This window comes from Mytilus californianus, unplaced genomic scaffold, assembly GCF_021869535.1.
Source record: "Mytilus californianus isolate M0D057914Y unplaced genomic scaffold, xbMytCali1.0.p SCAF_11, whole genome shotgun sequence".
Lineage (NCBI taxonomy): Eukaryota > Metazoa > Mollusca > Bivalvia > Mytilida > Mytilidae > Mytilus > Mytilus californianus.
Window position 1 is genome coordinate 27,562,114 of NW_026262593.1, and position 119,319 is coordinate 27,681,432.

Below are 119,319 nucleotides of genomic sequence, written 5' to 3' on the forward strand. Positions count from 1 at the left end.
AGTTTTTAAACCGTTTTCAAATAAAACGAACTTGTATTCATCGGCACAGGGTTCATACGATGGACTAGTGGCCGCATTATCTAGGACGGTAAATTGGCCTTGGATTGTTCTGTTCAGTACAATCACAAAATAAAAATAACACGTGGTCATGACTTGTTTACATTTTACATATGTTGAGAAAACAACGGTTACGATGGACCATTTATCATTGATATGACATTTTTCTAAGTTCTGTATATACCGGACGACAATTAAAAGTAAGGCACATATGTGAACTTGAAGGAAATCAGAATTTACATCTTTGGTGAAAGGTAGAGAGACTTGTTGCAGCGTACCAGTGTACCAATGTAAAAAAACGAGTAAGATTAAATTAGTAAGAGAAACAAATATATAGAAAAATACATTTTATTTAAAATCAGCACTTATGTATGCGTAAACAATTAGCATGATAGTAATTCTTTATTAAACAACGATGTACAAAAAAATATGCATAAACTTCTTGTATGCGTATAACTCTCCTTTATAAGGAGCACCACTAAATGTAATGGCGTAAAGGAATTCATTTTGCAGTCTTTTAAGGCACTGATTAATTTGAGCATTTGCCCCAGGGCATTTGCCCCAGGGCATTTGCCTACCCAATTCCCAAGCCAGGCCGTGACAAGTCAAACTACCAAAAATATAACCTTCCGAAAACATAATTCAATGCAATAAAATAGATTATACAAACTCACACACTCACCTGAGATTCAGCAATCAATTGTCTGTTTATATGATATTTTTTAAAGTTCTTTTGTAATCCGGAATACGATAAGTGTGGCATATTTACGAATTTGGAGAAATTTCAGAATTAACGTTATAAATATTGAGAAAAGAAAATGTAAGGCCACGACGCACTACTTGGAAATAGCATCGAAAGTTCCCAAATTAATTATTATTTAAAGCGTTTCTCTGTCATAAGATTCGAATATGTTTAATCAAGAGCATCTTTGATGTTTGGACTATATATTGAAGTATGATAAGTGCCTCTTCTGTGCTAATTGGTGTCACACCTAATATGAAACATTTTCAAAACTGTGCTAATAAATATTAAAAAAAAAAAACATGTACGTAGTTCGGTTGCCAATTAGCTAGAAAACTATAAAATCCAATATACATCAAACGCAAGTTCAAATATTTGGTACCAACTGAAATAGAGTACTAAACTACAAAATCAGTAATTAATAAAACCAACACAAGCATGATCAAAAGAGTGGCATCACCATCAAACAATAAACGGCAATCAGTGGTGAAAGCTAGAACAGACTTCATAAGATTGTGTTACAATTTATGGTATGGAATATTTATGATGGTCATTAATTAATAATTGTATTAGCAGGAAATAATTTAATGGCCATCAAATATTAAAGTTTAAAATTTTATTGAATTGGACACGTTTAATAGCCATTACATACAATTAATGGCCATTACATGTTAACGCTTGAGACAAACGGGATGGAAATTCCTTTTTTCGGTCATCATATTATATGTGTTAGTAATTAATTGGCATTAAATTACCATTAATTATTTTTCATTACAAAAAATAATGGCCATGATATAAGAACAGGTTTTGGTAAAGTTATGATAATGGCTATTTAATGGCATCATAACTAGATTGACCTGATTTAATGTCAATTAATTAGGATTATAATGGGGTTTTTCAGAACCCATTAAAAATGTCATTACAAACTTTGACAGGACTTTTAATGGGTTTCTGGGATTTTAACAGGATTTTAATGGGAATTTAATGGTTTGACGTTGCAGTAGTGATAATCATTTTCGTAACAATAGAGACATCTGATTCCGGAAAACTTTTAGTTAAGTAATTGAAATGTTTTTTTCCTTCGTCAGCTAGATTCTGTGTTAAAGTTGCCAGTGAACTGTTTAAAGATTGTTAAGAATCGATAAAACGGAGATTTCCTATAGAAAATGACATATATTTTTTCTTAGTTGTGTGGAATTACATTGATGTCTTATTCCTTAAACTTTCCTATTTTACTCATGATGAGATTTGCATCGAATCCTTTCAAATTATTAATAACAACAGGTATAAATTTCGGTATTTTGATTTGTAAATTACAATTATTACACGAAGTACCACGGATCTCTCTCCCCGGAAACGTGGTCATGGTCTTTGACTTTATATTTTTTGCTGCTGAAGGCTTTTTTACAAACATAAAATTTTGTGGCATATTTATAGTCCAATTTGTCATAGTCGGTCACTTTCATCGATTCGATACGGCTTAGTATGTCTTAAATTTCTTTCTCTTCTTCAAGAAGATAACGGATAAAGTTTTTCACACCATCAGGTCCACGGTATATAACAGGGGGTTTGTCATATCGTTTATCAACGGACACTCTTTGATATCCGAAACTATAAGCCTCCATTTGTTGGTATAAAGTTGTACTAGAAATGTTCGAATTCGGATGACAAGTATCGACTTTCCTTGTTAAACACTCAAAGTCAGCATAAATAACAAACGGTATTCGGGCAGTTTTTGCATATACTTTAAACTCCAGAACTTCGCCCTCCTTGGGAAGTGTAATTTTCTGAAAATTGAATTTTAGACAGTCTGCTTTATGCCTCTCTAGTTTGCATTTATCAGGAAATCTTTGCAAACAAAGATAACAAAAAACAAAATATTCTGCACGATGTTTCTTTGTTCTCGATAAAAACCTGTTAAATTTGTTTATCAGCACATAATGATGTTGTTCTCTTTTAAATATAACATATTCACATGTTGACAGTAGGTTTTCTTTGTGGTGTATAACGGAAAAATTTCTCCTTCTTCAAATCCAAAAAAATGTTTATTGATATATTGTTATTCTGTTTTTCGAATTGTGATATTTGAGATAACGGAGTTGGATAGTCGGTACCAGTCATCCTAACCGAGTTAACAAATGATTCTCTACCTTTTCTGGATTTTGTTGAAAGTTATGCATACTGGAAGGAACAGTCCATAAAAAACATTTGTTGTCTAGATTCTGAATGTTGAGTATACATTTCGATCTTTTGAGTGATTCCGGAAGCTCCAAATAAATACCTCCTTTTAACGGTTTATACTTTGTGACGCACACATCGAGCTGTAAAACCTCTTCAAGTGGCCATCCACTTCCATTCTTGATGAATTCTTCGAAAGAAAAGAACACTTTTTGAAATCCTTTATTTAACTCGCGAGGTATTTCGCTAGCACCAGATGTAAAATGGTACTCACTTTACTATTAAAATACGGATCAGCTTCGTCGTATTTTCCATCTGATGCATATTTGATCATTTTCACATGAACACTTAAACAAAACTTCATATTGTTTTCTAGTAGTTTGTCTTCTAATATTTGAACAATATCTACTTGTTTCTCTATGAAAAATAACATCGAAAAAGGAAAGTATGCTAGATACACTTACTGGAAATGTGAAGATAAGATTGAAGCTTTAAATTTTCTCCTGGACAACATATATGTACGTTTCGGCGATAGAATGTATCGACAGGTAGTAGGTATTCCTATGGGCACTAACTGCGCCCCTTTAATAGCAGATTTATTCCTGTATTGCTATGAATCTCAGTTTATGACCAAACTGAGTAAAGACACGTCATTGTTACATTTGGTTGATACATTCATCAATACCTTCCGTTATCTAGATGATATTTTTTCGTTAAATAATCCAGAGTTCTCTAAATATACTACCGAAATTTACCCAATAGAACTTACTTTAACTAAATCCAACATAAACAGAAGTAGCTGTCCTTTTCTGGATTTGGACATTTCAATCTCTAAAGGAAAACTCCATACGAAAATTTACGACAAAAGAGACGATTTTTCATTCCCTATTGTTAATTTTCCTTTTTTAGACGGCGATGTTCCTTTGGCTCCATCATACGGAGTATATATATCCCAACTCGTTCGTTATGCCCGTGTGTGTAGTGATGTCATAGATTTTAACGAACGTAATCAATGCATCACTGGTAAATTATTAAATCAAGGATTTCGTTACCATAAATTACGTAAAACTTTTGCTAAGTTCTTTCATAGATACAAAGATTTGATTAGTAAATTTGGCTGTACTTGTAGAAAACTGATTAAAAACGGTATTTCACATCCTAAATTTTACGGTATTATTGTACTTAAAGCGCGGAAATCACTATGTGATCTGTGTAAACTCATCGAACCTTTAAACAGGCTTATTAGTAAAGGTTATCTTACCAATGTTGTAATTAGATCTTTGAATATAGTTTACATTGGCACTAATATCGATTTTGTCATCAGCAAATTAAAACATAACTAAATTTGATTTTTTTTCAAGTGGGATGTATAAAGACACACCCACGTTCGTTTTGATCTATAAAGAGGTTAAGCTCCTAACTATCCTACTGTCTGTCGATACATTTATTTTTGGCATTGCACTATTAATGTCTTCTTTGACTGTCCATGACGTTAAAATACTAAATCCCTGGGATGTGTTTTAGTTGATTTTAGTCTCTGATGCATGATTTTTTATTATTAATTGTTTTGCTTTTAACTAGCTGTCAGTAACTGCGAGTACTCTCAAATCGTACTTTCTTGTTTATTTGACCTGTTGATAACAATTGTATTGCTTTTTTGTTATTTAAGGTTATTCAGGGTTATATCTGGTCTATATACCAGCTTTTATAAGTGTTTGGTATAACTATAAATTTTCACTTCGTACTATGAACATCAAAATTATTTATTTTGTAATATTATTTCCTTTCTCTATTGGTACTGTACACGTATACCTGACAACAAAATTATTTTCATTTACCTGTGTTTAAAGTTATTGCAAATGGATGGTATTTTTGTTCGAGCATATTGTTTTTCTTTAATTGTTTAACATTTCTTACCGATATAACATGTTACTTTTATTATTCTTCCCTTAGTTTATTTATTTTGTATTCAAAATTATTTATTTTGTAAAAATATTTCCTTTCTCTATTGGTACTGTACAGGTATACCTAACAACAAAATTATTTTCATTTACCTGTGTTTAAAGTTATTGCAAATGGATGGTATTTTTGTTCGAGCATATTGTTTTTCTTTAATTGTTTAACATTTCTTACCGATATAACATGTTACTTTTATTATTCTTCCCTTAGTTTATTTATTTTGTATTTACATTGTGTCTTAGGTCAAATTTATTTGTTCAGTGTATGTTTAATGGTGTCAATATGTCCTTTGATTGAGTTAAGCTATTTCAGCTGATATTTTATAGTGTGTCTTTCTATGTTGTGATGTTACACTATTGTTTCAGAAAAAGGGTGAAGGTTTGGTACCATTAAAACGTTTAAACCCGCTGCATTTGTTTGCACCTGTCCTAAGTCAGGAATCTGATGTTCAGTAGTTGTCGTTTGTTGATGTGGTTCATAAGTGTTTCTCGTTTCTCGTTTTTTATATAGATTAGACCGTTGGTTTTCCCGTTTGAATGGTTTTACACTAGTAATTTTTTGGGGCCCTTTATAGCTTACTGTTCGGTGTGAGCCAAGGCTCCGTGTTGAAGACCGTACTGTGACCTATAATGGTTTACTTTTATAAATTTTTACTTGGATGGAGAGTTGTCTCATTGGCACTCATACCACATCTTCTTATATCTATATCTTTCTTCGTTGTTGCTAGGTTGTAACTGTATTTTTTCCACGCCATCGTTCAGAGCTGTTGTTGATTCTAATGATTCCGGAATGAAAAAGCGGATATTAACGAACGATTCCGGAAATGATCGGAAATGACTTTACATTCGGAAATAAACGAAAGTTTCCGACTACTATCGGAAATAATTATACATACGGAAAAAGTAAAATCACAAAAATACTGAACTCCGAGGGAAATTCAAAAAAGGAAAGTCCCCAATCAAATGGCAAAATCAAAAATTCAAACACATCAAACGAATGGATAACAACTGTCTCATTCCTGACTTGTTACAGGCATTTTCTTAAATAGAAAATGGTGGATTGAACCTGGTTTTATAGCTAGCTAAACCTCTCACTTGTATGACAGTCGCATCACATTCCATTATATTAACAACGATGCATGAACAAAACAAACAGACACAATAGGTAAAAATGTCAAAAATAGGGGTACAGCAGTCAACATTGTGTTTATTGTGGAAATAAACGAATGATTACGAAAGCTATCGAAATGATATAAACGTCTAATCTTTACTGGAAATATACTTTTTCATTAAAAAAAAAAAACACAACGAAAAAATTTCATATCAGTATGCAAATTTATTCAATGAAATATACATGTATTTATATATAATACAATCTTATTGTGTGAAACGTCCTTCAAGTTTTACTTTCCTTTCCATTAAACTATAAACGGTCTCTTTCATTTTTTCTGATCGAAGTGTATCCAGGAACAGCACAAGAAGAATGAAAAAGTTTAAAACAACACTATTTTCCAAGTTCAATGTTCTCACATTTCTCTGTATTTTCCAAGTATGTGATTGTATTTAAATTCACAATACGCCTGTTCAAAATATTTACAAGTTTATCCAGTTCACTATCCATCAAACAATCGTGTCGATGTTGTGATCCATGTTCTACTTTGCATCCCTGGCAAAACTTCTTTGGTAATTATTGCACCATTTCTTCTAATAATTCAGCAAAAGAAAACAGTAATATAGGTGAAAGTAGCCTTTTTTCCATACCGTCTTTAATTTCCACCATTATACTATCAGTGTTCGTCTATAAATGAATGAAGAAATAAGATGCTTTCCTTTAGATTACACAGTTTCGTCCAATTTTCTTTACTGATCAGAATCTTTTTCCCTTTAACAACAAGCTGTTATCGGGTATGTTTTCCTTTTTTCTTCACCACCACTTTTGTCGTTTCATCAATCAAACATTCAATCTGTTTCTTGAATAAATCAGTATGCCAATGTTCAAAGTCACAACCGTACTCCTCCTTAGATAAATCAACCTGTGTCATTGATATAATTGTGTGCTTTTATAATTGTGATCGCGGATTAAATTGTTAATGATGATTCATAAAAAGAATAACGAAATGTATGGTAAACTTTTCAGCCACGTGAAGGGGAGGAGGGTCACTAAAACACTTTTTTTTCCTCCTTTCTTTTAATATGAATATCATTTATATTTATTTTTATAGAAGTGTTTGGTAAAATGTAACCAGTACAACCACTTAACAAACTAACCCATAGTTCTATAATTTCATTTTGTGTTGACAAATTAACAACTGCTGCAATAGCAATTATAAAAACTAATATCATCTGACAAAAATATACGATCTCTGCTTTTGGTACATTCTACCCGAAAAAACACCACTTTTGTTTGGGGATTTTCTGTGCTCATTCTTTCTAACATTTCCAACTAAAATGATTTTTTTTCATATACACAAAAATATATATCTATATTTTATAGGAGAATGTCAGTAAGAAGGTGTAATTTCCAACTTTCAATATGAAAACTTTTGTTATCATAATGCTGTTTTAGTTAAAATAATGTGTGTTTATCAATTGAAAGTAATAACAATGTCATGTATATTCTAGGTTTATTTTCTTCAAAAATACACGAGTTGTGAACCTTGTGTTGATATTTCATAATCGCTGGAGAAGAAAATCGAACTGATCATGTACAACAATAAAAGACTCTTTTTGAATAATTTGTTGGTCCTAAAAAGGACCGTTGTACACATGTAAATGATATACAAGTAACAACCACAAAAATAAAGATCTTTAATAAACTGTGGGTGGTGTTCAAAGTTGTATAGAATACAAACAATGTAACCGTTTTTAGAGGCCATGTTTCTACTGGACACCGAGATAGTTCTTCATGATGAAATTTATCAACCCTGTTTCTTATCAAATTTGAAGTCTTTTTCGAACCTCTTCGTGATCGTCTATTTTTTCCTGTTAATTCTCCTTCTCTTAAAAGTGTATACATATTAAAATTTTGAAGATTCATACTGTTTGTTCTTATGGAAATACTGTTGATGTATGATATATAGTAAACGTTTTTTTTAGTTTATAAAGTGTTTTCATTCAGATTATACTTCAGGATGTAAACGTAGATACGTCAATGTGTATGCCACGTTTAAAAGATCATACGTAGGAGGGAGGGGGGTTAGGGGGAGTAAAACCACTTCCGTTAATTTTCCACCAAACTCCACCGGATTATAACCAGGATTAATCCTCTTCATTTAAGAGGATTACAACCCGGATGTAAATACCAGTTAAGAGGATTAAGAGATTAATCCACTTCAGTTAGGAGGATTATAATCCGAATGTTAAGTAGCAGTTAAGAGGATTAAGAGATTAATCCACATCAGTTAAGAGGATTACAACCCAGATGTTAAGTAGCAGTTAAGATGATTAAGAGATTAATCCACTTCAGTTAAGAGGATTATAACCCGGATGTTAAGTAGCAGTTAAGAGGATTAAGGGATTAAATACCGGACATTACGTCAAAGTTAAGAGGATTAAGCTATCACGTAACTTCCGGTGGAGGTTTGGTGGCGGACTGGTCCCAATTAATACTACTGCATATGATCGGTCCTACTTTTAATTAAACAAATTTCGATTTTGAAATCACTACATGTGGGTCTTTTTTTTTAAAGAAGAAATATGGTTTTATGCTCTAGCAATAACGTTTTTGAAAAATATATTTTTTGGGTGATTGATTAAAACAATTTGCTTAGAAAAAGTAGATTCCTTTCATGAAAAACAAATTGCTACGTGTAGTTGCTTACGTAATGACTTAATGTCATATGGTTGATATTTTGAAACGTAAAAAGTTATCAGCACTTGTTTTTTTTTTCCATCACTTTCTGCCTTCGTTTTTAATTAGATGTTTCAGAAAATTCATAACCTTGATTCAATGGAATTTTTATACCTTCGAGAACCTAATCTTTTCATTCAAAATGGAACATAATTTCCTATACTTGCTAATCCTATTTATGTAATAAAATTATTGATAGCCATTTACTCCAAATATCTAGATCGTACGGGAAATTTCCTTTTTGAATAATTTGAATTAGATGTAATTTATTTAATTACGTTTTGTAACATACTAGAAAAACCAGATTAAGTGTTCAAACGATATCTTTTAAATGAAATATCATCAACATTACAAAAATTCACCAATCATCAGTCATATTTTTATATTGATAAGGCATTACATACAGCATTGGAGATTCTCGCATACTTTCTCATAAAGAAAACAAATGTAAAAAGTATTAGAACAAATATTCAAAATCGCTGTAATTTCATAATACACTAAAATTACCCATTCACAATAATTGGCAGTTTTAACGAATCACACCAACTACCAATACCCGAAATCTCCAACAAAAAGACGTACAAACACAGACAAACAACAACAAATTACACATGGTCCTGTCATCTTGACTTGGTTTAGGCACAACATATGATGTGTTAAGCCAGTTTTACGTACGCACGAACATCCCGTTTTGTTGGCTTTCGTGTCTATACCGTAAGACACAAACAATAAAAAAACTGCCCAGTGCAGCTTCCAACATAAATAACACTTAGTTTGACATGGACACAAAGGACTGAACACAACTTCCAAAGCAGCTAGGATCAAAGTGTGCTTGCTACTACTGGGTGCAAAATAAAGTAGCCACAGATATTGGTTGACCGCTATCTCTAAGAAAGTAAATTTTGATTTTGTATGATGGTAGACAGTTGGCCAATAAATATCAATTTATCGAAAGAATTGTACTTTTTTTCTTTTTGATCAGTTATATTTCGAATTTAACAGCATCAGAGAAATGCAGGTGACCGTTCTTAATGAGATAGGCAAGGCTTTCAAACATTGCAGTTTTAAGAACATAAAATTGATTTTCATTCGGACACAAAGACCGGGAGGATTTTTGTGGCAACATATCCATATATGTGGTCAAGACAGTGTCAATGAAACACTGTGATGTGCTACTGACTTAGTAACACAATGTTGCATAAGCTTAACTCAGAACTTTTGTCGGGTAAATTTGGTTCGCAACAGTAAATGATTACTATGTCGATAGATTGAAACAAATGTAATATTTTATTATCAGGAATAGTCAGAACCATTTTTTTTATGTTGCATTCCATAGCAAACAAGTCCTCGAGAAATTTGGCGTCACTCATCTTATCCTCTGGATGTACACTGTTAGATGAAATCCATGCTCAATTAATAGATCGACTACATCTTCTTATAAAACAATGCTTTTGCTAGATATATGGAAATCACAGATACAAAGTCCTTGTTTTAGGTCATGATAAATCTTCATTTACAAAGAACCACACTGATGATATCATTGAAATACTGGACCTTTTGGTCGACAGCATATGTTTTTTAGTTGGAAGGATGGATATTTCAACGAAGAGTCGGTATTCCAACGGGTACTCATTGTGACCTCTTTTGACCGACTAGTTTTGCTTACATATATGACAAAGATTTTACCCAAAACCTTATGAATGACAAAAAAGATATAACATCTTGCCATGTTCTTTTCTTTAATTTCACTTTGAAATTCATAAATGATGTCATTTCTCTCAAAAAAAAATCAAAAATTCAGTGAGTGCCTGTATCTATCTATCCAAGTTAATTTAGGGCAAGGATACTATCGATCTAGATGGTCTATTTTATATATTATATTTCCATGACATCGACATAGAGTGACGCCTTCAAACTAGAATATATAAAAAAAGTGAGGATTTCAGCTCTCCTATAATAAATTTTGTTTCTCAGCAGTCACATGATCAATGGGCCACCATATGGCGTTTACTATCACAATTAAACCATTACAGTCGTGCATGTTCACAGTATATGGAATTCTTTAACAATGGTGCGCTCATAACACAAAAATTGATCCAAAAGATACGGGAGAGCGACTGCAATCGAAATAACCTTTTTGACAGTCACCATCACGAATAAACTGACTTGTAAGTATGTTTTTGGCTATCAAGCATATTTTATTTGATGAAGTAAAGAAAACGAGATGGTACTCAAAAAAATTCATGTTTATAAATTCTTCTGCATAACAATATGAATATATACAATGATATTATAGGCATGCATGTTAATAAAACAGTGCATTTAATACTATACAAGCTATAAATACATTTTCAGGTACTTGGTTAGTTTGATCTCTAAAATGACTAATTGTTTCGTATTTCCCGATTGTGACATTTTTACTGCGCGTTGATTCGAATGGAGGGTTAATGTATGCAAATACAAATACCTTTAACCTGTCGACGCAACCAGTTTTGCTACCGTTATTTGTATATTCTGAATTGATTTGAAAATTTGAATTTCGGTACACCGATATTGTCTCTTTAACGATAGTTCTGTACTTTTTGGTAGAGACCTTTAGGATAGGAGCCTTGATATTATGACCATGTCACGTCTATAAACGTACTTCGGTTGGTTGTACTTTATATTTTAACAGAATATGTTTATTTAAACCTATTGCACTTGTCTCGTATATTTTCATGCTGGGGTTCAATGTTCAGATTGTTATTTTCTTAATATAAATGGTAATACATGTAGACAGGTGTGTACCATTCTTTTCATACTTGCATGTACCGAAAAATTCTTTTAATTAACAAAACACACTATCATTATGAATGTTTTGCAAATTAACATCACTTGAAGACAAGTAGATACAACACATTACATCATCATCACACATAGATTATTCTTTAGTTTCATAAATTATGTAATGTTGACATTATGTGTATATGTTCTTGTACTAGAAAAAATCCATACAGTTTACTAACCTTTGTAAATTTTCACTTGGAGTTAAGGATGCTCGCTCCTCTTGTTTTTGATCTTTTGCCAGATATTCGGAATCCTCTGGTTTTATTCATGTAGTGCCATTAAAATTTTTGCCCGCTAACCCCTACTTTTCTTTTCATAATTTTATTACGTATAGTTTAAAAAGCCACATTTGAAAATCTTACAAAATCCTTGTTATTTTTTCATTGTTTTTGAAAGAAAAAAGGTGCCAATGTTAAATGTATGAAAAATCTAGAGAGAATCATTTCCTGCCAAAGTTTCAATGGCTTATATCTTGAAAAAAAGCACACGGACCCTTAATTTTTTCCTGCTTTTTTAGTTCCTTCATTTATATACTATCAATTTATAACAGTCTTTTAAAAAGCTTGTTATTTTGAAACAGAGTAGCGAAATCCTTAACATACAAACATCAAATATGGCAGGTAGAGGGGAACTAGGTTCACTCCCTACACTTTTTGTATGTAATTATGAAAATGATAAAATATTGGATTCATCTTATGAAAGAAACTGAACCTTCAAATATTATCCTATGGGAGGCCATAAATCTATCCCATTCTATGAACAAATCTAACCAGTAATCTTGAAAAGGAAACATTAAACATATATTTAAATTCCTAGATTAAGACTATCTATTTGTAAACCAGCCAAACTTTAAACAAAACCATATATTTAAAAAAGTAAAAAATTCTCAAACATTAAATTAAAAGAAATTTGGGTAGCTAGTTTAGAAAGCAATCTGGGAAGAGTAACAATATACAGTCTGACAATAAATTAAGAACTTACAGAAAATTTAAAAATATTTTTATGTTTGAACCATATTTAACAATAAATTAAAAAAAAAGACAGGCAAATAATTACAAGATTAAGAACTAGTTGTTATGACCTTGAAATTAAAAGAGGGAGGTATATTGGTATAAAAGCTGAAGACAGAGGCGATATTCATCAGGAACACTCACAACCAAACATTTGAAAGCCATAAAATATGAAGATCTTTAGGACCAAAAAAGGACAGAAAAATAGTCAAATTTATGATCATGTAAGGTTAATTTTACCCGAGTGAGTTGGAGCCTAAATTTCTTGATAATTCTAAAATTATCAAAGGAGAATATACAAACCGTTTGTTATAAAACATGAGAGTACCGAAGCACTGACTAGTACCGAGCTGATGATACCCTCGGAGACTAACAGTTCACAAGCAGTAGTATCGACCTAGTGCTCATAAATTAGAAAAATAAAACACTTTATTGAAGCGCTTTTCTGAATTTAACTCAATCACGAACACTCACACTCAAGTACTTGAGAATGTACAAAATGGGAGCGTTGTGCAGAGAGTCGAAAAGTCATGACTCTCGAAAGAATTGAAAGGACCATCGAAAGCACAAATTAAGTTATCTTAGTAGCTATGTATGCTTATCAAAATTGAGAGGTATCAATTTTAAATATTATATAGACCAAATGAAAATTATATTATTATTGACTGCTTATAAAGTCGTCCAATTTGCTTTGTGCCCTTCAGTGATTTCAAAAATTGGAGATTTCTTTTCTGATTACATGTACGACGTGTTTGTCTTTGTATCTGATTGATCATTACATTCCTTTTCATTTAAAACATCATAATGAATGTAGACGTCCTTGTTTAATGTATATGTAATAACATTAACGGTAACACTGTGCATTAGACATGTTGCTGGATGAGAGAACAAAGTCTATAATTTTCTTCCCGAAGGATATGTATTTGTTCCTTTTATTTTGTAATTGGTTAACTGTTCGGCAAACTAAGTTGGGTTATAGTATCCATGGATGGTATTATTATAGGTATCTTGCGACAATTAAAGTCAAACATTTCTAAAATCCTAAAAGCTACTACACGTTTAATGGAACAACCACTGGTGAGAATTACAATGAAACTGGTTTCAATATTTCAATTTGCCGTATCATATACCTGTTGCATTGCTGTTTCTGATGCTGTGTTTTTATGCGTGCATCATCTTTCCTGTGTTATGTTTAAATTTCTTCCGTATTAGTAGCAGTGCACACATCAGAGATTGACTGAAAGATAATGTAGTCAGTGATTTCAACTTACATACAGGAACAATCCGACTCTCTGTGTAGATTTGTAAAACAAAATAAGATATTCTAAAAGTTGTTGACCGTGTTGGTCATATAGCTCCGAAGGTTTCTATGTATTTACACGTCCCAAACTTTCAAATGTTTAGGTTTTAACGTTCTTGAACGCCCGCAATCAATAGTGTACTTTTCATTTAGCTACTTGCGATAAAACTTAGCGAGACAGTTGTTAATTATTTTGATTTAGAATGATTTCATGAAACGATATACATTATTCCTGCGATGAATAAGCTAAGAATAAGTCATTTAAAAACATACGATGATGTAAGGATAAATTTGATACAAATGTATAAAATCTGCTGTTTTCGATATTTGTATTTTCTGGTCTTTTTTATTACTTATGTCTGTATTTAAAATGTAAAATTTTGGCAGAATTATATTCTTATTACTTCAATTTAAATAGCTTCTAGAAAGAGTGTTAAATTTGTAAACAAAATTGCTATACTAGTCTTGTGGCGAACGATCTGAGACATCTTCATATTGAGACACATTCAACTAGAATCGGTCAACCAATTTGTTTATTGAACGTCAAACTTGTGAAGTGTGGTTTCAGCCATGCCTCCACATAACTCTGTTGACGCAGTTATTGCGTTAGGAGCACCACTTGTTAATGACGTGAAATTCGCGGATTGTATCAATTAAGATATGTAACTGCCATACGATGCGATAGAGACTGAGACATGGTAAGTTGGTAATGGTGAACCAAAGTTGTCATTTTTGTCATCGATCTTAGGGGGGGGGGGGGGGGGGGTGTTAGGATGGAATTTGAAAAAAGGCAGGACAGGAGTATTGAGTAAAAAAAAAAAGAAAAAGCAGGATGAGCAACTTGGCAAAAAAAAAGCAGAATGACAATTTATGTAAAAAAGGTCAGGATAAACTAATGAATAAAAAGGCAGGACAGAGATTACAACTAAAATAAAATGCAGGACAACATTTTTCATCCTAGCCCCCCCTCCCCCATAAAAATCAAATGGTAGCCCCCTAATGTCTATGTCCGTAAACGCGACATCTATTCTTGTTTCACTATTGCCCTTAATAACTTAATGAAATTTATATCCATGGCGGAAGCTGAATCAACTGATGTGTATACAACTATTTACTTGTGTCATTTATGAGTGAAAAATCCGTTATTGAGTTGATTAATATTAATATCATGTTGATTGTTATACGCTATGGACAATGTTATGATTGATGAATGTTAAATGCAATCACCATCAGTTCCTATACTAGACATAATAGTACACTATCTACACAGTTTAAAATGATTGCACTTTGTTATAAATAAATACATTATAAAAATAAAGAGCCAATGAGACAACTATACACCATAGTTCAAATTAAGTGGATGTAAGCAATTATAGGCAACCGTACGGCCTTCAACAACGAGAAAAACCCATACCGTAAAATCGGCTATAAAAGGACACCGACATGAAAACTCTAAAACCATTCAATATAGAAAACTAACGGCCTATTTTATAACAAAACAATTTAAGAAAAACAAATATAACAGACATGAACCAACGACAACCACTGGACAACAGGCATCCAATGAGTTTAGTGTAAAGACATAATTAAAATTCAGGAAAAACATGACCTTGTGCAATGCCAAAATATAGTTATCGACAGATTGTAGAACCGTGAATGTGCATATATGTATAACAATAATATTTAGTTTGGTCTTGTTTATTTTTATCTGCATGTTGTGTGGTTATTTGTAGCCTAGCCATAAGCCAGGATGATCCTTATGCTATTACGGAATACTCCCGATAATTTTTTTCAAATTCTTAAGGAACAGGAACACTTCCTTAGAAATTCATTGTAGTTTACCGAATTTCTGTTGTCTGTTGAGCTTACTTTCAGTAATTTCATCTTAAAACAATATCTCAAGGAAAATTGTTAATTGAATGAATCGGTATACTAGTAACAATAATTAGTTCAGTTTAATAAGATATTGACTGTTGGAATGAGTATGACACAGATAGTGCTATCTCATGATTATGCAGAAGACTCTGTCCAAGTTTTATAAAAGTCAATGAAAATTGGATTCAATTATTGTACACGAGGCATTTAATTGACACAATGATGTAAATGGATTTCTATAAATACTCATGTTTTGCTTTTTGTGAGGAATGATTAAAAGCATTAAAATCAACGAAACACATTGTCATTACAGCCATAGCTTGATCAACAACTTTTAATGTCCAGCAGAAAATATTACATGTATATCTAGGACTTATCACGTAAATGTCACATGCATAAACCCTGCATTGTACTAGTCCGATATCCGTGGTGTGATTTTACAGTTTAACACTGCCTTAGTAACAGTTTAGGTCATAGTATGTTACCCTTCTAGCCAATATTAGTCCGACTTATTGTCGCTTAGTATGATGTTTTGTTCCTATATCAGATATCTGTTTCTTATTATATTGTTGGTTGACGATCGTGTGGTTTTATAGATTGTAAAAGAGAGGCGAAAGATACCAAAGGGACATTCAAACTCATATGTCGAAAATGAACTGACAACGCCATGGCTAAAAAAGAAAAAGACCAACAGACAAACAACTATCAAGCCCTCTACATTCTCTGCTATGTATAAATGTTGATGGTAGTTTTGTCAATGTCTCTATTTAAGCTATTGGTGTTTTTTTTATAAATAACTACATAGTCTTAGATGCATGATTTTTTTATTAGTTGTTATTGGCTTTGATCTAGCTGTCAGTAACTGTGAGTACTCTCAGATCTGTACTCAGTGTCTTTTTGTTGTTAGGATATGTACAAGTACCCGTCCACGTCCACTCTGTGTTTTTGTTATATGTATTTCTATTTGTATCCATCTGATAAGTTAAGCCTTTTTCATCTGATTTTTATAGTTTGTTCTTATGTTGTACTGTTACACCACTGTCCCAGGTTAGGAGAGGGTTGGCACCTTCGAACTAGTTTAACCCCTCCACATTCTGTATACATGTGCCTGTCCCAAGTCAGGAGCCTGTAATTCAGTGGTTGTCGTTTGTTGCTGTGTAACATATTTGTTTTCCGTTAATTATTTTTACATAAATTAGGCCGTTAGTTTTCTCGTTTGAATTGTTTTACATTTGTCATTTCGGGGCCTTTTATAGCTGACTATGCGGTATGGGCCGTGCTCATTGTTGACGGCCGTACGGTGACCTATAGTTGTTAATTTCTGTGTCATTTGGTCTCTTGTGGAGAGTTGTCTCATTGGCAATCATACCACATCTTCTTTTTTTATATACATAAGTTCATTTTTCGTTGTTGGATTGCGGTCTCGTTGATTTATACCTTTATACCTTTATCTCCTCTTATTCATATTCATTTCCAATTAATGTTGATGTCATACATTTTGTCAGAGGTTTTGATAGGAATTTGTATACAAGTCAAGGCAAATAATATATTTGAAATCCTTCCACGACACAATAATACCTTGAATATATATAGTTCTAACCATGCAGTCAGCATTTAAAAGGATATTTATTTTATGTAACAATTGAATAAGATTTACGGTATTAAAACGAAAGAATCAATGTGTACATAAATATTGCAAAAGAATATTTTCTTATTACATCACACACGCACACCTTAATTTAAAAACTTACTTATCAATATATTTTACTGGATAATAAGTGTTTTAAGGAAGTTGCATGTTGAGTGCAACTTTAGATACGAAACCATATTGATATTTTGTAGAAAAGGAAAAAAATGTTCCCATCGTAAAATATATGTTCCAACGGGAAGAAAAAAATGTTCTCATAGGAAGAATAAATGTTTCCATGGGAAGAAAAATTGTTCCCATGGAAGATAAATTGTTCCCATAGGAAAAGTTTACTTACCATGGGAACTTTTTGTATTCTTGTTTTCCCATGGAAACTTTAAAGTTCCGATTGGAACTTTTAAATTCCCATGGGAAAAGTACTTTTCTGATGGGAACTTTAAATTTTCCCACTGGAACTTCTAATATTCCCATGGGAATTTTTTAATTTCCCATTGGAAATGTACTTTTAATCAGCTGTAGTGACAACAGTGACAACAGTGACGACAGTGACATGTTGGGACAGATAGGGAAATTATTTTTTTTTAAATGTATATCACTTGGCCAAAAAATATTTTTTGTTATCTTGTTTAACAACAAAGTCAGATTTGCCAATTTTGGAATGGCAAATTTGTCCCGCACAGTGTTAATAGTACACACAAAAACAACACAGAAAACTAAAGACTGAGCAACAAGAACCCCACCAAAAACTGGGGGTGAACTCAGGTGCTCCGGAAGGGTAAGCAGATCCTGCTTCACATGTGGCACCCGTCTGATTGCTCGTGTTAGTACAAACCCGGTAATAAGTTTAATTCGGTAGGTCACATTCGGGAAAATGGGACATAATTGTAGTTACGACATTGGGAACATATCTGTTATCATCTGTGAAACGGATATTCCGTAACGGTCAACCAACTCGTGATGGCGTCCGTAAAATTTACGAAGGGATGATTTCAACTTCACCACTTGGAACTCTTGGTTTAACAGCTTCCATGTGAGCAACAACCCTCTATCAAGGAAATCATGATTGGAAATACAACCCCTGGAGTATCGTATCGACTGGGAGATATATACTCCGTATGCAGGCGCTGCTGGAATGTTGCTACATAAGAATGGAAAGTTCACAATTGGGAAGCTGAAATCATCTCCTTTGTCATAAAGTTTTGTTTTCAACTGACCCTCATTGTCAATTTCTAGATGTAAGTCAAGATATGAGGCAGACTTAACTGTATCTGTTGTATCCTTTATCTCAAGTTCGATGGGATAGATGCGTTCAACATGTAACATTCCTGTCTTACATAACTTACTGGTTGAGACAGCATATATGCACCTTTAAATGACGTTTTAATCAATTTGAACGAAAAACGGGTGAAAAAATTTCAAAACCGACTAGGATGTAAGACTATGAAATTTCGCAAACCCCCAAGTAAGATTTTCTATTATCTCGGATTCGGAAAAACATCATTAGAGATTTTAAATCTTACCCTCTGCTTTCTAGGATTTCTCGGTCTTGCTCTTTTTCGGATGTAAGATTCTTGATATCAATATTACTTTGGCCATTCCATATACCTTTAATGATGATGAATACATGAGTAAAAAATGAAGAAGTTAATTGTGATGATATGTTTTACATATAAGGATTTCACACAATCACCGACAGTTGGTTCTCAGTCCCGGCATGGGTTGCTGATGGAATCGATGTTGTTAATTTGAATAGAAGTTTTCTGAAGTGTTTTGACTTATTTTACAATACGTTTCTATAATCCTTTTGACCCCTCCCTATAAAGATATACATTAAAAATTTCAATATGCAATTGGTAACCTTTTGGAACACCTAATGAGATAGGGCTATCAGGTCATCCAACTTAAAGTTTAAAGAAATGCATTGGACAAGTTCATGTAGGGGAGAAGTAAATCAGATTTAAAGGAGAAGAAAAAATGCAGCAAAACAATAAATCTCTTAAGGTTCGTTTGGGGACTTAATAAACAAAAATACCTCACACAGAAGAACAAGTTATATAACAATTAAAAACCAATTGTTCAGAGAACAATTGAAGGTCTTTCCACATCAATTTTCTAAATTATTGATGAGAAGCAACTTTCGGTTTCCTCAAAGTTACTATTGGCGACCAAGCATAGGTTTCTTCATACTGATTCAATAGATAAATGTTGCTTTATATTTTTGCCTGAAATAAGGGAGATAGTTGTCAACTTTCGGTTTTAAAAAATTACACTTCCGGTCTTCCATGATAGCTTTATTTACACTGATTCCAAAAATATATGGTTTCTATATACTTTTGCCTGTAATAAGGGAGATATTAGGTACTTCCGGTTTAGTGATAGGTTAACGTATGCATATTTAAAAAAATATATAGTTTCTAGGTACTTTTCTATGAAATAAGTGCAAAATAGCTACTTCCGGTTTACTCAAGATCACTTCCAGTTGATATTTTTTTTCAAGGTCATATGTCAACCAACAGTTTACAAAAGACCCTATGGCTTTATCATGTACCCAGTTGGAGTAATAATCAATTAACCTTAAATTGAATCATTTCAGGGACAATAACTCCTATAAGAAGTCATTGGATTGTTTCAGACCAAAGGTATCATATCTTCATCACAATGAGGCAAACATTTTGCACTAGTTCTTTTAAATATATCTCTAAGATTGTCAGCCGAGATCTCGGAACAATGAAAAGTCAAATTTTAGAACATGACCTTGACCTTTGACTTTGGCCTCATATTTATTTTTATGACTCCAGGACCTCAAATACACATATCTTAGGTCTGTATTACTTACCATTCATGTGATACATTGACATATCACTTATGTCAAATTCAAAAGGGGAAATAACTGTCATATGGAGTCTACGAATTGATTCGGTTAAAATTTGACAAATCATCCTGAGTATAACGAGTAACTTTGTAAAATAAATTTGTCGCTTTCTTTTACGGTTACGGAGGAGATCTCACCACAAAGAAAACAGTGTTTGGGGAGATAACTCTTACAATAAAAAGTCTTCGACTAAACAGGGTCAGTCTCAAAAGCGCAATAACTGTTCGATATCATATGCAAAAAATCTAAGAGACATCTTGCGAAACCACAAAACAAGTTTTGAAATTTGGCGGAAGAAGAAAAAACAATAATCAGAACAAATACAATAGGTCTTTCCACAAAATAGTGGAAAGACCTAATTAATTAAATAAAGCTATTTTCTTGCTAGTTGTTGTCGTTAAGTTGCTGTCATGTAGATGTATACCCTACATTGTCTTGTATTCATCACCATACGGATCAAATAGGGTCTTCCTGTTACGCCTTCATTTTATAAGATAGTTATTCCTCGATTGCCAACAAATTAATTTGAATAGAATTAATGCACTTTTGGTAAATTGAATTATCAGGAATATAATTAAATAATTATATAAAGGTAGCAATATTTATACTTGAGTGTTCACTTGTTGTTTTCTTAAGATATATATGAAGTCAACCATGATATTACGATTTGTACTTTTAAGCATTAAATGAAACAATGATACGGAAATGTGGTATGGTTGCATGTTGTGAAAACACATAAATAAAAACAAAACTGCGTGGGTTGTTTTAAAGACATAATAAAAGTGTAGTTGATGGTATCAATATGTGCACTTTAAAGCTTTATACTAGCAATTTATTCTTAAATAAAATTAAATTGTAATGGATGCCTTAAATAAATTCACAAAATATCTACGAACTCTTATTCATTAAAAATATCTAATAAAATAAAAATCTCCTTCACACTTAAAAAAAAGATATAATATAGATTACTTCAAAGCTATAAAAGAACTTTTATCATGGTTGCTTTAATAAGACAAAAAACATTTAAAAAAATTATCTACCCAATAAATATCTGATAAATAAAGTCCACATTATTGCAACAAAACAAAATACACATAGGATTCTTCCTAAAAGTTCATAAATAGGTGGTAAGCTCTAAAGTAGTGCGCCAAATTCTATCACCGAAACCGTCTGGGCATGGCAAACTCCACCCTTATCACTGATACCGGCAAATTGACAGACTATGTAACCATGCCAGTATTTGTTGGAAGGTACCCAACATTTGACAATTCACTATAGGACAGACGAACCAAGGACAGTGGTATAGATATTAACTTTTTAGAAAACCGGCATTCCAAGTTGAATGATGCACATTCTTACACCATCCGTCTACTTGGGCTAATTCAGCGGCAAAATAAACTTTCCATCTGTCAACAAACTCAATATACTGCTAGCGGAAATAGAAAAAGACTGAAGATATCTATACTACTAAAGGAAGAGACCGATTTCATTGAGCCGCAACTCCCCTGAAACCATACAAAGTCGGAAATATTTGTGATATAACGTATAAATGTAGTTTTTTGTACTTCCTAAATTTGTCTTTGAAACAGTTTTTTCCACAGATTTCAACCGCCCTATTAATTCAAACTTTAAGTTTGATAGATACATGCATATACTTTTCCCTCGTGTGTTTGTTAGTGCATAAAAATAAAAATTATGTCATTGACTGTATTGGAATCGCAGTGCTGACAAATGCGATCCTCTGTGGGAATATTTTGCCACCTACCAATTTAGGTGGGGATTTTTAAATTTAAACATCTAAATCTACAGTAACGATCTACCTCATTCTTTAAGATGATGAAAATCTGTCCTTGACTTCAAATAAGAAGACTAAGGTTAACCGCAATGCATTTAAATTACTGTTCTGTTTTGACTACACTTAATTTGAATAAAACACCTACATATTTTTACCTGTAATTTGTCGGCAGATCAAACAAAGTATGCATTCAAGGAAGAAATCGGTTCAAAGTTATCATCTACGAATACGTTTCAGCATTCCTTTGTCGCTGACATAAGATTAACCAACATTACATATGTTATATTAAATTTTTTGTCTTTGTCAATTCATAATTTTACTATAAATAAAAGTTTTTATTATTACCATAGCAACAAGTTATTGAATAAAACATTTGAAATGAAAAGGTTCATTTAGTTGAAATGATTCGGTTTATTTTACATTTGTATTTCCAAATAAATTGTACGTCAAGTTTTGTATAGCTGTTTTACTTGATAACATCTAGAGATTTGGGTAATTATTATTTGGAAAGTTATATTTTGCATAGAGTTAAATCCCTTGATTTAGTTCATTTTTGAAATTATTAATTTAGTATCAAATGAGACTGCTATTTTATTGTGTAATATTTGTAAAGACTTCGATTACTGATTTCAACCAATAAACATCTTTATTTACTAGAACTTTCTCTCTGTTTTAAGCCATCAGACACAGCAGAAAAGTCAGGACGACATTTATTATAATGACACTTGCTGTGTTGATCATTTTAGAATATAGTGAGATCTCAAATTTTTAGGAAAAAATTGATAAGGCAAAACATCTGACGTAACAGTGATTTTATGTCTTTTGATGATAAACAGAAATTAGTGTTTTTATTCACACAGATGTTAATACAATTCCTGAGCACAGGCGCTTGGGTATGTGATACAGAATTTAAAATTTTTTAAAATTTTTGTTGATTAAAATATTCAATTTTCTATATTTATACTACATATCTATCACTACTGCGCATGTCTCACATAGTTTCGAGTGATTTTACCAACTTTGAGACAAACCCCCATTTTACTATCCACACTAAGAATTAAAATTCTGTATCATATACCCAAGCGCCTGTGTTCCTGAGGTGGCGTAAAGCAAACACTAATCAATCAGTCAATTAATATATAATTCAAAGCTGTGCCAAAGCCTGTTATCTAATTTTAAATAGACGTAATAGACGCATACAAATGTGATACTGTAAATAGTTTTCCTATAAATGTGTTTTATAATAGACGAATTTTCTATAATAATGTTTTTATGTTATGCTAGTTTCTTATAATTCTGTACAGAATGGCTAGATATATTCTATATCTATATTATACATTTAATGTACTGCTGTATTATATATATTTTTGAGAGATGAGACTTAAATGAAATATTAAATTGTATTGAACTGAATTGTATCTTGTGCAAGAAAAAACCCTTTCATTGTTTTCTTATTACTATCAATAGCATGCGCTACAGCCTTTCTCCGGTAAAGTATAAATACATTTTCCGCCTTGCTGCGTATTGAGTTCACGTGTGTGTAATTATTCTTCTATAAAATTATTAAAGAAATGAGCGGTTATTAATAACATTTCGACATTTCTTTTTGTTCATCGTAATCTTAACGGTTCAAATGAAATAGAAATGGAATTGTTAATAAGTTTTCTGTTTGATTACTTCAGATGTTATGATATTTCAGAATCATCTGCATAACTTATAAGTTTCAAGGTAGTTCATTATACCAACTCTCCTTAGAGTGACGATCAGCATCGAAATCGTGCACTTAAGTTTCACATCTGATAAAACATTTAAAAGATTCGTAAATTTCGATACTCAACACAAAAGATTACCTGAAAATTTGGAAATATTATTGTTTGTTTCGTGGAGTGATGGTCCACTGATGTTTGGTTCAATCACACAAAGGTAAGAGTATATAGAAACTACATAGACGATTTTAAAGGTATACAAGACTTTATATTGTGTTTTAGGTAAATTTTGAACTATTCATCATTTAAGTTGAACGACCGAGAGCGTAGTAGGCCCTGTAAGAGAGAGACTTACATACATATATAAGATTAGTCTCCGGTAAATAGTTTTCTCATTTGCTATCATACCACATCGTCCTAACTTTTTAGATAAAGTTAAGTCTTGTTGATTCTGGTATGTATCGATCGGATAAACGGGAAAACAATTATTTCCTCCATACTAGAGAGAGTATGCTAGGGTTTGAAAAATTTTCTTATAGCTAGTAAGCTGCTATGAACCCCTGATGAAAGTTGTTTTCCATTGTTTTGGACCGAAGATAACATTCCACTTTCCTAATAAGTAATTTATAATGTGTGTCCGCGCGGAAAATAATATTATTTTTATCTATTTTATTTAAACATGTCATAGTTAATTGTAGTTTTATACAGAGTAGGATTATAAATTTCCCACCCACTGGTAGTCAATTTTCTGTACTTACCTGTAGGTCCTCTTTCCGTATCAATCGTATGTGTTTTTCAGTCTTCATTTTTCTGAACACTAATGTTGTGATATCACAGCGCGAGATATTTCAATTATCAGCGCTCAATGTTCTATGTAAATTTCTTTATTAAAAAAACCCCAAATATTTGCCAATTTGTTTACTGTTCTTCCCTCATGATTATACCTAAAAAGTAAGACGAGAAATAAACAAGATGGCGGAAATGGATATTGCGGCTTTTCTACAGGCTGTGCATGTAAGAGCTACAGGAATAAGTATCAGAAATGTTTCTGAAATATTTGGTACTAAATTCTAAAACGTGTTATTGTACTAATTTTGAGGAATATTGTCCCTATTATCTCCATTTTACCATACTCCAATCACAGGGTGGTGCAATATGAGCTACTGCTAGTTATAATATTACTAAATGTTAAATGCAATGATTACCCTGTAATATCGATAACCAACAATGAAAGAAAATACCTAGTAGTAGAAGATAAAGGGGGAATATAATTAAATGTAATTGGATAACCGGATGCCTTCTTGTGATTGGATATTCAAGGTTTATCATATTTTACCATAACATTAGATCAAATTGCTGAAAAACCTGAATTAATATTAATTGTTTGAATAATATTTGGCCTTTTCATATAGGAAAATTTTTCCGAACCAGAAGGAAAAGAAATGTGTTGTTTCAATCAGATGCACATTCATTGCAGTTGTGGAAGTTGTATATGTATATTCACATGTTCTTGTATTAGTTTTTCACTCAATCATAATACATTTACCGTCACATTTCATAAACAATACAGATTAAAGGATTTGCATTGCTGTTTTATTACATCACTTCAAATGAAGACATGTGACTGTTATTGGTACTATGCCAACATGATTTTTTTTGTTTGTTTCTGATAGAGATGTAAATGTAATCGCTTTGTTTTATTGAGATCAGAAGTATTTTACCTTCAAATATATTACTGGATCCTGGGATGAATTATATTTATTAGCTATAACCCCATCTGGTTCCTGTTTTTACATAAAAAAAAGTCTGAGTTTGCAAGCTTACGGCTAAGAAATAAAAAAATTACTGTCTGATCCTCAGACAGTTATCCGTATCTCACACCCATCATTCGGTTTACCTAAAATCTCTAATCCGATGATCTTGTCTAGCGTATGGCTATACACATGGGCGATTGATCCGTTGACCGGGAAAAATGCTTTTGAAAAGAGACATTTTTTTATTAACACATACCTGATGACATGTATATCAATCAAAGTATTTATTAGCTACGAGTCTAACATGTCTAAGGCATCACTTAAATTTCAAAGAACCAGTTTTCGATAAAGCTAAAAACAGGAAATGCATTCTGAAATACCATTTATTGCCCTTGGATATTCTTAATACTGTTCTTACTTTTTTAATGCATTGAAATGGTACTCACTTGACCTGCTATTTTGCTAGACATCAAATTCATCATTAAAGAAAAGGCTGTAAAAAGCATCAATTATTTTCAAAATTGTCTAAACCAAGCTTATCGATTTCCGTTTTTAGTTATTACGTACTACTTGTAGTAACTTTGTCCGGGGTCTTTTTATATAAAACAAGTACTCGTTTTTGAAAAAAAATATATATATATATGGAAGTGTGAAGGAAAAATGATTTCAAAGATTTTCCATTCGAAAATTTAACGAAATGAGTTCTTTCAAAAATGTATGTTTTTGTTAAATGTATGACATATTAGATTGAAGGTGGGGTGGTTAGGCGCTCACAAACATATTTAAACCCACTACTGGTTAGGCGCTCACAAACATATTTAAACCCATTACATTTGTATACGCCTGTCCCACGTCTGGAGCCTGTTATTCGTTTTTGTTTAGTGCTGTAAACTATCATAAATGAGACCCAATTCTCGCTTTAGAATTTTTCACATGGTGTCATGTCAGATGAGCTAAATAAGAATTTGCTTCCGCAAATTTGCAGATTTAACATTGTTGTGCTGATATTTAGAGTAATTATATATATATATAGATATTATACCAGCGTAGATCATTCAGAGCTGTTTATTGGAAATGTATTTCCACGCTATCGTTGTTGTAACATCTGAACTGTCGTCACCTGTGAAATTTTAGAATTGTACCAATTCATATCACACATTACTTAATTTTTTTTTGAAGCATATCTTTGCAGTCTCTGTTGTAAATAGCTATATAACCGTAGTAATTTTTGAAATTTTACAATTGTACAAGCGTCTCTATGGTGTTCGGTTTTAACTGTTTTATTGTATAAATTTCAAGATTGTTATAGTTTAATCAGAATAGATTGATATTATTCATTTTACATCATAATCATACTCATGAAGGATATCTGTTATCCGAAATATTTATAGATACTTACATTTAATGTGTCCTTTTTTTTTTTTTGTTATTGGTGCTGTTTTGTACACTTTTTAGGCGTTTTTATATATATACTGCTAGTCAAATGCGTTTTGTTAAAATATACTTTTTTCACTTTTTTGGTCTCTTGGAAAATGTTGTTTGTGCTGTATTTAGACCCCTCTACCAAGAAATTTGTTTTGCATGCACACGTATAAAAATTGCGTTTTTTATCCAACGCAGGTTTGAACGTTGTTTTCTATTAAGACTTGTATGAACGTTGTTTTAAATTTAGACTTGTATATATATATTTATTATATACTTAGAGATCTAGTAGTAAATACAGATAAATTGTATGTGTAATACAGTCATTGACAAGCGTGCTGTATCAGCCTCCCGTGATGATATCGATATCAGCACGGTTGCAAAGGCTTTATCACACCTTTAATCTGTATGACGTCATGTCGTCGATTGCAGTCGCAAAGGCTTTATCAAACCCCTAATCTGTATGACGTCATGTCAAACCTATAATCTGTATGACGTCATTTCAAACCTCCTTATCTGTATGACGTCATGTCACTTAAAAAAACATCTACGTGAGGTATATGTATATAATAAAGTGTATATGATATGGCTTTTTCAATATCACACACCGTATCAACCCTCAACCAATATAATCCCTCGAGCAGAGCTCTTGGGATTATATTGGTGTCTCGGGTTTATACAGATGTGATATTGAAAAAGCCATATGATATTCTATATATATATATACAAGTCTAAATTGAAAACAACGTTCAAACCTATGATTGCGTTGGATTAAAAACGCAATATTTATACGTGTGCATGCAAAACAAATTTCTTGTTAGAGGGGTCTAAATACAGCACAAACAACATTTTCCAAAAGACCAAAAAAGTGAAAAAGTATATTTTAACAAAACACATTTGACTAACAGGTCGAACAACAAATGTTCTTAAACCCTGCTGACTGCCATTGGCGATTGCCAAATAAACGGATCACCTATGTAATAAATGGATCTTAATTATAAATTTAATACTAAACAGAAAACAATAAACTTACACCATATCCGGATTTCGACAATTAATGTCTCTTCAGTGATGTTAGGAATCGAAACGGTATTTGGAAAGCCATACAATTTACCTCAATTTAGGATAGACTCTTGAATTTTGAGGAGTCAAAATAGGATGAACGGATCATATAAACCCGAAGGCAAATATAACACAAGCCCAAACGAAAAAATATAAACAAGTCTAAATTGAAAACAACATTCAAACATATGATTGCGTTGGATAAAAACCGCAATTTTTATACGTGTTCATGCAAAACAAATTTCTTGGTAGAGCTAAATACAGCACAAACAACATTTTCCAAAAGACCAAACGAGTGAAAAAGTTTATTTTAACAAAACACATTTGACTAACAGGTCGAACAACAAATGTTCTTAAACTCTGCTGACTGCCATTGGCGATTGTCAAATAAACGGATCACCTATGTAATAAATGGATCTTAATTATAAATTTAATACTAAACAGAAAACAATAAACTTACACCATATCCGGATTTCGACAATTAATGTCTCTTCAGTGATGTTAGGAATCGAAACGGTATTTGGAAAGCCATACAATTTACCTCAATTTAGAATAGACTCTTGAATTTTGAGGAGTCAAAATAGGATGAACGGATCATATAAACCCGAAGGCAAATATAATACAAGCCCAAACGAAAAAATATAAACAAGTCTAAATTGAAAACAACATTCAAACATATGATTGCGTTGGATAAAAACCGCAATTTTTATACGTGTTCATGCAAAATAAATTTCTTGGTAGAGGGGTCTAAATACAGCACAAACAACATTTTCCAAAAGACCAAACGAGTGAAAAAGTATATTATATATATATACATGAAATAAAATATTCTCAATAATACAATGTTAAAATATTTACAGTATTAACTAAAATTAAAAATTCAGATATAACTCATTGTACCATACTCTTAACAATGTTGAAGAATACAATAAATCACTTCTGATCTGAGAATTGTATTAACTGATTTTCAGATAATTTCAAGCGATTTAACAAAACATTGACTTTTGCATAACTTCCTTGAAAGACATAACCATGATATTAACTTCATTTTCGACAAACATATTACTTGCACTACATCTATATTGATATCCCATTATTATTCTGAAAGCATTTATGATATTATACATTACACGCATTTTATTTAAAGAGGCAACCTTACATTTAGACCATAAAGATACATGATAGACATTCATACAATTAGACTGAAAAAGTTGAATCTTCACAACTGTGGAACATTTGTTAAATGTTTACCCTTGAATGTCATACGGTGACCTATAATACGTTGGATTCATCCTCGTCCTTTAGTCTCGTGGGGAGAATTGTCTCATTGGTAGCATCCCTCATCTCCATTTATATATTAAAAACAATACAAAAGTTTATAATGTATTTACAATAATAACAGTAGTCACACACTTGAAGCTGAGTAGTCTTGCAAAACTGTCGAAAATAATAAACATCTGATGTTAATTTGATTAGCGTTTTATATTTTCTCCTTAATTATGACTGGTTCAGTTATTCATACAATCTTGTAGTATTTAAGTACCATGTCATTTCTTCACATTTTATGAGAAAAATAGTAAACTTATGTGCTCAGAAGAATACTATCACATCTTAAAGTGTTTTGTGCTAAGTGTATGATCTCAATAATACACATAGTGTAGATAACACACATAGTGTAGATAATACACATAGTGTAGATAATACACATAGTTATGGCACGCCTGAACCACTTTTACAGATAATCCTAGATTATCTCAGATAAACTAGGATTATCTCAGATAAACTAGCATTATCTCACTATTTTACATTAAGCTCAGATAAACCGGGATTATCTCGATTTTTTTTCAGATAATCCCGGTTTATCTCAGAATTTTAAGATAAACCGGGATTTTCTCAGCTTAATGCATATTTGAGATAATTCATTATATTCCTCACAAAATTAGATAAATAATTAACTGGAGAAAATCCGGGATTATCTGAGAATTTTGAGAAAATCGATTAACTGAAAAAAGTAGCCAATAGAAAGCCACGACACATTGGAGGAAAATTTCATGGTCATAAGGGATAAGATATAGATACAATGGTGCATCTATACAGATAGAGAAGAATGAAAGATTACGCTCTTACGGGAAACGTTTTAGAAGTTTTAAATTTCCAAATTTGATAAAAATAACAATTGATTTATTCAGGATGTACATGTATGACAAGTGTATCGATAATAATGAAGATCAGAGGGATCTAGAATTTAGAAGTTTGTCTTGAGAGGTTTTTTTTAAGAGAATTTGAATGTTATATCCGTATTTGTCTTTATGAAGATAGTGAAATATGTTACATAAATCTGGTATCCGCATAATTAACTAGGACAAATAACTAAAATGTTGAAATAAGTTAAGCAAAGTTGAAATACACCATTTCGAAGTTCTAATGAGTTTTCTTTTAGAAAGTTATAATCTTTAAAAAAAAAAATATCACCCGCCGTTTTTCTTTCCTTAATTTTCCCTATTAAAAGAGTAAAATATGGTGCAGGAATTTATCATCCATTTATTGCAAAGTGTTACATTTTAGTACTTACTTGGTAAGTTGTATAAAGTGTTTGTTGTCAATTAGATAATCTAATCATGATAATGACAAATGCCCAATACCTGAAATATTTATTACCTTACAACTCTATTATATTGTTAATCAGTTTGTTTTTTAACGACACGTGGCCAATGCATAATTAACCTTTAAACAAACGCTGTTAAAACGGGGTTTTGATCCCTGAAGGACGCCACACTTTGCAATGAATTAGATCTATATTTGTTAACGTTTTCAAATTAAATAAACTGAATGGATTTCTTAAAATTCTCAAATGGCTTTAATATTATTACAAACAAAACGAAACGTTTATTTAACATTTTTTGCAACTTTTATCTTTATTTTTGTTCTAAAAAAACCTTTCTTGCTTGGTTAACTAGTATGTGTTGATTACCTTCACTAATTACTAAAGATCAGACGACCTAATTAAGTATTTGTATAGACCTAATCAACATGATAATTGGTATCGAATATGATCATCGGTCATGCATGACATATTCCAAATAACGACGCGTGTTAATAAACACTTCAATAACTTCTGAAATATTCAATTAATTTTATTCAAACAAAAATATTAAGATAAAAAAATAAATAATTTATCGGACGCATACCCTCAACGCCCACTAAAATATCTATTACATGTCCTGAGTGCACTCAGGAGGCCCTGAGCGGTTTTAAAACGTACCGCAAAATTATTACTTAAAATAATTTTTGTTGACTGTTAAATGAAATACATTTCAATTCATGGAGTGTCAGTGAGTTATAATATATTTTACAAATGAGGGCCCCACTTTGGTAGTCCCACTTGAACACATTGAGCGATCGTATATATGCAATCAGGAACAGATGTATCCACGAAATTATATTAACATTTTATGAACTTGCCTGCTTAAATAAATCATGTTTTAGTTATAACATACACTTTTAATGTACTATTATTTATAAATCAATGTTTAAAATTCACATATATGTGCTTAGATTAAAACTTCATGTAATATTTTAATACTTTATTCTTGTAAAATTTTTCATTAATAAATACTGTTTAAACTAAGATTAACATTTCATGTGTCATACGGTCATTCCAAGTGTCATTCGGTCATTCGTGTTACGTATCTCCAGTACTTCTCTATGGATAAGAGCTAAAACTACCAAAAACAAGTTCACCAGAATTAATCGAAAACTTCCAGAAAAAGCTACTAATAAGCTTATACTCTCATTACCATTTTATGTAGCAGATGTTACTATCAACATCCTAAACGGAATACTACCAGTAGAAGCCCAACTACATATCCGAGTACTTGGACTATTGAACAACATCTGTAATCAGCCCGAAAAAAGAATAGATAAATTGCTAGCTGACGACAACTTAAACTGAAAAATAGCCAAAGTTCTAGTTGCGTGTCGCTATAAAACATATGCCCAAGAAGTACGATCTACAAAATGGTACATGGACAACACCGTCAAAAAAATATTATGGACCTCCAACATCAAGAAAACAGTACAGAGCTACTAGTCTAAGAGTAACTTCAGTAAACAGCAACACTGTATTCTAGCTTCAAAGGCCGTACGGTGACGTATAGTTGTTAGTTTAAACATATTTTATTGTTCCAAAATGACAAATGGATTAGACACAAGTTTTTCAACTTAGTAACGTCTTCTCCTATTGTTGTCAATTTCTGTGTCATATGGTCTCTTGTGGAGAGTTGTCTCATTGGCAATCATACCACATCTTCTTTGTAATTTCCAAAACGACGAGTGTAAAAAAAAAAGCAAATATGCAAACATACAGCCTGATTTAAATTTACAACAAAAACAAAATGAAATACAGGAACAAAGACTCAATGACACAATATGTCATGACGGAGGAAGGCACATGCATATTTGGAAGGGGCTAAAAAAGGTCTAGTGCCAAACCATACCTTAAACTGAAACTGTACACATGGGATAAGACCGAAGTCAGAACTTAAAGTAAAAATTTGTTGAAAAAGGTCCAGGGTACCGTTTCACAAAGCCTTCGTAAGTCTACGTGTCAACGTACTTTCATCGTAAATAAATCGTAGGTTTTACAGCCGTTTCAGAAAGCCGTCGTAAGTTAAGATGAGCGTAAATAATACGTAAATCCTGGCGTAACTTACTACAGCTATACCCAGTCGTATCTCGATCATAGTTTGTCCGCGAATATGAATTAAACCATATCTAAGATGGCTTTATTCTCGATCAAGATGCCGCAAATGTTAGAAGACGAAGAAGAATCTTCAATATTAGAACCACACTTTCTTCGTTTGATCATTTTGAAAATGAAATGGATATTATATCCAGATACAGACTGGATAGACACAGTATCAATTAAATAACATTGGCAATAGAACCAGATATAAAACATGATACAAATAGGTCCCATGCACTTACTCCTGAAACGCAGGTTTTGTTAGCTTTGCGCTACTCACTGGTTCTCCGGTAAAGCGCCCATTTTATTTTGTCCCACCGTAACAAAGCAAAACTAACGACTTCGAGTTATATACCCGTAGCTTGTTATACTTATATCTGAGATTTTTATATTTCTTTATTATCTACATATTGCACAACGATAGTGATCGTACCGGCCGTCATAATGTTTTCTTCGTAAACCTGTAATTCCCGTTAACGGATAGAAGACCAAGCAAGAATAAATATTTAGCACAACATAGAGTGTCATATGAGTTATATTTGATTATAAGGTTACCATAAATAATTTTGTTTATGAGGTTACCATAAATAATTTTGTTAAATCGTCATTTATTCCAAATCATATCAATCTTGAAAACTAAACAAAGTTGAATACTGCAGAAATTTGTTTGGGGAGGGTTGAGATCTCATAAACATGTTTAACCCCGCCGCATTTTTGCGCCTGTCCCAAGTCAGGAGCCTCTAGCCTTTGTTAGTCTTGTATTATTTTTAATTTTAGTTTCTTGTGTACAATTTGGAGTTTAGTATGGCGTTCATTATCACTGAACTAGTATATATATTTGTTTAGGGGCCAGCTGAAGGACGCCTCCGGGTGCGGGAATTTCTCGCTGCATTGAAGACCTGTTGGTGGCCTTCTGCTGTTGTCTGTTCTGTGGTCGGGTTGTTGTCTCTTTGACACATTCCCCATTTCCATTCTCAATTTTAAGCATGTAATCTCCGTGGAATGGTATATCCTAAACAAACACCTTTTTTGAAAATAAATTCTACATCCAACAGATCGACATCGGTGTCAACATTCAATTTTAATACAGATATTCAGATTCGCGTATTATATTTTATAAATGGGGGTGTGGGCTATGAATGACGAAATCATCGAAATATAATCTCCGTTCACGTTTTTGTGAAGAGTGCTTTCTTTCACGTCCGCACTTCTATCGAGTATGGCATGCCAAATAAACATTTTAGATAATAATTACGGATGGCGAATATATAAATTACAGATCACGACATAAGAAGACACCATGTGACAATTTTAATTAGTCAATTGTTTTAGTGTAACAGAGTTGCTTTTTTCTTAGATCTACAAAAAACACAAAAAAAAAAAAACGCACTGGATGTTTTTATATCAATATTAATTCAAGTAAATAATTTTAACCCGTTTTCAATATTAAAGATCTGAAACTTTTATTATTAATATAAATTTGATACAGAATTTAATACGATTAAACAATTATGCAAGTAGTCATAAAAAATGCTCTGCCTAATGAGTTTAATAAATCATATTGCACAGGGAGAGAAGCTTTTAAATACTTTCTTTCATTAAAAATGAAATTACGACGTCGGCTGAGAGGGCATGGTATATATTGTCCGTTACATTTATTAACAACACCTTGTACAAATATTCTTTTCGAAAATAAAAACAGTTAAATAGAACAAACAAAACTATCCGTCACAATGATATATGAGGGTCTGGATTAGGGGGGGGGGAGGGGGGTGGGTGTGCTTTACATTTCTGTATTCTGTAATACTTTTGGCCATTTTTCTCTATTCAGTAAGAAATATGCTTATTCTGTAAATTCTTGTGTTCAGACCGTGCATATGAAAATTTCCTGTTGTATCATGATTTTGACATGATAAGATCTTTTTGTCTGTATCAACGACATATAAATATTTGAATCTACATTTTAAATTGATACAAAAAATCAAAATTCTCTGATCTATAGATTTTCATAAATGGAGTCTAAAATTTATCCATAATAAATGCACTGTATCAAATGCATATATGAGAACAACTACTTATAAACTGCTACGCGTCGCATACTATGTATAGAGACATGCATCATAAATCTAAGTTAAAAGACAAATTGAAAAAAAAGGAATTTTAAAAGCTTTCTTTGACAAATTTTATACTATTAACTTCATTTTAACAAGTTTAAATTACATTTTCTAAAATAGAGCCAAGAACTGTTTGTAATGTTGTAAATTTAATTCGTTTGAAATTTTTATTCAAATACGCTGTTGAAGATTACTAAGCGCCAATAGAATACAATAATTTTGTATTTTATAAATTAGTGTCTTCGATAATGAAAAATTCTTCATCGAACAGTCTCATTATCATGTCGGTATTCGAAATGACTCCTTTCATTGTTATTACAAAAAATAGTTCATAATAACATGACAGAGTTTTTTTTGCTTCAGAATGTTCTAGATAAATATACAAAAAGCAAAGTTTAGACAATGTACCCTCATAAGCCTGGAAGTGGCTAGTCACATATAGTTAACAGCGTTTTTCTCACAATGATGTTCTACCTCCATAAGCCTGGAAATGTCGTGGCGGGTCACATATAATCAATCCTTCTGACTTCATAAATTTTGTTAGAGAGTCGGCTGAATTAAGACGTTATATGATGAAAATTAATTAATTTCCTTCCGTGAAAATGCATCGCATGTACAATAGAAATGAATCGCCCCTACAGTGAAAATTAAAGTCTAGTATCATTATTCGACAGTAAACATGAATCGCATAATGAAAACAGCATAGTGGAATTTAATTCAATATCAACAAGCTGAATAACAAAACCTGTTTTAAGTTATACAACATTAATAATTATGTTAAAAGGTACATTTTTCTGCAAATGAAACTTAACTGCTGCTTTTAAATCTCTTGCGCGCTCTGTTCGTGAACTATTCTTAATATTTATCTATTTGTGTATCAATTTTACACCTGGATGGCTGTAGGCGCGATGAAAACCCGTCCGCATCTCATACCTATATCATGAATTTATAAAAACAGTACACATTATATCTTATTTCTTATTCTATTCAAAAATCATGAATTTGTCGTCTGTTTATTTATCATTCTACATTAGAAATTCATAACGGATACAGTGAAAATGGTATTTCAGGATTCGCACATTATATACACTGGTTTTGTTTATTTTTATTGGACTTTCATTTAATTCTTTTCAACGACAACGCATGCAACTTCTTATTTCTTGTTTGAAAATTCTTCACTTGCTCATAAATCTGAATGAAATATTTGCCACTGTACGTTCAGAAAACAGCAATCAATCAATCATATCTCCTCTAAAATTGCAGTACTATAATAACTTTAGACATTATCAAATAATTGTTAAAAAATTCGTTTAATTCTTTGATCAGATATAAACACGTCTCGTCACTCTCCTATATATCATTTCAAATTTCCGATACAAAGAAAAAAAGTATTATTGAATATCAAAGGAAGTAACCCATCAAAGATACAAGGCTTGTGTTTCGTCTACAAATGAAAAACATACGAACACACCCACTCACCTGATTCGCTCGTCCTCACAAATATAAAAAAATCAAAATAAAGAAACAATTATATACAAAATAAAGGATAAGGTCAGCCCGGATGCCGCACAAATGTCAAGGCAACGAACGAGAAACCGGAAAGGACATACTTGGATTCCAAACCGATACCGCTAAATGCCCAGCTGTATTCCTGGTAGAGGAAAGCCGAAAATCCTACAATAAAGCATCTCGGAAAGAAACTACCGATCCATTAGGGGAACAACAGCTAAAAACCTCAGACATCAAATAGATTGGTCTGATAGTTTCCCACATGGAAACTTCTTATGGATTCCATCTGACCACATGTCTCAAACAAACCTGAAAATATCTGCAGAAACTTTCCTCAACAAAAAAATATAATCCAAAACATAAAATATAAGATGTAAGGATAACAATATGTATCCATGAAACCAATTTGGCAAAACAATTTCAATGATGTTGAAGGATTCTCTCTGCAAACATTTTCACGTCCGCTCTCATCGGCATGCTCGACTCATCGATCTGTGAAAGAAGAGTGTGCCATATTCCGATGTAAATAAACTACGATTCACACCTCCTGTTTACAGCTAGAGTTCCGTTTTACGATACACTTACGATGATACACAGTGCGTAACTTGCGATCAACTTAGTAGTCCTTTACGATGCTTTTGTGAAACACACGTAACGGGAACGTAGAACCACACGTAAACGGATCGTAAAATGATACGGTGATCGTAAGTTAAGAAGGCTTTGTTAAACGGTGGCCAGATCAACACAATACAGACAAAAAAAAAAGTATACCAATAAATAGGACACAAAAGAACGATCTGATAGAACTAGCATTTTATAACCTAGTTCAACATGTTCAAAGTCAGTAAACTTTGATAGATCATACAGAGTGGTGATATATATGCAGAGTGGTGGTAGATGTACAGAATGGTGATATATAAACGAAGTGGTGATAGATATACAGAACGGTGATAGATATACAGAGTGGTGGTAGATATACAGAGTGGTGATAGATATAAAAAATGGTGATTAATATATAAATTAGTGATAGATATGCAGAGTGGTGGTAGATATACAGAGTGTTGAAAGATATACAGAGTGGTGATATATATACAGAGTAGTGATAGATATACAGAGTGGTGATATATATGCAGAGTAGTGGTAGATATATAGAGTGGTGTGGATATACAGAGTGGTGATAGATATACAGAGTGGTGGTAGATATACAGAGTGGTAGTAGATAAACAAAGTTGTGATAGATATATAAAGTTGTGATAGATATGCAGAGTGGTGGTAGATATACAGAGTGGTGGAAGATATACAGAGGGGTGATAGATATACAGAGTAGTGATAGATATACAGAGTGGTGATAGATATACAGAGTGGAGATATATAACGTGGTGAGAGATATGCAGACTGGTTGTAGATATACAGAGTGGTGGTAGAAATAAAGAGGGATGGTAGATATACAGAGTGGTGATAGATATACAAAGTGGTGGTAGATATACAGAGTGGTGATAGATATACAGTGTGGTGATAGATATACAAAGTGGTGATAGATATACAGAATGGTGATATATAAACGAAGTGGTGATAGATATACAGAATGGTGATATATATACAGAGTGGTAGTAGATATACAGAGTGTTGATAGATATACAGAGTGGTGGTAGATATACAGAGTAGTGATAAATATACAAAGTGGTGATAGATATACAAAGTGAAGATAGATATGCAGAGTGGTGATAGATATACAGAGTGGTAATAGATATACAGAGTGGTGATAGATATACAAAGTGGTGATAGATATACAAAGTGGTGATAGATATACAGAATGTTGGTAGATATACAGGTTGGAGACAGATATACAGAGTGGTGGTAGATATACAAAGTGAGGATATATATACAAAGTGGTGATAGATATACAGAGTGGTGGTAGATTAACATAGTGGCGATATATATACAGAGTATTGATAGATATACAAACGAGAGATAGATATTGTGGAAATAGATATACAGAGTGGTGGTAGATATACAGAGTGATGGAAGATATATACAGATTGGTGATAGATATGCAGAGTGGTGATAGATATACAGAGTGGTGATAGATATACAGAGTAGTGATATATATACTGAGTGGTGATAGATATACAGAGTAGATATAGTTATAGTAGGAACTTGCTGAATGTCTTATAGTAATGGCAAATACATGTTGAATGTCCTATATCTAAAGCAGGTACTTGTTGAATATCCTATTTGTATAGTAGGTACTTGTTGAATGTTCTATATAGTAGTATATAACAGGTACGTGTTGAATTCCTATTGTTATACTAGGAACTTGTTGAATGTCCTATAGTTATAGCAGTTCCTTGGTGAATGTCCCAAAGCTATAGCAGGTACTTGTTGAATGTCCTATAGTCATAGATGGTACTCGATGAATGAGTGGAGATAGATATGTGTGTAATGCAGAGTGGTGGTAGATATACAGAGTGGTGATAGATATACAGATTGGTGATAGATATACAGAGTGGTGATAAAAATACAAAGTGGTGATAGATATATATATAAAGTGGTGATAGATATGAAGAGTGGTGGTAGATATACAGAGTGGTGATAGATATACAAAATGGTAATAGATATATAAAGTTGTGATAGATATGCAGAGTGGTGGTAGATATACAAAGTGGTGATAGATATACAGAGTAGAGATAGATATGCAGAGTGGTGGTAGATATGCAGAGTGGAGATAGATATACAGAGTGGTGTTATATATACAGGGTGGGGATATATATACAGAATGGTGATAGATATACAGAGTGATGATATATATACAGGGTAGTGGTAGATATACAGGATGGGGATAGATATACAGAGTTGTGATATATATACACAGTGGTGACAGATATACAGAGTGGAGATAGATATACAGAGTGGGGTAGATATACAGAGTGGTGGTATATATACAGAGTGGTGATAGATATACAAAATGGTGATAGATATATAAATTGGTGATAGATATGCAGAGTGGTGGTAGATATACAGAGTGTTGAAAGATATACAGAGTGGTGATATATATACAGAGTAGTGATAGATATACAGAGTGGTGATAGATATGCAGAGTAGTGGTAGATATACAGAGTGGTGATAGATATACAGAGTGGTGGTAGATATACAGAGTGGTGGTAAATATACAGAAGGGTGATAGATATACAGAGTAGTGATAGATATACAGAGTGGTGATAGATATACAGAGTGGAGATATATAACGTGGTGAGAGATATGCAGAGGGGTGGTAGATATACAGAGTAGTGGTAGATATAAAGAGGGATGGTAGATATACAGAGTGGTGATAGATATACAAAATGGTGATAGATATACAGAGTGGAGATAGATATGCAGAGTGGTGGTAGATATACAAAGTGGTGATAGATATATAGAGTGGTGATAGATATACAAAGTGGTGATAGATATACAGAACGGTGATATATAAACGAAGTGGTGATAGATATACAGAATGGTGATAGATATACAGAGTGGTAGTAGATATACAGAGTGTTGATAGATATACAGAGTGGTGGTAGATATACAGAGTGGTGATAGATATACAAAGTGGTGATAGATATACAGAGTGAAGATAGATGTGCAGAGTGGTGATAGATATACAGAGTGGTGATAGATATACAGATTGGTGATAGATATACAAAGTGGTGATAGATATACAGAGTGGTGATAGATATACAATAATTTGGTAGATATACAGGTTTGGGACAGATATACAGAGTGGTGGTATACATATACAAAGTGAGGATAGATATACAAAGTGGTGATAGGTATACAGAGTGGTGATAGATATACAGAGTGGTGGTAGATTAACAGAGTTGCGATATATATACAGAGTATTGATAGATGTACAAACGAGAGATAGATATAGTGGAAATAGATATACAGAGTGGTGATAGATATACAGAGTAGTGATAGATATACAGAGTAGTAATAGTAATAGTAGAAACTTGTTGAATGTCTTATAGTGATGGCAAATACATGTTGAATGTCCTATATCTAAAGCAGGTACTTGTTGAATATCCTATTGGTATAGTAGGTACTTGTTGAATGTTCTATATAGTAGTATATAACAGGTACGTGTTGAATTCCTATTGTTATACTAGGAACTTGTTGAATGTCCTATACTTATAGCAGTTCCTTGGTGAATGTCCCAAAGCTATAGCAGGTACTTGTTGAATGTCCTATAGTCATAGATGGTACTCGATGAATGTCCTATTGATTTCCCGTGTGGGTTATGGTTACCAGAAGTAGAGATATGCATGGTATCTAAAATTACCCTTAGAACTAGACCAGTAAACGTTTTGAAGCATTAAGGTAGAAGGTGTCTGGTTTGTCACAACGACCACTATTACTATTACCGGCTGTCGGCCATGATAATAGAGGTAGAGATAGAGTTAGGCATTGACCTCTAAAATGGACCAAATCATTTATACATTTTAAATTATAAACCAAATTCATGAAAGAATCCCACACAGTGATTTTTTTCTGAGACTTATTTTTCGACATTCCAATACACTATGACAGCATGTTTTTTTTGGTCTCGTAAACACCACAAAGGACATACTTTGAGCACAATGTAGCAGAAAGGGCCTACTTTGAACACAATGTAGCAGAAAGGACCACAAAGGAGTTTATAAGAGCACAAAGGACCTTATAATCACTGTTTTGTAAGGAAATAGTATTTTTTTTAAATCTGTATTTCAGAAATGTCAATATATGCTTTGTTTTATCAAATTTCATTTTGGACAAAAACAAAGAATCTACAGAAATGTTCTTACTTTGTGAATCTTAATTTGCTTTGAGGAACAAAAAGTGCACATGGTGCAATAAAAAAAAAGGTGCAATAAAAAAAGGACTGCACAGCTGTCTTTTGGGTATATGTTTCGTTGGGCTGTTTGATGAAACAGATAATATACCTGTCTAGATAACCTCGATATGTAATTGTAATAAAAGTTTATCATCATTCCGTGAAATATATGGCCGTGAAGAATATATTTATGAAAAACTCTCTGAACTTTATACCTTCTAATAAAAAATTTGACAAAATGGTTTCTATTTCTCCCTTTTTTACATCAACAAACGATGAACGATGTCTTTGGTCGTCGCTTGTGTAAATGTTTATTAAATAAATATTATTGTATTTGATAAAGTTTATATGTTTTTAAAGACTATATTTTTTAACACCGAAATTTTGAAAATGTCATGTTTTAAATACTATCATTCAATACACTAAATATAGTTGACCTATTGCTGATAAATTCTAAAAAACAGACTTATTGCATATAGTATTAGTAAAATTAAAAACGAAAACATTATTTTGTGCATTCGTCGACTTTGAAAAAGCGTTTGACACGATTTGGCGAGACGCAATGCTTTTGAATAATATGAATGGATGTATGTATAATGTTATTGTAAATATGTATCAAGGTACTAAGTCATGTATGTATTTCATATAACAATTCCGTGTCTGATTTTTTCCCATGTAATAACGGGGTTAGACAAGGCGAAAATTTATCGCCTTTTCTTTTTTCTCTATTTTTGAATGATCTTGATTCATTTTTCCAAACCTGTAATATAGAGGGCCTAAAATCAGTCTCAACAGAGCTTGAAGAAAAACTTGACATATTTTTAAAACTTTTTATTATTCTGTATGCTGATGATACTGTGTTGATGGTCGAATCCGCAACTGAACTCCAAAAACTATTAGATTGTTTTCTAGATTACTAATACACAGATGTATGGAGGCTAAAAGTAAATGTTGATAAAACAAAAGTCGTGGTTTTTTCAAGGAGACGACCATCATGTAATTTTCAATGTTTCTTTAATGAAAAAAAAAACTGGATATCGTTGATGAATTTAACTATTTGGGCATAATTCTAACAAGAACAGGTAATTTTAATAAAACGAAGCAATCAATGTAGAAAAGGCTACTAAGGCTTTTTACGAAGTGTTAAGACTAGGTCGTCTACATAATCGTTCTATATGTAGTCAGTTGGACTTATTTGATAAAATGGTGAAATCAATATTACTGTACGGTTGTGATTTATGGGGTATTGGAAATAATGAGATAATTAAAAAGGTACAACTAAAATTTTGTAAATTATTATTAGGTCTGAAAACATCAACACCCTCTTACATGATTTATGGGGAGCTTGGAAGATATCCTATAGACTTGGACATAAAAACTAGATTGATCTCATTTTGGGGGGAATTAAATTCTGGTAAAGAGACAAAACTATCATATACCCTATATGAATTGTGTTATCACATGTCTATTAATGACAATGTGCATTTTTCATGGTTAAACAGAGTAAAGACTATTTTAAATGAATGTGGTATCCCCAATGTGTGGGAAACGCAATCTTTTATGAATTGTAAATGGTTAGTTTCATTCATCAAGGTCAGACTTAAAGATCAGTTTGTACAAGTCTGGCATTCTTTGCTTGAAAACTCACCAAAAGCACTTAATTATAAACTTTTTAAAGATTTTTTTGGAAAAGAAGATTATTTTGAAATTCTTGGGAACAAACTGTCTATTGATTTTTGTAGATTTAGGACCACAAATCACAAGCTCCCTATTGAACAGGGTAGATGGAATAATATAGTTAGAAGTAATAGATTGTGTCTTCTATGTAATAAAAATAACATTGGTGATGAATTTCATTACATATTAGAATGCAAATACTTTGAAGAAAACAGGAAACATTGTATGTCACATTATTATTTTAAAAATGCAAATACTGTTAAATACAAGCAGATTATGTCTTCAAAACACAAATCAGAACTGATTTAAACTTTGTAAATTTATAAAGATTATCAACACAGGTATATGTGCTCCTGGCTAAAATGTACTTCATATATTGTCTGAGCAATAGTTCTGTTTGTTCTGTCTTATTGTAAATATTGTACATAAATGTCTTCTCTATACCTATGTACATGTATATAGTTTATTGAGAATAAAGAAAAAGTATGAGAAAAAAAGACCAAAACTCAGAAACTTAATTTTGACAACTGAACCATGAAAATGAGGCCAAGGTTAGATGACACCTGCAAGCTAGACATGTACACCTTACAATCATTCCATACACCAAATATAGTAGACATCTTGCATACAGTATAAGAAAAACAGACCAAAACACAAAAACTTATCTATAACCACTGAACTATGAAAATGAGGTCAAGGTCACATGACACATACCAGTTGGACATGTACACCTTACAGTCCTTCCATATACCGAATATACTTGACCTATTGCTTATAGTATCTGAGATATAGACTTGACCACCAAAACTTAACCTTGTTCACTGATCCATGAAATGAGGTCGAGGTCAAGTGAAAACTGTCTGACGGACATGAGGACCTTGCAAGGTACGCAAATACAAAACATAGTTATCATGTTACTCATAATAAGAGAGAAATTATCATTACAAAAAATCTTAACTTTTTTTTCAAGTAGTCACTGAACCATGAAAATGAGGTAAAGGACAATGGACATGTGACAGACGGAAACTTCGTAACATGAGGCATCTATATACAAAGTTTGAAGCATCCAAGTCTTCCACCTTCTAAAATATAAAGCTTTTAAGAAGTTAGCTAACGGCCCCCTATGTCGAGCTTTCTGCGACAAAAGTCGCAGGCTCGACAAAAATCCAACTGGTTGTCTAAAAAGATAAGTCCTTCCTTAAATATATGCTAGTTTTCGAGTCAAAAGATATTATTAGAATAAAATATTTGAGAAAAAGATTGAACAGAAACCATAAGAATATAAATCTTTCAAAATTTCTTTTTCGTGCCTGAATTAAAATATTGTTTTGAACAGTCTTAAACAAACTTTTATTACTTTTTTCCTGTTATGTGAACATTTATTGGGGGCAGTTGTTATATATTAGCACTATAACAGGTAAAGCTTTGACAATCTTGTCACCTGTAATTACATTTACCTGTAAGAATAAAACGTTTTGGTTCAAGATTTAGAAACAGAACGAAGAGGTTTTCTCCTGTTTCTTAGCCACGGTTGTCATTCGGTTTATCGAGAGAAATGATAGTGAAAGAATATTTTACGGTGGTCAAGTATTGCGAGACGATCGTGGAATCTCTGGTACCGGATCGTGAATGTAATTAAATGTAAATTCTACTTCAGAATGTGTGAAAAAATCGCTGAATTTTCAAAATGCGGAACAAATCCGAACAAAAAAATATGTCTGTCAAAATGATTCAACTTCCTCAACATTACTGTGCAATAAGATAAAGAAAATATGCAGTACTTAATGAAAAAACACAAAAGGCACAATGCATGTCTATGGGATTAATTAAAAAAACACGTTTTTTGTACCTATAATGGTCATATTTCAATATCTCATGATATATTTGAAATTTAATCTTTGTTGTGTCCGAAAGTACAGTAAAATAAAAGTATGCTCTTCCCTTAAAATCATTCATTTGTTTATGAAAACCTTGAATTTTGTTGATTTTTCATCAAACTTGATCGTGATAGATCAGGCAACGCATTATTTTGATCGTGAAAGATAATGCGTGACCAGACTTAATAATCAGAAATCAATATTTCTTTTACCATTTGATATACCTGCAACTGGTTGAAGCCAGTAACTTTTTTGATAAGAACGAACATGAAAGCTATCATTTGTTTTTTAAATTCAACACTTTACCTCTAAAGTTAAAAAATTTTAACTTAAAACGTGTCTAAATCAGTGTGAAAAATTCAGCTCTGAGAATCGGACTAGTACAAATCAGGCAGACCGCCATTATTTAGCCAATAATATGGGTATGCAACGTTCAAACCAAAAAGTTAACCATCAACCAAAAACTTATAGCAAAAACAGCATCTTTCATGAAAAATTTGAGATTGAACGATAACCAACATTTTGCTATATGCATCTTTGTATACAACGTAGCAGATGTGGATTGATTTCCAATGAGACAACTATATATTACAGAATAAAGAATACCAGAGCGCAAATGCTGAAATGTCTCGTCTGCTTTACTTATGATAGTATATTTGTTGAACTTCTGTAGTATTAAGGGTTTTACTAGAAATGTCACATACTCTTAAAATTGTCAATGATTCATAAAAAGAGGTCAAGGTCAGAAGAACCATGACATACAGATATCTACAAAAATCCCGTACACCAAATATAGGTGTTCCGATGCTTACAGTACCTTAGAAACTGACAAATGTAAAAGTTATGTTTGGCCAATTAATTCGGAACATGAGGTCGAAAGTATATGAACCCTGACCGACAGTCAGACACAGACATCTTACTATCATTCAATATATCAAATACAATTGACGTCATATATGAAACATGCAGACAGACATGTACACCATACACCAAATACCGTGGCCCTATAGCATACAGGTATGCAAGCTTTATAAATATAATGGGCATAAAGATGAGAATTCAAAGTTATAAATACAAAATAAAACATCTTAATGTATAAAAAAAACAATACTTATGAAGGACGGACAAATGGACTGGTATTGATACAATTTACCAAGTCTGTGTGGTATTATAAGATATTAGATCCAATGACATTGCACGATTATAGCCCTATTCACCAGCAAAAGAGACCCGGGTCAGTCATGCCAATCTAGTTTTTTTTAATACCAATAACAAATATTAATTATCATATAATTGAAGAATAATATGAACGTCTTCGTAGCATTAGATCTTTTACGATCCTTTTCACGATCTTCATAAACCAGTACGTGATCTTTCACGATCCGAAATATCAATTTTGTGTAAATATTTCTTTTTTTACCAAGTTTCAGATTATGTTTATACAAAATAACTATGAGAACCATTTGATGCATTCAAATAGAATGCCCTATTTCGAAGAAAAATAGTTTATTTTATTGGAATTTGTGAAAAAATCATGTTTGTTTACATTTTTGATGTCACTGAAATGTCGAGGAGCAATATGCCTTTTGTTGTTTTGTAAAAACTATGTACTTTTAGAACTGGATTTTCTCACATACTGATCATAATGTTCGACCATTTTGACAGACAGTTTTATTTTGTTGTAAATTTGTCCGTGTAATTAATTAAATTAGATTTTTTAATAACTTTTCATATGTCTTCTCGATTAAATTTCTTTCACGATCCGGTACCAGAGCTTTCACGATCGTCTCGCAATACTTGACCTCCGTTAGATATTCTTTCACGATCATTTCTCTCGATAAACCGAATGACACCCGTGTTCGCGAGTACACACACATTTTGTATTCAGACAATGTACATTTATTGTTTATATCCTACAATTAATAACTGGCGCTTTAAGGTTCGTGGCATATAAACTCTTATGTATTTAATTATTTTGAAAACAAAATGAAAATTATGTCTAATGAATAACCATGATGAAATAATTGTTTTTTCCATAATTGAATCGTGCATTTGTGTGTTGGATTACTTAGTTGCCTTCTTTCTAGTGCTATTTATTTTGTTTACTGACAAATGACGAAATAACGCAATAGTTAAAATTAAATATTTTACAAAACTTTGTCACGATTAAAAAATTAAAACCGACTGAATGAATTAAAATATGAGAATTCAATGATTATCGATGTCGAAATTAGCCGTCGGTAATAAACAGTCAGTTTGTGTAAAAGAAATAGCTACCAAATTTGTTTATTACGTATGTACAAAGTATATGTATATTGTATATAATCAGCCCTTCTGTATATTACTTGTTTTTATAATTGATTCAACAAATTTCGCTTGTCCAGGTGTCAATAACGGTGATGTTCACACCACGAGTAGTGATAAATGACACAATAACAGCGATCGATCAGTAAAAATTGCGTGCCGTATGCTGAATGTCGCCCCTCCTCTGAAAAGGACGCTAATTTTTATATAAAATCTCGCAAAATTATGACCCATATTTTGGCACATCCCCGTTCACCCAATAATAGGAAGTGAATTCGTCACCATCATGGTTTCAAAGAGAAAGTAAAACGTTAAACGCCGGATTCAGTGTCGTCCAATTAAAACACTCGTTACATTGTTCTTTTGTATATTTAGAATCCGAGATAAACCTAGATTTTCTCGAGAAATGAGATAATTCATTATCTGAAATTGAGAAAATTAATTATCTGGAGATAAATTAGGATTATCTGAAAATCGATCAGAAAAACCTAGATTTTCTTAATATTTTGAGATAAATCGGGATTTTCTCCAGATAATGAATTTTCTGTATTTTCTGAGATAAACTAGGATTTTCTCGAATTTGAATTAAGCTGAGATAATCTTAGTTTATCTGAGATAAACCGGGATTATCTGAGATAATCCTAGTTTATCTGAGATAATCTAAGATTAATTAATAAAAGTGGTTCAGGCGTGCCATACATAGTGTAGATGATACACATAGTGTAGATAATACACATACATGTAGTGTAGAGAGGCTGAAGATACAAAAATAATATTCAAACTCAAAATTTGAAGACAAAATGGAAAACAACCAAAAACAAACAACATTCTTCAAAACACAACATAGATTTTTTTGGTATGATTTCAGAAGATTTAACAGCTACTATACATATAAGTATGATATGGTTGCCTCAAACTAAAAATGAATATTATAGTTCAGTGTCCAAGATAAAAACAGAAATTTTCTTTAAAAATTAGATTGAATAATTGTAAATAATCCGATAATATTATTTGAAACCTGTTAAAATTAAATATAGTTCCCAAATGATCCTTGTTTACTTTTGTGTATCAATCGTCACAAACAGCATCGCACGTTAAAACATTGGCTCGCTTATGCCACATTGAAATAGTATGCTAAAAGGAACATGCAAAAACATTTTTTGCAACAACTAATACACTCTTGATACAAGGGTTATTCCAATATCTTTTTTTTTAATTTAAAAAAAATGTTCACAAATGCCCCAGAACGACGTTAAATGAATCAAAAGAAAAAAAATTTCAGTCGGAATGCGAACATTAAAACCGAAGATCCGTAATGGAAAATTTACGCGCTATTTTTATGTAAGAGAACCAGTGTAATACTTCATCAAGCAGTCCTTATGTAACCTTTTGTAATTGTTAAATTGTCCTTTTCATGAACATTTTCCCGGTATATATCACTGGATGTTGACCAAACAACAATCAACCAATTAGCCTATGGTAAAACTTCTCAGCACCACTAACACCACACATACACCAGGAAAGACTATATAAGGCAGTGGTCACACTAAATGTCGCTTACTGTAAACCTATCTACAATCAGATACTATTTTCATATTAAATTTGTACTCATCTGTACACTTGTTTTAACTACCTTTATGTTTAATGCGCTTTGTTTAACCAAACATAAAGATTTATATGCTAAAATGCTCCAGCTATTTTGAACATATGCAATTATGTACGCTTCAATAATAGACTTTACTTCCTAATAAAACAAACACACACTTGGATACTGAATGGCACAGTGACCACCTCAAAATGTATTCTTTAATACAGAATGTATCTGCCTTAAACGTCTATTAAGCTACAATGATAAAGTCTATTCATACACCACAAGATGCACTGCCTTACAGAATCTTAAACAATATCATGTTCTGTAATAAACTAATTTACTAAATAAATACAGCACATTTAAATACTGTTCTATATAAAAAACAAATATACAAATATTTTGGTAAAAGAATAAACTCCAATAATGTACTAAAAATATAGAATTATGTACACTATGTCCATAGCTGGTCATTGTTGGTAACCTATAGCTGTCATGTCATTTGGTCTCGGGTGGAGAGTTGTCTAACACCACATCTTCTTATTTCTATATTCCAACTATACTAAGTGCGTTTGTGAAGTCACTATTCAGTCCTCGATAACTACAAACCCGTGCAATAAGCTTATTATAAACTGACCTCCGAACCGGTTAACGGCAATAGTTTCACAACCTATATAAAATCCCCATTATAAAATTATTGCGCAATCTTTCAAATTCATTTCGCATACACCAGACTCAAGCTAGCGACCAATTCCAGCGACCAATCAAGCTAGCGACCAATTCTATCGACCACCAAACTTAACAATGAGCATCAACACGTTAGAGAATCATTCAGAGATATGTCTGAAAATCACAAATTGACATTATGCTACAACGTTCTACTAATACGAAATACGTAATATATCGCTTTTAAATGTTTAATGGACCACGTATGTCTACATTTGCAATAAATAGGGGACGGAATAATAAATACATATCCTTTTTAGAAAGGAAAAAGTAATTAATTTTGTTTAAGTTTTACTTTGGATTTCAATCTTTCTAACAGTTAACGTGAGTAGCGTGCTTGCTCAAGGCTTATGCTCTAAATCAGTAATTCAGTATTTGAAGATTTTATATTACATGGCATTATACATTGATATAAAATCGAGATCTTCGTTCCTTGCAAAAAATGAATGAAAAAAAAAAAAAACAATAAAAAAAAACAAAACAAGTTAAAAAAACCAAAAGTATCGGGAATGTTATTTGTTTGCGATACTTTAAACTAAGATTTTTAACGTGTAACAATAACTACATATAGTATAGATGAATTAATAAAAGGCAATCTTAGTACATAACGGCTAAACCAAGTCTCAACATTCAGAGGTGTATTAAGTATTGTAGAACAGAATAAAACAATCTTAGTACATTAGTGCAGATGTCAATTTACGGTGAGAAAAATAAAAAGTTAAACTGAACAAGAAAGACGCTATATGCGGTAGAAAAATCATATAACGGCTTTCTATACTCTCGGCATCCTCAAATATCGTGTATTTCCTTAAAATCTCTTTAGGTAAAGAATTACTATATCGGCCCGGTCAAAAAGAACATACTAGTACATATTTCAAACAAAATAGTTCCTACGCATATAGCCAAAACTTTGTCAATAAGTGAAATATTTGGTTTATTTTGGTATAAATGAAAGTTTAATCACTTGGGATCACTATAGGACCCTTGTTGAAAGTCTCTTTTGAATGATAAAAAAAAAGAAATTATAAAGCAGGGAATATTTGCCCTGTTGCTCAGATTTTGCTCAGTACCTGTTTTTGTACTTCCAAATTTCCGGGAACCAGTCAACACATATCGGTACAGTTATGCTGATTTTTTTCCAGGAAAAGTAATGATAATGTATATTTTGCCATTGAATAACTGTCATATAATTTGAAGTTAGGACAATGGTTATTATTTTTACCATACTGGGTAAAAGGGCCGGACGGGGGTGCACTTTCCCACCCGGGCATTTCCATGAATAAAAGGGCCTGGGACAAGCTTTCAATCCCACTAGATGTGGGTAAAAACTTTGCCGTAGGGAACTGTACACAAAGACTGAAAAATGTGCCCATACCCATAATTGATAGGTAACTCAGACTTTGGGTGGCCAGTGAAGTCTTCAGGTGCACTTTCCCACCCAGGTATTCATATGAGTTGAAGATATGGATAATAGCTTTCAAACTAACCACCTGTGATCAAGAACTTTGCCGTAGGGAAACGGGAGGATAGCGATTCCTGCCACCACCCCTGTGCTGAAAAATGAAAAATTTGGTATGTTGTTGTGAGCTTCCGGTGCACTTTCCCACCCGGGCATTTCCATGAATAGAAGGGCCTGGGACAAGCTTTCAATCCCACTAGGTGTGGGTAAAAACTTTGCCGTAGGGAACTGTACACAAAGACTGAAAAATGTGCCCATACCCATAATTGATAGGTAACTCAGACTTTGGGTGGCCAGTGAAGTCTTCAGTTGCACTTTCCCACCCAGGTATTCATATGAGTTGATTAGAAGATATGGATAATAGCTTTCAAACTAACCACCTGTGGTCAGGAACTTTGCCGTAGGGAAACGGGAGGATAGCGATTCCTGCCACCACCCCTGTGCTGAAAAATGAAAAATTTGGTATGTTGTTGTGAGCTTCCGGTGCACTTTCCCACCCGGGCATTTCCATGAATAGAAGGGCCTGGGACAAGCTTTCAATCCCACTAGGTGTGGGTAAAAACTTTACCGTAGGGAACTGTACACAAAGACTGAAAAATGTGCCCATACCCATAATTGATAGGTAACTCAGACTTTGGGTGGCCAGTGAAGTCTTCAGGTGCACTTTCCCACCCAGGTATTCATATGAGTTGAAGATATGGATAATAGCTTTCAAACTAACTACCTGTGGTCAAGAACTTTGCCGTAGGGAAACGGGAGGATAGCGATTCCTGCCACCACCCCTGTGCTGAAAAATGAAAAATTTGGTATATTGTTGTGAGCTTCCGGTGCACTTTCCCACCCGGGCATTTCCATGAATAGAAGGGCCTGGGACAAGCTTTCAATCCCACTAGGTGTGGGTGAAAACTTTGCCGTAGGGAACTGTACACAAAGACTGAAAAATGTGCCCATACCCATAATTGATAGGTAACTCAGACTTTGGGTGGCCAGTGAAGTCTTCAGGTGCACTTTCCCACCCAGGTATTCATATGAGTTGAAGATATGGATAATAGCTTTCAAACTAATCACCTGTGGTCAAGAACTTTGCCGTAGGGAAACGGGAGGATAGCGATTCCTGCCACCACCCCTGTGCTGAAAAATGAAAAATTTGGTATGTTGTTGTGAGCTTCCGGTGCACTTTCCCACCCGGGCATTTCCATGAATAGAAGGGCCTGGGACAAGCTTTCAATCCCACTAGGTGTGGGTAAAAACTTTGACGTAGGGAACTGTACACAAAGACTGAAAAATGTGCCCATACCCATAATTGATAGGTAACTCAGACTTTGGGTGGCCAGTGAAGTCTTCAGGTGCACTTTCCCACCCAGGTATTCATATGAGTTGAAGATATGGATAATAGCTTTCAAACTAACCACCTGTGGTCAAGAACTTTGCCGTAGGGAAACGGGAGGATAGCGATTCCTGCCACCACCCCTGTGCTGAAAAATGAAAAATTTGGTATATTGTTGTGAGCTTCCGGTGCACTTTCCCACCCGGGCATTTCCATGAATAGAAGGGCCTGGGACAAGCTTTCAATCCCACTAGGTGTGGGTAAAAACTTTGCCGTAGGGAACTGTACACAAAGACTGAAAAATGTGCCCATACCCATAATTGATAGGTAACTCAGACTTTGGGTGGCCAGTGAAGTCTTCAGGTGCACTTTCCCACCCAGGTATTCATATGAGTTGAAGATATGGATAATAGCTTTCAAACTAACCACCTGTGGTCAAGAACTTTGCCGTAGGGAAACGGGAGGATAGCGATTCCTGCCACCACCCCTGTGCTAAAAAATGAAAAATTTGGTATATTGTTGTGAGCTTCCGGTGCACTTTCCCACCCGGGCATTTCCATGAATAGAAGGACCTGGGACAAGCTTTCAATCCCACTAGGTGTGGGTAAAAACTTTGCCGTAGGGAACTGTACACAAACACTGAAAAATGTGCCCATACCCATAATTGATAGGTAACTCAGACTTTGGGTGGCCAGTGAAGTCTTCAGGTGCATTTTCCCACCCAGGTATTCATATGAGTTGAAGATATGGATAATAGCTTTCAAACTAACCACCTGTGGTCAAGAACTTTGCCGTAGGGAAACGGGAGGATAGCGATTCGGCCACCACCCCTGTGCTGAAAAATGAAAAATTTGGTATGTTGTTGTGAGCTTCCGGTGCACTTTCCTACCAGGGCATTTCCATGAATAGAAGGGCCTGGGACAAGCTTTCAATCCCACTAGGTGTGGGTAAAAACTTTGCCGTAGGGAACTGTACACAAAGACTGAAAAATGTGCCCATACCCATAATTGATAGGTAACTCAGACTTTGGGTGGCCAGTGAAGTCTTCAGGTGCACTTTCCCACCCAGGTATTCATATGAGTTGAAGATATGGATAATAGCTTTCAAACTAACCACCTGTGGTCAAGAACTTTGCCGTAGGGAAACGGGAGGATAGCGATTCCTGCCACCACCCCTGTGCTGAAAAATGAAAAATTTGGTATGTTGTTGTGAGCTTCCGGTGCACTTTCCCACCCGGGCATTTCCATGAATAGAAGGGCCTGGGACAAGCTTTCAATCCCACTAGGTGTGGGTAAAAACTTTGCCGTAGGGAATTGTACACAAAGACTGAAAAATGTGCCCATACCCATAATTGATAGGTAACTCAGACTTTGGGTGGCCAGTGAAGTCTTCAGGTGCACTTTCCCACCCAGGTATTCATATGAGTTGAAGATATGGATAATAGCTTTCAAACTAACCACCTGTGGTCAAGAACTTTGCCGTAGGGAAACGGGAGGATAGCGATTCGGCCACCACCCCTGTGCTGAAAAATGAAAAATTTGGTATGTTGTTGTGAGCTTCCGGTGCACTTTCCCACCCGGGCATTTCCATGAATAGAAGGGCCTGGGACAAGCTTTCAATCCCACTAGGTGTGGGTAAAAACTTTGCCGTAGGGAACTGTACACAAAGACTGAAAAATGTGCACATACCCATAATTGATAGGTAACTCAGACTTTGGGTGGCCAGTGAAGTCTTCAGGTGCACTTTCCCACCCAGGTATTCATATGAGTTGAAGATATGGATAATAGCTTTCAAACTAACCACCTGTGGTCAAGAATTTTGCCGTAGGGAAACGGGAGGATAGCGATTCCTGCCACCACCCCTGTGCTGAAAAATGAAAAATTTGGTATATTGTTGTGAGCTTCCGGTGCACTTTCCCACCCGGGCATTTCCATGAATAGAAGGGCCTGGGACAAGCTTTCAATCCCACTAGGTGTGGGTAAAAACTTTGCCGTAGGGAACTGTACACAAAGACTGAAAAATGTGCCCATACCCATAATTGATAGGTAACTCAGACTTTGGGTGGCCAGTGAAGTCTTCAGGTGCACTTTCCCACCCAGGTATTCATATGAGTTGAAGATATGGATAATAGCTTTCAAACTAACCACCTGTGGTTAAGAACTTTGCCGTAGGGAAACGGGAGGATAGCGATTCCAGCCACCACCCCTGTGCTGAAAAATGAAAAATTTGGTATGTTGTTGTGAGCTTCCGGTGCACTTTCCCACCCGGGCATTTCCATGAATAGAAGGGCCTGGGACAAGCTTTCAATCCCACTAGGTGTGGGTAAAAACTTTACCGTAGGGAACTGTACACAAAGACTGAAAAATGTGCCCATACCCATAATTGATAGGTAACTCAGACTTTGGGTGGCCAGTGAAGTCTTCAGGTGCACTTTCCCACCCAGGTATTCATATGAGTTGAAGATATGGATAATAGCTTTCAAACTAACCACCTGTGGTTAAGAACTTTGCCGTAGGGAAACGGGAGGATAGCGATTCCTGCCACCACCCCTGTGCTGAAAAATGAAAAATTTGGTATGTTGTTGTGAGCTTCCGGTGCACTTTCACACCCGGGCATTTCCATGAATAGAAGGGCCTGGGACAAGCTTTCAATCCCACTAGGTGTGGGTAAAAACTTTGCCGTAGGGAACTGTACACAAAGACTGAAAAATGTGCCCATACCCATAATTGATAGGTAACTCAGACTTTGGGTGGCCAGTGAAGTCTTCAGGTGCACTTTCCCACCCAGGTATTCATATGAGTTGAAGATATGGATAATAGCTTTCAAACTAACCACCTGTGGTCAAGAACTTTGCCGTAGGGAAACGGGAGGATAGCGATTCCTGCCACCACCCCTGTGCTGAAAAATGAAAAATTTGGTATATTGTTGTGAGCTTCCGGTGCACTTTCCCACCCGGGCATTTCCATGAATAGAAGGGCCTGGGACAAGCTTTCAATCCCACTAGGTGTGGGTAAAAACTTTGCCGTAGGGAATTGTACACAAAGACTGAAAAATGTGCCCATACCCATAATTGATAGGTAACTCAGACTTTGGGTGGCCAGTGAAGTCTTCAGGTGCACTTTCCCACCCAGGTATTCATATGAGTTGAAGATATGGATAATAGCTTTCAAACTAACCACCTGTGGTCAAGAACTTTGCCGTAGGGAAACGGGAGGATAGCGATTCCTGCCACCACCCCTGTGCTGAAAAATGAAAAATTTGGTATATTGTTGTGAGCTTCCGGTGCACTTTCCCACCCGGGCCTTTCCATGAATAGAAGGGCCTGGGACAAGCTTTCAATCCCACTAGGTGTGGGTAAAAACTTTGCCGTAGGGAACTGTACACAAAGACTGAAAAATGTGCCCATACCCATAATTGATAGGTAACTCAGACTTTGGGTGGCCAGTGAAGTCTTCAGGTGCACTTTCCCACCCAGGTATTCATATGAGTTGAAGATATGGATAATAGCTTTCAAACTAACCACCTGTGGTCAAGAACTTTGCCGTAGGGAAACGGGAGGATAGCGATTCCTGCCACCACCCCTGTGCTGAAAAATGAAAAATGTGGTATGTTGTTGTGAGCTTCCGGTGCACTTTCCCACCCGGGCATTTCCATGAATAGAAGGGCCTGGGACAAGCTTTCAATCCCACTAGGTGTTGGTAAAAACTTTGCCGTAGGGAACTGTACACAAAGACTGAAAAATGTGCCCATACCCATAATTGATAGGTAACTCAGACTTTGGGTGGCCAGTGAAGTCTTCAGTTGCACTTTCCCACCCAGGTATTCATATGAGTTGAAGATATGGATAATAGCTTTCAAACTAACCACTGTGGTCAAGAACTTTGCCGTAGGGAAACGGGAGGATAGCGATTCCTGCCACCACCCCTGTGCTGAAAAATGAAAAATTTGGTATGTTGTTGTGAGCTTCCGGTGCATTTCCCCACCCGGGCATTTCCATGAATAGAAGGGCCTGGGACAAGCTTTCAATCCCACTAGGTGTGGGTAAAAACTTTGCCGTAGGGAATTGTACACAAAGACTGAAAAATGTGCCCATACCCATAATTGATAGGTAACTCAGACTTTGGGTGGCCAGTGAAGTCTTCAGGTGCACTTTCCCACCCAGGTATTCATATGAGTTGAAGATATGGATAATAGCTTTCAAACTAACCACCTGTGGTCAAGAACTTTGCCGTAGGGAAACGGGAGGATAGCGATTCGGCCACCACCCCTGTGCTGAAAAATGAAAAATTTGGTATGTTGTTGTGAGCTTCCGGTGCACTTTCCCACCCGGGCATTTCCATGAATAGAAGGGCCTGGGACAAGCTTTCAATCCCACTAGGTGTGGGTAAAAACTTTGCCGTAGGGAACTGTACACAAAGACTGAAAAATGTGCCCATACCCATAATTGATAGGTAACTCAGACTTTGGGTGGCCAGTGAAGTCTTCAGGTGCACTTTCCCACCCAGGTATTCATATGAGTTGAAGATATGGATAATAGCTTTCAAACTAACCACTGTGGTCAAGAACTTTGCCGTAGGGAAACGGGAGGATAGCGATTCCTGCCACCACCCCTGTGCTGAAAAATGAAAAATTTGGTATGTTGTTGTGAGCTTCCGGTGCATTTCCCCACCCGGGCATTTCCATGAATAGAAGGGCCTGGGACAAGCTTTCAATCCCACTAGGTGTGGGTAAAAACTTTGCCGTAGGGAACTGTACACAAAGACTGAAAAATGTGCCCATACCCATAATTGATAGGTAACTCAGACTTTGGGTGGCCAGTGAAGTCTTCAGGTGCACTTTCCCACCCAGGTATTCATATCAGTTGAAGATATGGATAATAGCTTTCAAACTAACCACCTGTGGTCAGGAACTTTGCCGTAGGGAAACGGGAGGATAGCGATTCCTGCCACCACCCCTGTGCTGAAAAATGAAAAATTTGGTATGTTGTTGTGAGCTTCCGGTGCACTTTCCCACCCGGGCATTTCCATGAATAGAAGGGCCTGGGACAAGCTTTCAATCCCACTAGGTGTGGGTAAAAACTTTGCCGTAGGGAACTGTACACAAAGACTGAAAAATTTGCACATACCCATAATTTATAGGTAACTCAGACTTTGGGTGGCCAGTGAAGTCTTCAGGTGCACTTTCCCACCCAGGTATTCATATGAGTTGAAGATATGGATAATAGCTTTCAAACTAACCACCTGTGGTCAAGAATTTTGCCGTAGGGAAACGGGAGGATAGCGATTCCTGCCACCACCCCTGTGCTGAAAAATGAAAAATTTGGTATATTGTTGTGAGCTTCCGGTGCACTTTCCCACCCGGGCATTTCCATGAATAGAAGGGCCTGGGACAAGCTTTTAATCCCACTAGGTGTGGGTAAAAACTTTGCCGTAGGGAACTGTACACAAAGACTGAAAAATGTGCCCATACCCATAATTGATAGGTAACTCAGACTTTGGGTGGCCAGTGAAGTCTTCAGGTGCACTTTCCCACCCAGGTATTCATATGAGTTGAAGATATGGATAATAGCTTTCAAACTAACCACCTGTGGTCAAGAACTTTGCCGTAGGGAAACGGGAGGATAGCGATTCCTGCCACCAACCCTGTGCTGAAAAATGAAAAATTTGGTATGTTGTTGTTAGCTTCCGGTGCACTTTCCCACCCGGGCATTTCCATGAAAAGAAGGGCCTGGGACAAGCTTTCAATCCCACTAGGTGTGGGTAAAAACTTTGCCGTAGGGAACTGTACACAAAGACTGAAAAATGTGCCCATACCCATAATTGATAGGTAACTCAGACTTTGGGTGGCCAGTGAAGTCTTCAGGTGCACTTTCCCACCCAGGTATTCATATGAGTTGAAGATATGGATAATAGCTTTCAAACTAACCACCTGTGGTCAAGAACTTTGCCGTAGGGAAACGGGAGGATAGCGATTCCTGCCACCACCCCTGTGCTGAAAAATGAAAAATTTGGTATGTTGTTGTGAGCTTCCGGTGCACTTTCCCACCCGGGCATTTCCATGAATAGAAGGGCCTGGGACAAGCTTTCAATCCCACTAGGTGTGGGTAAAAACTTTGCCGTAGGGAACTGTACACAAAGACTGAAAAATGTACCCATACCCATAATTGATATGTAACTCAGACTTTGGGTGGCCAGTGAAGTCTTCAGGTGCACTTTCCCACCCAGGTATTCATATGAGTTGAAGATATGGATAATAGCTTTCAAACTAACCACTGTGGTCAAGAACTTTGCCGTAGGGAAACGGGAGGATAGCGATTCCTGCCACCACCCCTGTGCTGAAAAATGAAAAATTTGGTATGTTGTTGTGAGCTTCCGGTGCACTTTCCCACCCGGGCATTTCCATGAATAGAAGGGCCTGGGACAAGCTTTCAATCCCACTAGGTGTGGGTGAAAACTTTGCCGTAGGGAACTGTACACAAAGACTGAAAAATGTGACCATACCCATAATTGATAGGTAACTCAGACTTTGGATGGCCAGTGAAGTCTTCAGGTGCACTTTCCCACCCAGGTATTCATGAGTTGAAGATATGGACAAGCTTTCAATCCCACTAAAATAAAAAGCATATATCTATAAGCTATTTTGAAGAAATTTCCTCGATCAGACATAGACCTTACATTAAGTACATGGAGAAGTTAGTTCGTTGGAAGAAATTTCTTCTAATCAAAAACTCCATGAATGTTTTCGAAAGTTATTAATGTCTTTAACTTAAAAAATTTACCCAAGAGTCTATATTTTTCATGAAGAAGCTTTTCTCGGAGTTTCACCAAATTTCATGAAGACTCACAAAGTGTAATTGACGTCTAAAAACTTAAAACTTAGACTGTAGCTATATGTTAAATTCAAAACAGAAATTTATCCGTTAATCAATAAAATTTGGAAAAATTACCTGGAATACTATAGATAAACATCCTGTCTCGTGGTATCATACGAGTCTCAAATTCAGGATTTGTTAAGTAACTTCCCTCTTAGAACAAAATCTCTAAAAAGAGTGTAGCGCTGTGTCTCCATTATTACGTTAAAGTGTTATTTGGGAGTAAATGTTATAAAACTACATTCGTGTATTAAAGGTTCAAGGACATCTTGTGATTATTTCGGCAAAATCTGAATTTGGAATATCCCTATAAAAACAGGTGTTATAATGTTATCATTTATTTCGACCACTAACTGAAATTAATTCCTTTTTTTATCTTAATAGATACTCGTAATCACGTCACATAATTAAAGTACTAAGAATATTACCCACTGAGTACCCTGTGTAACGAAGTCAGTAAGTGGATAATTAAATTTTATTATGTAATTACAAAGTTAAGAAAGATTCTAAAGTTCAAATGTTCGATTGTTTACAAACTGTCTTTAAAGTTGAATTGTTCAAATGTTCATATCGTCACACGGACACGTGATCGTATAGTGGTATAACTGTTCGGTCCTGACTGAGTAATTCGGATGGTTATTGAATTAATTCCAGCCTACCAACAAGGGGGGAGACCTTGGCGGAATCTCCTTTTGGAATCTATCTGTACGAATCTATCTTTCGAGTCCAAAGCTGGATCTTATATAGTTCAGAGGGGTCATCCATCGTTACACAATGGCCCATAGCTGTAGGCCGGTTACGTAGTAGTCTGGTTGTGGAGTAATACTAGTCTGTGGTTAATTGTCAAACTATGCAATTAACCCCTGACGGATACATGTTATTTCACAGTAGACATGGTCATTTATTGGCTGCAGGGTATATGTCTATAATATTCGTACAGATTGTTATTAAGTGTCTAAAGGTTACATGTAATCGTTTCGGATTTGCTGTATTTAGTTACTTCCTGATGATTAACGTATGGAACACAATTGTGTTACATAATGCCTTCCATCCAAAATAGAACGAAAGTTCAATAAAATACGGTATTTTTCTTCCTGTAGGTTATTATAAATTCAGTAGTTCCTTGTTAAGTCTTCTGTAACCATCACCACATATATAGTTCATAAAATTCGGCAAATCCAACATCTGGATACATAGAGTTCATATGATTCATAAAGTTCAAGATTTGGGTATATACTGTGCATACTTTTTCCCGTCACCATCATAGCATATTGTTCCTCTACTACTTTGTACAAGTGTCGGTCATCATCTGCTAGTGGATCCGGTCATCAACGTTGTAAGGTTTACCATCTAGTCCCATTACTAAGTTGTTGACGTATCTATCTCTAGGTAAATCTTTCTCAAGAGACTATTAGCATCGGTCTCCGGTTAAGTTTCGTCCCTGATCAATGGCGCAGAGGAAGACATCTCTCTGGAAGCAGTAACATCTGTTCCAACCAATTGCGTTGACACCATTTTGTACCCGTTGTTCGTGGCATTAGAACCAGAACTCGCACTTTTCTTTTTGGCTATCCAAGATATATTCTTAATAATTAAACAGTACAAAATATGGCTATTCAAATGAAGATTGCACCTAACCCACTGATAAACTTATCCCAATTTCGGAAAAACTAAAACTTGTTTACTACTTTTTTATTTATCAATCGTTTGTTCAATCGCCTTTAGTTCACTGGGTTATTCAAGCCTAGCAAAATTTAATAAAACAATTTCTAGGTAAAATCAATACGTTCTCTTAAATATCGAATTAACTGGTTAAAACAAAAAAAAAAACAAAAGAGGGAAAAAAAAACTGTCGTATACAACTTCTAAAATTTTGAGAATCCTACATGATAAAAACAAAGATACGTTTATTTACACAAGACATTAGAAACATATTTACAAATTTACAATCAAATAAGTTCAATTCGATCATTCTATATAACCCCTACACCTACATGATACCTATAAAAAAAAAATTACTAAAAATTATATGTGTTAATTTGTTACCAATTGTAATACTTTTACGTCTTTAACGTTAGTTTCTCATTAATTTATCTTAATGCTAAATGTAGTCCACAAATTAATTCAGGCTCATCACTCTTAAAAATATTTAAGATTACATTGATAAAATTTTAACTACGCCTTGTGCAATTTGTTACTGACTCTATATTTCCTATTTGACAACAACACCTTGTTGCGAAAAAAAATGTCTTTCTCTGTAATCGTTTACATTTCCAAAAAATGTATATAGTTTCCTCATCATAGTCTTTCCTTTCTTTTTTTATATATATCATTTTAATTTGCTTTAAAACATCAGCAACCTACTGCCTTTCCTTTTTATACATTTCATTATGACTGAATGTATATATGTTGAGATTTTATTCCTTCTATTTTTTTTTTTTAAACTTGACCTACTTCTTGAAAACCAAAACAATTTAAAGTTTGTTCTATGCTTATTTATGAACAAAACCCATTGTTTAGACTCATTTTTTGTTTTACTACTAAATTAATTATTTTCTTATTCTTATTTTAATTTCTGATAATTATCCTCATAATTGTTTATAAAAAAATCAATTTAATTTTAATGCTAATTTTCCTTTAATATCAATTATCTATTTCACTTAAAGTTTGTCATTAGTCATGAAGTTCATGTGTCTCTCATTTTTTACAAATATCAATCTACCACAAAAATACTGTAAATTCCTTTGGGCAAAACATATCAACATTTATCTTTAATGTGCTATTTTCTGAAGATACTTCTCTTTATCTATTAACATTTATTTTATGTAAATAAGGCGTAATCTAACACCATAAAACAACTTGCACCATTTAATTACTTAACATCACTTATGTTAATCATCCGAAGAAGGGGTTGGAATCTAAAATTATAGACTATTTGTTTTCTCTAAACAAATGTGCGTAAACACTACCCAACTGCGTAAACCCATAATCATCAATGGCAATAACACGCAAACAATGTATCCTCAATGTACCCTTAACTTCATCTACCAAAGGTTCTAAATCAACCTTCATATATACCGGTGCTCTACTAATTTTACGTAAGATATATATTTTCTAGAATAATTGAATGTATCTTCAAGAAAACAACCCATAATATAAATGCTATAGTATCAGACATTTTAGTTTTTTACATATTTACTCTAAACAAAAAACTAGCTTCTTCAAACTTAAAAAAAAAGTTTTATTTTTAAAAATCATACTTATTATATATAACGTATCCTATCTATTCAATAACTGCATATAAAAATAACTAAAAAAATATCTTCAATTGTTTTAAGAATATGTGTATTCATAATTCTTAAATTGACGTACAATTTCTAAAAATACTAATAAAAAATTTCGTGCGAACCACAGCTCGTGAACAAACTTCTGATTTTAAGCCTTTTAAATATACGGCCACACTCCCTTTAAAATTTACAAATTTACTTAATGTGTATGCCATCCCTTGAAAAGCCATTTCTACTTTTTGTACTGACATTGAAATATCTTGATTGTCCATAAAGAAAAATGAAAGTAACTTAGTTCTTACGTTTTATATTCCTTTGCGTTGTTTTAGCCAATCCAAGTCGATCCTGCTGTCTCGGCACCAAATTTACGACTTGTAACGAAGTCAGTAAGTGGATAATTAAATTTTATTATGTAATTACAAAGTTAAGAAAGATTCTAAAGTTCAAATGTTCGATTGTTCACAAACTGTCTTTAAAGTTGAATTGTTCAAATGTTCATATCGTCACACGGACACGTGATCGTATAGTGGTATAACTGTTCGGTCCTGACTGAGTAATTCGGATGGTTAGTGAATTAATTCCAGCCTACCCACAAGGGGGGAGACCTTGGCGGAATCTCCTTTTGGAATCTATCTGTACGAATCTATCTTTCGAGTCCAAAGCTGGATCTTATATAGTTCAGAGGGGTCATCCATCGTTACACAATGGCCCATAGCTGTAGGCCGGTTACGTAGTAGTCTGGTTGTGGAGTAATACTAGTCTGTGGTTAATTGTCAAACTATGCAATTAACCCCTGACGGATACATGTTATTTCACAGTAGACATGGTCATTTATTGGCTGCAGGGTATATGTCTATAATATTCATACAGATTGTTATTAAGTGTCTAAAGGTTACATGTAATCGTTTCGGATTTGCTGTATTTAGTTACTTCCTGATGATTAACGTATGGAACACAATTGTGTTACACCTGTAGTTCACAGTAAAATATCAAAGGCACGGCACTGGGTGTTGTGCTCAGGGCCGTAACTAGCCTCTTTTAAAAGTGAGTAAAAATATATAAAACATTTTCAGCGAAGGGTTTGGGGGCCACTAAAGGCCCCCAGAAGCTCTGGAAAAAATGACGCAAAATCGTGCATTCTGAGCGTTTCCCGGAACCTTTCTTAATCTAAAACGCAAGTTTTGTTTTAATTATTTTTCGACAATATTCTGGTCTCAAAGCAAAATATATAGATTCAGTGTAAGACTTTTAGTTTTTGGGGACAACATCAAAAGACCGATATGTAGGATAAAGCAAAAATTGTAATTCAAATAGTTAAGTGTGTGGCTGCTGTTCTTTTGCCTTTTTTTGTTTTTGAGTTTCGGCTTGCAGGAAAAACGTTTTATACCTGTCAATTATGTTTTTTTTTTAAATTAAGTTAAGAGGGGGACTGATTATCATTGATATAACTATATGTGAATTCAGTTTTTATAACACATTTCAATTACAACTTGATGTTGTTCCTAACTGGGATAGAAAAGGTTCACTCAGGGTAGACCAAGGAAAACTGTTCTTAAGACCTCATTGCTACATTTTTGTGCTGTTTTAATATGTATACTGGCTGATTAATGTCGGCTCTGTCTGTTCTGGTCTTGTATTGTGTTTAGACTTTGGTGTAATTTTTTGTGACTCTAAAATTTAGTAATAGCTACTTTAAGTACCGCTTAAGTCGACGCTAGGAATAAAAGCCCTGTTCATTGATAATTGTATGTTTTTCTATGTATTGTGCGCGATTTTGTCCAATGCACATTTACTCCATATCCCTTTTCTATTTAAGGGCCTGAAAACGGCTTAATGCAAGTTTACGCCCTTCATTGTAAAAGGTCATATGACAATACATTATTTTTCTTTTTAAATGATTTGATTCCGGGAGATTGGTTGTCTCACTTTAATTTTAACCTATGTCAGCTTTTTAGTTAAACAGAAAAGAGAGTCAGTTTTGTATTCTTTAATATAAAGTTTTAATTTTCCTTGAAAAAGCGACCAATGTTTCTATGTTCGGTAGCTTCGTATCTTCTCAAAACATTTTCTCCAACAATATCTGGACATGTAACATTGCCAAACCACACAAACGTTCACCCGTCATTACCGACCACTTCGACTATGCTTTTTCAATATTTTTTATTTTTTTATTATCAATGTTGCAGAGTACATACCTTTTCATAGACTTACCGATACATATTTTTACGATTTAAAGTAGTTTTTAAAATCAGACAAAAGGTCCTTAAATATAATAAAACTTAAGTTTAAAACAAAATTACTAATTTACAAATGGATTCAACACTAAGACAATAGTCATAAAGAAGGGCAATCAATGAACAAAAGACAAACCCGGAGAACAGATGAGACACATAACGACAAACAATATAGACAATCAACATTGAAAACTAAAAATAAATGAGAAACTTGGATCCCGAAAAAACAGGGTCGACGTTCGAGGATGAACAGAACTTGATTCTTGCAAGACACTCGCCGTGAAAACAATCTGATATGAAGACAAGCTTTTGTTTCAACTTTTTTTTTTAATTTCCAACAGGAGGCATTTGCCTCAATGTAGTGACGGCCCTGAACTGTGCTCTATGATGTACATGATATTTACTGACATCCATCTGTGGTAGTAATAATGTTACCCGTATATCATATTTCTCACATGAATAGTAGCTTGAATACATTTTAAAACTTCTTGATAACTATATTGAATTGCAGCAATGGCGTTTATGTGGTAAACATTTTGTCATCCACCAATATATGTATTAGACACCGGCTACTTTAGAAACTACACAGATCTCATTTAGCTACATGTAGGACAGTTCATGCACATGAACAATGTATTTGATTATGTAAATTAAATAAAATATATACATTTGTATTTACAGATATTGCATAAGTCATCTAGATATTATTGAAGAAGATTTTAGATAAAGTAAGGTTACAATGTAACTCCGGAATGTTTTTATATACTAGAGCTATTTTCAAACAGTTTTCTTATCTTTACCACCATCTAAAAATCGATGAAAATCTAATTTATAATACATGCTTAAAAATGGTTTAAAACTACAATTTTAAAAGTTTATTATTGCTCTTGGTTGAGCATTTGATATTTGGAAACAAATTAATAAATGCGACATTCATTCCAAAAAAAAATATAATTCTATTGGAAGTAAAGTGGTAAATTGGTTTTTTTTTCAAATATAATTAAATATGGGTTGCTGTCTTATTGGCCTGAATCTAACTCTCATTTTAATCATACTGCTAATACAAAGCGTTACATGCAATTGTCCTAATCAATAAAACTGACCGATGTGAATTGTAGGAATGAACCCTTTTGGGACCCTACATTGTATATCAGGAGGAAAATTCCGTATTTTTAAACAAAATTCAAATTGTTAAACAACCTCATTGATTACGGACATTATGAACATGTACATGCACAGTGATTTTAAACGTGTAGAAAGACATGCTCATTTGATTTTTGCAACAAATGATGTAAATATTTTCAATTTTTGTATACAGCTGTTATTAATTAAATTGATTAATCAGCATGCGTTCATGTATACATTAACTTCCTCATAAGAATATTGTATTTTAACGCTTTAACATTTTGAGTGCCTCTGAGAACAAGTAATGCAATTATATATTCTTTTGAACATGTTTTGTTTTTGAAATTAGAGAATGTAAAGTGAACATATCCTTTGAACGCAACGATCATTCATATTCTGTCTGTGCAAAGGTGGGATGCCTTTTTAAATGAATTATTTGCTTGTCAAACAGTTTTTTGTTTCTTAAAGTTTAAAGTTATGTGAGTCGAAAATACCCTTCCCCAAAATAGGACAAAAAAATACTATACCTAATTATGTTCAACTACACTTCTTTATGTATGCTGTTTGATGCCAAAATGTCAAGTAAATTCATGTGATTTCAAGATAAATTGGCATACAGATACATCTGACCAGTTCCGGAGTATTATTTTGTTACTCAGAGTCACGTTATTTGCTTTCATAATTGATAGAATTTCTACCAATGATCTAACTTGTTTTAAGGCTAGAAATGTTTCCAACTAACAAAGTGCTCCAAATATTCTAATTAATATTTTATATTTTAGGTCTGATAGTTTGTTGGAAGAAATTTCTTCCCATTTTCTAACAGCTATATGTTTTTCATATTAGATCTACATGTATGTCTGATAGAAGACATTTCTCCAACTTACTAACTGCCACAAATATTTCATTTTAGGCCTATTTCTGATATAAAAACTGTTTTCCAACGAACTAACTGCTTCAAATGTTCCATTGAAGTTTGATAGAAGAAATTTCTTACGACTTACTAACTGCCACAAATATTACATTTTAGGTCAGGTTTGATAAAGACATTTTTCCAACGAACTAATAGCTACATGTGTTTCATTTTAGATCTAATTGTAGGTTTAATAGCAGAAATTTCTTCCAACGAACTATCGGCTTGGATTGAATATTTCATTTCAGGTTTAAATATGATTGAAGAAGTTTCTTCCATCGAGCGATCAGCTCGACGTAATTCATGTTACGTTTGATAGAAGAAATTTCTTCCAACGAACTAACTGCCATAGTATTATTTTTTAGGCATAAGTCTGATAAAAGAAATCTCTTTCAATGAACAAACTGCTGCAATGATTTTATTTTTTTTCTCGAATAATAGAAATTTCTTCCATTAAACTGACCTCTCTATGTACTTCTTCTAAGGTCTGAGAGAAGAAATTTGTGTCGTAAAATATTCTCATAGTTTTACGCAAGTTTTTAATTTTTTTAAAATGTCTTCTAACCATTGAAGTTATCAAAAGCCGTTTGTTTGTACTTGGTAATTTTTGATACATTCATGAGTTTTGCATATTTAATTACGCAAAGAGGACATTTCTGGATTTTCCTCTTTTACTTTGGACTGCATTTTTAGATCTTTCAAAAACATTAATGTATCAATGTCATTACAAAATTATACGCAAATTATATGAAAACAATGTTAAACATTTTTTTTTTTACCGATACAGATAGTTTAGTCATGATATTCAAAGGGGTGATGTTTACAAGGATATATTCCAATATGTTCAATACAAATTCGATATTTCTAAATATTCAAATTACTATTTATCAGGACTTGGTGATAACAAAACGGTAATTGACATTTTTAAATATAAAAGTGCTGGTAAAATAATGACCGAGTTTGTTGGTTTATGGGACAAAAATGTACACCCACATAGTACATGGTGAAATTACGAAGAAAGCTAATAGGTGTTTAGAAAACTATAACTTTTGAAGAATAGAAACGATGTTTAGAATCACAGCAAATCAATAAATATTATTAAGAGTCATCTTCACAATATCTTAAGATTAATAAGATTGCTTTGTCATACATTAGCTTATGAACATTACAAAATTAAAAAAATATGTATTAAAGAAACACAAATTATAAATAAAAAATAATGATAATAAAAATGAAAAGAAAAGAATTAGTTAAAGAAAGAAGATCAGACGTCAAATATGGTGAACTTAATAATCCAAAGTTTGATCATCTAAATTCTGTAAAAGTTAGCAGGCTTGTAGACATGGTAGAGGAAGACTATCCTGAATATCCTGAATATCTCGAAAAAGCTGATTAATTTATTTGTAATTTATCTGCAGTAGATTTACGCCACCACAGGTGCATACAACTAGTAGACACGTTAACAGAAATAAGAAGATGTGGTATGAGTGCCAATGTGACAACTCTCCATCCAAGTCACAATTTGTAAAAGGTAAACAATTATAGGTCAAAGTACGGCCTTCAACACGGAGCCTTGGCTCACACCGAACAGCAAGCCATAAAGGGCCCCAAAAATAAAAAAAAGGCATAACAGTTAAAGGTATCCAAAACACGAATTCATAGGAAACTATGGACGCCATACATACATTAGAAAACCATAGTCAATATAACCAAATATACTCGTCAGTAAACTAATATCCCGTAGATGTGATGTATCTAGTAGTAGTATGTACCTGTGACTGCTAAAATCTACTACCGTCAAAACAAGGACCAATTCATCAGCATGTTCAAGGCGGGTGGGGGTTAGAATGGAGTATGTTCATGCAATAGATCATCATTTAATTTACATTTTTGAACATACTACACAGAGAAACAACCCCCCTTTTCTACTACAGAAATCAATCAGTGGGTTCATTATTTGGAAATCAAGAAGCAGTGAACAATTAACTTTTTCAATCGGGTTGGTTGGACATGTTTTTGAACATGAAAATCACTGTATCAACCCATCTTACAACTCTTGAGGACTGGTTTGGACTAGGCGTTTTTATCAAAGAAGACACATATAATGTCATCTCTATAAAAAATAACCAACTCCTTTGATTGGGTTGGATGGACTATGTTTGTATGTACATGTATATGCAAATCACTACATGAACCAATCTACTAACACATGAGGACTTGTTTGAACGAAAGGTTTTCCAAAGAAGACATATATAATCTCATCTCCAAAAAAAAAAATAAGTGTCCCTATTTTCCTACCGGATATTGTGAACAGTATGCAATTACAATATCCGAAACAGTCCAATGGTATTGATTTCTTTTAACAAAACAAAGATGTACCTGAACCACGCGAACTGGATTGTGTTTGATGATTTGATGTTGGGAAATAAAAAAAAGTGTAAAGATTACTGTGTTTGTTGACGGCACAACAATGTCGACTTCGCATATCTCTCACAAAATTATTTCAAACAGCTCATACCGACCAAGAATAATGATCATATTTATCGAGAATACTGTAGTGATATCACTAGAGAAGAGTGTTGTTCAGCTGTGCAATCGATGTTGGTTATAACCACATCGGTAAATCACCATTGATCTCGCCATCCAGAAAAGAGCAGAAATTGTTTAGATGATTTTCATAAAAGTTTAAATTAAGACTCGGAATCTAAATTAGAGACAGAAGCAACATCTGGAATATATATTACACCCTGGAAAGATAGGTGTAATAAGCGCACAAAGGAATATGACATCAGATGGATGAAAAAGTAGGATTAAGAATATAAGGATAAGATAAATGACTCGAGAGAAGTTTGCTATCGATGTCGTATAGTCGTATAGCTAAGTGGGCAACGTTTATTGAAACCAAAAAGTGTGTGTGTAGAAAAGGGGGGGATGAGTGTAAATGTGTGTGTATGTGCATTAGTGGGAACCCATTCAAATATAAAAAAGTATCTGTAGTAAGTGCTTTGCTGACAATGCAGACCCTAAACAATTGTCATGTCAGCAATTGTAGCCGGATCACCACTTGATACGATACACCCATCATCGTGAAAGACTGGAAAAGTTATGAGATTGCTATACTAATGCTTGAGACTTACAACTCTTTCCCAAACAGTCATGAGAGAAAAAAACATCATCAAGTATTCTCTGGACGAAGATGTGAGTTGGATCACCATTTCATTAAACACTGGTTCTTACGATATCGACATCATCACCAATGAAATCCAACGACAGTTACAACTAAACAAACATAAGTCAAAATTGTCATTGGTGCCAATAGTAGTTCTCTGAAAGCCACTCTAACTTAGCCAAAAAATACTATCAAGTAGACTTTAATTCTTTCAAGAGCATCAACACGATGCGTGAGAAAAAATAACCTACGCATACAACAAGATAACATAGAAGGTGAACAGATTGTAAACAGACTTAGAATTTAAGTCAACAGTGAAATCATCGGTGGTAGTTATGCCAATGAATCACAAAAAAACACCATCTGCAGCTTTGTCCCAACTGTTACATCCACAGGAGCACTTATCTGACTGATCAAGATGGACATCTTATCGATTTGAGAGATAAGCAGTTCACATACGCTTTCGTCTTCGCAAGATACATACACTAATTAACTCAAACGCGGTGGATATGAGTATGTTGTGCACAAAATAAGGTGAATGTCTATATTTATTTACCTCTCAGATAACTTACGCACTACCTTTGGAGATAAATTGTATTTACAAAATAGTAAACAATTCTTCGAAAGAATTGGTTTAATTCTTGGTCCCAATAGTCCTTTCAAAACATCCCTCTCTTAGGCATGTTGATCTAGATTGTAATACAATAGATGAAGTCGATTCATGAAAGCAATTGTGGCGAGAAACAAAAATCAAATCCACCGAAAATGAGTTGGCATAAGTGCTATGGGCCATTTTAGAGGCCATGCCTACCTCTACCTTTAGTATAATGGCCCATGTGGAGAATCTCTTAGTTTGGCCAGTCGCCAATAGTAAAGTTGGACTCTGGGTACCCTTTACCCTATGCTGACAAACTTGTACGGGTCTAGGGCTTAAGTGCTCAGGGCTATTTTAGAGGCCATGCCTACCTCTACCTTTAGTATAATGGGCCATGTGGAGAATCTCTTATTTTGGCCAGCCGGTAATATTAGATTGGACTATGTGACATACTGGGTATCCCCACCTTATGCTGACAAACTCGTACGGATCTAGGACATAAGTGGTCTGGGCCATTTTAGAGGCCATGCCTACCTCTGAATGGCAGTGTCCTGATAATGTTGAGTTTAAAGACTCTGATTGATCTTCGTAGTTTTGAAAAATGATATGTCATGGTAACAGTTTTTATTTTTTCTGTTTTTTTCATTATCTATAAATCTTCTTGCATGTCTGATCTGTTTAAAATGAAAGATATACCATCGTATTTACGGCATGTAGTGCTTTTGAGACGGGACTGTATTTGTCAATAAACAGATTATGGAATGCCCATATGACAATTAATTGTTTCAGTATACATTAATTCACTGATACCAATCGATTCTTGGTTCTATGTATATGGAGGCATTAACCTTTTTATTTACATTCATTTTTAAAGGTGCATTGTGCATTGTGTCAGCGAAGCATAGACGGATTCATACTTTGTTAAATCACCTGTTCAATTTTTGCCGAAGCCATGATCTGCTAGCGCTCTGCCTGCGTTCAAGCTAAAAACCTTTACGTACAAACTAGGCGACATACCGTTACAACATAGATGGAACAATTCAAACATAATCCGCTTACACTGTAGTTCAATTATTCAAATGCCAAAAGTCCAAATGACCAACAATTATGGGTATGGCTCGCTTTTCCGTATTTGTGTTCAGTTCCCTACGGCAAATAATTTACCCACTTCTAGTGGGATTGATAGCTTGTCCCAAGCCCTTTTATTCATAAAAACTCCCGTTTGCGAAAGTGCACCGGAAGCTCACAACAACAACATACCACAGGTAGTTAGTTTGAAAGCTATTATCCATATCTTCAACTCATATGAATACCTGGGTGGGAAAGTGCACCTGAAGACTTCACTGGCCACCCAAAGTCTGAGTTACCTATCAATTATGGGTATGGGCACATTTTTCAGTCTTTCTATACAGTTCCCTACGGCAAAGCTTTTATCCACACCTAGTTGGATTTAAAGCTTGTTCCAGGCCCTTTTATTCATGAAAATGCCCGGGTGGGAAAGTGCACCAGAAGCTGACAACCACATACCCAATTTCGAATTTTTGTCCATTACGGGTGGTGGCAGCTGTCGCTTTACTCCCACTTCCCTACGGCAAAGTTCTTGACCACAGGTGGTTAGATTGAAAGCTATTACCCATATCTTCAACTGGTAGGAATACCTGGGTGGGAAAGTGCACCTGAAGACTTCACTGGTCATCCAAAGTCTAAGGTACCTATCAGTAATGGGTAGGGGCTCATTTTTCAGACTTTCTATACAGTTCCCTACGGCAAAGCTTTTATCCACACCTAGTGGGATTGAAAGCTTGTTCCAGGCCCTTTTATTCATGAAAATGCCCGGGTGGGAAAGTGCACCAGAAGCTGACAACCACATACCCAATTTCGAATTTTTGTCCATTACGGGTGGTGGCAGCTGTCGCTTTACTCCCACTTCCCTACGGCAAAGTTCTTGACCACAGGTGTTTAGATTGAAAGCTATTACCCATATCTTCAACTGGTAGGAATACCTGGGTGGGAAAGTGCACCTGAAGACTTCACTGGTCATCCAAAGTCTAAGGTACCTATCAGTAATGGGTAGGGGCTCATTTTTCAGTCTTTCTATACAGTTCCCTACGGCAAAGCTTTTATCCACACCTAGTGGGATTGAAAGCTTGTTCCAGGCCCTTTTATTCATGAAAATGCCCGGGTGGGAAAGTGCACCAGAAGCTGACAACCACATACCCAATTTCGAATTTTTGTCCATTACGGGTGGTGGCAGCTGTCGCTTTACTCCCACTTCCCTACGGCAAAGTTCTTGACCACAGGTGGTTAGATTGAAAGCTATTACCCATATCTTCAACTGGTAGGAATACCTGGGTGGGAAAGTGCACCTGAAGACTTCACTGGTCATCCAAAGTCTAAGGTACCTATCAGTAATGGGTAGGGGCTCATTTTTCAGTCTTTCTATACAGTTCCCTACGGCAAAGCTTTTATCCACACCTAGTGGGATTGAAAGCTTGTTCCAGGCCCTTTTATTCATGAAAATGCCCGGGTGGGAAAGTGCACCAGAAGCTGACAACCACATACCCAATTTCGAATTTTTGTCCATTACGGGTGGTGGCAGCTGTCGCTTTACTCCCACTTCCCTACGGCAAAGTTCTTGACCACAGGTGGTTAGATTGAAAGCTATTACCCATATCTTCAACTGGTAGGAATACCTGGGTGGGAAAGTGCACCTGAAGACTTCACTGGTCATCCAAAGTCTAAGGTACCTATCAGTAATGGGTAGGGGCTCATTTTTCAGTCTTTCTATACAGTTCCCTACGGCAAAGCTTTTATCCACACCTAGTGGGATTGAAAGCTTGTTCCAGGCCCTTTTATTCATGAAAATGCCCGGGTGGGAAAGTGCACCAGAAGCTGACAACCACATACCCAATTTCGAATTTTTGTCCATTACGGGTGGTGGCAGCTGTCGCTTTACTCCCACTTCCCTACGGCAAAGTTCTTGACCACAGGTGGTTAGATTGAAAGCTATTACCCATATCTTCAACTGGTAGGAATACCTGGGTGGGAAAGTGCACCTGAAGACTTCACTGGTCATCCAAAGTCTAAGGTACCTATCAGTAATGGGTAGGGGCTCATTTTTCAGTCTTTCTATACAGTTCCCTACGGCAAAGCTTTTATCCACACCTAGTGGGATTGAAAGCTTGTTCCAGGCCCTTTTATTCATGAAAATGCCCGGGTGGGAAAGTGCACCAGAAGCTGACAACCACATACCCAATTTCGAATTTTTGTCCATTACGGGTGGTGGCAGCTGTCGCTTTACTCCCACTTCCCTACGGCAAAGTTCTTGACCACAGGTGGTTAGATTGAAAGCTATTACCCATATCTTCAACTGGTAGGAATACCTGGGTGGGAAAGTGCACCTGAAGACTTCACTGGTCATCCAAAGTCTAAGGTACCTATCAGTAATGGGTAGGGGCTCATTTTTCAGTCTTTCTATACAGTTCCCTACGGCAAAGCTTTTATCCACACCTAGTGGGATTGAAAGCTTGTTCCAGGCCCTTTTATTCATGAAAATGCCCGGGTGGGAAAGTGCACCAGAAGCTGACAACCACATACCCAATTTCGAATTTTTGTCCATTACGGGTGGTGGCAGCTGTCGCTTTACTCCCACTTCCCTACGGCAAAGTTCTTGACCACAGGTGGTTAGATTGAAAGCTATTACCCATATCTTCAACTGGTAGGAATACCTGGGTGGGAAAGTGCACCTGAAGACTTCACTGGTCATCCAAAGTCTAAGGTACCTATCAGTAATGGGTAGGGGCTCATTTTTCAGTCTTTCTATACAGTTCCCTACGGCAAAGCTTTTATCCACACCTAGTGGGATTGAAAGCTTGTTCCAGGCCCTTTTATTCATGAAAATGCCCGGGTGGGAAAGTGCACCAGAAGCTGACAACCACATACCCAATTTCGAATTTTTGTCCATTACGGGTGGTGGCAGCTGTCGCTTTACTCCCACTTCCCTACGGCAAAGTTCTTGACCACAGGTGGTTAGATTGAAAGCTATTACCCATATCTTCAACTGGTAGGAATACCTGGGTGGGAAAGTGCACCTGAAGACTTCACTGGTCATCCAAAGTCTAAGGTACCTATCAGTAATGGGTAGGGGCTCATTTTTCAGTCTTTCTATACAGTTCCCTACGGCAAAGCTTTTATCCACACCTAGTGGGATTGAAAGCTTGTTCCAGGCCCTTTTATTCATGAAAATGCCCGGGTGGGAAAGTGCACCAGAAGCTGACAACCACATACCCAATTTCGAATTTTTGTCCATTACGGGTGGTGGCAGCTGTCGCTTTACTCCCACTTCCCTACGGCAAAGTTCTTGACCACAGGTGGTTAGATTGAAAGCTATTACCCATATCTTCAACTGGTAGGAATACCTGGGTGGGAAAGTGCACCTGAAGACTTCACTGGTCATCCAAAGTCTAAGGTACCTATCAGTAATGGGTAGGGGCTCATTTTTCAGTCTTTCTATACAGTTCCCTACGGCAAAGCTTTTATCCACACCTAGTGGGATTGAAAGCTTGTTCCAGGCCCTTTTATTCATGAAAATGCCCGGGTGGGAAAGTGCACCAGAAGCTGACAACCACATACCCAATTTCGAATTTTTGTCCATTACGGGTGGTGGCAGCTGTCGCTTTACTCCCACTTCCCTACGGCAAAGTTCTTGACCACAGGTGGTTAGATTGAAAGCTATTACCCATATCTTCAACTGGTAGGAATACCTGGGTGGGAAAGTGCACCTGAAGACTTCACTGGTCATCCAAAGTCTAAGGTACCTATCAGTAATGGGTAGGGGCTCATTTTTCAGTCTTTCTATACAGTTCCCTACGGCAAAGCTTTTATCCACACCTAGTGGGATTGAAAGCTTGTTCCAGGCCCTTTTATTCATGAAAATGCCCGGGTGGGAAAGTGCACCAGAAGCTGACAACCACATACCCAATTTCGAATTTTTGTCCATTACGGGTGGTGGCAGCTGTCGCTTTACTCCCACTTCCCTACGGCAAAGTTCTTGACCACAGGTGGTTAGATTGAAAGCTATTACCCATATCTTCAACTGGTAGGAATACCTGGGTGGGAAAGTGCACCTGAAGACTTCACTGGTCATCCAAAGTCTAAGGTACCTATCAGTAATGGGTAGGGGCTCATTTTTCAGTCTTTCTATACAGTTCCCTACGGCAAAGCTTTTATCCACACCTAGTGGGATTGAAAGCTTGTTCCAGGCCCTTTTATTCATGAAAATGCCCGGGTGGGAAAGTGCACCAGAAGCTGACAACCACATACCCAATTTCGAATTTTTGTCCATTACGGGTGGTGGCAGCTGTCGCTTTACTCCCACTTCCCTACGGCAAAGTTCTTGACCACAGGTGGTTAGATTGAAAGCTATTACCCATATCTTCAACTGGTAGGAATACCTGGGTGGGAAAGTGCACCTGAAGACTTCACTGGTCATCCAAAGTCTAAGGTACCTATCAGTAATGGGTAGGGGCTCATTTTTCAGTCTTTCTATACAGTTCCCTACGGCAAAGCTTTTATCCACACCTAGTGGGATTGAAAGCTTGTTCCAGGCCCTTTTATTCATGAAAATGCCCGGGTGGGAAAGTGCACCAGAAGCTGACAACCACATACCCAATTTCGAATTTTTGTCCATTACGGGTGGTGGCAGCTGTCGCTTTACTCCCACTTCCCTACGGCAAAGTTCTTGACCACAGGTGGTTAGATTGAAAGCTATTACCCATATCTTCAACTGGTAGGAATACCTGGGTGGGAAAGTGCACCTGAAGACTTCACTGGTCATCCAAAGTCTAAGGTACCTATCAGTAATGGGTAGGGGCTCATTTTTCAGTCTTTCTATACAGTTCCCTACGGCAAAGCTTTTATCCACACCTAGTGGGATTGAAAGCTTGTTCCAGGCCCTTTTATTCATGAAAATGCCCGGGTGGGAAAGTGCACCAGAAGCTGACAACCACATACCCAATTTCGAATTTTTGTCCATTACGGGTGGTGGCAGCTGTCGCTTTACTCCCACTTCCCTACGGCAAAGTTCTTGACCACAGGTGGTTAGATTGAAAGCTATTACCCATATCTTCAACTGGTAGGAATACCTGGGTGGGAAAGTGCACCTGAAGACTTCACTGGTCATCCAAAGTCTAAGGTACCTATCAGTAATGGGTAGGGGCTCATTTTTCAGTCTTTCTATACAGTTCCCTACGGCAAAGCTTTTATCCACACCTAGTGGGATTGAAAGCTTGTTCCAGGCCCTTTTATTCATGAAAATGCCCGGGTGGGAAAGTGCACCAGAAGCTGACAACCACATACCCAATTTCGAATTTTTGTCCATTACGGGTGGTGGCAGCTGTCGCTTTACTCCCACTTCCCTACGGCAAAGTTCTTGACCACAGGTGGTTAGATTGAAAGCTATTACCCATATCTTCAACTGGTAGGAATACCTGGGTGGGAAAGTGCACCTGAAGACTTCACTGGTCATCCAAAGTCTAAGGTACCTATCAGTAATGGGTAGGGGCTCATTTTTCAGTCTTTCTATACAGTTCCCTACGGCAAAGCTTTTATCCACACCTAGTGGGATTGAAAGCTTGTTCCAGGCCCTTTTATTCATGAAAATGCCCGGGTGGGAAAGTGCACCAGAAGCTGACAACCACATACCCAATTTCGAATTTTTGTCCATTACGGGTGGTGGCAGCTGTCGCTTTACTCCCACTTCCCTACGGCAAAGTTCTTGACCACAGGTGGTTAGATTGAAAGCTATTACCCATATCTTCAACTGGTAGGAATACCTGGGTGGGAAAGTGCACCTGAAGACTTCACTGGTCATCCAAAGTCTAAGGTACCTATCAGTAATGGGTAGGGGCTCATTTTTCAGTCTTTCTATACAGTTCCCTACGGCAAAGCTTTTATCCACACCTAGTGGGATTGAAAGCTTGTTCCAGGCCCTTTTATTCATGAAAATGCCCGGGTGGGAAAGTGCACCAGAAGCTGACAACCACATACCCAATTTCGAATTTTTGTCCATTACGGGTGGTGGCAGCTGTCGCTTTACTCCCACTTCCCTACGGCAAAGTTCTTGACCACAGGTGGTTAGATTGAAAGCTATTACCCATATCTTCAACTGGTAGGAATACCTGGGTGGGAAAGTGCACCTGAAGACTTCACTGGTCATCCAAAGTCTAAGGTACCTATCAGTAATGGGTAGGGGCTCATTTTTCAGTCTTTCTATACAGTTCCCTACGGCAAAGCTTTTATCCACACCTAGTGGGATTGAAAGCTTGTTCCAGGCCCTTTTATTCATGAAAATGCCCGGGTGGGAAAGTGCACCAGAAGCTGACAACCACATACCCAATTTCGAATTTTTGTCCATTACGGGTGGTGGCAGCTGTCGCTTTACTCCCACTTCCCTACGGCAAAGTTCTTGACCACAGGTGGTTAGATTGAAAGCTATTACCCATATCTTCAACTGGTAGGAATACCTGGGTGGGAAAGTGCACCTGAAGACTTCACTGGTCATCCAAAGTCTAAGGTACCTATCAGTAATGGGTAGGGGCTCATTTTTCAGTCTTTCTATTCGTAAAATTGCGTCTAAAGCTTCGTGTAGAAAAAAATGTTTGTAAACATTGCATTAATTTCTGGACCTATGGCCGGTCTAGCTATGAAAATACGGAGAGTGAAACAGAAAATATCCCGTTAAACATGTTAAAATAACCTTGATGTTCTTATAAACCATCTTTGAAGGCTAAATTAGTACTCAGCTGTCTAAAAATGAATTTTATTGCACAATAACTTTCATATTTGAAAAATCCACCGGGGCCAAAATGCGAAACCAAACTTATAACTGTGTATTGCTACCTTCATGTGTTCATACACTGATTCCCGGAAAATCGGAAATACAAAAACAGGTACTAAGCAAACCTGAACAACAGGGGAAATATGCCCTGCTTTTTTTTCTTATTATTATTCAAAAGAGACTTTTAACAAGGGTGTATATAGTGATCCCAAGTGATTACGCTTTCATTTGATACTAAAATAAACCAATTATTATACTTATTGACAAAGATTTATCAATATGCATGGAACTATTTTGTTTGATATATGTACTGCATTTTATGTTTTTTTTACCGGGCCGATATAGTAATTCTTTACCAATGTAATAGGAATGGATTATTTCCCTTTTCATTACTTAATTATTTCAGGCTGTTTGTTTATTTGCTTTATAATATTACATTTTCATTTGATTCATTCTATTCAGTATTGATTAATTGAACAAGACTGACATTCGAGCTCCTTTATTTATTTGACGTTTGTATTAATTTTGAAATGTTATTTATTTTTGCTTACATTTTTGAAAGAACTTGCAAGGGCTGTATAGGTAGGTTACCCACCATGCATGGGCTGTATAGTCAGCCAAGGTCGTGAAAAACCTCCATAATGGTTTAAATAAAGATAACAAAAAAACCTCCATAGTGCTAAACTTTAATATATATACGATGAATTGACAACACTTCTTTAAATATATATCAGTGACCTGATTATACTAAAGTGGAAAAAGACGGTTTGAATTTCTTATAAAATGCCCATATGTGGTATCATTATGGCTATGTTAACTTGGTTAAGCATTAACGTATGATAAAGGTTTCTGGCTGAACGTAGTTAAAATGTTTTGATGTGATGAATGTTGTATCGAATATGTTTTTTCTTTCTTTTCATTAAATTGTTATTTGTTTTATTGCTTTGAGTATTATTTGAAGTGCCTTGGACTATACCCCATACACTGTATCCAGAAGCACTCCCCTCACACCTAAATGGTTTTAAGGAAATACTCGATATTTGAGAATGTCGACGGTATATATAGAAAGCCGTTGTATGATTTTCCTACCGTATAGCGTCTTCCTTGTTCACTTTAAAATTTTATTTATCTCACCGTAAATTGACATCTGAACTAATGTACTAAGATGTTCTTATTCTGTTTTACATACAATACTTACGTATACATACCTCTTAATCTTGAGACTTGGTTTAGCCGTTATGTACTATGATAGCCTTTAATTAATTTATCTATTTTATATGTACGATGTAGTCTTTGTTTCACGTTAAAAATCTTAGTTTAACAAACAAATAACATTCCAGATACTACAGTTAAACTATTCCGAGATCGAAAAGGTCTTATCATCTATGCAGCTCTACACTGTAAAAATGGTGTTTAGATCCTAAACACATTTCTAATCACATCTTTTGTGCACTTTTTTTTACATGTTTAGATCTAAACGTGTCTCAGTACAATGTGTTTAGGATTGTGCTTAGAATCGTGTTTAGCTTAGAAAAAAGTGTTTAATTTCTAAACACTTTCATTTTTAAAGACATTAAAAGTGTTTAAATTCAAGACATGTTTAGATATTATGTGCTTACTGAGCAATGTGTTTAGAAATTAAACACAATCCTAAACACGTTTAGATCTAAACATGTATACAAGTGTTTAATTTCTAAGCACGACTTTTACAGTGTACAGATATTGGCGATGGATGAATTTCACTACATTATGTCGTGCAAATTTGTTAACATAGAAAGAGAAAAATATTTACCACATTATTGTAAAGGAATTGCAAACATTATTAAATTTAATAATGTATTCTCATCTGAAAATGTTGTTGAACTAGAAAAATTGTGTAGATTTATATGATACATATCAGTGAAAGTCTGTCCTTCTGGTTAGAGGAACTGTATTACTATTATATTGTTATTCATTTTTCACAAATGCGAAACAAAATATGTTTTAGATATGAACTGTTATTTTCTCTGTAGCTATGTACTAGTTTATGAGAATAAAATCATTCATAAATTCATATAAAATATTCAAAAACTGAATAACTAATTTAGAGCATTAGCCTCGAGCAAACACGATCATCACGTTAATTTGTTGGAATCAAAAGTAAAATTCAAATAAAATTAATTGGTGTTTCCTTTCTAAAAGTATAAGCATTTATTCTTATTACAATTGTCCATTAAACAATTAATAGCGATATATTACGTATTAAATATTAGCAGAACGTTGTAACATAATGTAATTTTGTGGTTTTCAGACATATCTCTAAATGGTTCTGTAACGTGTTGATGCTCATTGTTAACTTTAGTGGTCGATAGAATTGGTCGCTAGCTTGATTGGTCGCTGGAATTGGTCGCTAGCTTGAGTCTGGTTCGCATACCGCACATAAATTCATGTGCATGATTGTTCACACCAGTAAACTGCATTAGAAGTAATTCTAATGTACATTACATAAAGTTGAAATAAAAATTTCTCGGTCAACTTCTGTAGCGGTGGGCACCTACTACTCTTTTCTTTTGTTTTGGCCGACCGGGGTGGGATTTGTTTTAAAAGTGAGGTGAAAATCAGGGAAACAAAAGAATAGATTTTTTAATAGCACGTTAATATTTTGATTTATATACCGAATAAATCGGTATATGACTCAGTTTATAGTTAGTATTATAGTTATTTTTATTCAATAGATGTTTCTTCCGTACATATTCATAATAAAATTCACTTTCTGGATATCGAGGAATGTGATTGAAAGGTGCGGTTGCACACGCATCAAAACGTTATGAAGCTTCAAGCCGATAAAAAGACAGGCCATGTTACAATAATAAATTAAAACCATGAATATGAAAAGACATATTCCTTTCTTCAGAGTGTCTAAAAATCCTCTAAACCATACGAAGTAGTTTTATTTGAAATGTGTAAGTTTTAGAACCATCTACTAGCATCTTTCACAGACGAAACTCTCTTTCTGAACATTGCGTCATTGTTCAATTTACCCCATTTTCTCTCTTGAATAAAAATCCCTGTCAAATATCTTTTTTAACATCTTCACTACGACAACTACTGAACAGTTTGTATACGGATGTACTGCCTCTTTGAGTTATCAAAATAAATCCTTTATTTGTATGCTAAGATTGAATAAAAATGTAAGGAAATGGCGGGACGTAATCGATTGTCTGTAAAATGACAATTGATACAATTTTTCTGAGACCTAAAGTGTTCAATCTAACATGATTTTAAATTGAATTATTGTTTTTCTATTCCGTTTCATCCAATCATTACGGTTGGTATAACACATAAAAAAAATAGTTAAAAAGATTTAAATATGTTATTAAAAATGTAATTTAAACTAAATCCATATGAGTTAATTGACAGTATCACAGCTAGAACGACTTGTAATCGTTTTTTGCTTGCAATCTTTAATTGCAATATGAATAATTTCTGAAATTGTACGACCAATATAAACTTTTGGTCTACAATAAAGAAAAAAACTACCTGAGTGATGTACTGCAAATTGCTGGTTATAGATGACAGATGATCGACACGCCAATCCCCCCTCATCCATATACTGTCAAACATATTTAATGATATGTTTTTCATGTTCTTTCTCATTTCTCCACAACTGGCATTAAGCATGCATGATATACTTTTATCTCTACTGACTTACTTTAAAATCGCGACACTAGATTATTAATTTTAATTATTATTTTCAAATATGCAATTCTTCTTAAGTAAATGCACAAGCATACATTTTACGTTCGCGTATTATTTATTGCCTGTAATATTTTTATGACCTGATTCAGCTATTCATTTCTCAATCTCCACAATATGAAAAAGCAACATTCTATTTACTAAATTAAGTGTGGTAAGGATAAGAAAGAATGTCTCATATAGAAAAAATCATTCATGGGTTTTAAATCGCTTAAAGAAATTCGTTCGACGTCATTAATCAGGTTTGTCAATACCTCAGGTAAGTCAGATATTGATTTTGTTTTCTAAACAGTGAGAAGTATGGTAAGGGAGCTAGCATTTGATTTTTATGGGGGGGGGGGGGGTGTAGTTTATCCTGACTTTTTTTTAGATAAATTGTCATCCTGCCTTTATTTTTGCAAAGTTGCTCATCCTGCCTTTTTTTTTTACTCAAAACTCCTGTCCTGCCCTTTTTTCAAATTTCATCCTAGCCCCCTCCCCCAATAAAAATCAAATGGTAGCTCCCTTACCATACTTCTACAAGTATGAATAGTAGTTATATGAAGATTAATCATGACTTCGTTAAATTACCAAAATGTGTGTTGCGTTTTTAAAGTATGTCAGTATATTATTTTGCTGTCCATTATTGTGATATTACCGAGATGATAGTTTTTTCTTGTGCTTTTTTTCTCTATTCCTTTTTTCTCAGAGATCTAAATAATAGAAGAAGGATGGGTACTAATAAAACTTCACACATTGGAGGTTTGACTGTGTCTAGTCAGGTACCTCGTCAGTGATTATTGTATTGGGTTTTTGCTTGATTTTTTTTAGTTATAAAGCAAGAATGGATTATTTGGGTATACCATCTGCATATTACCTAAAATGTGTTTATGCTCTCCGTACGATTTTGAACTTGATATGTGCAATGGACACTTAATTATGATTAACGACTGCATGTTGACTTTTACGTAACTCTCTGTGTTTTTATCATTTACAGAAAATCTCCCTTGATTCAAATTAACAGATGATTATGCCATCTCTTCTATTTGATTGAAAATACAGATTTAAAAAAAAAACTATGACTTATTGTACTTAATAGATACATGTGTTGTGGCTAGCCATTTTGCTTATTATCAAACATGTCCTGTTTGTTTGTGGTTGGATCTTTGTTCTTTGCATGCAATTTTCCATATTAAAGTTGATGTTCTTTGCAACACATTAGGTATACACTTATTTCAATTTGCAAGTTTGATTGTTGAACAAAACAATCGTACATTGTGTGACAATTTGATAATTAAGAATTTTAGTAGTCCTTCAAGAAGCACTTTTTATCAACAATATTTATAGTTTCTAAATCAAAGAAGTAAAGTGGTATGTTCTATCAAAAATTGAGAATAAGTATCTTTTTCTTTCAATCTTTACTAAGTTTTGGCGTTATCTATAACGTTTTTTAATTTTTTTTAATTCTTGTTGTTGTTGCAAATATCCATATTTTTAAATCTAATTTTCACTTTTTGGAATTTGTTGTTTAATTTTATGGGTTTTACAAGTTAATTTATTTCCACAAACTGATAAAATTTTACATTTTCTTCAAATTATGGAATTAAAGACGTACTAATTACGCCTTAATATGGGTCCGCTTTGTCAATATAGAATTTGTAAGCACTGTTATGTGACTTAGGCGGAACTTAGTCATTAGCTTCAAGAAGAAATTGCATGGGCTTAAAAAATGTTTAACAAGAAATTGCATGGACTTTAAAAATGTTTAACTAGCCATTCTCATATTTGTTTTTAAATATTTGCAAATATACGGATTCATGATCACTGTGTGATGGTCTGCAATATAACATTGTTTAAACGAGGAAAAGTAAATATATTATTCCATTCCATAAATAGAAACTTACATTTGTTAATACAATAACAGTGACATTATCATGTCATGTTGCTACACATCTGGCGAATCACTGACATATAGTTGTAAATGTTAAATAATAAATTAATAATGCTTTCTGTCGAATTAGATAGAGCTGACCTCAAATGTAACATTCAACATGACTTTATCAAGGAATCTCATAAGGTAAACTATTTTTCCGTTGTATTTCTATTACTGCTTAAAAAAGCGGAAGATACCAAAGGGAGATTACCAAAGGGAGAATCAAATTCAAATGTCGACGAAAGACCGACAAAATCATAGCAAAAAAAGAAATGGATAGAAAAGACTAACAACAGTCTACAAATAATTACATAAAAACTAAACACTGAGCAACACGAACCTAAACAAAACCCGGGAACGATCTCATGTGCTCCGGAAAGGTAAGACTAATGAAAAAAAAGCATTGATACTTCTCCATTACACACTATTTGATAGAAATTGAACACATTTCATATGTAAGAGAGCTTTTTATTATTTATTTGAAATTAATTTTTTAAAGTAACACTGGAAATTATTTCATAGCTGACGAGGACATCTTTCTCTGTAACTGTTTGAATGGGTATCTACATTTTTCTTAATGTGTATTGGGTAGATATGCTTTTAGAAGAATAATAAATTATCGTGCTTTCATATCGGCGTATGATCTTCCAATTTCTCACAACTTTTTGTTTAAATCTAAGTTATATTTTAGAGCCATTGCATTGATTCATCTGTAAAGAATATGATTGTTTAATTTTAAATGATTATTCGGATTATGTGTCGTTTTTACAATATTAAAATATTAAAAATACTAAATTGTTCACCAGTACTTTCTCATTGTTAGATATGATTTATACAATGTAACCTATATTCGTCAGCTAAACAACTTAACGTTGTAATCGACCCGAAAGTATCAAGAAGCTTGATAACCAGCTGTGCCTTCAGAAAAAGTCGTATGTATTGACATACAGTGTATGATTCACAACTTTGTATTCAAATTAAAATAATAAATTTAAAGATAAATTATATTTGAATAAATATAAGATGTAAAATCTAAGGTCATCGGGTTGAAATAATTTAAACAAACGAGGAACAAATTCTGAAGGTTGTGCATGTTTACTAATAATATTCATGGCCTTTTCATATTTTGAATGAAACAAGTGCCCACAAAATACATTGTCATTTCATGCTGGCATTTTCAATTTTAACTACAAAAACTAATGCAAAGACCCCGTAGCCTTAACAATGCACTACTCTCAAGTTATAATAAATAAATCATAGGTTTAACTATTCAGGGGCAATAACCCCTATAAGTATCACCGGCTTAGTTTGAACATTACGAATCAAATCATCCAATCCACATAATGTCCTAAATATTCTAATACATTTCTTTCATCGTCTTTCTCTGGAAATTTAAGAGGATATGCGATACCATGCAAATATCAAAACAAAGAACACAGAAATGACCTTTGCCCTTGATTTTAATTTCAAGGTCATATACCATGGATCTCAAATAAAAAGACCGTAGGTACATGTATCTGCATTCATGGAAAAGGGATAAACGGCTCATTTGAAATATTTAAGTAAGAAAAGAAGTCACCAGACCACTTTGACTACAATATATTGCATATTCGTATTGTGGCAGGTAATATTTTGGCAAACATCTTTTTCAATATATGTGGTTCTGCAGAGTAGTGTTTAAAATACCTTGGCCTGAATTACGTGCTAATGTATCAAAATCAAAAACAAATCAGGTGTTTATGACTACTGGTTATGAGTTGAATTTAGGTACCACAAACAGAAGAAATAAATCCAATAAGAAGTCACAAGATAGTGATTGATAAATCCTGAGAATGTTAACTTTAAATTGATGACATTTACTATTTAAAGGAGTATCGAGAGTAAGAAAAATATTGTAAGGGCAGACAAATTCTGTAGAAAACTAAAGAGTTGGGTTAGACGAGGTCAATGACATCAGCCTAATCCCTTTTGAATATCATACGACAAGTTTTGTTTCCGTCGAATCAAATAAACCTTAAAAGAACTTTAAAAAGTCGTAAACATATCGAAAGGTTTTTTCACACGGAAAGGTTGTTAAAATAAAAAGTATATGTGACACAGGTCAAAACGAAACGTGCTGCTTGAATGAATAACGATTTAAGTATTTGATTTCGTTGAAATCGTCATTTTTTTCAGTGCTTAAAAAAGGAAGTATTATGGCAGAAACCTTTCGGGGAAATTGGTCAACATGGTTCGAATTCCTATTTTCTTGCATCGGGGAAATGGTAGGATTAGGAAACATATGGAGATTTCCCTACATTTGCTTCAAGAATGGTGGAGGTAGGTCGATCTTACATTTATAATAACTGTTTTTTTTTTTTTACATCAGAACCAAAGGAATATGGTATAATAAAATTAATGTGCTTTACTTCAAAGTTCTCTAACATTCCATAATCTGAACATCCTTTAAATGTTGATATAGGCGCTTGGGACATGCCTTCTTCCCCCTCCTATTGCAATTTTTGTTTTTTTTTTAAAGATTTTATCAATTTTATACAAGCATAGAAAAATGAAGTGTATTCATGTAGTGCTGCACGTCTACGTTTAGTATTACAGACTACAGTCGTATTGATAAGTATAAAAACATACAAAATACAGGGAAAATTAGATTGAAATATTAAACAAATTTACATTAAAAAACTCAGAAAGAAGACCAAATATACGTAAGGAAGACTTTCGGTCCATGTCCTAAGCTTGTATGAAGGTGGCTGCCTTTAGGAAAATAATATCTTCAAGCGAAACGGCACATTCTCCAAATGGCTTGTTCTTTAAAACTGACGGGCTTGGCCATTTTTATAGGAGATATTAACGTGTTTTACTTTCTGAGATGTTAAATGAAATTTGTTAAAGTTACTCTCTGGTAATATCAGTATCAGTACCATATAACAGATCTATCGTAAATCTATATGTGAAAAAACTCCGAATGAAGCTTTATGACTAGTTTCTTTACAAAATAAAGAAGACTTGTTTTACTTATTGCTTTTCTTTTTTGTATCAGTTTCCCACATTTATACATACATGTTTCTGTAGCATCATATACGCGCACATGATAAGTACATCAGTAAAAACTCTTAGTTTATTTTTAAGCAATATTTAAGGAAACCGTACTATCATTTTCTCTTAATACGTTTATTCAGTTGGACTGTATAGTACTACTGACTACTCCACAGATGGACAACGATTAACTTAGTTTTGATCGGTTCTGTCTTGTCCTTAGAACAACTAAGAATACAGCTACAAAAACTAGTGGAAAATGTTCTGAAGAATACTTATTCTAACCTTTGAGTCAAAGCTCAACGTTTAGGTTGATCCGGAAACCTTATACACATCATTTCCCTTTCGGTCTGTCCTTTGCAGAGAAAGACCAAAAACATATCACCTCATATAAGTATACTTCTATCATTTGGCTTGTCTCTATTTAGAGTAGAAACCAGACCAAGAAAACAAATCTGCACGATGCAGATTCTATGCTACCCACTCAACACATACTGACCTCACAAGATCTCATTTAATGTGTCTGTTATTGTGTTTGGGTTTGAAAAAGAAGAATAACTTAATGATAACTTGTAAGCCGTCATGGGAAAAACATGAATAGGGATCTTTGGTTATCATATTGCGTATGCTTCCTTAAAATTTAGTACAGAAAATTTGTCCACAGAGATTTATTGTACATTCATCTTGAATAATGCAGGTATTCTTAAGGTGACCTTTGACAACAGGATTATTTATTATAACCAGACTACTTTGCATGGCATGGACATTTCAGTTCTGATTTTTTACACATGTCACACTGATATTTATCGAACCATTGTCAAACATTATGCATGTAATAATTTGTATGTTTTTATTCTATAGGTGCTTTCCTTGTGCCATACTTAATCTTCATGATGCTGTTGGCTATGCCTCTAGTCTTCCTGGAGTTTACTTATGCACAGTATTCAAACCTAGGTCCTGGAAAAGTATGGCTGTGCTGTCCCTTGTTTAAAGGTAATTTAAAATCAAAACAAAAAATGGTGTTAACTAAATACAAATGAAATTACTGTAACATAAATATTTTATCACATCCGTTAAATCTTACCTCTTAAGTTACAAACAAATTCTTACAAAAGAATGTTAAAATAGAAAAATACAATGTATTGATTTTAATGGTTTAGATTACACGCCTCCTTTTCTACTTGTTTATAAATGTATTTGACTTCGGAGGTCATCGCCTTTGCAAACATGATTGTTATCATAACAATAAAATAATTCAATGAGAAACATACATTGGAAACAACATATTTAACTATGTAAGGCAAACCGTACAATACTAGTGCGAGGTATCATGCTTCGAGTGCCAATTACATCTGGAAGAAGATGAGGCACGGCGACTGGCCAAAAGAGGTTTTGAAATTTCTTAGAATATGAGTTACTAGTATATAGAAAACAGTATGAACAAGTGGGAACGGCAAGTCTAAATTTTTTTCAAAGACGCCTTTCTAAAACAGCATCAAGAAAGATACATATTTTTTAAAAGGATGATTAACATAGATACATAATATAGCATATTTATATTTATGATTAGTACAGTTTTTTTTTTTTTTTACAAATAATCGAAATACAAAAATACAACCACCATTATTTAAGTTATATGCTGATTGGCAAGATAAAGAAATTAGTAGGAAGAATGGTACATGTCTTCCTGCTATTCCTACATTTCCTACATTTTCAAAATACATATTTCTTCTATTCCTACAAAGTACAATAGCTGTTGTTATATGGTAATTTGTTGTTTTAGCAATTTAGTTTTTATTGATGTACCGGTAAATAAGTGCGAAAAATACACCATTTTTACCTTTTTATGAAGACTTATGATCATTATAAAAGAAATATAAGTAGATGCATTGCAGAGAATAAATTGAAAATTAGATAGAGAAATGTACTTTAAATTTATTAGATAGAGAAATGTACTTTAATTTATATAACAGGATATTCCGAATATTTTTAATATGAAAAGTAATGAGGAAGAAAAGGCTTAATACAGAAATGGAAAATTCAAATTGCATTGCATGTATACAAATTACACATATAGTTTAAATTTAAACCGTAATCTCAACAGATCGCCTCGATGCAAAGCCAAATTTAAACTACACTTAATTAAGATAGTCCATCGTACCGAGATGCTGCATGCATCGCACTTAGGACCCATAGATAGGATCAGTTCATGTATAAATCCAAGATCAAAATTACTTTATATAGTATAAATTTTGTGATAAATTCTGATATTTTGAAAAACATATTCAGCATCTTGCTAATTTTCAAATGGTTCTCGTGACATGTTTCGTGTAGAACTTAAATTCTGACTTTATATAGACCGATGTTTTTATAAATTCTCATATCTAAACATTCTTTACTGTCTAGCAACTTTGAAATATTTTTATCTCATTTGTAGGATAACATTTTGTTACACAGTTAATTAAATGATAAAAGTATAAGATGGTGCTTAAAATGACTGCTTACATCAATGTATAGATTAACTCTATTTTTGGGGCACTGTACCAATTTGTTTTGATTTATATTGAAAGTATTCACTCATTGACCTAGACTTTTCATTACACGAAGAAATAACCACAACAGTTCTGAAAAAAGATAGAAATTTTGATAAAACAGAATAGGTCAAAGGTCACTTTCAATGAGACAAAAACAAACATTTGTTGGATTAGAACTTTTTAAAACATTTTCTACTATAATTCATATTTGCAAATTGGACATTGGTGAAAACTCGAGAGGTTTGATGGATATTAACCTGAAGTTAATTGGCTTTATGTTAATAACCAAATTTGGTTAATCCCTTGATATTGATGTCAAATTAAATTTTGTACAATCTAATTGAAATTAGTTTTCCGTACCTGCTCTTCATTTTCGTTCGGTATTTTATATGTTGAGCGTTATATAACAATCGAATGAAAACGTGGAGCAAGTGCAGACAACGAATCTTAATTAGACTAAATGTTGTAAAAATTTTGTCCGCTTTACATTTTCTGTAAAACTTCTCTTTTTAGGATCATTTGTATCTAAAAGAATACTATATAGTTTTTTTTAGAGACGATTTGGTATTGGTTTGGAATATCCTTAATGTCATTAAAGAAATGCATCGGTTTTGTCAAAGTCATAAAAATTACAGTTTTATTTGGCCCATTTATTGTAGGCACTTATTGAATAATCAGAAATATGATTAATGTCCATAGATGCTAAAAGGACCACGAAGAAAATTGGTCCTACCTTAAAAGAAAACCTACGATTTGTTTTTATAATAATGACTTTATGATGCAAATAGATTTTTAATCGATCTTTTAAATTGTTTAACACTAAAAAAATTCGGGCAATATATTGTAAATAAATCTTTGTATTTAAAAATTCTACAAAATACGAAAAACAAAACATCGTCAATCATATAAGGGTGGAACGTCATTTTTTCAACAGGTAAAATTTGTTTTTTAAAAATGTCCTTGGTTAGTGTATTCAACTTCATTATTAAGTACTCGTGTTTCAAAATACATTTCATTTAAAATTGTTAAGAATTCGACAATATAAAATGCTCCCTGGAAGGTATTTCATTCAAGTACCAGTTCATACAAGAATCATGCAAAGTGTAATTCATGGGAGGAAAGCCTACATATGATTTATTTTTTAAAAGTTATTAAGGGTATAAAGTTAATATGTTGAAATTCATGTATCAAATAGTTTTTAAATGAAACCTTATATAAATTACCAGGCGAGATTTAAATTCAAAAGAATTTATTATAAAACTCATTTTGAGGGGGATAACTCCAATAATATAATCTTATAAAATTTATTGTAAAATGTATGCCGATTATCTCTCCTGGTAAGGCAGTAAATGGAATATAATTTTATTACTGAATGCATATAGGCAGCTGATTGACAAAAATAAATATTTGTATTCTTTAATGGAATGTATCATGAAATTCGGAGTTTGCATGATTCTAAAATGAACTACTACTTTTAAAGAATAACAGCTCTTAGTTAAACACGTTTAAAATTTTTTTAAAACGCCGATGTTTTGTAAAACGGAAATACTTTGAATTGTCCATGCATTTTGCATGTTTGCCAAATGTTCGCTCATATTTTGCATTTTTACGGTCGGATCCCTTATATGTTGTCATTGGATACGGACTCGTTCACAAATACAATTACCTGTCTTCTGTAGCTTGCCAAAAGACATGCTAGCGCTAGTGATTGATGTTATAATGTAGTCTTTACAAATTACAAATTTTGATATATATACATGTATTTATTAATTGTTTTGTAGGAATTGGCTATGGAATGTTGACATTAGTTGCTATTTCTGGTATTTACTATAATGTTATTGTTTCATGGACTTTATATTACTTTGGGAATTCCTTTTCCTACAAAATCCCATGGGGTGATTGTAACAATGAATGGAATACAGACAATTGTTATCTGCGTGGTCATACTGTAAACGACAGTCTATTGAATACCTCTTTTTTGAACATTACCACTGAACATGCAAATAGAAGTGATCAACAATATTCCACAAATATAACAATTATGAATTTATCAAGACAGACAAGTGCCGAGGAGTTCTGGGAGTAAGTACACACAAGAAAGTTATGTGATGTATGTTATATTTGTTTTTTTCCCTTTTTTGCTTGTTTGTTGTTCTATTAAAACACCGCTTCAGTTCAACGGTTCATTTGTTTGAATATAAAGAAATGGCTTTATCTATCCATTTTTCATGCCAGGTTCCATCAACGCAAGTAGTTGGTAGTTTAACTGAAGCTTTTACGTACATGTAAATGGGCGGAATTTTGGAAATTTTATGATATTTCGTTTGCATACAGAACTCATCACCTACAAATAAATATCGGAATCGTTTATCGTATCGTTTACACTTCCGAAGAAGACAGAATCAACTTAAAACAACTCTGGAAAATTCGAATAACTGTCTAGTTAAGTAAATGCATTGTTTACCCTTTAAGTTGAAACTATGTGAAAGTAACACAATTGAGGGTGGTTGTGTTGTTTAAATAATTATGCATGTCTTGCCCTGTACATTTTATGTTTGTAAACAACTTTGTTAAATTGTGAATCTGTAGAATATATTTATGTTGAGGAGACCCGTACGTAGCTTCCCTCTTTAAATAAATAAAGAATTACATTAAATTCAAACAAATCAAAGTAGCATCAAGATAGTATTACAATAACTTTTGCATATGATTCAGTGTACTGGGTGTCTATATCAATCACGTAAAAAACCAATTTACTGTTAAAAATATATTTTTCTTTTATGCATGAGAACTTCATCAATGGCTATACATATTTTAATTCATTCGAAGTGTTTGTAAATATTTTTCAAGGGCAGTATAATAATAGATAATAAGTAATGTTCAAGGATAGTACACTAATAGGCAAAAGGATAAATATCGGTCAAGGTAAAACAAAGTTGTTTAGACACACCAATTTATTATTATAAATGTATGTAATTTTTATTTATTAGTACTAGCTCGATACATCTGTAGGCGGACTTGCTTACGAAGGTATAATTAGCCAAGTAGTCAGTGCTTCATTAATATCATGTTTTTTTTGGGTCCCATCTGGTTTGGTTTTGGTCATTTCACATGAAAGTTATTCTAAAATAAGACTTCGGACGTGCCTTAACAAAACATCCAATAATGTATAAGTACATAAGTTATTTAATCAACGAAAAATGTAGAAAATAAAAGTTTAAATGACCCAAAGCTCGTAATCCTACCCCATCGTTTGATAAATATAGATTTCACCACTGCAACAAGTGTGTTACGATATTTCTACACTCGAGACAGTTAAATTTTAATATTTAAAGCGCGAGGCTTGCCGAGCTTTTTAAATAATTAAAATTTAACTGTTGAGAGTGGAGAAATATCGTAATAAACGAGTTATAGTTGTGGAATCTGTTTCTCTATGATTTTTATCCTTCCTTTTCAAAGATTTGCAGATAGTTGTGTTCTTTATGTGTGACGTCATCAGGCATGGTCGCCTTTTTTCATTACGTCACAATAGAAAAATTCAGAAAAAACCAAGAAGATTTGACGTTATAATTAAGTTTCGACCAATCATTTGCCGAGAACAGATATTTCACATATTTTCTCACACCGATCAAGAAATGTGAAAATAGCACAAAAATTAGAGAAACGGTTCCCTTTAATATGGAAAGTTATTAATTTGCTGAAAGAAAATGTTATTTGGATAAATCATGTTTAACAAAACCTTTAACAAGAACAAATCAGAAAAGAAACGTTAATTACAGAGACAATTGGTAGATAAGAAAGTTTTGATTTTCTTAAATAAAACTATAACAAACAAAATTATTGTTTTAAAAGTTTTAGAAACGTAATGCATTTATAGTCATATAATTGACGAAAGATTAAATTATACACACTAACCCTGTGATAACATATTCTATTACTTAATATACATATTTTTTGTTGCATTGTGAAAAGTTGATAAGATTTTATCCAGCAGTAAGACATTTGACACTTCTACTATATTGAAAATTATTGAAGTATACAATTTGTCACTTAAAACTACTGGATACTTTCTTCTCACATTTAATGCGTTTATGGTCTGACCAGTTTAAATGAAATCAAATTGTATAATAGACATAATGAAAAACATACTAAATTATTGAATTTGAATTAATGTTTGACGGTTTGTTGGCGCTTTTCTTGCCGTTAAGATGAACCATGAAATTTTACGTGGTCATATTGATTTTCTTTTAAAAAAAAAATTAAAGAAAAAGCCTATCGCGAATTTAAACAAAAACAGTTCAGTTTTAGTTTTTTACGTTTACATTTTATAAGCCAAACGATTATAACACAATGGCAACTTGTGAAGCGATCTCATCAGAGACTGTTTTATAGATAACTGACATACATTGTTTGCCATCATTTTTAGTTAACCATATTGTACAGTCATTTTGATTCGACCATTTTTAGGCGAAAATGATGTAGAAATGCCCATTTTAATAACAGGTAAATCGATTGCAGAATCCGTTTTAACATACCGCCATAAGTTGGTCTTATAAATAATGTTGCGTTCCAACATTTCCTTTCATACATATATATGAAACGTAATGCTTTTATAGTAAATTCACTCATAGGATCTTTGCATCGGAAATAAACACATTTATTCTAAAACCAGTTGTTGGCATGATACGCGTTGCGGGTTATGTTCATCTCATATATTTTATGATGGTATGATACTAAACCCCTAACGGGAGGGATTATGCTTGATTTTCATATGATGAAGACATAATTTTTCAATCAGTTTAATTGAGGTCTGGAACTGTCATGTAAGTAACTGCTTGTAATCCTTTGCTAATTTATGTATCATTGTCATTTTGCTTAGTTTCTTTAAATTTGTTACCTATTCTGACATCAGACTCGGATTTCTTTTTAACTGAGTTTTTACTGTGCGTATTGCTGTGTGTTGGTTTATTTTACATTGCTATTGGTATAGGGGAAGGTTGAGATCTCACAAAACATGTTTAACCCCGCCGCATATTTGCGCTTGTCCCAAGTCAGGAGCCTCTGGACTTTGTTAGTCTTGTATGTTTTTTTTTAATTTTAGTTCATTTATATGTTTTGGAGTTTAGTGTGACGTCCATATTCATTGAACTTGTACACATTTTTGTTTAGGGGCCGGCGGAAGCCCGCATCCGGGTGCGGGATTTTCTCGCTGTGTTGAAGACCCATTGGTGGCCTTCGGCTGTTTTTTGCTCTTTGGTCGGGTTGTTGTCTCTTTGATACATTCCCCATTTCCATTCTCAATTTTATATATAGATTTCCAGTAAAATGCATATTCCTCAATATGCAGAATCACCTCTTTTACGTTGAAATGACAAGACAAATAGCAACAAAGTAAAAAGGCCCTTAATACCATTTATAATGTATTTAATGTCCCTGTTGTACAAATCGATACTGTACACACGATTGTATTCCTCATTTACCCTGCTTCAAACGGTGATGATTCTATAAAAGTTTCAATAAATTCTATCATTGTGGTAAGGAGGATTAACGGAATGAAAATCGTAGCCCCCCGATAAAGCGATGACAATAAAGTGATTAACTAAAGAAACATTTATCTGAGGGTTCCCATCCACAAATCCTTCTAAGCATCTTTTTTGATGTACGAAAACTCTTAAAATCTTCATCATATACATGATATAACGCCTTTGTCCACCTTTAATTTGATTTGTTTTAAATGATTTTGCAAGGAGCGGGGTATCATTGTGTGAGTTGAAGGTACAGTGTCTGTAGGTTTATCTTGATTGTTGGCTATTATAATGCATACTGTGGATTCATTATTATTCGTTGGATACCAATTTTCGTGGATTTCGTGGTTATAGGTTAACCACGAAATTAAATGCTCAACGAATGGCAAATTTACTATAGGCTTGTATGCAGGCATTGTCAAAAACCACGAAATTAGATATCCACGAACATGCAAGTTTTCCTTAATCCACGAAAATTGGTACCCACGAAAATAAATGAATCCACAGTATGGTATTTATATCTTTTTAATTAATTTGGGAGAAATGATAGAACAATTCAGCATATCTCGATAATAAATTATAGTTATTAGTTATATCATACAGTGTACCCCGTATTATCTGTTTGAAGAGGGAGGTATATGGTGATATTGTTCCCAATTTTTCTGAATAAAACGACAATGTATTGTCTACTTTAAATGGAAAAAAAATACTGGTCTAAGTAATAAAAGTTACATAAACTGCCATTATCGTGAGCGAATTTAACTAGAAAGTTGGACACCCATTGATTAAATGTCAACGCGAAAAGGACAAATAGCTACTTATTAAAGTATACGTAGGTTATACAGTTCTTCAAATGTCACGAAAGAACATTTTAAAGAATACCGAAATATTCTGTTGTAAAATGTTCAAATCCAATCGCGTTCGGTTAGAACTTTCATGTAGTTACTTTTCTTGAAAACTTATTGTACTTTTGCTACGTTTGAACAGCTCAACAACATAGAACAGATTTAACGAAACTTTTGTTACATAAAGAGAAGCTAGTTCCTGGAATAATAATTCTGTAACAGAACTTCTTGGTACAATTAAAGTTTCTGCAAATTTTAATGTAACAAAGTTTCTAGGAAAAAAATAACTATGTACTAAAAGAAGTTGTTGAAATAATCATGATGTAACGGATATTCAAGGAATATTTACTTTGTAGGGAATTTCCATGAATAATTTACATGTAAAGAAAAAAAAACTGTTAGTATTGAAAATAGGAAAAGAGAGGCCAAAGATACCAAAGGGACATTCAAACGCATAAGTCAAAAATAAACTGTTAACGCCATGGCTAAAAAGAAAAAGACCAACAGACAATCAACAGTACACAAAACACAACATAGAAAACTAAAGACTGAGCAAAACGAACCCCACCAAAAACTGGGGATGATCTCAGGTGCTCCGGAAGGGTAAGCAGATCCTGCTCCTCATGTGCACCTGTCGTGTTGCTCATGGTAGTACACACACAGTAACAATTGAAACATATCCGCTATCATTTGTGAAACGGATATTTCATAACGGTCAACCAAATCGTGATGGCGTCCGTAAAATTTACAAAGGATGACTTCAACTTCAGCACTTGAAACTCTTGTTTTAATAGCTTCCTTGTCAGCAGCAACCCTCTATCAAGAAAATCAAGGAAATCATGATAGGAAATACAAGACCCGGAATATCGTATCAACTGGGAGATATATACTCCGTATGCAGGAGCTGCTGGAATGTTGCTACATAGAAATGGAAAGTTCACAATTGGGAAGCTAATATCATCCCTTTTATCGTAAAGTTTTGTTTTCAGCCGACCCTCATGGTCAATTTCTAGATGTAAGTCAAGATATGAAACAGACTTAACTGTATCTGTTGTATCCTTTATCTCATGTTCGATTAGATAGATGCGTTCAACACAGTCACCAAATTTTGAATTATTAAGTGAGAGAACACCATCTATACAGCGGACAGTAAATTTAAAGGATACTGCTAACTTCTTTTCTTTCTTCCTAAGAAGTTCCTGTATGAAGTCCGTTTCATATGAATAAAGGAAAAGTCGACAAGAAGGGGAGCACAGTTGGTTCCCATGGGAATGCCAAAAGTTATCAGAATAACTATGATATAATGTATTTGTCATTATACATTTTCTCATGGGATTTACTAATACATATATGTAAAGAAAAAACACCATTGGGAAAGATGCATTTGCGTTGACATATAATGGAACTAAGTGTCATGCATGTATAAACCTTCATGTACAGGTGGTTACTATCTTAAATGCACTCAGAAGCCAAATTACCAAACAGGAACATAAAAAGTATAGCCAAATTCATCTACGGTCAACTTTGCCGGAGGGAGTTGGAGCCTCAGTTTATCTTTTAATAATTTAGTAATTTATAACCGGATAATTTAAGGAATGTTTGTTAATATAAAACATGACAATATCGTAGCAATTACTACTGAGCTAATGGTATTCTCTCGGTGAGTAGCAGTTCACTAGCATCAGCATCGATCCAGTGCTAGTAATCGAAAATAATATTCTATAAATTTCGTGCGCCTGAAGCGAATTGTATTTTGATAATTGTATTATATTGAATTCTAAATACCGGGTCATAATTTGATTAAATTTGCTCATCTTTTTAATTATCTAATGCCATTGTATTCTCTTATTCTGTTTTTGAGTCGATTATTTTTGGGATTTACCTTAGCCAGGGGCTGGTTTATTATTGTAAGTGCTTTTCTCGTAGTACATCTAGTTACCAATAGAAGCAGCATGTGTTATTCAGTCAAATCTTACAGTACCTTCCAATTTAATTATAATGAACACAGAACAAAACATAAAAACTACAAACTAGAACAAACCAAAACAAAACTAACCCCCACGTGTAACAAGTACAGAACTGATGATTGTTTGATAATTGTTTTTTTTTAAAGACGACATGTACTCGATATGACTGATGGTATTGAAAATCAAGGCCATTTACGATGGCAGCTTGTGCTATGTTTGCTAGCAGCCTGGACAGCGTTATTTTTCTCTGTACTGAAAGGAATTAAAACTTCAGGAAAGGTTAGTATTGATACTAATTGACATGTTTATTTGTAGAAAAACAAGATATTTACTCTGCATTTTTGAACACAATATACGTTTTGTTTTTAATTCCCATGAAACAAAGGGCTTTGTGAACAGCATACTGTTTTATAGGAGTTGCAATTTTCAAAAATATCGGATGGTATGCAATAGTGCAATAATAAGTATACAAAGTTAAAAATTTAAACAAAAAAGAAAATAAATTTCAGCTTTCTAAATGAGGCTTGATAGTCCAATTCAACAAAACATTGAAATGTTGAATTGTATGAAGAAAATATTTAGGAAAAAGATCGCATAATTATCGTTTCTAGATTATTTCTGACATAACTGATTAATTATCCATCGTCAAAACTTAATTTCCAACTATTAAAGTACAAAGTTTGTCGATTGTTGAAGACTGTATCGTTACCTGTGTTAGATTATTATTCGATTGATAACTTCATGGACCCCACATCTCCTTTTATTTCGGCGTATGCGATACACGACACATAGTCTTCTAAACATCATTAAAATGACAGAATAGTACTTAAAAGTACATTTTACGGTTTTTAATCAGTGGTATAACTCATGTGGGTAATGGAGTAAGTTTTCAGCAAAGAGTATACATGATCCATACATCATAGCAAGAAATGCTTACCCTGTTAATGTATTTAGTTACACTCATTTTAAGCACCCATGTTATGTTAACTTATTTCATTTTCTTGATTGTGGCTGCCTTTTAAGATATATATTTAAACTGACCTCTGTAAACTATCATCACTTAATAACTATTGTATTAAGCCCAACCACATTTGTTTTTGATATGCATATAAAAAGTACATATATGTACACATGTATCATACATTTGTAAAATACTAATGTTTTATATTAACAGGTGATGTATGTAGCCTCTACTATACCATATGTGTTCCTGCTGATACTGCTTATTAGGTCATTGTTCTTACCTGGAGCTTTAAGTGGCTTGGCATATTTTTTTATCCCGAGATGGAATGATCTACTAAAATTTTCGGTATTTATTATATACTTTCTTTTGAATTATATTTTAAACTATTTTCTATCGTTTCCGCATTACTCCGTGTTTTGCGTCTAGTAGTGACCAATGGTATAAGGAAGTTTAGCCTGACCGTTTTTCAAATTCAGGAATGTATTTCCCAGATACACAGCTTTGATTCCTGGTGCGGGCTTTGTTATTTGTTAGGTTCTTTTCGTTTGTATACAGATCTTCAATGTCTGTATTAGGCTTTGCATTTACAAATAAATAGGCTTCGAACAGCATTTAGGAAACATTATTAGTCGAAATGCACATCTAATCAACTACAATTGGTACCGTTTAAAGTTGTTATTAGACTTAAAATTTATAACCAGATAACCTCCCCTTGTAATAAATAGAATTTATATTTTCAATAAAACACATCTTACTTTTGTTTTATTGAAAAAAAAGGCCAATTAAGAAACAAAACGCATTATTAATTTACGTTCACTAAACGGTATGTGTTTTGCTCATTATTGAAGACGGTACGGTGTCCTAGAGTTACTTACATTTACATCATTTAGACTCTGGTAGACAGTTTTCTCATAAACAATTATACAACAGATAGATGCATCACATTGTATTTAATTTGTTTTAAGCGCTTTTCTTTGTTACCTTCACCAGAAAAAGTGAAATCTAATCAAATCAGATTTGTCTCCTTTACAGCGGTCAGAAAATATCTTGATTTTGTCATTTGATAAGGAACTTTGCATTTTAAATTTTCCTTGGCGTTCGTTATTTTTGTTATTTTACTTTTTATTTCTTATTCAATAAATTGTATTTGATTTATTTGAGACAACACAAGATAATTTTGAAAAGTTCGGGGAATATTCATAAATCTATATTCAGTCATTATCATGTCGATTCACATTTTAAAAGTGACTTGCAAAAAAGTGATCAATCCAACAACACACATTAACAGAAAATACGGTGATAAGTCAACTCAACGTCTACAAAAGCTACAATAAAAACTGTACTAAGAATGTGTTCTCGAATTGTCACCTCATATTATCGGCTAATTCATTTCCAAAATTCGGAAAACTTAAACGACGTCTTCCACTAAATTCGAAAAAAAATGGAATGATTCAACAACTCTGATAAAAAATGTACGACCTTATATTTTAAAACAACACAACAGGGACATTCTTATCTATTGTGTCTGTTTTGTTCACACATCGTTGTCAATATAATGGAATTTGATGCGACTGTCATACAAAGTGAAAGGTTTAGCTAGCTTTAAAACCAGGTTTAATCCACCATTTTCTACATAAGAAAATGCCTGTACCAAGTCAGGAATATGACAGTTGTTATCCATTCGTTTGATGTGTTTGAGCTTTTGATTTTGCTATTTGATTAGGGTCTTTCCTTTTAGAATTTTCCTCGGAGTTCAGTATTTTTGTGATTTTACTTTTTTTTGTATGTATTCGTTTTTGTGCAATGTTCTAGATCTATATTCTTAAATTTTGAACGCAAGTTGTATACTTTGATTCAAATTAAATATAAAAATATTCGGTATGATTGCCAACGACACAACTATCCATCAAATACCAATTCTCATAGATATAACCTGGAGGTCAACATTAGGTTGACATAAAAAAAAAAATATAACCGCACAGTAAGCTTAAAGTTAAAAGCCCTGGCATGGCAATATGTGAAACAATTCTAAAGAGAAATTTCAAGGACCTAATGAATTCTAAAATAATAAACAAAAAATTATGGCAGACAGGAATCAACGACCACCAATGAGAAAGAGGCTTCTGATTTGGGAAATAAACTTAAAGAAATTGACGAAGTTAAACATTTGTGTGTGCGCTCATCCCTCCCCTAAGCTTATTTGATCACCAAATATATATGATTAACTAACAAATTTTATTTTGAACATTCAACTTCTGAAAGACTTTAATAAATGTAAAGAACATGAAGAATAACTGTTGTCTTTATTATTTCTATCAAAAGAAATATAGGAAATATATTTGATTAAGTTAATTACAAAAAAAAAAAATCAATGTTAGAGTTTTTTCATTTGCCTATGTTTTTTAAAAACTTAAAGAAAGATTGATTTCTGAATGAAAATAAAAGATAAGGTAAAGTTATTTTCCTTCCATTACTTCATTTACTATTGGTGTTACCTTCATATGGTAAATGTCCCTGTAAATTTTAAGGAGTGGCTGTTTACTTTGTTAATATTGCTTAAACACATCTGATTTTGTACTTTAACAGGTTTGGAGTGATGCTGCTATACAAGTATTTTATTCATCAGGTCTTGGTATAGGTGGTATAATAACACTAGCAAGCTACAACAAATTCCACAACAATTGCTACAGGTATCATTTATATATTTGTAGATGACGTATTGCATAGTAAACAAATGTTAAACGAAAACAATTTAGCTCGTAACCCCTATCTGTATTGATATAAATTTTCTATGATTTAAGATGACCATGCGTGTCCATTCCATTTTATGGCAATAGTAAAAGATGACTTCCGTCTTTTATTTCCAATATTAAGATTTCAAAACCTATAAATAAAAGCAGATGCACAATAAAGCTCTCAGTGAATATCAACCCACAAAATAAACGAGGCTGTGTTAAAAGGAGCCTTGCCAATTTTTTTTTTAAATCTGAATTCCTTCTTTCAAGGAGAAATTTGTATTGAGGGTTTATATTTGATGATCAAGTCACAACGTTTCTCGGCTAGTGCGATTTAACGCTTGACCTATTGTGTAGAACACCATCCATTGATAAAAACTGTATGGTGATCTTTGGGAGTCTTGTTGCTTTTTGTGCCGTACAAATGCAGTATTTTTGACTTACACCCCATTCATATTTGTATTTGCGACAAGAACAGATTCACAGATTAAACAAACCTAATACAAAAAATTGCACTTCTCATCAAACTACATTTCGCAATGTGTGTGTTATTAAGTTACATGACTGACGTGAAAAGACGTATAAATATAATGCCTTTTTCAGAGACGCCATGATCTTACCTGTCTTGGACACATTTACAAGTTTGTTTGCAGGATGTGTAGTGTTTTCCACATTAGGTTACATGGCTGAGGCCTCAAACGTTCAAATTGATGATGTTGTCAAACAAGGTAATACAATATTGAAAAAGGTTATAGATATATCTACAAATGTAGTTAAGTCGAAAGCAATGCCATTGTTCATGCACATAAAAAATGAGAGTGTGTTTGCGTGTAGTATTAAAGTGTAAAACAATTTACTAAATAATTAATCTAGTATTTTCCGATTCTTTATTAAAATTATTAATTTATTATTTATTTAACAGAACATTGAATTAATCTTTAAATTATTTCATTTTTATGTATTTTGCATTATGAATTATTTATTTTTAATTCAGCTTAATTTTTTTCATTATTTTGTTTAAAAATCAGTGATATAAGAAATACGTTTTATGATTTTGAAAGTGACTTATAGACCCAATGGGTCGGGTGTAGTTTATTGTTTTTGTAGCATATTTGTATTTTGTTAAAATGTCATTACACATGTCACTAGAATAAAAATTTACTTACTTACTTACTTACTTACTTACTTACTAAACAAGCAGAGATATGTAAATTAATAAATTGAAACAACATCACGACCACAATTATACAGTTGTACAATAAAAAGGAACATCGATAATCGTTTAGCAATTTCTCTTCGCAAGACAAATAGATATATATTGGATTTATAATGTTGAAACTTGTAAGTCGAAATATGATAATGTGTGAGTATGTTTCCTCATATACGTAGTGTCGAAAAGTTTGACAGTGGTTTGTATATTTTGTACTATCTGTTTGCTGATATCTAATAGTTGATACTTTGCCAATAAAACAATTGCTATTCCTTGCTTTGCATATTAGTTGGAAGGGTAAACAATATGACGTCGTTAAAAGTCACAATTGAAATCATTTTCAATCACTTTAATTTCTGCAATTTTGCAAATAATTACTTGCCCACAAGATCAACATGACAAAACATTTTTTTAAGTACGATACTTGACATCTAACTTGGAACATGCATAGTGTAAGGTGTTTGTTTAGCTAATGTTGCATATACAATTGTTTTACCTAGCTTATAGCATTAACGCTATCACATGTCCAACATTTGAAATATTGTGAAGTGTGTGGAATATCATTCCTATTCTTATGCCAGATGTTTTTAGTAAAAGTATGACATCACAGAAAAACGATTTGTTGATTCATATGTAGTGATGTTTTACAGATCATTTTTTAAAGCATATAATACTAAATTGTTATAATTTCGTTAGGCCCAGGTATTGCATTTATGGTGTACCCGGAAGCCTTGGCAACCTTACCTCTACCTCAAGTATGGTCTGTCTTCTTTTTCTTGATGTTATTTACAATAGGTCTGAATACAATGGTAAGTAGCATGGGTACAGCAATTAGTTTCTTCAAAACCGGATTCCATTCTCTATTTCCTTCGCAACACTTTTATACATAGTAAAAATTACACATTATAGAGTTTGTTGGTGCATGACGGATCCGTGTAATACACAGAGGTAAAAAGAATCTTCTTCGGCAAACGGAGCTTTAAAAAGCAGATATAGATAGATTCTTTTGCACGAACTGTGTTTGTTTAAAAATCATCATGATTTTTCACTCAACACTAAACGTTTGAAAAAAGTCATTAAGATAAGATATTTAACAGCATAAAACGAAAGGACTAAACACACATAGAATAAGGAGATATGTACCAAACTCCTAAAGACGTCTTTAGTGTGAATATTTTTTGGCGTCTACATTATTCTAATGTACAGAGATAAGGACTACACTAATATATTCATAATAAGCTACATTTTTAAATTTTTGAGTGAATATCTGTCCGTGCATGACACGTAAAGTGTTGTCTTTGTAGATCGTTCAAGTGCAAGTAATAACTACAGGTATATTTGACAACTTTCCTAACTTAAAGCAGAGAGGCAAAACACTTACAAGACTATTTGTATGCATAACTGGTTTTTTTCTTGGACTAATGTGTGTTACTCAGGTAAGTACATTTATTTCCACACAATTATTTTAAGCCTATTGTATCTATGATCATGACGTTATGAAAAATAATCTTTATTTCAAGGGGATAACATAATGATCAAATTAAATCTTCCTCGGTGTCATCAACACAACACAGTTAAACACGCGGTATACAAACGAAAGAAAACAGTACAATATATATACAAAGAAATACATTTTGGTCCTTTTTTGGTTTTATCAGCTGTTTAACGTTTGTATTAGGTTTTGGACTTTTAAAAATATATTGGCCTCGAGCATTACTGAGGAGAAAATTAACACAGAGAGGCGAAAGATACCTTAGGTACATTAAAACTCTTAAATCGAAATTAAACTGACAATGCCATGACAAAAAAAAGACTAACAGACAAACAACACTTTACACGTTTGATAAGTCTAATTCTGTAGGTCAAATTCGGGGAAAAGGAGGACGGGATTGTGATAACGATGATTGGGACATATACGTCGTAATCTATGAAACAGATATTCCATAACGGTCAACCAACACGTGATGGCGTCCGTAAAATTTAAGAAGGAATGATTTCAACTTCAGCTTTTGATTATCGATGTGCGAATCTGGTCCAATAAAGTTGGTGTCGTTAATTTTATTCGATATTGTCATTTACAGCATCTGATTCAACAAAGTATGCAGATATTATTAATAAAAAATATATAACAATTATCTTTAAACTGTGTGAACGATTATCAATATTTAGTTCTAAAAGCAAACTATTCAATAGTTATGCACCTGAGTGGTATTACTGTTTTATCTTAAGATTTGCCTTTGGCTTTATCAGTTGTAAAGTTTTATTGTTAATTGAACGATGATTTGGAGCATTTACATATTGATATGTGAAAATATTTGATCATGGAATCAATAGGATAATTTTAAGGTTTCAGGTACTTTATGGAATTCGCACTCATTGCATTGTAGGAAAAATATGGGGTAAAAGTACGAAGAAAATGTAGTAACAAGGAAGAGTCTACAAATGTAAAATGTTGTTATTTGATTAAATACTGAATTTAACTCGAAAGCTCGAACTAAAATCCGCTTACAGTTCAAATGACACCACCGTGAGCTCGAGATGTCAAAGAGTTAACAGAGTTAATTTTACCAAATCCTCAAATACAAAATATTTATGTGCATTAGTACTATAATATTGATAGGAACTATGGGTACTGGCACCTTTGGACAAAATATTTTAAAGATTAAAAAATTATTTTAAAAAGAAAATATATAAAGTACGTAGACGATTTGAAAAAATCACTCTTATGAAGAAATCTGTTTGATTGACGTGCATGAAACAACATCATTCTAAGCATGTTTTAACGGAAATTTAGTGATTTTGATAACAACAATAATATTTAAGTTTAAGTTATGTTTGTTTTTTTGCAGGGTGGTGTTTATATTCTACAGTTAATTGATTGGTATGCTGCAAGTGTATCGTTAATGTTCCTGTTGTTATTAGAAGTGATAGTACTTGCATGGATTTACAGTAAGCATTTACGTCAAGAACTTTCTTTCAAACGTTTGACATTAAAACTCTTGTTCTATGGTTTGAAATAAATATGTTAAAAGTGTAAGGTTACTTTTGACTATTTTGGGACATTGAGTATGGTAAAAAATATTGAAGCCTCCTAAAATGTTTACACCATTGCAATGTTTACATAGAAATTATTCGTATACGTTATAATTTTACTTTATTTTTTTTGCTAAATTATATGACGCTAACCTAAATTTTATAAGCTGATATTTATTAGACAAAGACACAGTCAAAGAAGATTGTTACTCCAATTTCTAAAAGAGTGTGTATCTATAAACTGCAGTTCCTGAACTGATTGCTATAATTTATTAGAAAATGGACAGTGTTTTGTACTTATCGAGAGTATTGTTCAAATTACATGAAAACCACTAAAAACTATCTATATATTATTTCAACTTATGTTCATTGCTACCGTTGATTACGGCCAAAATATGATGTTTTCATGCCAAGACATATAACGATAAGCACACACTACCCTCAGACCGTAACTCCTTTTAAAAAGAACATATTACATTTATATTAATAAACCATGCACTAAACCAAAAAAAAAAAAAATACAATCTGCAATTCTTATTTGTTCATTATGTTTTTTCAAATGTGTGAGTCATAATACTCAGTAATCTTTTTTTAGGCACAGAGAGGTTATACTGTGACATTGAAATGATGATTGGGTTCATGCCGAACCCTATATGGAAGATTTGTTGGAGAATAACATGCCCATTAATAGTCGCAGTAAGCAAATGCTTCTAAACATTTGACATCTACAAGTTTTTTAATTATAACATGTTTATGGGATTACGTTTAAAGATATATATATAAATAGAGAATTACTCTCTTTTTCAATATATTAAGCAAACTTATTAATTGTAAAGTAAACCGTTTGATACATTACATGTAATTCAAAGTATTTAATACCATTTAACTCAACATATTTAAAATTAGCTTGTATAACAATTTTAATCCAAGAGTACTCCACGAATATCTTTATCATTTCTTTCATAGTCATTATGGATTATAAATAATGTTCAACATGAACCAATTAAGTATGGAAAAAAGAGTTATCCTTCCTGGGCCATTGGTGTTGGGTGGATAATTGCCATCGTGCCACTTATAATGATTCCTACAGGAATAGTGTTATCCTTCCTGGCGGCAGAAGGGGATTTTTTTCAAGTAAGTATTTATAAATGTAAAAAATAGAAAGCTTTCCAAACTATGTTTCATATAAGTAATGTTTTGATATGTCTGGGGTTCAAAAATACTAGTTAGTAGTATAAAGTCCAATTTCGTATAACATTTAAAAAGGGTTACTCGTAGCGCTGTTGGTGCACTAGACAGGACTGAACGAATGTGGTATGAAAATAAAATTTACAACCATATCTACGTATGTTATTTCGGTAATGCAATTTCCAATCAAGGAGTTATTAGTCATGAAAAAAAAAATATTAGATGGACCAAACAGACGCAATTTTACGCATACACAAAAAAAAAAATCTGGTATCTATGATGAGTTTATTAGTAATATCGTCAACCTTATAAACTAAAAGGTACGACTGACGCTTCATCATCGGCTGCATTCATTTCTTTTTCTAAATACCTATTCTGTAGGGGAAAAAATAATAATGCTAACATGAATGATAATTTATTTTTTGCCAAAAATGCCAATCTTCTAGATCATCATATTTTCATTTCAAAATAAAAAAAAAACCGCTATTAATTTCCAGCAACCAAAGCGCTTTTTTAAATTTTACTTCATCAGGAACGCCCAAACCCAAAACTTGTTAAGCCAAGGATGTACAAGACCTGAGCACGTAAGGAGCAGTTTGAACAAAAGAGATCTTGAAATATAGCAAAAGTCATCTAAAGTCAATTTTGCCTAAGGTAGTTGGAACCTTAGTTTCTGAATAATGCTTAATTTATCAATCTAAAATTTTATAAAATTTTGTGATGAATTATGTCAGTACCGACGCACTAACTACTGAGTTGATGATACTCTCAAAACGTTCAGATTCTAGTGCTATTTCTGCTGATAAAAACAATACTTGATTTCTCGTTTCAACGGCGACTGATTTTATAATAATAACTGCACACCACACGTAGTGGTTGCATCTTTGAGGTTTGCATGCAGTAAATATTCAAATACAATCACTAATGATGTATGTGCTTTGCATTCGAAAAACACTCTCAATATTATCACATACTCTTATGATTGTGGCCTGTTTTAGCTTTTCCCCGCATGAAACGATATTTAGTGTCAGACTGAACGGAGTGTGATATGAATTAGTCAGAAAAAAATGCGTTAATTTATTTGGTATTTTCTACATTGCTTTACGAAAAACTGACATATCCATTAGTCAGTGATGATTTTTAAAGGTCACATTTCCCCTTTTGTAACGGAGATTTTAGGATTTTTATTTCAATGATATGAAAAACACTTGCATAGATTAACTTATAATAATTGTCATTCTTGGACTGTTTTTTTGTCATTTTGGTTCCATATTTAAACCTATAAAAAGCAGGGTTCCTGACACAATAATCTGAAAACTTTCGGGGCTGCTCAGGCTCCGAAAAAGTTGACTGTAGAAAAAGTACCAGCAGCTATATTTTTGTCGCCAGTTTGGAAAACTAAGTGCCAACTTTAGAGCAAGATTTAGGTATCAGACCCACCCTCATTTAGCCATTTTTAAAATTCTATTTTCGCTTCCCTTTTCATAAAACTTTGAGGGATTGATTGTTTGGAAAACTCAATCTTATATAGATTGCAGTAATAACATGAGAACCTTGGAACAAATGATTTTTAAATTTGAATACGTTTATACTGAAGACAGAAAGGAGGTGTAGTCCAATAAGGAAGATTTTCACTTTTGCCGTTCAGTATTTGGAAATATTATAACAATATTACTGCTAGTTGACTGGTGTTTTCTAAGGGTATTATTTCTTAAGTAGTATGCTGGTTATTCGTGAATATAGCACGTACTAGTGTATTCGCTACCGGAGGATGTACCAAAACAGCAGTTACACCCCTTTAAGATTAAACCAATCCAGGATTATTTATGACATTGACAGTTCATTGAATTGTTCAGAAAATGCACCTTTTTATTTCTTATTTTTTCATTATGATTGGTTTCTCCATTTAAGTATTTATACTGTTCGAAAAATTGTGTAGTTCAATTGTGAACGTTCTTGTTGCGATATGTGTATGTTATTCCAAGAAACACCTATTATGTCAACGGAAGTTGGATTATTGTTTTTGCTAAGGCCGGGGTGGTTATAATTTTCGTATTGTTATTATATATAAAAGAAGAAGATATGATATATTACCAATGAAACAACTATCTTCCAGAGTCCAAATGATGTGCATGTACATGTAAGGAACTATAGGTCATCGCAATGATTTCAACAATGGACAACGACCATACCGTATAGGCATCTATAAAAGACCCCTAAACAATTCAAACTAGAAAACCAAATGCCTGGTTTATAACAATACAATACACGAAAATCAGATATGACTGACACCAACCAACGACAACCACTAGATTATAGGCCCACGAATGCTCAAATCTCCCTTAACCTGGACCGCTGTTGTAACAGCATTTGTATTTGATGACAGTAGCGGTTGCTGAATCAAACTTTCATCAAAAAATTCTATTACTATCTCCTTAAGATAATGTAAAACTCTATGTTTAGGATTTTGTAAATATAATTTGATTGAAAATAAGATTTATTTCATCAACCACCATCAAATATGAGCACAGATGTTAATAAATAAAGGAAACATGAAAACAAATGAAATAAAAAAAAAAAGAATGCTACAAAAATTTTGGAAAAAAACAAATTTGATGCACTTCAAGCAAGAATAGGTTTTTTTTATATAAACTGTTCGTAAAGGATTGCCTTGACTAAAAACCCAAGATACAATATTGAGAAATTCATTTGTGAACCTATTGTTAACCTATATTTATGGTAGGGAAAACAGTGAATACAAAACTTTATAAATTGAATGCGTCCCAAGTATTCGAAATGTTTTTATTGCGTTTTTAAACAACCATTGTTCCAAAAAATCCTTGTTGTAACCGGGACAATAATATTTTGCTGCGTATACCTTAAGGTTGAGCAGCTTGTGTTGTTTCAGATTATACGTTTGTTTATAACTCTGTTTTACTATTATCCATTGCATATACTTTTAATCTTTATTGTAGAGATTACTTTCTACATTGAAACCTAGCCCCTTGTGGAAACCAGCTGACACTAAAGGAGAATCGGATGGAAATAACATTGAAATGATTAAACTGAACAAACTTAGTGATGTTAATGGGGCTACTCAGTATGGGAAAATTGACAAACTGTGAGATCACGACTACGATCTCGAAATACAAATTGAAAAGTATGAAAGGACTCTACATTCCAATTAATGTAGTCGCCTTCTGCGAAATTAAAAAAAAATATATGTGAATTGGATTTGTCAGTTTGCTAAACGCTAACATTGCTGTAGTATATTTAAAGCAACACAACAAGAATACCTTCTTTGCCTGTGGTTTGCCTAATTCCTGTTCCTGCGCTGCGAATTTACAAATTGGATTGTCATGTTTTAAGATGAACTCTATTCAAAATAGATCATAAGGAAATATCGTTGAAATTGTGACTCGAATGCAAATAGTGTAAGATAAATTTTCCGTACTATTACGACATTTGACTATACTAATCTGTCAATTTGCTATATCACTAAAATAAATTTATATACTATAAAGACGTTTTGATATAACATGGAGCTACCTTTTCATACTATTCTGTTATTTTACTTTGTCATGAAGACATTCTTTTATACCTATGAAGACATCTTGATATAACATGGAGCTACATTTTCATACTTTTTTTGTCATTTTACTATACTATTCTGTCATATTACTATCTTATGAAGACATATTTTAATATCAAGCTACCAATTTCTTATACCACGAGGTGTCATTTATATACCAGTAGACTATTTGATTATTCTACAGGACCATTTCATCGTACTATCTGTAGATAATTCTATAAATAGCGGCAAAAATATTATAATTCATTTTTTTCAATTATTTTTTTTATTCTGTGTTTTCGGTAAGTTCAAGTATGGCCACATCAAGTTAATGTGTAGATGATCATCCACCTGTTTTAAGCAAGTGGGGCGAGTGGGAAAATTTTATTGATTTTTAATTCTAACAATCTCTAGGAAATTTACGTTATTTTTCCAAAATACAAATTAAAAAATTGAAGAAAGTGTTCACGGGACACAGACGCCCCCGCCTCCACATAAGTTCTTAAGGGCATAACTCATGAACGTTATAGTTACAATACCCAAATTATAACTTGATCTGTATATTGTGGAAATAAGCATTATGTATAAGTTTCAAATTATCGGCCAAGACAAGGTTAAGTTAGAGCACGGAAAATTTCAAAGTTTTCAGTGGGGCATAACTCGTGAGCCGTAAAAGATGCAAAACCTAGTTCGAACTTTATCTGTATATTGTGGTTGTTAGCATTGTGTATAAGTTTCAAATCATGTGGCCAAGCCAAAGTAGAGTTGGAGCACAAAAACCAATTTCGGGACATATGTATGTACGGACGGACGGACGGATGGACACTTACACATTACACTTAATGCCTCCTTCACCTAGCGACAGGGGCATACAAATAATATTTACTTTAAACAAAGTTGGGCGGTTGAAGATGTATGGGCGGCGAGATGGCTATATATATTAATCAAAGCATCATGGATTTTTGCAGCTAGTCTGACATTTTTTCTGACCATATTTTCAATATTTCTTTTGTTATTCTCATTTCCATAATATCACTGTAAAATTTCTATTCTATTGTCCAAAGATGGAGAATTTTTGTGAGAATATTGATGCAAATAATTTTTGCACTTCAATTGAAGACACTGTCAGATATTTTAACATTCCTTTTTTTTTTTAGATCCATTTGAAATTCAATGATTTTGACAAACGTGTAGCATATTTTTATATGCCATAAATAATAATTGGCTTAATAATTTCATAAAGATGCATTAAAAAATGCACTTTCTCAACAACAACAAAAATAAATAACTATTGTTTTATCTAAATTGGTGTTCATTCTCCTTTAAGGAAAAATACATTTCCTGTATTCAAATAAACATGTACAAAACCCTAATGCTGAGTTATATCCAATTATTGTTAAATAGCAATATAATGGGGAATATACAAATAGATTTATTGCAGAAAATTTTCAGTAAGAGTTATGCAATTGTTTTTATTGTTTCTACCAAATTACTGGTAATTGTAACTTAAAAAGACCTTAATTATCAACTTATGTCAGATGATTATGAAACTGATTTTACAAGTGAAATAAAATCTGGTTGCATTTTTTTAAACATATTTTGTTTTTAGTCTTTTCTTTAAAAAAAACCCACATCTTATTAATCAGTCAGCTTTCACACACAACTAATAGAATAATTTTATGTAGTGTTGATCAAAATAAATAATAGGAACATTATTGAGGTCAAGATTTTGTATATTCAGTAAGATGTGTAATAAATTGAATACACAAATTCTTGACCTCAATACCAGTATGATTATCAATTGTCATGATATATTAACTGTGATCACTTACAACTGCAGTTGAGTGGAGTTGAATCCAATCAAAATTTACACCTTTGAGTGTAATTGTTTGAAAACAGTGACAGTTGTCTATCATACTGGAATTTTATATCAATACTCTTATTTGCCTAATGAAAGAATGGGAATAATAATATTTCTTGTGGGAATCAACTCTGATATCAATACACATATTGAACCAAATTGTATTCAATGGCTTACAGGAACATAAGATACTGATAAAATAATTTCATTATTCTTATCAACTGCTTAAATTTGATAAATCACATTTTCCTAATTAATTATTAAATGGCAATTTAATATAAATTTTGATTTACAAAGGAACTATATGCAAGTGTATATCTAAAACAAAGAAGTTGTTCGCCAAAGATTTTCATAATTTAAGGACAAATAACATATTTAAAGTTGACAGTTGATGATTAAAATGGTGTATACAGTTTCTGCAAGTCATAAAAAACACTTAATTATTTTCATAATATGTCTTCAACTTATGATTTTGTGCCATCTCCAAATCCGGAGTGATCACATAGATCCAGCATAGCTGAAAAAAAACTTTCAATAGACCTTTATGCTGTTGAATTTGTAAACGGCATCTATGAATTGAAATTAAACAAGACATTCTTAAGATACAGCGTGACATATGAAAAATTACCTCAACCATTTTAAATGAATAAAGTCAATAACTCTGGAAGAAAAAAATCGAAATTTCACCAAAAGTTATACAGACCATAAGACTGTCATAACAAACAACATTGTTAAGTGTGAAGTTAATGAAGCAAGACATTCTCAAAATACAAATGTGACATGTGAAAAATTGCCTCCCCCTTTTTTATATGAAAAAGTCCATAACTCTGGAAGGAAAAATCAAAATTTAACAAAAAATTACACAGAGCATTACACTACCATTAAAAACAATAGTGTACAGCTTGATGTTAATCAAGTAAGGCATTCTCAAGATACAGCGCAACGTGAAATCCCCCTTTTTAATGAATAAAGTCCATAAAACTAAAACGAAATTTCACCAAAAAGTATACAGACCTTTAGACAATCAACACAAAGAACTGAGTACAGTTTTAAATTATTCGGCAACAGCCCAACTTTGTTTAGATTTATATTATTTGTATGCCACCGCCGCTAGGCGAAGGGGGCATTAAGTGTTAACCCTGTCCATCCGTCCGTAAGTCCGTCTATCCGTCCGTATATACGTCACGAAATTGGTTTCCGTTCTCGAACTTTAGTTTAGCTTGGCCGAATGATTTGAAACTTATCCACAATGCTTTTAACCACAATATACAGATAAAGTTCGAATTTGGGTTTTGCATCTTTTACGGCTGATGAGTGTAATTGTTTGAAAACAGTGACAGTTGTCTATCATACTGGAATTTTATATCAATACTCTTATTTGCCTAATGAAAGAATGGGAATAATAATATTTCTTGTGGGAATCAACTCTGATATCAATACACATATTGAACCAAATTGTATTCAATGGCTTACAGCTTACAGATATAGCAAATTGACAGAGTAGTATAGTCAAATGTCGTAATAGTATATAGAAAATTTGCATCATGTTATATCTCAACCCTTAATGATATGATTATCGTTATCATAATGCAGCTGTGGCGTTCCATATTGGTACAGTTAATATTATTAGTACCACACGGTTGATACCTCTGCTGTTGGAATGTTAGTCCCCGATGGTATCACCATCCAAGAAACTTTTTTATTGGCATGAACAGACGGATTTGTTTTATTGAAAAGTATTGTTACAAAATTTCGGATTATAATTTTAAATTAAGGAATATATCTCCCTCGTGCATAGCTTTTTTTCCTTGCCCGGCTTTGACTACTGTTTGTCTTTTTTGTGCAAAGCTATTTATTTACAGGTCTTATTCATTACCGAATTCCACTCGACCCCCCTCCCTTCTTACCCTCCAACCCCAAACAAAAAAAATCAAAACAGACCTGCCGTTGGACTGTATGTACAAATGGGTATCATTTGGTTAATAGCCAGTGAAGTCTCTAATAAATTCACAGAATACCACAGAACGATAAAAATAAATACCACAGACCATCCAAATGATCTTACTACATGCATTATTATTGTTGTAAATAGATATAAGAAGATGTGGTATGAGTGCCAATGAGACAACTCTCCATCCAAGTCACAATTTATACAAGTAAACCATTATAGGTCAAAGTACGGTCTTCAACACGGAGCCTTGGATCACACCGAACAGTAAGCTATAAAGGGCCCCAAAAATTACTGGTGTAAAACCATTCAAACGGGAAAACCTAATCTATATAAAAAACGAGAAACGAGAAAAACTTATGAACCACATCAACAAACGACAACTACTGAACATCAGATTCCTGACTTAGGACAGGTGCAAACAAATGCAGCGGGTTTAAACGTTTTAATAGTAAAAAACCTTCATCTTTTTTCTGAAACGATAGTGTAACATCACAACATAGAAAGACACACTATAAAATATCAGCTGAAATAGCTTAACTATTCATTAAAAATACTTGTTATGCATTTTCGGTTTGGCGTACGCCTGCTACTCCTCCGTCTGATTACACTCGTAATGAATGTTTTGTTATATGTATATTGCAAAAGATCTTCATTTAGATTACTGCTAGCATATAAACATAATTATAATAAGCAAATAAAGTGTAAATGGAAACTACAGTTGAATGTTAAAAGCTAATTTACTTTTATTATTTGAATGACAAATGGAAATTACTTGTTTAATAATTAACTGAGATTTGTTCTATCTATTTCTTTTTGTGTTCATTGTAGTCAAACATCTCCCCAAGTACTCAAGTATTCACACAGTCGTGGCCTTTTATGTGTAGGGTCTGATGTTTCTAGTTAAGGCAAATCCCGAAAAGGTGCTTTCGGACTCACCAATTTTAGAACATTCTATTCTCGTAAATAAAAGTTCGGAATAGGAAAATGTTAACTTTGTTGTCATTATCGATGAAAAATAGATAATCAATTTAGATATTAGTGTTTGAATATCAAAAAGTTAAAGTATGTATATACAATATTGTAAAATACTTCAGTCTCTCGTTATAACTATAAGTACTAATGAACAGAAAGAAAAAAAACCATGGGGAATGTGTCAAAGAGACAACAACCAGACCAAAGAGCAGAAAACAGCCCCAGGTCCACCAATGGGTCTTCCACACAACGAGAAAATCCCGCACCCGAAGGCGGGCTTCAGCTGGCCCCTCAACAAAAATGTGTACTAGTTCAGTGAAAATGGACGTCACACTAAACTCCGAAACATATAAACGAACTAAAATTAAAATAAAACATACAAGACTAAAAACGCCAGACGCTCCTGACTTGGGACAGGCGGAAAAATGCGGCGGGGTTAAACATGTTTTGACCTGTTTCTGTATTGTTATGAGTTACAATTTATGACTAAAATCAGCAAAGACCCATCGAAACAATATCTGATTCGAAAATTTAATAACACTTTTAGATATTTAGATGATATATTGGCTCTCAACTATGACGACTTCAGTATGTACACTAAGGAAATTTATCCTGCCGAACTGACTTTAAATAAAGCTAATACTAACAATGAACACTGCCCTTTCCTGGATCTTGATATCTTTATCTTTAAAGGGAAACTTAATACCAAAATTTATGATAAAAGAGATGATTTTTCATTTCCTATTGTTAATTATCCATTTTTAGATGGTGACGTTCCCTTGTCGACATCTTATGGTGTTTATATATCTCAACTTGTTCGATTCGCTCGTGTATGTAACAACGTATTTGATTTCAACGAAAGAAATTTCTGTATTACTTAAAAATTATTACACCAGAGTTATCGATATCACAAACTAGTCAAAACATTTACTAAATTTTATCATCGGTACAAGGACATCATTCGTAAATATAAATCAACATGCAGACATCTAATACGTTCAGGTATTTCACATCCAATATTTTATGGTAATATTCTTTATAAAGCATAAAAATGTCGGCATTCACCTCAAAAGATAACCAAACCTTTAAACAGACTTATTCGGAAAGGATATAGTTATGATACTGTTGTCAAGTCATTAAGGTCATATTTTGGTATTAATATTGATTCACTCATAGGGTTTTTGCATCGGAAAAAACACATTTATTCTAAAACCAGTTGTTGGCATGATACGGGTTATGTTCTTCTCATATATTTTATGATGGTATGATTACTAAACCCCCAACGAGAGGGATTGTACTTGATTTTCATATGATGAAGACATAATCTTTCGATCAGTTTAAATGAGGTTTGGAGCTGGCATGTCAGTAACTGCTAGTAGTCCTTTGTTCAGTTATGTATCATTGTCATTTTACTTAGTTTCTTTTGTTACCTATTCTGACATCGGACTCGGACTTCTTTTAAACTAAGCTTGACTGTGCGTATTGCTATGTGTTTCTTTTTTCTACATTGACTAGAGGTATAGGGGGAGGGTTGAGATCTCACAAAACATGTTTAACCCCGCCGCATTTTTGCGACTGACCCAAGTCAGGAGTCTCTGGCCTTTGTTAGTCTTGTATGTTTTTTTAATTTTAGTTCATTTATATGTTTTGGAGTTTAGTGTGACGTTCATTTTCACTGAACTAGCATACAATTATATTTAGGGGCCAGCTGAGGACCACCTCCGGGTGCGGGATTTTCTCGCTGCACTGAAGACCCATTGGTGGCCTTCGGCTGTTGTCTGCTCTTTGGTTGAGTTTTTGTCTCTTTGACATAGTCCCCATTTCCATTCTCAATTTTATTTGTGATATCTCAACCCTCCCCCTTTACCTCTAGTCAATGTTGAATAAACAATCACACAGCAATACGCACAGTAAAACTCAGTTAAAAAGAAGTCCGAGCCCGATATCAGAATAGGCAACAGAAGAAACTAAGCAAAATGACAATGATAATAGATTAACAAAGGACTACTAGCAGTTAATGACATGCCAGCTCCAGATTTCAATTAAACTGATTGAAAGATTATGTCTTCATCATATAGAAATCAAGCACAATCCCTCCCGTTAGGGGTTTAATAATCATACCATCATAAAATTTATGAGAAAAACTTAACCCGTATCATGCCAACAACTGGTTTTAGAATAAATGTGTTTATTTCCAATGCAAAGACCCTATGAGTGAATCAATATCAATTCCAAAATAAGCAATCTGTAATGACCTGACAACAGTATCGTAACTATATCCCTTCTGAATAAGTCTGTTTGCTTAGCTTTTGAGGTGAATGTCGACATTTTAGTGCTTTGTATAGACTATTACCATAAAAGATTGGATGTGAAATACCTGAACGTATAAGATGTCTGCATGTTGATTTATATTTACGAATGATGTCCTTGTACCGATGATAAAATTTATTAAATGTTTGACTAGTTTGAGATATCGAAAACCCTGGTATAATAATTTTTCAGTAATACAGAGATTTCTTTCGTTAAAATCAAATACATACACGAGCGAATCAAACAAATTGAGAAATGTAAACACCAATGAAATATCATCTTTTTTGTCGTAAATTTTGCTATTAAACTTCCCGTTAAAAATAAAGATATCAAGATCCAGGAAAGGGCAGTGTTTTTTGTCAGTATTACCTTTATTTAAAGTCAGTTCAGCAGGATAAATCTCTTTAGTGTATATATTGAAGTCGTCATTATTGAGAGCCAATATATTTTCCAAATATCTAAAAATGTTATTAAATTTTTGTATCAGATGTTGTTTCGATGAGTTATTTTAGTCACAAATTGTAACTCATAACATTACAGAAACAGGTCCGCAATAAGTGGTGCACAGTTATTCCCCATTTGAATTCCAACAACTTGACGATATACGGAATCTCTAGAGCGAACAAAAATGTTTAGTAGTAAAAATTCAAGTGCAGTTATCGTACCAAAGCAGGTCCAATTGACATAGTTCTTTTGTTTGTTGTTACTAAAAACTGACCAATAAGAGTTTGAACATATATATTTGCATTCTGACTTTTTAAATGCCCATTTGATTAGATGTGTGAATTTTTTCTTAATGAGATTATGAGGCAAAGTGGTATGTAGGGTAGAAAAATCAAAACTTTGAACAGATTCCCAATCACCAATATAAGCATGCAATTCATCAAGTACTTCCAACACATTTTTGACACTCCAAAAGTAATTAATTCCACTGTTTTCAAAGGCCTTTTTTGAACAATTTATTACCAGGTTTTTGGTTGTACCAAGTGTAGTAGTATAAAAAATAGACAGTTTAGTCGTGGAACAATGGCTTGAAGAGGAAATAAATTTGTAAGGTATTTTGTGCAGCTTTGGAAGCCAGTACATAGTTGGAAGTTTCATTATATTTGGTTCTGCTAGTAAAGAGGTAGCTAAAAGTTTATGTTTGTTACAGATGTTATTTTCCGAAAAGGGAGTCAGTTTGAATGTTGGTTAATTCGTGATTTCCTTTTGCAAAACCTCAATGTAAAATTTACGTTAAACAATAATGATATTATTGGCAGCCTTATCATCCGGGACAAAAACAAATTCCTTGGCGAGTTCTTTTAGCTTATGTTTGATACGAGAAATATGGCTATTATGGTTGTTGTTAGGAGTAAAATGTTCTTTGAAATGTTTAATATGAATATCAACTATGTTCATTACTGAATTAAAAAAAGAATCTAAGGATTGTTTTGGCAGATATTTCTCGTTTTATCCATTTAGTACCGATAGAGTTGAATTCTTAAACTTGTTAATTGTACGTTTGTTTATCTAACTTTGTTTACTACCAAGAATGCACGGATGTATGTATGTATTTGTAATTTAGAGATATTCTTTAAAAATAAGTAAAAGATTAAGGAAAAATGGTATTCAAATGAACATGTAATGAATGCCCTATTTAAAAAAGAGACAGACAATACCCCCCTCCCCTAAATCATCAACAAATAAGATCTAAGAAAAACTGAAAACACC

General features: G+C 33.6%; 1 protein-coding gene across 2 annotated transcripts; it reads left to right on the top strand.

Annotated features, from left to right (window-relative positions):
- The first annotated feature begins 10,773 nt into the window (after positions 1-10,773).
- On the top strand, positions 10,774-110,464 carry LOC127719802 (sodium- and chloride-dependent glycine transporter 2-like). Of its 2 annotated transcripts, none has more exons than XM_052226090.1 (14): positions 10,774-10,953; positions 86,083-86,226; positions 87,802-87,933; positions 91,256-91,556; positions 97,958-98,090; positions 98,986-99,120; positions 101,362-101,465; positions 102,114-102,238; positions 103,417-103,529; positions 104,025-104,156; positions 105,570-105,669; positions 106,349-106,449; positions 106,720-106,887; positions 109,917-110,464. In XM_052226090.1, the coding sequence occupies exons 2-14, from the start codon at positions 86,103-86,105 to the stop codon at positions 110,064-110,066; spliced, it is 1,818 nt and encodes a 605-aa protein (XP_052082050.1). In that variant the 5' UTR covers positions 10,774-10,953; positions 86,083-86,102; the 3' UTR covers positions 110,067-110,464. The 2 variants fall into 2 exon arrangements, with proteins under 2 accessions (XP_052082050.1, XP_052082051.1); XM_052226091.1 differs by lacking the exon at positions 10,774-10,953 and adding an exon at positions 23,691-24,034.
- Positions 110,465-119,319: the final 8,855 nt, after the last annotated feature.

Excerpts from the sequence above, each read along its gene's own strand:
- LOC127719802 (XM_052226090.1), top strand. The coding sequence starts at position 86,103 with ATGGCAGAAACCTTTCGGGGAAATTGGTCAACATGGTTCGAATTCCTA. Across the intron at positions 98,091-98,985 it reads GAATTAAAACTTCAGGAAAG|GTGATGTATGTAGCCTCTAC; the intron begins GTTAGTATTGAT and ends TTATATTAACAG. Across the intron at positions 106,450-106,719 it reads CATGCCCATTAATAGTCGCA|TCATTATGGATTATAAATAA; the intron begins GTAAGCAAATGC and ends TTTCTTTCATAG.